The sequence below is a fragment of the Chiroxiphia lanceolata genome, chromosome Z (genome assembly GCF_009829145.1).
Source record: "Chiroxiphia lanceolata isolate bChiLan1 chromosome Z, bChiLan1.pri, whole genome shotgun sequence".
NCBI classification, from domain to species: domain Eukaryota; kingdom Metazoa; phylum Chordata; class Aves; order Passeriformes; family Pipridae; genus Chiroxiphia; species Chiroxiphia lanceolata.
In genome coordinates, this window is record NC_045671.1 from 73,912,896 (window position 1) to 74,057,074 (window position 144,179).

At 39.9% G+C, this 144,179-nt stretch overlaps 3 protein-coding genes across 4 annotated transcripts in view; 2 read left to right on the forward strand and 1 right to left on the reverse strand.

The window, feature by feature from the left end:
• Positions 1-15,547: 15,547 nt before the first annotated feature.
• On the reverse strand, positions 15,548-77,058 carry LRRC2 (leucine rich repeat containing 2). Its single transcript, XM_032676502.1, has 9 exons — positions 76,956-77,058; positions 67,249-67,394; positions 57,313-57,523; positions 49,223-49,379; positions 39,802-39,938; positions 21,481-21,626; positions 19,258-19,413; positions 16,718-16,854; positions 15,548-15,696 (listed from the first exon to the last, which is right to left on the reverse strand). The coding sequence occupies exons 2-9, from the start codon at positions 67,371-67,373 to the stop codon at positions 15,647-15,649; spliced, it is 1,119 nt and encodes a 372-aa protein (XP_032532393.1). The 5' UTR covers positions 67,374-67,394; positions 76,956-77,058; the 3' UTR covers positions 15,548-15,646.
• Positions 77,059-116,841: 39,783 nt separating this feature from the next.
• LOC116780591 (cryptic protein-like) lies at positions 116,842-121,076 on the forward strand. Of its 2 annotated transcripts, XM_032675786.1 has the most exons (6): positions 116,842-117,111; positions 117,257-117,306; positions 117,418-117,594; positions 118,405-118,519; positions 118,647-118,756; positions 120,596-121,076. In XM_032675786.1, exons 1-6 carry the CDS (start codon positions 117,089-117,091, stop codon positions 120,718-120,720), a joined length of 600 nt encoding a protein of 199 aa, XP_032531677.1. In that variant the 5' UTR covers positions 116,842-117,088; the 3' UTR covers positions 120,721-121,076. The 2 variants fall into 2 exon arrangements, with proteins under 2 accessions (XP_032531677.1, XP_032531678.1); XM_032675787.1 differs by lacking the exon at positions 117,418-117,594.
• Positions 121,077-139,112: 18,036 nt separating this feature from the next.
• LOC116780699 (protein FAM240B-like) overlaps positions 139,113-144,179 on the forward strand; it is an 8,475-nt gene continuing 3,408 nt past the window's right edge. The window contains exon 1 of the mRNA XM_032675984.1: positions 139,113-139,245. The gene's annotated coding sequence lies outside the window, so the exon portion shown is untranslated. The remainder of the gene's footprint in view (positions 139,246-144,179) is intronic.

Below are 144,179 nucleotides of genomic sequence, written 5' to 3' on the forward strand. Positions count from 1 at the left end.
TTTGCATAATTGTGAAATAAACATACAATTATGGGTCAGTGATGGTACAGCATCGAGGTACTCGAGGGGAAATGTTTCAGTATCACTGTAGTTAAACCAAAAATGTGGAGTAATTGAAGGGGAATAGATGCAGCCTGTTAAATCTAAGTCTACAGAAATATGGAACCTATGAAAAATCTCATTCTGTGCATCAGAATGAAGTACCAATTCTGGGCTGCTGAACGCCTGCACAGTTTCACTGATTGAAATGGAATTACACCAATTTCAGTAGCAAGAAGTAGAGCACTGGTAGAATAAGTCAGTGTGCTGTGCAATTAAGGTAGAGACATGAAACAAATAAAAAACTTCTTAGACAATTACAGCTTTCTTTTTTTTTTTTTCAGTTTAGTCTGCATCATGAAACGTGGTTTGGGATCAGGATTTGCTCTGATGTTGTGGAGACCTGATTGATTCCCCACCACTACTGAAGGTGCAGGTGGAGAAAGTATCATATTCTCACCATTCCTCTGCTTGTACTACACACCAGCCTCCACAGGACTTTTAAGGTTTAGGGTTAGTGGCAGATGTTTGGGTACAACATTTTTGTCCACAGATGGGATTCAATAACTTTGTGTGTGTATATATATATATATATATATATACCTTCTGGTATAACCTCTTTTCCAGTGACAACAGGTAAGTGCCTGGCCTATTTAGCTTGATTTTAAATTTCACAAATGCCTACACATTTCATTAACAAAAAGTAGGAAATAACACAATAGACTTGCCACATTTGTCTCAACAATATTTTTTAAAAAATACTAAAGACCTTGATACAGGCTTCATAACAGAATATGAATTAAGTTTTAGCTAAATACTGAAAGATTATATGACTTTCTCTATATGTCTTCAGACCCTGAAAGTTTGGCCCTCTATTCCTGTTCATGCTGTTCAGATTTGTCTTTTCTTCAAGCAAGAACTTCATTAAGGTTTTCCAGCTCAAATATTCTACTTTCTAAATCATTTAACTTCTTACCAAACATTGCTTCCATCACTCTTTTGCAGTTCGTGCTGGAATCAATGTCTCCCTTTAAATGTCAAGCAGGAAAAGGGAATTAATGAAGTCTTGTAAACATGTCAGATGTTAGAGACATTTCTTAAACTATCTAGTAAAAAGAAAGGAAACCATGCCAGACTTAAGATAGAAACAAGATTGAAAAAACACACGTATAGTCTGTGTTTGTTCATTGGGACAGGGAACTGGGGGAACAGGGAAAGATTTCCCTGAGTGAAAGATGACAATTAACCTTTGGTGGTACCTCATACATTGTATCACAGAAGATGTAGGGATTCCCAACATGAGAAAAGAAGCTTTGTCCTTTCCATTAGCACTTTTTATTTTCCTGTTGAAATTTCTTCCATATACTTAGCCAAAAGAGGTCTGTCCTTTTATTCATTTGTTTGCTTGCTTTTTTTGTTTGTTTTGTAAAAGCCTAAGCAAACCCACAGGATGATTGCTGTTCAGGTGGCTGAAATATGTCTAAGGCCAACAGAAATAACACTATCATGTCAATTGTCAGTGTAGTGTTGGGGTCATCTTCTTTATTTGCTCTATGAGGACTGTTTCCTACCTGTTGGGTTATAAGATAGATAGATAGATAGATAGATAGATAGATAGATAGATAGATAGATAGATAGATAGATAGATAGATAGTTTTCTTGAAAATCTTTCTTCTCCTCTGTACAATTTCTCCTCCAATACATTGTTATTTCACAAGCAATTAAAAACACATTACAAAAAACATCACAGAAACAACATTTGTAAAACAATTCAATCAAAATATGTGAGTGTTCTCATTTGTCAAGATATGAAACGTACTTCATAATTACAAACTACTGGTTGTGATACAAATCTGTCATGCCAAAATACTTCTGTAAGGCAGACTCAGAAAATGTAACAAATATAAAACAAAGGAATGATAGAAAGTGCTACGCTAAAGCAGAGAATGTATGCCACTCAACATGAGTTACACTTTACGTCACCACTGATTTTAAAAGGAATGTATTTTCCCTTTTTAAATTGAAACAGCTTTATTTTTTAATGAACAGAATAATTTAAGTATAAGAAAGGTATTTTGAACCCTGTGACTTCTTTTCCCACTGGCCCTATACTAGCATTTTCCAACTCATATTTTCATTACATTAATTAACCTTACTAAGTGGAAAGATTCTGCAATAAATTTAGCAGAAGCTATTCTTTGTTTTAGTAGAAGCTATAAAATAAATCTACTTCCACTCTTATCTGAAAGTTTGTATAAAACATTGGGACTTGTTTGGCTTTCATTCAAGTTAATTTGAAAACAAAATAAAATCCAGAACTGAATCTAAAAAATGCCTCTTCTTAGTTGCACAATTTGCATACCGTGGCCCAGGAACCCTGTAATTCTCATATTCATGGAATCATACAGTCATAGAATCATGGAATTGTTAAGGTTAAAGTTGGGAAAGACCTCTAAGGTCATCAAGTCCAGCTGTTAACCCAACACCACTGTGGTCACCACTAGACCATGTCCACTAAACCAGTGCCATGTCCACACTTTTGAACATTTCCAGGGATGGTGATTCCACCACTACCTGGTCATTCTGTTCCAATGTTTGACCACCGTTTCAGTAAAGAAATTTTTCCTAATATCCAATCTAAACATCCTCTTGTGCAACTTGAGGCTGTTTCCTCTCGTTCTGTCTCGGAAGAGCCAACCCCACCTCACCACAACCTCCTTTCAGGTCCCCCCGAGCCTTCTTTCCTCCAGGCTGAGCAATCCCAGCTCCCTCAGCTGCTCCAGACCCTTCACCAGCTCCTCTGCCCTTCTTTGAACTTGCTCCAGCACATCAATGTCTTTTCTTACAGTGAGGGGACCAGAACTGAGCACAGGATTTGAGGTGCAGCCTCACCAGCACAAAGGAGAGCAGAAGGATCCCTTTCTAGTCCTACTGGACACACTATTTCTGATATTGACAGTAACGAGCAAAATAACAACATGACTTGCCTGCTACACAAATTAAAAGCTGTTAAACCTTTTTCTTCTTTTGCTTTTGGTGTTGCTACCCATTTTGCACACCTCCTTAATAAGTACACAGCACTGGTAGGAGCACGAGGCTGCTGGACATGAGGAAAAAAAAACCTCCCCAGCTACAACAATAGCAGCAATCCAGACCTTGACAGTAACTTATGGCAAAGCCAGCAAAAGTAGTGGAAGCTAACACTGACAAAGGGACTTTAAATCACACCTTGTAAGTTTTTTTTAATTAAAAGGGCATGCTGGACTTTTCCTTCATGGTGTCTTCCTGGCTAAATTTTTTAAGACAAGCAAAATGTGTGATTGGGTTTTGCCGTGTTTAAACAAGCTTATGTTACTCAAACAGGTGGTGTTATAAAGTGAATTAAGAAGCCACAGTTTAGAAATAAAAGTTTAGAATTAAGAACATATTATTAAAAGGACTTAAAGGTATTAAGAAACTCTCTGGAGAGAGAATGTCTCTTTTTTTTAACAGTCAAGCAGAGGTACCTGCAGAATCAGTGTCTGAAGCCTCACACAATACCTCTCAACATCCTGCAGTATTCACTGTTTGTACAAAATGGGGGCTGTTTGGAGGAGAAGTCAGATTGTAAGCACCTCTTTTTGTCAGTAGAAATCTTTTTCCAGAAAGCATTCTACCAAGAGCAGGCCAGTCTGATGCTTCTGTAAAGCAGTCGATCAAAAGGGGCCTGGCTATATGAAAAATAAATACTGAGAAAAGACAATTTTATCCAGGTAATATCCTTTAAACTAATGTTTGACCCCTGTAGAGCACTGAATAATGAAAGCAAAACTTTAGGTATGAATTTGCAGGCCTCGCTTTAGTAACTAGAAAGGTTTCTTCAGATTTATAGAATAAATCCTAGACCATGTACAGGCAAAGGTAAGGCAAACTAAATTAAACATGACAGTGTAATGCAGTGTAGAGAGTTGGAGACAACTTCACAAGTGCAGTGTACAGTTCCACATATGTGTGTTAGGGATGGTTTGTTGGTCTCCAGACTGCAAGAAACACTTCAGTGAGTGCTGAAATGCTGCACTGAGCAATTAATAATACCATATTATAGTTTCTTTTGTGAGGGAGAACTACATTTCCAACAACAAAAATGGCAAGAAAATAATAGATTTCTAAAACAGCTAAAATATGCTGAAAGTATCTGCAAACTTAGCAAAAAAAAAAAAAAAAAAGAGGAAAATAGATCTGGTCTAAAAGATATGAGTGAAAAAAAAGAAAACATTCTTTTTTAAAAATTGTGAAGAAAAGCAACACAATAACCTTGTGAAATTTATACACAAACTACATAAGTCAGTTTACATCTTATATGACATCAAAACAGTAGTAATTACCACACACTGTACTCCTCTGTCTTTTTGCTGTCACACGATAGTTTCTGCAAAACTTCCATTGTAATCAGGGTAGGTAAGGAAGGGAGATCAGGGGGATTGCTCGAATTTCTAAAAACAAATCTCAGCTTTCAAGTTAAATCAGTAAGTTTCAGAAATCTCCTGGGAGAAAAGTTACCGAGAATGGTGTTTCAAGTCTTCTGATGAAAGCTGGTTTCAAAGGAGCGAGGCACTCCACAGAAGCAAAAAAACACAGAGGACAACTGTTCTACTACAAACACCTATTTAAAAAGAAAAACACATAAAATTCATGTTATTTTCTTTAACTAAACTAATCTGGACAGACACTAAAATGCAGAAAAGTGTATAACCTAAGGTTTGGTGCTGCAAAAGAAATTGTTGTATATGAATGTATGTAATTTACTGAAAATTTCTACTATGACTTCAAAAGTAAAAGTGGATCTTGGGAATACCTTTCCTTTGGAAAAATGCCACTGATTTTCCAGCTGTGAACTATATGGAATCAAAGTATAACTACAATGATCCCTACTTCTAATAAGCCTTTCTGCATCTAAAGTGTGACAAAGCTTTAAATTAAAGTGCTGGATATTACAACAATCTTCCATAGCAGTAATACTGGGGAGGAAAATCCCCGTGTCCTAAAGTGTTCTTATTAAACATGATTCCTAATAATTTGATCAAAGCCTGCCTGAAGTATCTGTGAAACAGGAGTAGTGAAGTATGCAACATATATTTGTATACCAGGCCATCACACAAACCCCAAGGATGAGGCAAACAGCAACACACCCAGGTTTTGTGCTGCACAAGCCACTTCAGCACCAATCCTGGGCATACATCTTTTCTCAAGTGTTATAGGTAAACAGACCAAATCAAAATTTAGCAGCAAAATTTATTGTAAGATTTATATAAAGTGCAGATAAGCAAATCAGCGTGCTGGGTGGCCTGGAGAGACCCCTGCTCCCCACCGGCCCACAAGCCCAACAAAAACAAACAGTAACCTTTATACTTTTTCAACTCCCCTCCCATAGTCACTTGTTAGCTCTTGATTGGGCTTGGGTTCGTGGGCTTCGTTCTGGTTGGTTTTGTTGCAGGCCCGTTCCAAGTGCCAGGTATTTTTCCATCAGTTGCTTTCATTAACTCAAATGTCCTTGAAGCTGGACATGGGAATGGTATCCAGATGATCCAGATGTTCTCTTTGGCTCTTCTTTATCATCTTTGTCCTTGACCCTCTGATCCTTGTTCTTTTCTTCTTTTCTAATGAGTACACTTAGACAATATTTTTAGAAAAACAGAATATAGTATACGTGCTCAATAAAGCAAAATACTTTATCTTTGCCAACTGTCAGTTGCAGGACAGTCAACTTACAATAGTAACACAGCAGTTAACTATTCCGCAGCTTACAACTCCCCAGCCCCAACAAAGCATTAGCTATAATATACAGAAAATACAATATATATTTTGACGAGTAAATTTTACCATTGCGTACTTATTACATCAAGGAAAAGGACATGAAATGCCAGTGAACCAGTGCTGGCCACCTGCTCTCCCCAGCCTGTGCTACCATCAGTGCATTTTGCAAAGTCACAACAAGCAGGGTCAAATGAGAGACTTTAATGGGTTGGAGCTGTGCTTTGTGAATGTGGGAGGTGTCTAGGAAGAGTTAGCCAGCCCCACACAGCAAAGGAGACAAATGGAGTTGTAGAGTGTAAGAGGGGAGAAGGGTCTGAGGGCTTCTGCCTCCCACACACAGGATCATAGAATATATCAAGTTGGAAGGCACCCACTAGGATCATCGAGTCCAACTCCCTGCCCTGCAAAGGACCACCCCCCCAGAGTCACACCCTGTGCTTGAGAGTATTGTCCAAACCCTCCTGGAGCTCTGGCAGCCTTGGGGCTGTGCCCACTGCCCTGGGGAGCCTGGGCAGTGCCCAACCAGCCTCTGGGGGAAGAACCTTTTCCTGAGATCCAACCTGAGCCTGCCCTGACACAGCTCCAGCCATTCCCTGGGTGTTGTCCCAGAGCTCAGTCCCTGCCCCTCCTCTGCCTCTGCCCAGGCAGTTGGAACTGCACTGAGGTCTCCCCTCAGTCTCCTCTTCTCCAGCTGAACACACCAAGAGCCCTCAGTGTCCTCACACGGCTTCAAATCAAGGCCCTTCCCCATCCTCATTCCCTCCTTTGGGCACTCTCCAATGGCTCAATCCCTTCCTTCCATTGTGTGATTCTAGCTCTCCAGCTTCCTGTCTTATGTAGGTCTTTTCAAAGGTGAGCACAAGTTTTATTTTTCTAAACTACAAACAGACATTTTTTGTGTTCATTCTGACCAAAAGGAGTGTTCTGGAAGCCTGTATCATGCAGCAATTCTCTCCCTAATATTTACAGCCACCTGAAACAACAACCACCCACAAAACAAGGCAAAGCTTTGAAGCTTCAGATCCGTGCATCAATACAAATTAAAACCTTTCCAAAACTCGGAAGTGTACTGTCACATCTCTCAGACAAGAGAAGGGTACTCATTTCATTGAAAAACACCTCAGTTTTGTAACCTTTTATTTGGAGTTTCCCTCTCCCAGAGCCTCAGGTTTCCCTCTCCCTTCACGCTGCTTAGCCTGAAAATACCTCATATTGCCTCCTAGAAATTTAGAAAATGGAATAGGAGAAAATGGTATAAAACTGGAAGGTCTTAAACCTTGTACTCTGAATTGAAGTATTGAACCATATTTCAAAGTACACACATATCAATGTTATCTTCCAATCAGCTGATACTTGATGTTGTACTCAAAATTAAAACCTTAAGCTTAAAAGCTAAAAAAAAATGTTGAGAATAGAATAATATTCACCAGTTTTCTCTTCATATAATCTATAAAATCAGTTTTGGCTAAACTAAAACTTCCAACAGAAAGCTGCTCCTGAAATGTTTATCTCCCTACAAAACAAATATTGGAATGATCAGTGAATTCTCAGTCAGTGGTGAGTCTGCCCTGGGTTTTCTTGTTTCTTATATTTTTATGTCTATATGGTTTTCAAGAAGGTCATAAAGAATTCATTGTGAGCTTTTGGGGAAAGGAAGTGAAACCATCAGCCAGATATGAAAGTCCTTGAAATCAGTAACTGCACAGAGCATGAGGGATGGACCACAATTCCCAGAACATTGCATGCAAAATGCAAGATTTAAGTATCACAGACATGGCTTCCAGAGTTCATTCCTATTTTGATATTACAGAGGTGCCAATTACAACTGTTATTCTGATAGTTCACAGTGGCACTTCCCATATGCATCTGCTACATCGATTTTAAATAGATCACAAAATGTCAGGAGCCAGGTCTAACCTACAACTCCTTCACAACCTGTTTGCTAATGAGTCAAGGCCGTAGTTTGCTGAACATTTATTTTAGGTCATGCTAGAGGGTGTTTTCAGAGGAAATGCTCTCCTAAACCCCTCTGTGATAGCTGATACAGTCAAACAGATTGAAGATTTGATCTAAATTAAAAATAACCCTCAAAAAACTTAATTCACATCAGTTCCCTCAGGTGGCAGAAAGCAATCTGAGAAACTAATTATGCTGACATACCAAAAAGAAATGACTGTCAAACTCTGACCAGGATATCTTATTAGTGATTTCAGAGATTTCCTCTGAAATTATTCTCACCTTCACTTGTTCTTTTATATTTAAAACTATTTTGCTTACCGACCAGAGCTTCTCAGACTTCCCCACATTTCAGGTTTGATTTTAAACACGGTAAAGAAGCTGCTTTTTCTTCACTGTTGTGTTTTGTTTTTTTTTTTTTTAACACCAAAAGCAAAACACCTCTAACAAAAGCGGTAACATCCAAGCACAGAGTTGTTCCAGCTGGTTGACAAGTGTCTAGCTTTAGTGTAAAGCTCTGTAGTGCTAAGGACAAAGAAGGGAGTACAGTAAAACACAGGGCGTGTGCTGTCTAGGTTAATAGCAGCCTGGAGAAAAGACTGAAAGGGAATCTCAGCAATATGTACAAATACCTCAAAGGTGCCAGGGGGATGGTGACAAACTCTTTTCAGTGGTGCCCAGTGACAGGATGAGGAGCAATCACCACAAACTAAAACACTAGAACTTCCATCTCAGCATGAGGAAAAACTTTACTTTGCAGATGACAGAGCACTGAAACAGGTTCCCCAGGAAAGTCATGGAATCTCCCTCTCTGTCCTCCACCTGGACACGTAACCTGCTCTACATGACCATGCCTTGGCAAGAGGATTGGGCTGGATTATCTCCAGAGGTCCCTTCCAACCCTAACTATTCTCTGATTCTCACCATTCAGCACCAAGAGATATGCAAGAGAGGCCTGAAATATTTCTACAAGTGTGCAAAATATCTGCTGGATTTCCTTACAAGTCTCACATGTATTAATCCAAAGATCTAATGCACAGTATAGTGATAGTGGTTCCAGCAGATGTAGAGGGAAGCAGTTCCAGCACAGATCAAATTTCTCTGTTTATTGAAGTACCCTGCAATATCTGCAAATGATGATGGATACCAGGCAGTATTCACTCATGACTTAAGATGTTATTTTGTCTTAGCTCTCCTGAACATTACTGCATTAGAGAAATATTCAGTCAGGATTTATATTCCGGTTGTCAGAGTTGACAACACAGAAGATAATACCATTACATTAAACCTGACACACTGAATTTGCACACAGGCCATACAAACAAACTTCCAGCAGTGTCTAAACATTACAGATGGAATTGGCCACACGAAGCAAAACAGTTCTCAGGACAGCTGTCCTGTTCCTGGGTCACAGAGCTGTTGAAGATAAGGGACCTCTGGGCATCACCTGGTCTAATATCCATGTTCAAGAAGGGTCATCTGGAGTAGAGGGCCCTGGACTATGTAGAGAAAGCTTTTTATTTTTTTTTATTCTCCAAGGATGGAGAATTCATTACTTCCCTGAAAACATGTGCCAGTTTTCAGTAACATTCATAGTAAAAATGTGATTCCTGATGTTCAGGAAGAACCTCCTGTGTTTGAGTTCATGCCCACTACTTCTTGTCCTGTCACTGGGTACCAATGGAGACAGCCTGGCTCCACCTTCTTTGCACCCTCCCTTCAGGTATTTATATACCTTGACAAGGTTCCTCTGAGCCTTCTCTTTCCCAGTCTGAAGAGTTTCAACTATCTCAGCCTTTCCTCACAGGAGACATGCACCACTCCCCTTCTTGTGGGTGACCCTTCATTGGACCCTCTCCAGCAAGTCCGTACATCACCTGTTATGGGAAGCCCAGACCTGGACACAGAGGTACCTCACGAGTGCTGAGGGGACACAAATGATCCCTCCCCTCAGCCTGCTGTCCAGACTCCTCTTTGTGCAGCCCAGGACACCACCAGCACTTGCTGCCTCGTGGCAGTGCCACGTTGCCAACTCACCTGGTGTCTATCAGGACCCCCGTGGCAGCTCCTGCAAAGCTGTTTTCCAGTTGGGCAGCCCCCAGCATGTACTGATGGATGGTGTTATTCCTCCTAAGGTGCAGAACTTTACCCTTCTACTCATTGAACTTCATGAGCCTCCTGTCAGTCCATTTCTCCAGCCTGTTTCTCCAGCCTTTTGAGGTCCCTCCAGATGGCAGCACAACCCTCTAATGCATCAACTACTTCTGCCAGTTTTATGTCATCACCAAACTTTCACCCATCACCAATGGGTGCACTCTGCCCCATTGTCAATAATAATGATAATAATTAATAATCTTCATTATTAATGAAGATATTAAACAGGATCAGACTCGGTTGTGACCCCCGGGATCACTGCTTGATGCTGGCCTCAAGTTAGACTTTGAGCTGCTGATCACCACCCTCGAGACCTGGCCATTCATCTACCAGGCCAGTTATTCAGTGTGGAAGTTTATCAAGTTGGTCAAGTGTGAACTCCTCTTAGTAAAGCCACGCTAACAGCTCCTGATGATTTTCTTGTCAATGTACCTAGAAATGGTTTGCAAGGATTCCGAGTTCTCCTTCTTGCCCTTCTTGAAAATTAGGCTGGCATTTGCTTGCTGCCAGTCTTCAGGCATTTCTCACAGTCACCATGATCAGAGAATACTGGGGGTGGCCTTGCAATGACATCAGTCAGCTGCCTCAGCACTTGTGGGTGCATCCCATCAGTGCCCATGTTCTTAGGTGTGTTCAGTTTGCTGAAGTATTCCCTGACCTGATCCTCATCTACCAAGGGTACATCTTCCTCACTCCATCCTTTGCCCCTCTCTCTGGAACCTGGGATACCTGAAGGCTGGTCTTTCTGGTAAAGACTAAGGCAAAGAAGGTGTTCAGTACCTCAGCCTTTTCTGTGTCCTGTGGAACCAGGTCCCCACCACATTCAGCAGCAGGACCACATATTCCCTAGTTTTTCCTTTGCCATTAACAAATTTAGAGAAACACTTCCTTTTATCCTTGACATTTCCCACCGGTTTCAACTCCAAATGGACTTTTTCATTCCTAGCCATGTTTTCTTCTGCATTCTTGGACAGTGTCTCATTATTCCTCCCAGGTTACCTTCACCTCCCAGGTATACCTTCTGTACGCTTTTTTTTTTCCTCTTAGAATTTTGACAGGAGCTCATTGCTCATCCCCACAGGTCTCTCTGAGTTTTTACTTGACTTCTTGCTCACTGGCATGAACTGCTCTTGAGCTTAGAGAAGGTAATGCTTGGAGACCAATCAGCTTTCTTGATCCCCTATTTCTTCTAACACCTTGTCCCATGGGACACTCTCAAGCACGTTCCTGAAGACATCAAAATCTTCTCTCTTAAATCCAGAGTTGTGTTCTTGTTTTGTTCCCTCTTCTTTCAGAATCCCAGTTTCCACCCTCTCTTAGTCACTGCAGCCAAGGCTGCCTTTGACTTTCACACCTCCAGCCAGTCCTTGCTGTTTTGTGAATATGAGGCACAGTAGAACACCTCTCCTGGCTGGATTGTCAATAATTTTTACAGCAGGAATTTTCCACTTATTTTCACCTGATGTCTTGTCCATCCAGCAGAAATTGGGGTGGCTGAATTCCTCCACAAGACCCACAGCCTGCTAATGTGAGGCTGTTTCCAGCTGTCTGTTGAAGGCCTTTTTCACTTGCTCGTCCTCATCAGGTGGTTTGTAAGAGGCACCTACTGCAGTATCACCCATATTGGCCTACTCACCTACAAACCCTCTGTTGGCTCCTCATTCATCCCCAAGGAGATCTTCATGCATTCCATCTATTCTCTTACATAAAGGACAGCCCAACCTCCTCATGTTTTCAGGCTGTCCTTCCCAAAGAGCCTGAATTCCTCCATTGCAGCACTCCATCCACAGGGACCATCCACCACATCCTCCTGATCCCAACAAGGTCACAGTCCTGCAGCTGCACAACAGTCCTCTAATTCTTTGTGTTTACTCCTCATCCTGGGTGCATTAGTGTGCAAGCACTTCAAAGAGGCAAAACACAATTACATCTAAAAAAGAAATCAAAGGTTCGATCTCCTTTAGTTCCCTGGTGGCATCAAGTGTTTGTCAGTAGTGGTTCCTGAAGATATGAGAAAAATGGAAGAATTGTCTTAAAATTGGACATGGATTTTTGATTATCTAACTGAACCCACCTTCTCTGAATAGACAGTAGACATATGACCTTCTCTACCTCTCTGGGGCCAGGGCAGCACCACAACAAACTTGGCATCGACTTATTTTCAAATATTCATCTTGACAGAAAGTTATACAGAAACCACAGGTGAGATATCATTTCAGTTTTTTAAATCAGCAAACACAGAGTAAGAATGAAACACTGAATAACATTTTATCAGCTTAAAGGCCTACAGTATAACATATTGGTTTTTTATAAATGTGTTATTTTATGCCATTACATAATACACAGGACCTAAGGCTGACTGAGCCTCAAATTGTCTGGATCTTTGTAAAAAAAATGAAAAAGAAGATGCATTGTTATATATCTAAATTTGAACTTAAACATTGGTTTTGTATAGTCTAAAACTGATTTTCAGTTCTGTAAGCTGATGTTCTTCCTTACAGATCTATTCACCAGGATCTGACAGCTAATTTAATTACTTTATAAATGTCACAATTGATTTTAGGAAAAGGCTGGAAGCATTAATGGAAAATAGAAACTCTGAACACAACCAAGGCAATATGTCTAAGATGTAATCGCATTTTAGATATAAAATGCATCTTTACAAAGATTTTGCTGAACATGAAGCAGTTATGTTGCAGCTGGCAACAAGAAAACTGCAAGTTCCAGGGAGCAGTAAGAGACAGTAATGATCTTTTCATGTTAATGCCAGTTGGCAGATAATGAAAACACCATGCAGATACCCCCTTCACACCGAGCAATACCATAGCTGTTAATGGACCAGTGGAGTGAAGAAAAAAGAGAATACAGTCACAGCCGGAATCAGCCCAAGTAGCAGATTCAGCTATTGAAAAGAGAGGAGACTCTTCCTGAACTGCTCAGGGTACAGCAGTCACCCAAGTGGAGCATAATCAGAGTTACGCTGAGTTACAGTTCTTCAATTTATTAGGACCAGTTCAAATGAGGTCTTGAAATCAGGGGAGTAAAAACCCACTTTCCAACCTCCTCCCACCCACTATGAAGCAGGAGCTAATCTGCACTGAAAGAGTGGCACCAAAAAGCATTAATATTGTTAGTAGTTGGTGTCTTCTCACTGAGAGGCACTGAAGCACCCGTTTGCCATCTGTACAACCACTCTAGAGAGGTTTGCTGTCTGCTGGGGGCTTACATTTGCAATGCCACAAAGAGGCTACCAATCCAGGTAAAACCAGAGGGCTGTTATCCACTCCTGCTCTTTCACACAGAGTCGAATGATGCTGCAAGAAGGAGATTGCAAAACATCAAAAGGGGCTTCACATCCCTCAGAAAGATGTTGAAGGGGTTGGAAACACAGGTAGTGTATCCTCTGTGCTCCCAGCTGGAGACTGGGACCCAGGAAGAAGGAGATAAAGGGATCAAGTGAATTATTGACTGCATGGCTGGTGCCATGCTCAGAATTTGGGGTTCTATGATCTGGGATTCACCTTCAAAAAACCAGGCATTGATATTAGATGGGGATCACCTGACTGGATGTGAGCATGTTCTGGGAAGGAAGATGGCTGGAATTCTCAGCAGAGCTTTAGACTATATTCAGCAGGGGAATATAGTCTAAATGCTGCTGCATTACAAAAATCCTGGGTTTAAACTGTGAATTTGCATTGAAAAATATTGCCAAGCAAATGGACTTGTGAACAACACTGTCCAATCAAATTAAAAATGCATGGGTTGTATTTAGGCTATTTGTTTTTCTCTGGTTGTCCCCCAGTTTATCTGCACCACTCTTACCTGTGAACAGCAAAAATCTTTTGAGTAAGATTAGCTGCAATGCTAAAAAGTACTTATACAATGTCTCTATTCAAGTACTTTCTGTTTAAATATCCAACAATTCTGATACTAGAATTTACAGTAGCATTTTTGATTTTTAACTATGTTTGCATCCCTAGTTTTTTGTAAAGTTACAGCTCCCATAATGTCCATCTCAGTTCTATAAGCACAGAGCTTGTGATTTCCATTCCTATGATTTTCAGTGGATATTAGACTACGACAGAACTCTAGAAATAGAATTTCAAGCAATGTCAAAACAGATGTCTTACAGAAGTTTATTACACCAGTATCAGTACTTAACCAACCAAATGTATAATTTCAATAAAAGAAATTTCGTAGGGTAGTTTCACATAGCCTGATTTCTCTAAGCCCACTTTGGTTGCCACTGTTTTGTCCTCTTTCATTATCTAATAATAATTTAAAGAATAGTCTTCTATTATTCTAAGATCAATGTCATTTTTTCTTAGAGTTTTTTAACTTTCCCTTTAATCACAATTTGTTTAAGATCTGCTTTAGCACCTGGAGACCAATTTGACTGGATTTCATTTGGATAGTAATATAACTGCAGAAGCTTGCAACTGGGATAATAAACATACCTATTCTCTTCTTTTAAAAGATTGAATGCTAGAATGTGAAAAAGAAAACATCAAAAGCAGTATGTTTTTTTCTACATGGAAGTCTGAGGAGCATATCCTTCATTGCTTTGTTTTTTTAAATATGACTGACTTAAGTGGCATTCTACTGCACAAAGCTGAAAATACCTCATCTATAACAAAAAAAACCCCAAGGTGTAAAGATCATCTCACTTAACTGCACTCATAAGTTTAGAACCACTTAAATTCTTTAATTTGAGTCTAATTAGGGTCTAAATTCTCAAAATCTCATTCTTTTTAGATTAAAAAGTATTGATTTATTAGACAAAAAGTACAGATAAAACTAGGTTTCTGAAGGCCTACACTATATACACTTAGATAATTATATATAAACAGATTATTAAATAGTAAGCAACATAACTTTTTACCAGCAAACTTATTCTTACACAACTTGGAAAACACCAAAAAATGTCCACAAAATCCTGTAATCTTAAACTGTTAGTAGAAGACTTTTATCATCATTCTACTGATAGCATTAGCTCATACTGCTTAGTCCTTAAAATCTTATTTAATACACTAGTATATTATAAGACTGCTTAGTACAGAAGTTTCAATTACATTGGTACTTGAATTTGCAAACAGGTAAAGTCTTACAATATGCTGGAAAAAAAAAAAAAACAGGAAAACTGCTATAACCTTCTACATAAAAAGTTGTTGATACTTTAAAAAGTGAACTTTTTAAAAAAGAAGGACAATTTTCTTGCAGAACAGAAAGTAAATGCAAATATCTATGGGTGTGTTCTCGCGTTGAATATTGTAAATAACTAAATGTGTTATTTGGTCTTAAAAAAAAACAGGTCACATTCATTTTCTAAATTAGTCTATCCCCTTTTATAAAATCAAATCTCTTTATAAGATCGTGTTTTATGCTGCAGTGTTTCAACTGCAACACAGAATGTCTTCGTCATTCATCTATGCCTGTTTGTATTTTATCAGAGTGAATATTAGTGACTGCTGCTGTTGAACTTGAAAATAAATATGTTGACTTAAAATGTGAAACAGCATCTTGTGAAGGCTCTACTGCCCTTTGATTTTATCTGTAGTTAGTGGTAACAACTACAGTAATAAATAAATAACTTGTTATGATTTTCATGTGATTCTGGCCATTTATATTTTCCAGTGTTTACTATTCAGGTGGATAAAAAGAGAGTTATTCAGATATCCACTAGAGATTTAGATGTTTTTGGTCTTCAGAGCTGAAGACTGAGCAATACTTTCGTAGTGTAGGAAGGAGTAGACTCTGTGAAAAAAGAAAAAAGAAATACATCTCAGATTTTAGCTATGTAATCCAGCACAAATAAATGAAACCCTTAGCTAGAAACAGTAGGCCTTGGTTTTATTTCAAAAGTACTCTACAAATGATCTTTGTGACTTCATTTTAGAAATAGAGAGCATGAACACCCAAGTGCTAAGATTATGGACATTAAGGAACAAAAGTCCAGTATTAGAACATGAAAACTATTCTGAAGCCACATTCCGTGACCTTTCTTCATATTTCTCTTTTACCAGATCTCATAGGACCACCGTACAGATCCCTTAAATTATTCCTGTAAGGAGAGGAAAGATACCAAAAGATTCATTCCACTAAAAGTCATTTCTACACACAAACTCTCAAAGGGATTAAAATAGAGCCTAGAGGGTACTCTGGCTCACAGGAAACTCCCTTTGTTTCCTAACATTTTACTAAAGACTCAAGAGATTGAAAGTTTCTCAATGATGGTAAATATAAGACAAAGTAGCAAAACAAATTAATGTGCAAAGCTTCAAGTGCTATGTAATGAAGACAGAAGCAGAGATTTTACTATGATTGTACAGTGGTTAAACAGTTAGTAGTACCCTGATACAGATAATATTATTAAAGAATATTATATCAGTACAAAGAGACTTTCATATATATACTGTGCCTCTTTTTGAGGAGGAGAAGCCCTTCTTCAGGAATTCAAAATCACTAATGTTAATCCCAAATTAGGTAATTAAATCTGGAGAATGAGAATAATCTTTGTATACATTATTAATGAATTAGGACTAATGCGCGTACAAACACACCATTAACTTTGTATACAATATCAAGTGTCCCAATTAGAGCTCAAATTTTTAACAAAACCCATTTGGCATTTTCACTGTTGGTCTTATTCAATACCATAACAGACAACTGTAGTTTAAGGAGACATATTTCTTGGACTCTCAAAAATAAATGTTCCCACCATATGTCTGCATTTATCTCCAAGGCAGCAGGAAGTTTACTGCAGGTTAACACATACCCCTTTCCTTTAGGTCTTCAATGTATGCCTTCATAAATTCTTTCTCAACTTGCTCACGTTCACGTTCGGTTTCTATAATTTCTTCGGTGTCTTCACATACAATGGTTTCAACAGGACTGTTCTTGAGACTCACAAATCTAGACAGAGATCAGCACAAGAATATATGCAACAGGCTGCTGAACATCACTGACCAACAGGAATGACATTGTAGGAATTGCTACTAGAGCCAAAAGGAGAAGTGTAAAGAACATCAGCTCGGATTTGCATTGCGGAATTGTTAGGATACATCTATTATTGGAAACACAGATTTCAAATGGCACCTTCTCTATACTCCACTTTCCATATAAAAATTATCAGATTTATCCCTTCCTGTCTATCTACATAAATCATTCTCTGTAATAACAGGTATTTTTTTTTGTTATGGAACTTCTGACGGACTACACTGTAATTTCACATCTACTGGTAAGCAATACAAACTCCTCCCTAACAATATTGCCTGGCAATCTGGAATTTTGCCAGTATCACTTAGGCAACAATATCTACTTCCATTTTTGGTTGTTATTACGTTACTTCTCTTTTCCAATGTATGCCTGGACTTGCATTACATTCTATTTGCAAGTTTCCTAAAGCTACATGTTGCAGGTGAAAAACTAAGTGGTTACATACACAACTTGTGTAATGTCCAAATTAAGTGCACAGCATTCTGAAAATCTCTGAAATTTACTCCAAGAAAGGAAAAAACATCAACAGAATTGTTACTTTCAGAAGAACAAATGTTTCACCAAATCATACAGCTCTCTAAAATCTCATGCATTGCTGTGAGTCTGTGATCAGTTGACTTTGGCTGGTCAGGTGTCCACTGAGTAGTTCTCTCCCTCTCCCTCTCCTCAGCAAGACAAGAGGAGAATCACAGAATCATCGAATCATAGAATCACACAATCAGCTGGGTTGGAAGGGACCTCCAAGATCATCAAGTCCAACTCTTGATCCAACCCCGACGTGGCTCCCAGACCATGGCACTGATGCCACATCCAGTCTGTCCTTAAACACCTCCAGGGACAGAAAATCCACCACTTCCCTGGGCAGCCCATTCCAATGGCGGAGCACCCTCTCTGGAAAGAAATTCTTCCTAATATCCAACCTAAACCTCCCCTGGCACAGCTGAAGACCCAGTCCTCTTGTCTTGCTGATGGTTGCCTGGGAAAAGAGACCAACCCCCAGCTGGCTCCCCCCTCCTGTCAGGGAGTTGCAGAGTGAGGAGGTCTCCCCTGAGCCTCCTCTTCTCCAGGCTGAACAGCCCCAGCTCCCTCAGCCTCTCCTCACAGCACTTGTGCTCCAGTCCCTTCCCCAGCCTCGTTGCTCTTCTCTGGACCCGCTCCAGGACCTCAATGTCCTTCCTGAGCTGAGGGGCCCAGAACTGGACACAGCACTCCAGGGATGGCCTCAGCACTGGTGAGGCCAGAATCAGGGGAAGAATCGCTTCCTTGGACCTGTTGGCCACACTGTTCCTGATCCAGGCCAGGATCCATTGGCCTTTTTGGCCACCTGGGCACACTCTGGCTCATGTTCAACTTCCTGTCAATCCAGGAATAGCAGATGAAAAAGTTTTAGGTTGAGACAGCTTAATGAGAAAATAAAACCTATGCACAGATGCAAAGCAAAGCAAAAACCTCTTCTCAACAAGTGATGTCTAACCACTTCCTGGGAAGCAGAAACTCAATACATGTAGCTGGTTTCCTTGGATGAGAAAAATCTTAATAAAGAATGGCCAACCTTCCTTCTCCTTTCTCTTGGCTTTATATGCTGAGTATGACACCACGTGGGTCAGCTGGGGTCGACTGCCCCAGCAGTGTCCACTCCCAAGCTCTTGCTCAGCCTCGGCCTTTGGTGCTTTGTAGGGATGGGTTGGAGAAACAGCCTTGGTGCTGTGCCAGCACTTCTCAGCAGCAGCCAAAACCACCCTTCTAGATACCAGTGCAAAGAACAGCACTATGAGGGCAGCTGTGGGGAAAGTTAAATCCATCCGAGTCAGACCCAGCATAAGGTCTGAAATGGTTCCATAATCAAAGACCTGGACTTTGCTTGCAGAAATGCATGACCACTAGACCTGCAGACTGAAAGGCCTCTTGGTCTTACCCTGCAACCAGCAATAAGGTGACATTTCCCAGTAAAGAACTACTAAAATCACGTGACCTTATTTAATCTTTTACCAGCCGCATCTCCCTCTCCCAGTAAGATGCTTTTGGTAGCACTGAACTTATCAACAGCTAACTGCCAGGCTACTGGTCCTCCTCTGAGACAGCTGCTGTGACTCCATCTCCCCAGGAAGAGCAGTTTAGGCAGATGTACAATGCGAATAACTGGCAGGTGAAAATCAGAAAGATGCATATATATATACAATTTCTGATTTCTGTAGCACCCCCATTACCACTCATTGGCTCAGAACTTGTAGAAACTGCTACTCATGAAAGTATTTCTCTTGGTTACATGTACCTTATCTTCTTAAGGACATTTTCCCTTTCTCTCTTACTTTTACTTACTTTAGGCCTGTGGTAGACTCACAGATGGCTGTGGGTACCTCAACCAGGTCGTCACCACTGACAACCAGCAAACTGAGCTTTGGCATGTTGACAAGAGCTCGTGGAAGATAAGTCAGCTTGTTTTTCTGCAAGAGAAGTGTCTCCAATTGATCTAACCTGTAAAGACATAAAAAGATAAAGATGGCTTAAAATACTTATTTCAGACAGGAACATCTATCCAAAACAGCAATACTGACTTAATCTTCTGTATAATAGGATCAATTACGTGCAATGTCTTTAGCTTCTCAAAAAATCACTCAAACCCAACTTTCAACAGATTTTCATCAACTTGAATGGAAATCTCCAGTCATGGTTCAACATTATAGATATTAATAGCACACCTCTGAAAAGTAATCAAAAGCATGCTCGAGATAAAAGGTTACAAAATTTATGGTGCTTTCATGCAGAAGGTGTTGACAGAAAATGATATAAAGCCTCATCATGTGCACCCTGGAACTAATGAAAAATAAAGGTCATCAGCTCACAGCTTTGACCATTCTATGAACTATGTATGGCTGTACCAGGCAGCAAGTCCCCATCTATTGTTTTTCACCAGTAATTAGTACTGTGGGGAGCAAGAGAAAGATTAGCTCCTAGTCATAAGGCTCTTGAAAGCTGTCCCACTGAAATCAATTCAAAGACAGTGCTTCATGGAGGAATTTTTGTTTTATTTCCCCTGGCTTGTCCTAATGCAATAGAAATTTGGGGCTCTGTGTTTATTCCTTGGAGTAGGCAGAAGACAAAAAGCACAGCAAATCGTTGAAGAAAGTTTGTCTTTTTTTTGACTGCAAGGATCCATTCCTAAAACACCGTTGCAGGATATTGCTTATCTGGTCCACGTGGTCTATTTGAATTCAGGTGAAGATATTAAGTAAGGAGTCACGGTTATTAATCACAGACATTGTCATTAATCACATTACTTTTGTGGTAGATCACTGAGGTTCCTTGACACTACAGGCATTGAAATCATGAGCCTGAATAAGAGTATCAGTTCACTAGGGCAGGGGGCATATCCTGGCATTTTGTAGTCTTCAGAATGCAAATGAGCCCAAGGAATCTCAAAAATCAAAACCCAAAGAAAATCTTATTTTTTGGTGTCTGATTATAGTATTTCAGTATCAAGTCTGGCAAGTCAGGGGGGAAATGATCCTCAGGTTGAGTGGGTATCCTTCCATAAAAAAACAATAGCCTCTCAGAAGCATTTTGAATTTAATTAAATCTCTGGTCAGTCCCCCTGGAAAACAATGGCAGGTTTATTTTGTTTGTAACTAATCCATGTGAATTACTAACACAAATTAAGACTTCAGTCCTGCTGTCAGAATAATCTGTGATTACACAATGTCCCAGAAAAGCCCTTTTGCCTGGCAACAAAACCCTTGAGAAAGTTAAAACTGAATGAGTTTTCTGTGAAGTTTCTTCTGTCTCAGGGATTTCTATTCCCAGACCAACAAATAACCCAGAGTATCTTTTTTTTTTTTTTAATAAATTTTAGTTAATAAGTTTTTTCGTTTACTTTTGGCTGCGTAAAGTTTTGTAAACCAAGTCACCACAGGACTCCAGAGTGAATAAATAGGCCCAGGAATAAAAGAGTTTTCTCAGGCTAACAAGTCCCATTAAAAGGATCAGTGTGATTTTGTTTAAAACTAGTTCTAGTGGGCACCTAAACTGAAAGAGTGAATATATGTGTGCACATTCATATGTACTTCAGAGTAGAAGGGGAGAATTGTCAGTGGTTTTTTGTTTAATATCACCAGTATTTTTCTACTTTACTAACGAAATTTGTCAGGTTGTCTCAGTAAACTGAAAATGCTTTAGTTTATCTTTTCCTCCTCCCCGCCAACCCTCCAGAGAGTTTACTGCTGCCAGCTCCACATGGTGACTGGACCTGGGGCAGAGTAACCTCCTGAACTTCCCAAAAAACAATGCTCAGATATAATGATAAATTACCATGAAAGCAGAGGAAAATGTATTTAGTTAAACTGACTGCCATCAGTGAACTAGAAAAAGTAGTTTCTGTTCTCTGACAGAGCCCATGAACAATAATGGAAAGTTTACATGCAAAAATATCCACATGTGGGGTTTTTTTCATGTGGTTTTTCAATAATGGTGTTTCTTGAAAGCTTGTGAATTTTCTAAATGACTTAATAGTTCATAAACCTGTCAGTGAATTAAAACATAAACTACCTGTCTATGTCTTCTGGGAGATCTTTCAGGTTGTTGCTGCTGATATCCAAGCACTGCAAATTAGACATCCGGAGCACACAAATTGGAATAGAATGGAACTTGTTTGCTGACACATCCACAACTGTGACTTGTTTCAGGTTACTTAACTGGAAAGAAGTAGTGCTCTATGTTAGTTAAATTTGGCAAATACAAGACATTTCATTCATCGACCATTTTTATTCCCCTCAAAGCACTGAGGAAGATAAGAATTTATTATTTTTTTTACTCAAATTTTTGCCGGCCTTATCTCTTACTCATCATTTCACAGGAGAAAGGGATTCAGAAATAGTTAATTCCCAAAGTGTTCATCACCTTTCAAACATCATCAGGGGATTGAATGAAATTTTCGTTCTTTAAAACCCTACAGTTTCAGATGACAAGTTGAATCAGAAAATTACTTGGTTTTGAAGTGACACAGTACAATTTATATAACTAATAGATGCCAAGTTACCATTCTCAAAATCAGAGATTTGATAATTCCTATCAAAATTACAGAGATTCCCATTGCTATAACTCTATTATGCACTGAGAGTGCATTGCTAGGACACCATTAGAAAATTAAACAATCAATTTAGGCCAACAGAAAATTTGGTCCAATATTTTTCAAAGATCTTTAAAAATACATCTTCCGTACTGCAAACTAAATATATAATAAGAGGTTTTTATTTCAATACTTTCCAAAGGAATTACATTTTTAAGTAATAAACCTTTAGTGCAATGAAGGTTAACTACAAATGTAAAATATACCTGTTTAAGAAATTAATGTGTTAAATTAAGTTCTCTCTGTACTGAATCAATTATTCACATTATCGGTGTTCATAAAACCATGCAGCTAGCTAAAGTGAATATCAAAGGAATATAAATGTTAATCAAAAAAAGTGGTTTAGAATGGAAATTACATTTCTGAGCTTCTAATCAGATGTCACCATCACCATCTAGCCCTACGGGTCCTGATACAGAAAGAAAAGTAGCAAAACAAAAATTCCTTGTCCTTTGCTGAAGGTATCTCAGAATGTAGAAAACAAGTAGGAACAAAAACCCCCAAAACAAATACATTTTCCACTTCCAAAGTAAGCAGAATGCATGCAACAGCATAAATTAAGGGAAAAAAAATCAAAAAGTAATAAAAAACATCCTGAATAATTGAAAAATATTTTCTTTATTAATATTTACTAATTTCTTTTTATATTTTCTGTTCAAACTCCTACTTACTGTAATATTGGTAGACTTTGGTCTGAATTTGACCATTGCAATGTAGACTGTAAATTCTTCAGATACTGAATATTTTTTCCAACAAACCAGAACCTCCTTTTGAACAGGGAAAGCACAAAGACTATTCCGGATCAGAGCAGCAAAAGAACGTAGAAAATAATTGGCACCACCTTTATATTGTGTTTTCTTTGTGGTTTCAAATTATCATCACAATTTCAAACCCCGAGCAAATATTTCAAGTTTCTCTGAACAATTTGAACTCAGAACAATTTGCTGAAACTGCTGATACATTTATTTTAACAAGCTCTCCTCGCAAAAAATGTTGCAGGCACAGAATTAAAGCAATATCCCAGAGGTTTAAATGCCAAAATGGTCCCAAACCATTTCCAAAGAAAAGACATCTTCTCTAAACACAAAGCAGAAGATATAAATATATAAATATAAAATATTTTAAATATTTATATAAAATATATAAATATAAAATAAACTGAAATCATTGTTCACCCAAGTTCCTAAACACTTTGCTTTCACATTCTGAAACAACTTGTTAACATTAACGCTAGATGGTAAAATTATATTTCTGCAACAGCAGCAACTAGTCTTACATGTTTTCCTAACAGTGCTTTATTGAATTAAATATTATAAGCAATATTACCACAGCAGTATTTTTTTTAAGAAACACAGGTGTTTCCTCCATTTTTTTGTATAATATGGAAAAGATATTATTTTATTAAGAATGGTGTGAAACAAGGCTGCGTTCTTGCTCCTACCCTATTCACAGTCTTCTTTAGCATGATGCCCCAAAGGGCCATGGCAGACCTTGCTGATCAGGACGGTATCTGCATTCTATATCACACTGATGGAAGTCTATTCAATCTAAGGCGTCTGAAGGCCCACACCAAGACCCTAAACCATCTTGTCCAGGAGCTGCTTCATGCTGATGACGCCGCCCTTGTTGCCCACACAGAAGCAGCTCTGCAGCGTTTAACATCCTGCTTTGCAGACACTGCTGAGCTCTTTGGGCTGGAAGTCACCTTAAAGAAGACACAAGTTCTCCATCAACCAGCACCTCAGAAGTCCCCCATCATCCCCATATCACCATTGGCCAATCAGAGCTCAAATCAGTCCAGCAGTTTAATTACCTGGGCAGCCTCATCTCCTTGGATGGTGAGATTGATGGGGAGATAGACAACAGGTTAGCAAAGGCATACAGTGCCTTTGGAAAGCTTCATAAAAGAGTTTGGTGAAATAAACACCTGAAGAAAAGTACCAAGATCAGTGTTTACAGAGCCATAGTGCTGTCTACTCTCTCATATGGATCTGAATCCTGGGTCATCTACCGCCACCACCTGCGACTCCTCGAACGCTTCCATCAACGCTGCCTCCGTACAATCCTAAACATCCACTGGGCAGATTATGTGACCAATGCATCTGTTCTAGAACAGGCACAGTCACAAGTATTGAGGCCATGTTGCTGAGAACACAGCTGTGCTGGGCAGGGCACGTCTCCAGGATGAAGGACCAACCACCCCCTCCCTAAGGTCCTGCTCTATGGTGAACTTGCCACCGGCTGCTGCAAGAGAGGAGCCCCGAAGAGGAGATACAAGGACTGCCTGAAACAACATCTCAGCCTTGGTCATATTGATCAACAGAACTGGTCTACTCTGGCCTCCAATTAGGAGGTCTGGAGACACCCCATCTATAATGCTGCTGATGCCTTGAGGAGAAAAGCAGGATCACCCTTGAGGAGAAAAGACAAGGCAGAAAGAATCGTGTCTTGCAGAATTTACCACCTAAGGAGTCTTTCTGCTGCGCCTTTTGCAATCGGATATGTCTGTCACGTATTGGCCTCATAAGCCACCAGCGTGCCTGCAGCAAATGTGGAGAGAGCCTTCCCAAAACTTCGTTCACGAAGCCTGGCCATGACATGACAAAACATACATTTTTTCAGGAGTTTGTATTCCCACAAAAAAGTGCCAACAAAATATAATGTCATGGACTCTACTGATACAAATTTTGGTTCACCATGCCACAGAATATATGGAGCCATGATTATATCATGTATGCTGCAAGTCCTCAGCACTTGCTCTTTTAAGGTAATATTTAATAAAACCTGTCCATCTTCTAGAAACCTAATGGAGTTTTTAATTTAATCTGTTTCTGAGGTGTTACCAACAAATACCTGTGACAGACGATGCCTTGGAAATTATGGCAGCTGTGTATTATATTTCCTAATGAAAACCCTGTGTATCCTATTTCCTCTTGAAGAACTGATTGATTCCTGTACCTTTTATAACATTTCATTTTCAAACAAGCATGTCTCCCTTATCACATTTATGTTATCATTTATTTTGGCTTGGTGTTGATTTTTGCTATTTTTCGCTATTATGTGACTTTGGATCAATCAGTATACGGGCTTTATGCAGGTTCTATTTAAAAGACAGAAAAAGCTATATTTAATCATCTAGCTACCTGGACACACTTATTCTTGTATCTATGTTTAATCATTCTTGCCATTTTTATTTGACACACTGCCCCCTTTTACCTACCTTCATAGTTTTGTTTATAGAAATAATTCAGATAACTTGTAGAGCTCTAGAGCTCCACTGCTTTTCTTTCCCTCTGGCAGTTAAACCTTCAGTTGAAAGAAAAGGACATCATGTCCTGGGCTGAAAAACTGTTTGATTAATGGGTGTGGTTCTATTTGTGTTCTGCTTTTTTACTGTGAAAAGAATTTACTGATAAGGTTGAATGAAAGTTTCTCGTGAGTTGCCTACTACTTAGCACTAACAAATTAAAAGGAATAAAGTTCTGTCAAAATACCGTATTTTTCAGTTACATTTAAACATTCTGTAACAGAAACAGCAACCCACAAAGTAAATTGTGAGAAGATATACAAAGGATTGACCCAGAAATGTCTATCCATGCATCACAAATATGATTTTACCCTGAAATTTCAAACTCAGTGAAGTCAAAGACAATTTGAACCACTTCAGCAGTATAGGTTATTACTTATATTGCCTTCCAAAACATATGTTGCCTCCCAAAACACATAGATTGGGACTCAGTATCTCATTGTCTTACTGAACACAGTGACAAAGGAGCAAACTGCACAGTTGGCCACTTAGTTCTCATGCACTCAAACCAAATTCCCAGCTTTTCTTTCACCAAGCTGTCAGTGTAACTTCTTCTATAACTTCTTCTATAACTTCACGGAGAAAAGCACTAATCACAGAAACAGGGTACGAGCCTCTCTAGAGGTAGAACATCTTTCAAAAGATATATTTGTGCATTTATAGCCCAGCTCACCATCTGACTTCCAAAGTGGACTCTTAAACTTGATGAGGCAAAGCCATTTAACAGCAAACCCCACACCTTGAAAACCAGGTACTAATCCATATATTTTGTGACAAAACCCTTTGAAGCCGAAAAAAATATGTGACATCAAAAAGGACTTCATTTGGTGGTGTCTTGGTAAGATAAATCCAAGAAATGTTGAGTGGAAGAAAGCATTCAGCCAAATGGTGTCAGTCTGATTTTGCAATGCTAGAATCCTAAACCTTTTGTAGAGTTAATCCACAAACAGAAGTTGTTATTCTTATGCCAAACTGTTTACCTGGAAGTTTAACATCGCCCCCTTTCACCATTTATCTTTTCATCATTCAAATGCTTTCTTTCAGGTTAATGTTTAATGTCCAATAGAGTAATTATAGCTATGATGATCTAAGAATAAGTTCGCAGAAAGGAACTTCCCTTGTTATTAAAGCAGGTTTTTGTATACACAAACCTTTAATCAGTACTTTAAACTTTAATCAGAAAACTGACTTCATTCAATATTCACAAAATATATGCAATAAATGCAACACATGCAATATTCACAAAAATATCAGGTATTGGTCATTTGCAGGTGATTGAAGGTGACCACACACAAGGTGATCACAGGTGACCAATGAGCAATGAGAGCAGGACTGTCATCACACAGTTAAAATCCCTAAGAATGTGGATCATGTGTTTAAATCCAAGTATAGTAGCTGTTCCAAGCCAATAGATAAGTGCATGAAATTAAGTACCCAATTAATGATTTCCTGGGCTGAAACCAAAACGAGTCTGCTGTCTCAAAAAATAAATTTATGTTGATTAGTTACATTAAATTTTCATAGCATTACTGCTGCAGCTCCACACAGTCTGCATACATTATTGCATTTTGCCATCATAAAGTCATCTCAGCTTCAAATCTCCAAAACTTGTACATTAAGGACACACATTAGAAGGGAAAACTAGGCTCCCCCAAAAGTAAATTACACATTTCTTATCAATTTAAATAGATCCACTTTGGGAATATACTCATCGTACATTTTAATTAAAACCATTAGAAGAGGAAGAACAGCAATGTTGGTAGCAATGGGCATTAACTGACCTCTCCGGAATGTTTGGAGACAAACTGTCCTTGAATCTATCAAAAGACCCTTTTAAGATATATTCTGTATTCCTTCACCATGAGATGACCAAAATTACTCACTTTCACAACAGAATATAGACAGAGCCCAAAACCGCTTTTCATTTCTGCTCCAAAATGCATACAATTGAAGAGATGCTATTCAGATTGTCATCTTAATTATCACTTAAACGTATACAACAATTCTGGTTTGCCATGACAATACATTGTAGCCTGTGAAGTTACCTTTCTGATTTAAAAAAAACAGAGTATGTTCATTTAAGCTTGTTCTGAAACCCAGAATAAATCACTGTTTTCCAAGATGTGGCATGGGAAAAACACCCAAAAGATAAAGACGTTTATTCTGTAGCAACTTAAAAAGATATTATAAACAGAGATGACAGCTAAAGTAAAGAATCATAACATACTGACTCTTGGTTTTGTTTTACATTGATGAAATAGTAACCATTCACTTGAAAGGAAAAAATTATCAAGTGTGTTTGAAGAGTTAATATCAGCAGAAGAGGACCAGGTAACAACGTAAGATTGACAGAGGCAAAAAAAATAATCAGAAAAAATGTGCGAGAAAAACATTCAAATAAAATTAAGAATGTGGTTCTCTGGCTAAAATAACACCATTTTAATGATTGATGATGGAATTATTTCACCACATGTATATAGAGGCTGACAACAATCTATATTCTACATCAGATTGAAGAGAGACAGCCTGACAAATTTGGAAACAAGATTTTCATGAAATGCCAGCCAGAAATCAGCTTGCTTGTAAATAAGGTGGAAGACAAAACATTACAGGGAAAAAAAAAGACATTTTGTCTTCAGCAGCAGGGGTCATAAGGTTTGTGATGAGCTGCCTTTATGATACCAGGAATAAGCACCTCCGTGGTTGTTTTTGGTCTGCAAACAGAAATGGTAGAAATTCTTTTTGTCTTGGTACAGAGTAACTTCTTCACCAGATTCTTGCCTGTTGTGGGGCTGTGCACTAGAGGAGTTTGACAAATACTACTAGTTGTCTACCAGCAGGAGAACTCTGCAACTTGGAGCTGGATTTGCCTTTTGTTGAAGCAGGAGTTTCATAAAGAAAATTCCTCAGATTCGGGAAATTCGAAGTGGAGATAAGACTGCTTTGCACACTGTCACATCTCTGGTCTGGAATTAGACCTTATCTAGTAGAGAAAACTGTTGGAAAATTTCCATCTCTTCCCAAATGATTCTCCCTGTATTGTAACAGTATTTCTAGGAAGTTTTATGTCTTGCTTTGACACAAATGTGAAAAAAAATTGGAAATAAAACTAATATTAGTAAAATAATCAGATATACCAGGCGTCTTTTCCTGACTTGGACAAGAAAGCTGAGGAATGGCACAAGTAGACCTCTAGTAGTAGACCTTCTAAGAAGTTGTTGGTGCAATTAAGAGCATGAGGCTGTGAATTCTTACAGTTTTTGGTGTTTCATTGCTATTTTGCACTACTCCATCCAGCCTGTGACCAAATAACCTCAGAGCATCCAAGTAATTTAAGCTATTAAATTATTGCTGGTCTTCTTGTGTCTGCTGATAAAAGTATAACTGAATACTTATTCACATGCACACTTAAGAAAGCTTGCAATGCAGTTGGGCTTTCAAGATGGATTTTAAAGGAAGAATTCCCCTACTACAAAATTTATGGAGATCTAGTACAGACTCTGGACACATTGGAGCCCTCCAGTAATCCCACCCAGCAGTGTGGCCTTTGGTGCTCCCCCACAGGTGAAAACATAGCAAGCTTACAGACCTCATCTGCTTTTTACTGGAAGGCCCTCAAATTTTCCTCTTCTTGGGTTTTTTGTTTTGTTGGTTGTTTTTTTTAACCACTGCATGCTGATGAAGCACTTGCTGAAATTGTCTTTTTAAAAGAACAAAAAGTAATGCCTGCACAGAATATGTCTGCCAGGCTCTTGTATTTCTGGGAAGCTTCTAGGTCTAAATTATGTCAGGAGTTCTTCCATCAGAAGAGGTAGGCACAAATTCCCACAATGCTCCTTGGGATGCTAAATATTGTCCTGTGGCTCTTAAACAACAAGAAAAAGATGTCTAACAAAACCAGTCATATGGACTGTCCCAGAGTAGTTGCTCAGAAGATAAATTGTGTAGAATCAGGCTTCATGGTGCTGAAACAGTGTAAGATCAGACACTTTTACTTCTATGCCTTATATATCAAAATAAGTAGGTTACAAATAGCTGTTTTACTACTCAATACCCTTCAGATTGAGTCCAAGAAACTTATCTTTGCTTAGCTTCATATTTCTCCTGGAGAAATATAATGCCACAGTAATTTTTAATAGTAAACAACAAAAAACTTCCACATATTTGTGTATATCATGTGCAATGTCAGATAACATTTTCTGTGACCGTGACATTTTACAAATAACTGTGTAACACTTTGAGCACATAAAAATATTAATATGGCAAAGGAACTATGATTGCTGAACAAAAACAGAGGAGTAACATTTATTATTAATAGCACATATCTAAAACTGTGAAGATTTTCACAACTGCAAATAAAGTCTAATATGGAGAAGTACAAGTTAATGCAAGAACAGTCAACCATACCACATTTCTTAAACTGACAGAAACCAGGAAAAAGATGGAAAGATGAAAAAAATTAACTCCATGAAAGTCTTGTGTTCAGTATGCACCACATTAAGAGAACTCTGCTGTGGAGTTTCAATACCATCAATAGTCAACACAAGCAAATGGGAGAAAGTGAACAGAAATACAGCTGCAGGAAATCATCTACTAAGGTAAAAAAATATGGCACTGGCCACATATCCCAAACATCCACACTGCACATGTAAACTGATGCATGGAGTGTCAAACTTTGAGTCACAGAATTTAGCAGACCTCAGAGTAGTCCAGAAAGCAACGGTATGATGTGGCTGGAGTAATGCAGGTGATGGGGAATCCAATAAAACATATTCCAGTTAAAAATGGATAGGAAGAAAAAAAAGACCAGGATCAATTTTGCAAAGTGAAAGATAAGGGGAAGTCTGGAAATCTTATTCTTGCAAAGCTGTGTTTACACCATAAGCCATGAAGTTACTTTAACCTTTCCACAACCTTTGTCAATTTTTTCTTTTATTGTTGTGCATTATATAATTACACATCTCCTTCTAAACTCCATCAGCAGTAAACAGCTCTATGACAAGTCATAACAGTAGAGAATTAGATGCCTTCACAGCAGCTGCAGAAATATCTCTTTCTTTATCATTTGTTCTGAGTTTTCCAGGCATTCATTTCTTAACCTGAAATTCATCTTTCCATTCTGTCATTGTCCGTTGCTCATACCTGAATCTTGTGTACTGTTATGAGTTCCCTTGAGAAAAACTGTCAAGTATGGTGTTTTATATGTAGTGTACAATTGTTTTATTTAGTAACTTTATGGTAAATCACGTATAACCAACTATTTGTTTGCTTTTTTGGACCACTGGTGCAACTTGCGTTGAAGCCTGAAAGAATGACAGAGGTCCAGGTCTGTGAGCTGGATCTCTTCAATAAGAAAAGCAGGAACCACTGGGACATAACTTCCTTTGAATTCCCTTGCATCCTCAACATCAATTCCACTTAACATTGGGCATAATTCTATGCTCTTTTGTCCACTGTCAGTAAGGCAGAGAACTTACCTGGTTTTAATTTGAGACAAAAAAATGGGATGATGTCTACTTTCAACTGGTTGGACTGACTCTTGTCTTTATGTCTTTCCCACTGATCAGTGATGATGAATAAAAATCACAGTCAGACTCACGAAGTGTTTTTTACAGCTGTGAAGTTGAACAATCATGTACCTACATGTAATTATGTAAATACTCATAGGAATATGTTCAGCAATAAATAAAATGCATGAAGTTCAGTTATTTACTCTCCAACTTGATTCTTCTTATAGAATAAACAGTACTTATTGTCTGCACTTACAAATAACATGCTTTTCTCTCCATTCACCTACAAACCCCTTTTGACACTCAATGCACATTGGTACCACAGACATTTTTCTGCAAGATAAAAGAGGCAAATGTGATAGTGATATGTATTTGTTCTCATCTCTGCTTCTATCCAGTAGTTACATAAAATCTGCCTCAGATTATCTTGCTGATGTATAGAGGATATACAAACAGAATGTTGAAAGCCAAAGAGATTTCAAACTGTTTTGAGAGAAAGCAGGGCTGGAGCAGTACCAAATGCTCTTTGCTACCACTGAATTCTTTTACACAATTCTTTTTTTGTAACAACACAGCCCTGTTGGAGTGTTCACAATATGCCACTTTGGCCACCGTTAAGTCTTCCCTTATGCTGTAAAACTACTTCCCTGTCATTTCCTATTATAAAAAAAAAATTCAGACTGTGAAAGGTGATGTTTCTTTTATTGAAGTCATGTGAAAGGTAAATGAAAGGTCACTGGCACCACAGAACAGAGGTAGCATGGGTCAGATCTTCAGTGAAGTGGACTGTTATTATTAGCTGCTGACTTGTTCTGATAATGAAGCAGTTTTGAAATGATGCTATATTGATTCGTAAGCTTTGGAAGCACAGTGTCAAAAGCAGGATCGACTGACACACTTTCCTCTCCCTAGCTGCATAATTCTGCTTCCCAACAGAGATCCATATCCTTCTTTAGCCCCTTGTCTATTAAAACCTTTACGGGAGCTCCTCTGACAGCGAGGCCTCTATGAGTCTCCTCTGACATCCAACACCTTTGCACCTGTTCTCTTGGGTTTCACACCCCGCCTGCTAATGCCTGATGTTACATCTCGTGCCAGTCCCATGAAGCAGCTGTTGCTGTGCATGGATTGACGCTTTGGCTGGCGGCATCAGAAAGCAACTCGTCATGAGTGTTAAACGTATTCAAAGACAGTGTAAGCCCTGAGCGAAGAAGGGCAAGGTGAAATCCTGTCTAATGGAGATGAAACCATGCCAAGCAATTGGAAAGCCATTTCTGAGGCTGAAAAATGTATGCACAGAAATGTCGGTCCAACTAAAGTCAGCTGGACTTTTCCCGGTGATTTGACAGGAAGCTGAACAGGAGCCAGAGTGTGCCCAGGGGGACAAGAAGGCCAATGGATCCTGGCCTGGATCAGGAACAGTGTGGCCAACAGGTCCAAGGAAGCGATTCTTGCCCTGGACTCAGTACTGGTGAGGCCACCCCTGGAGTGCTGTGTCCAGTTCTGGGCCCTCAGCTCAGGAAGGACATTGAGGGGCTGGAGCAGGTCCAGAGGAGAGCAACGAGGCTGGGGAAGGGACTGGAGCACAAGTGCTGTGAGGAGAGGCTGAGGGAGCTGGGGCTGTTCAGCCTGGAGAAGAGGAGGCTCAGGGGAGACCTCCTCACTCTGCAACTCCCTGACGGGAGGGGGGAGCCAGGGGGGGTTGGTCTCTTTTCCCAGGCAACTCTCAGCAAGACAAGAGGGCTCAGTCTTCAGCTGTGCCAGGGGAGGTTTAGGTTGGATATTAGGAAGAATTTCTTTCCAGAGAGGGTGCTCAGCCATTGGAATGGGCTGCCCAGGGAAGTGGGGAATTCTCCATCCCTGAACGTTTTTAAGCTGAGACTGGATGTGGCATCAGTGCCATGGGCTGGGAACCACAGTGGGGTTGGATCAAGGGTGGGACTTGATGATCTCAGAGGTCCCTTCCAACCCAGCTGATTCTGTGATTCTATGAAAGTAAAAATTTTCACCAGATGTTGGCTTAATACTGTTGGATTCCCAATACCAAGTTAAGTCCTTTAATACACCACTCCTCTCTGCTTTGGGGTCCTGAAAAATGCCCACAAATAAAACTCCCATTTTAACAAATCTGATACATGAATCCTTTGAAACTTACAAAAAAAAATGTTACAGAAGTAAAGATTTTTACAGGTTCTTTATGGCCCCATTGAATATGACAGGGAGTAGCTAAGGGTGATTTCTTCCAGTGCCTGACTGGACAGTGAAACCCTTGGGAAATTAATGTCATACAAAAATTTACATCCCCCTGATTGTATCTTTCATTTTATAATTGTCACACACACTAAAAAAAAAAACCAAATGGTAAGGAAAGAAAGAGGTTTGGAAGTTTACAGATTTGAAGAATTAATGTGCTGGTAAAACAACCTGATATTTTGCATTCGTATTGAGACTGCTGGTGTCCTGCCTACCAGGTAATGGCTTTGGGAGGTCTTGGTCATGGATCACAAAGACAAGAAGTTACCCGAAAATGCCCAATGCACAGAGCCTGTGCCTCTGTTCTTCCTGCTGAATGCTTTGCTTTGATGAATAGAATCGGACAGACAAACAAAAACAGAGCAAAAGAGACTGGAAATTTTCCAGCTGTTAAACCTCAGGTTTCAAATATCTGTTGAAATTGTATATAATGTCTAAAAAGTTATTCATGTCTGTTCTGGATACTGCTGTGTTTGAAAACCAAACGAGACTAACATTAATGCTTAATGAATCTCTAATCACATCAGCTTTTTTTTAAGGATCACACCTGCTAGCAGATTTAAGAGACAACTATTTATAATCATATATTTCAGGTAAACAAAGCAGCGAAATAGCAGCATCCATAAACTCCTGTGACCCTAGAAAGCCTTTCCAGAGAAGATGCATTCCTGGACCTGTTGGTCTTCAATGCAAGAAAACTAATTGGTGACATAAAGGTTAGAGGCAGCCTGGTCTGCAGCCATCAAACTGGAGTTCACAACCCTGAGGGATAAGGATCAGCTGAAGGGTAAAGTCAGGATCCTGAAATTTAGGAAAGTAAATTTTCAGCTTTTCAAGGAATTATTGAAGACAAAGGAATTGTCCTTGGGGTCAGCTTCCTATTAAGGTCTTCAAGGGACTTGTCCTTGAGCTGGCAGATCTTTAGGGATACCTTCTGTAGAGCACAAGAGCTCTGCATGCCCAGGTGTCAGTGATCAGACAAGGAAGGTAAGAGATGAGCATGACTGAGTAAAGAACTGCTGTCAATCTAAAGGGAAAGAACCATATGCGCAGGCAGTGGAAGCAAGGGGTAACCGGGGAAGAGTGTAGGAACACAGTCCAGCTGTATAGGGGTAAGGTGAGGAAGGACAGGGTGAAGCTGGAGCGGAAATTTGCAAGGGATGCAAAGAAAAACAAGAAGGGCTTCTACAGGTATGTCAACCAGAAAAGGAAGGTTGAAGAAAGTGTGTGCCCCACTGATGAGCAAGGCTGGCAAACTGATAACAACGGATGAGAAGAAGATGAATTACTTAACAAATTTTTTACCTCAGTCTTCAACTCTCTTCCCACACCTCTCAAGTGAATGGAACTGAAGGCAGGGACTGGAGGAACAAAGTCCCTCCCACTTGGAGTAAAGATCCGGTTCATGACAACCTGAAGCACCCAAAAATAGGTACCTCTGTGGGACCTGAGAGATACACCTCAGAGTCCTGAGGAACTGGCTGATGCAGGCCCCAGGACACTCCCCAGGATGTTCAGAAAGTCCTGGCAGTCAGGTGAAGTCCCAGGTGACAGGAAGAAGGGAAATATTGCACTGACTTTTAAAGAAGGTGGAAAGGAGGACCCTGGGATTTGCTGAGCTCTCAGCCTCACCTCTGTGCCTGGGAATAGCACGGAACAGATCCTTCTAGAAGCTGTGCTGAGGCACAGCCCTCCCAGAGAGGGGATTTGAGAGAGCCAGCACGGCTTCACCCGGTCCTGCCTGACACCTCAGTGTCCTTCTACACTGAGGTGATGTAGCAGTGACCCTGGGAAGGGCTGCACATCTCATCTCTCTGGACTTCTCTCAGGCCTTGGACGTGTTCCACCACATCACCCTTCTGGCTGAAGTGGAGGGAAGTGGAATGGATGGCTGGAGTGTTCAGTGGATGAGGAATTGGCTGGATGGTCTCATTCAGAGTGTCCTGCCCAACAACTGAGTGTCTGAATGGACAGCAGGGAGCAGTGGTGTCCCCCAGGGCTCCATCCTAGGACCAGCATTATCCAATGTCTTCTTCATCCCTGATGCAGACAGTAGGATGGAGTGCATGCTCAAGCAGGCTGCAGGTGACTCCTGCCTGAGGGATGCAGTGCCATCCAGAGAAACCTGGACAAGCTGGAGAACTTGGCCCATGTGACTCTCTACCAGATTTAACAAGCCCAAGTGCAGGGAGCTGTGGCTGGGACTGGGACATTCCCGGGTATCAGTGCAGCCTGGAGGATGGAGGGGTTGGGAGCAGCCCTGCCGAGAAGGACTTGGGGTTGCTGGTTCATGAGAGGCTGGACATGAGCAGACCAGTCTTAAACTGGCCTGCATCAAAAGCACCATGTCCAGCAGGCTGAGGGAGAAGTCTCTCCCCTTCTACTGTGGTGAGATCCCAGTTGGAGTACTGAGTTCAGCTCTGGAGTCCTCAGCACAGGAAAGACATGGACCTGTTGGAGCAGGTTCAGAAGAGAGCCACAAAAATTACCAGAATAATGGAACAACTTTCCTATGAGGACAGGTTGAAAGAGTCAGGTTGTTTAACTTGGAGAAAAGAAGATTCCCGGAGAGGTCTCACTGTGGCCTTTCAGTACTTACATTTGGCTTAAAATAAAGACAGAGACACTTTGTGGTACAGCCTGTTGTGATGGCACAAGGAACAATGTTTTTAAACTAAAAGAGGTTATATTCAGTCTGCTATAAGGAAGACATTTTTTATAATGGGGGTGGTGAAACACTGGCCAGAGAGGTGGTGGATTCCCTATCCCTGAAAACATTCAAGGTCAGATTGCACAGGGCTCTGAATAACCCGATGTAGTTGAAGATGTCCCTGCCCATGGTGCATGGGTTGGACTATATGGTCTTTACAGATCCTTTCCAACACAAACTATTCTATGATTCTATGATTTTGAAAGGTCCTCAAGTCTATACTTGCTTATCTCAGGACTTAGCTGAAACTTTCTGTGCATCAGAAATACGACACAAGATTTAATTTGATCTTTTGGAAATCGTGTGCACTAAAATAGCCAGAAAGCACAACCTTCTCATTTCTCTGAGCTTCAAAGATCAGTTTAGATAGGATTGACATGAAAATGTAAGTATACATACATATACACTTTGATTGACAAAGTATTCATATGCTGTAACAGTCTCTGATTCCTTCCCTTCGCACTACCCAGACCTCACAAATGATACAGAAAACATTCAGATCACTCACTGGGACTGCTCAGATGTGGTACTGAACACTGTTCAAAGCAGAATAACTTTGAAAAAAATCCCTTTTAATTTATTTTCTGTATCAGAACCTCTCCCGTAAGCATTTCTCTCTTGTTGCTGGTAGCGTGGAATGGCTTGTCTGTCCTGTGGCTGACAGCGTGTGCTGCACCAGATGGAACAGAGGGAAGAAATGAAAACTTCTTCATCTTCCCTCTCTTCTCATCCAAGTTCCTTTGGGTGACATCTATAGATACTCTTGGCTGCAGCAACATTATTGGTAGAAAAACAAAACCACAGCAAAACTGACTCTTTGAAATATTCTGCACAGGAAAATTTAATTGGGTGATTCGGTAAATAAGCATAGAAAGTAATACTTTCTAAAGAAAGCACACCTAAAAGTAAGGTCAGAGCAGTTTTTCTACATCCTTGTATGAGAAAATACATTATTTATAATACAGCTTTTATTCCTGGAAAAACAAATTTATTGCACAGCATGCATGAAAATATTAACAGGAACCCTGACCAACAGCTAAAATACAAATACTAATTCTTAAATTCACACACAAAACATACAAGAAATTTGCAAATGAATTCATCCATCAATCCCCTTCTCTCTCTGCAGCTACTGATACGTGGTATCCAGTAAAATCACACTGTGCTAGGAGATGGACTGGATAACACGCAAGGCATGCCTCTCATGAGCATCTTAGCCAGAAGAACAAGTGCATGTCCATCTAAGAAGAATTTTACGAGCCATGTGTCATATCAGGGAGGATTGTGCCATAAGTTTCTCTACTAAACCTGGTTACTGAGGCTGAGAAGTATCTGTTAGAAACTGGCTGTACAAATGTAACATCATGTAGGTCGACTCTTCTAACATTTACATTTTATCTCAATTTATATTTTCCTTCAGGTCCAGATCAAGATGTTATTAATTTACAAATATGGCTAATACAGATTTGAATTCAACTATAAACTTTTTCTGTTGAAGGACTTATTTCAACTAACACTAATCAAATATTGATGTTAACTGTAACTCTTTAACGTCTAAAAATGTTAGACATCCAACAGTAGAAGAGAGAAAAATAAATTGAGAAGTAGACATTCAAGCAGATTGCTCTTCCATAGTGTGGAATGGTATGAAATTATAAGCCTTGAGGAAATAAAAGTTGAGAGTACACACCCTCATTTAACAGAGAATGAAGATTCTCAAGATTTAAGTTGTGCCAGAGCATCTCAATCAGAGCATACCTCAGCTTGAAATGGCTGCATTGAGAACCACAAAAAAAAATTGGTAGGTTAAAAAGACAGAAGTACAGTCAGTATACATGCTGGAAGCCTCCTTAACAACTGTAGTTACCTGAAAAGTAGTACAGGATAAAGGTGCTTAGCATCTTGTCTTTCCTGAAGTTTCTCTTATTTATAAAACAAATTCACAGACTTAACAGACATCATAACAGCCTATGAATTTCTTACGTGGCTGACTGAAAAACTTAGGATCAGAAGCAACTGATATGCCAGAAGAAATTTATATGCCTATATGGTAGCTGCCTTCACCATTAGGAATTTCAATTCTAAATGGGTATTTGATGACACTGCACGGATTTGTACAGTAGTTTACATTCACCCTCTACCATTTCCAAGTAGCAACTACAGTCTTGTGTGACATGATCTATGTCATTAAGATTTCTCCCCCTAAATTAGCTCATCATGTAATATTTTGTGTTTATATTTAAAAAAAAAAAAAAACAAAACCCAAACACATAAACCACCAGAATTCTTTTCCTAAGAAAGCAAAACACTGAATAATCAAATAAAATAAGGGTTTCAAGACTTCTCTGTTTTTTCCAACTATCATAAAGAAAATGGATAGAAAGGGGACAGGGAAACTGATTACTGAAGATGTAATTCAGTCTCAGAGCTCTGATGATCTCATAATCCTTTATGGATGCATCAAAAATCAAATTGTTGATGGAATTCAGACATGTTTTGAATTCCAGGTTTCTTGGTGGTTTCTCAGGACTCGGCCCTGGAAACACTTGCATGTACAGTTTAGGTTAACCTGCATGTTTGAATTCATTTTCATATATCTTTGAATTCATTTTCATATATGTTATCAGTGTCTGTCTGGCAGGTAGGTAAAAAAACAAGGCAAAATTAGACTTAAATAATTTCTGCTGGGCTGCAGTTTGCCTTTATTTCTTTTGAGTAAGTTTTACACTGGAGAATACTGATGTGGCTCTCATACACTTCCTAAATCTTCCCAGAAGAAACTTTTAAGGATCTGAAAGTCAAATAAAAATTTAACTTTGTGTACCGGCTGCAACTTCCCCTGCCTCCCTGCACTGCTCAAGAACGGCACAGGAATCCCTTGGGAGAAAGGGGATGAAAGACAATGTTTTAGTGTATTTGTTTCTCACTACTCAAATATATATTCACAAATATTGATCTTCCTGAAGTATAGTCCATTTTGCCTACAAAAGTAAATGGTAAACAATCTCACTGTGTTTTGTCTCAAACCATGAGTTTTCTGAACCTGTTTTTTCCCAATATCTGCAGAGGAGGGGCAAGCCCACCATTGTCTTTCTGTTTTGCCCCTTTATACAGCTCAGGCCAACTCAATATTTTAATATGTTTTAATTCATTAATATATTTAATATATTTTAATTCATTAAATAGTTACCTACCAATCACTACAGCCATTTGTCCATCTGAGATTCAAACACTAGACACCCTTTATGTTAGCAAGGCTACTGATGCAATTGTTCTGAATAGCATGAGCCACATGGAGTACACAAAGGCCAAACACTTTGCAGCACTTTAAATCATTTGATAAGTGTTCCTTTAATTGCGTGTTCAGCTGCCAAAGCTGCCCTTGCAACATTGATTCTGGAAAACTAGTTCTATAAACTAAATCAGAAGAGCTTTTTGTAGCCTCCCTCCAAGACAACTGCAAATGTAAATTGAGTTCCAACCTCCAGACAAACATGGAAACACAATAGATAATGCCAAGGTTTTCCTTCTTGACCTTTTATATCGTGCTAACAGGATGTTTCTTCCAGTGTTTGCTGTTACATGAAGTTGTTTGCACAGATTCAATTTTTTTCTGCAGGGTTTACCCAGTAACCTACACTCAGTTTTAGTGGCTTTCAATCTCATTGAGTAGGAGACTGTCAGAAGGATGGGCAGCCTTCTGCTTATTCCACTGGCCAAATCCTTTTGAAGTTTGTGTCCTCCTTCCTATATCAGAACACATACAAGAAAAATTTAGTCACTTGAAAACCAAAACAAAGTAGCTTGGTCCCATTTAATTTCATTTTCAGTGATAGTACCACTAAACCATTATTGCTAGAAACTGCAAGGAATGTGGTTTAATCTGTTGAGAAAAGACTTGAAGGCTATAATAAAATACCTTGTAAGCCAAATAAAAGAAACACATTGATTGTTATCTTACTTCAAATGGGAGATCTGTTATTTCCATATTTCCAGACAAATCCAGTTTTTCTAGATTCTCACAATCACCCAGTTCTGGAGGGACTGACTTCAAATTATTGAAGCTCACATTGAGCACTTTGAGGTTTTTTAAGCAGCCTGTGAGGGTAAGATAATTCAAATCAGTGCATTAACAAAAAAAAAAAAAAAGAAAAAGAAAAAAGCATACAGGTATACTCAGTTTAGCAAAGAAAAAACTCATTATGGTGATGATGAATAAGATTAATAACTATTTTCTGCAGTGATCTCTATCTTTGTGGGTGGCAATAGAGCCCCTTAATCACCAGTGGTTTTTGAGAGAATTTGAAAGGAGGCAGCAAAGTCTTGCAAAGATCTTGATTCTTCCTCTAATTAGATACTTATTAATCTCAGTTGAAACTAGGGAAGTTGGCTTTTGGTTTTGCCACTGTGGAAACGCTCCTGCTAACTGAAAAGCATCTTAGCAAGTTTTGTAGAACCTGTTCATTAGGAACAGTCACTCCTACTAAACTTACTACATGAAGAATTCTGTCTCTGTTATCCAGCATTGCATATTCTTGATTATAAAAGATAATGGATGTATGAATTTGTTTCATTATTCTCTTTATTGCAATTTATCATCCCTGGTGGCTTAATTTTAAGGCCATGATAATATTCTAGGCTGCATTTAGTCACAAAGTACTTTGTTTCTTCAAATTATAGCATTATATAATCTTCAGTAAAAATAGATTTAGAAACATCACTAAAATGCAAACTGTATTATCCTGAAAAAATGCAAGTTATATTGTGATATAATCAAAGGGCAAGGAATTTGAATGTATCAAACTGAAAGGAATCATTAAATACATAACCAAATGAGAACATTCTATGGAAAGACCTGTTGCTGTATTACATGGACAATCACAGAATTGCAGAATCACAAAATGGTTTCAGTTGGAAGGAGCCTTCAAAGGTCATCTAATCCAAAGCCCCATTCAACACAACCTTGAACACTTCCCATGATGAGTCATCCACAGTTTCTCTGGGCATACTGTTCCAGTGTTTCACCACCTTCATCATGAAAAACTACTTATGTTCAATCTACATCTACTGTTTTTCAGAGACTAATAAATCTGACTTAAGGATGTCAATTGTGAACTACCTTATTTCTGCATTTTTAAACACCTAAAATAATAGAAATATAGCCTACCCATGAGGAATACAGTCAAGACTGCTCTTTGAAAAAGTCCAAAAATTATCTTCCTCGTGACCACTACCTTCCCTTTCCAAACAAGTGCATTGTTACCTCTGATTTAACTAATCTTTTGCTAATTTTTACAATTGTTGCATCAAAGTCCATTTTCTTAGATACTAACATTCATTTTCCATAGTTCTCCTTATCAAATACTTTACGGGATACCAGATGGACAAGATCTACTGCTTGAAGCTCAATCATCTCAAAAGATAGAAACAAAATGAGTTGGGAACAATTCCTTTCCTTTATAAATTTTTTATTTCAAACTAGTTTCCATTCAGCACTACGTCTCTAATTACTCCTTCCTCTAAATAACTGTTTAAAATTCTCACCAGTAGCAGTCTGCACAGGGGTAGAATTAGGCTGTAAGGGCTGCCAGAATGGTTATCCAGGTTACAGACAGATCTTTTCATTTTTCAGACAAAAGGAGTAAGAATGTTACTCTCCTTTTCCCCTAGACCTGTCTGCTAGGCTAATTTTCTCAGAGAAAGAGTAAAAATGTATAAGGCAACATTCATGAAAACTAAAGATTCCCAAATCCAGTGTCATGATTGAAGGACTGAAAAACTGGGGAACAATGAATCCCAAAGTACTCTTCAAATATCATAGACCTTGTCAGTGGGAGGAGGGGGGATAAGAATGGTGGCAACACATTACGTATGACTTTCACTACCCTGAAATCTGTATTTAGGGTCCTATTTATGTCTTCTCAGTGCAGAAGTTCTCCACTGCCCTTGGTGTGCTGCCCAGTCACCACCAGGCTTGATGGGCATGTAACAGAGCAACTGAGACAGTTCTAGGTGGGGACAGAGGAGGTGACAACCCTCCATGACTGCACAAATGTAGAGCAGAGTTTGACTCCCCCACCTGCCACATGCACATTCAAATAATATCCCAGCACAATTTCCTAAATAAAAGTAGTAATAGTAAAATCATTGCTACTACAATATTGTTGTTGACTATGCTTGATGGCACTGAATTTTCATTTCTATAAAATATGCAAATTTGGGAGTTAAACAGCTAACATCTCTGTGTTTTCCATGGAGAGACAGTAAAAGCTGTAATGAAATCCATGGCTTCTCTGGCAGTTTCACAATTAAAGTTGTTGTGGTTTTTTTTAATAGGAGCTGCAATTCCATAGTTGTTGCCTACAGTTGCATTTATTCACAAATTAAAGTTTTAATTTATTTTAAAAAGCTAAACTAGCAATTAAACAACTTCACCTTTTACAAAAACCTGCATTAGTGATCTTAATAAGGTGTCAGAGAAAAAATTACAGATGACATCACAGAATGCCTTTATTGTCTAAGGATGCCATTCAATGCAAATGCAGATCACCTTGTGTTAACATGAGTAAAACACTAGAAAAATTTTTACATTGATCTTCAATTATAGAATCACTGAATTATGGAATGGCTTGGTTTGGAAAGGACTTTAAAAATCATCTAGTTCCAACCCCTCTGCCATGGGCAAGAACACCTCTCATCAGCCCAGGTTGCTCAGAGCCCCGTCCAACCTGGCCTTGGACACTTCCAGGAATGGGGCAGCCACAGCTTCTCTGGGCAACCTGTGCCAGGGCCTCACAGGGAAGAATTTCTACCTAATATTTAACCTAAATCTACCCTGCTTAAGTTTACAGCCATTTATCTTGTTACTACACGCTCCTGTAAAAAGTTCCTCCACAGCTTTCTTATAGGCCCCCTTCAGGTACTGGAAGGCCACAATAAGGTCACCCAAAGAGTTTTCTTTGCTACAGGCTGAACAATCCCATTTGGCTCAGCCTGATCTCATAGGAGAGGGGCTTTATCCCTCTAGTAATCCTTGTGTCTCTCCTCTGGACTCGCTCCAGCAGGTCAGTGCCTTTCTAACACTTGGGACCCCAGTGCTGGATGCAGCATTCCAGGTGGTGTCTTACAAAAGCAGAGGGGCAGAGCCACCTCCCTTGACTTGTTGACCACAATTCTCTTGATGCAGCCCAAGATAAGGTTGTCCTCTTGGTCTGCAAGTGCACGTTGCAGGTTCATGTCCAGCCTCTCATCCACCAGCAACCCCAAGTCCTTCTCGGCAGGGCTGCTCCCAACCCCTCCATCCCCCCGGCACTGTCCCAGTCCCAGCCACAGCTCCCTGCACTTGGGCTTGTTAAATCTGGTAGAGAGTCACATGGGCCAAGTTCTCCAGCTTGTCCAGGTTTCTCTGGATGGCACTGCATCCCTCAGGCAGGAGTCACCTGCAGCCTGCTTGAGCATGCACTCCATCCTACTGTCTGCATCAGGGATGAAGAAGACATTGGATAACGCTGGTCCTAGGATGGAGCCCTGGGGGACACCACTGCTCCCTGCTGTCCATTCAGACACTCAGTTGTTGGGCAGGACACTCTGAATGAGACCATCCAGCCAATTCCTCATCCACTGAACACTCCAGCCATCCATTCCACTTCCCTCCACTTCAGCCAGAAGGGTGATGTGGTGGAACACGTCCAAGGCCTGAGAGAAGTCCAGAGAGATGAGATGTGCAGCCCTTCCCAGGGTCACTGCTACATCACCTCAGTGTAGAAGGACACTGAGGTGTCAGGCAGGACCGGGTGAAGCCGTGCTGGCTCTCTCAAATCCCCTCTCTGGGAGGGCTGTGCCTCAGCACAGCTTCTAGAAGGATCTGTTCCGTGCTATTCCCAGGCACAGAGGTGAGGCTGAGAGCTCAGCAAATCCCAGGGTCCTCCTTTCCACCTTCTTTAAAAGTCAGTGCAATATTTCCCTTCTTCCTGTCACCTGGGACTTCACCTGACTGCCAGGACTTTCTGAACATCCTGGGGAGTGTCCTGGGGCCTGCATCAGCCAGTTCCTCAGGACTCTGAGGTGTATCTCTCAGGTCCCACAGAGGTACCTATTTTTGGGTGCTTCAGGTTGTCATGAACCGGATCTTTACTCCAAGTGGGAGGGACTTTGTTCCTCCAGTCCCTGCCTTCAGTTCCATTCACTTCAGACACATGATAGGAGAGGTTGCCATTGAAGACTGAGTCAAAAAATTCCACATAAAAACGGTCAACTTACAACACCAGTGTTTAATACTCCCTCTTCAAATGGGGGATATAAACAAATTATTTCTCAGTTGTATGCAAGACTGAACTGTTGGACAAGTAACATTCCGTACTGCATAAATGACAAAGGTTTGCACTTCCTCAGAACTAGACTACATTTAGACAAAGAATATATATTTTCTTCTCGAAAACTTGCACATTAGAGCATTAGGAATCTTATTAATGTAAAAAGCTAATTTAGGTGTCTAGAAGTCATTTAAAAATCTATTACTAATAGTTTTCCCTTTTGAGTTCTAGAAAATTGGATTAATGGTATGCATAAATGAAATTTCATACTGTGAGGTAGGGAGGAGACCAAAAAAAATCCCTGTGATTTCTTATTAAAATAAGTCTCAAAAGCACAGTTATTTTTAATCTTAAATATCTGGCAAACCAAAAATATGTGAGAACATAATGAGGTACAAATATTTTATTAACAGCTCTTTGAGATGTTTCGTGAATAATTTGTGGGACAAAAAATCCTGATATAGCCTTACAATCCCATTCCAGCACAAAAGCTTTGGGATCACATGAAAATGCAGTTCACTACTTCCTATGTGAATATGAGAATATATTCTATATTTTCAGTTATATCAGTTACTAATGCACTGTCACTAATTTATATACTGGAATTGTACTGCAGCCACGTAGGCAGAGCCAGAACTGCAGTCTCACAGAGAAGACAAATAAAATCTCCCAGCTACAGCCCTGTTCATGAATTTTTCTGTTTTTCCTGGGCAAACCAGGCCTGACCACTTTAAGAGAGACAGCTTCATTCTGCAGTTTTCTCCTTTTTTCCCTTTTTTTTTTTTTATGTATTTCCCATTAAAATATTCAGTGTCACACAAAAAGAATCATATCAATAACATTCTCATCTATCTTCTGATACAAGTTTGGTCTGCTCAAGTGCATAGGTGACTATAACTAAAAGTGTGATTTGAAATATCTGAGAATGGATCAGATTCTTTCTTCTCCCTGATTCAGAGTGGAAAATTATATTCTAAACCCAGCAAAATAGGGACACGCAGCTAAGTTCCTCCAGGCATTTTAGTCCAGACACTGCTATTCCAACAATACTTTTTTTGCACTGAAAATACTCGTGTCACCTCCTGTTCTTTCATACCTTTACAGCCTTCTTGTGAGAACCAAAAGGAGCCCTGACATGGCTCACCAGGTTAGTCTCTGCTGGATGATTTGTTGATCTAAATTTGGCTCCAATTCTGTCTGAAGATTAAAAAATCAACAAGATGTGTGTCACAGCCAGCATCATCCATCTGTCATTACCCTCAAGTACATTTTAGCTGTGATATTTATCTACCTGCTGCTGCTTTGTAAACAGAAAACAAAATGGTGAATATCTTGACACTTAACCTTTCTACACACCTTATCTTCTGATTTAGCAGCCAGTCTTCGCTCCTTCCTAGGCAGAGCTCCCAAATCAAACCCAGAATGATTATTTCCCTTCTGCTAATTAGTAGCTAAGCTGACTGAAGTATGAAATGCTTCATGTTGAATCAGTATCCAAAAACTTCAAAATATCCAAGACCCTTCATAATAACGTCTTATGAAAATAATTAACATTTCCAATGCACATCAGTGTCTGTCTCTGTATGCATATACAGTACAAGAAATAAAAACATAACCATTTGCAAGAATACCCCCTTACACATCAATAGTTACACAAAATAAGACAAAACTTCTCTGTAATTTATACCATTAACAGCAAGGGCAGTGTCACTGCACTACTAACAGGTGATCCATCAACACAGACATTAAGTAAGACTTAAAACCATTATTAAGTTCTGGCAAAACAAGTGCTGAACAGTTCAGTTTCACAGCTCCTTGAGTGGCTTTTTTTGTATTGTTTGGTTTTAAAGTATACCAGTGAATGTGTGTCTTTTTCTGCACAGGCTGGAATTACTGCTGTGACGTAGAACTATTGTATAAATAGCATCTACTGCTTAGAAAATTTGTTGATTTGGTTATGCGGTGTCTAATGTTCAAATCTGTGTCTCTACAGATGAGTAGAATTAGATTTAAAAAGAAAAATTCTGGACATGCTTTCACATTGAAGAAGGGGATGGTGAGTGCCATAATACTGTGATGGGGGGGGGAGGGCTACAGCAAAACAGTTTTCTGACATTCTCTGGCTCTTCCAATCAAACATTTACAGGGAAAAAAAAAAGAACAAAAACACTGAAAGGAAGAAAGCAACACCTTGGGTTGCTTTTCTGTTATTCCCGACACCTACTAGGATAAGCTTGTTGGAGTGAAAGTGAGTAAATGGGAATAACAGAAAAGCTGCTGATGAGCAGAAAACATATCATTTTACTGCAATTCAAAGAACATTGATTGCTACTAGAAACACTGAAACTTTCTTCCTTGTTTCCCAAGAAAGGTCTGATATGGCCTCTCCATTACTCTCTACAGTGAATTGGTTGTACCAGATCAATCTACTTTGCCTCCAGTCACCAGTGGAGTTCCCCAGGGCTCAGTGCTGGGGACAGCCCTTCTAAAAACTTTTATTGTTCTGAATGAGGGAATTGAGTATCTCCTTAGTTTGCAGATGACAGTAAGTTGGGTGGAAGCATTGACTCGCTGGAGGGAAGGAAGGATGTTCAGAGGAATCTGGACAGGCTGTAAAAATGGTTTAACGAGGTTAATTGTATAAGGTTCAATAACACCAAGAGCCAGGTCCTGCTGTTGGGTCACAATAGCCCCATGCAGTGCTACAGGCTTGGGGAAGGTTGGCCAGAAAGCTGCCTGGTAGAAAGGGACCTGGGGATGCTGGACAAGAGCCAGCAATGTGCCCAGGTGGCCAAGAAGGCCAGTGGCATCCTGGCCTGTATCAAACATAGTGAGGCCCGCAGGACCAGGGAAGAGATTGTCCCCCTGTACTCAGCACTACTGAGACTGCACCTTAAATTCCTAAACCACAACAGCCCCTCATGAGAAGAAAGACATTGAGGTGCTGGAGCATGTCCAGAGAAGGACAACAAAGCTGATGGAGGGTCTGTAGCACAAGTCTTATGAGGAACAGCTGAGGGAGCTGGGGTTGTTTAGCCTGGAGAACAGGCAGCTGAGGGGGAACCTTATTGCTCTCTACAACCACCTGAATGAAGGTTGTAGCAAGGTGAGGTTTTATCTCTTCTTGTGGATAACGAGTGACAGGGTGAGAGCAAACGACCTTAAGTTGTGCAAGAGGAGGTCTAGATTTGATATTAGAAAAAAAATTCTTCACTGAAAGGTTGGTCAGGCATCGGAACAGGCTGGAAACTGGTGGAATTACCATCCCTTGGAATTTTAAAAAAACAAACTTGTGCATGTGGCACTGAGGGTCATAGTTCAGAGGTGAACATGGTGGAGATAGGTTATGGTTGGACTTGATCTTAGAGGCCTTTTCCAGTCTTAACAATCCTATGATTCTGTGATCTGTGTTTGTGCCTTTATTGTGGAAACAGATTTTACCAGGATTAATAATATTTTTTTCCTTGGGGATCGTTTTCATTAATAGTGCATAATGTCTCAAGAAGAGAGAACAAACTTTGTCCTGCCTTCATTGTTAAATAGCAATCCCTTAAAATCTTCTGTTTAATGCTTTAGGGTAGCCTGTGGTAGGAAGCTATATCCTTTCCCCTTCCTTCCATACTATGTCCCCTTTCTGTGAAACCACCTCTTGGAAGGTGTTTGTCCATTAAATTCACTGGCCTGTTCAAGTTCTGCAGTCAAAGTGCTGACAAAACAGTGTTCATTTTATGTCCATTGTCTCCTGCTTGTGTCTTGTTTATGATCTTGTTTAGTGCATTTAGATACCAGGTTGAAACTATAAAATACATCTCAGTGTCTGTGTAGAATTTTCTCTATGAAATATAGTGTGAGTAGATAAATCAAAAGCATGAGTGTTACTCTAATAGAGCACGAAAACAGTAGAAAATAGCAGAAAATTTTAGAACTGATATCTGTGTTTCAGGATGCTCTCTCTCTTCTTGTTCTCCTTAGTCAGACCGAGGGAGGTGGAGGGTTTAGCCTTTTTCTTAGGGTACATAAGGATTGACAATCATGGGGAAGGCTTAGGACTTCTGGAAAGGCTGAGGTATTAGTACACTTGGGTCCACGGGCTCAACAGTGGTGAACTCATAGTGCGGGATACTAATAGTTTCCTCAACTCCCAAAGATAGCAGCAGTTACAGCAACTTTTTTCCTTGTAAGAGCAGTAAATCCCTCTCAATATCAACACAATCTGTCAAACAATCTTTTATATTGTCAGATCCAAAACCACAGGAGAGCCAAACACTACAATTCTTGCACACAGCTTAAAATAACAAAGGCCAAAGTATGTAAACATTAACAATTTGTTTCTCTAAAATCCCTGATGTCATGGTGGGTAGATTTAGGTTAGATACTAGGAAGGACTTCTTCCCTGTGATGGTGGTGAGGCCCTGGCACAGGTTGCCCAGAGAAGCTGTGGATACTCCATCTCTGAAAGTGTTCAAGGCCAGGTTGGACGGGGCTTGGAGCAACCTGGGCTAGTGGAAGGTGTCTCTGCCTATGACAGAGGGGCTGGGACTAGATGATCTTTGAAGTCTCTTCCAATCCAAATTATTCTGTGATTCAATGACTCTTTGTATACACTACTTTATTAAATGAAGACAACTACCGAGGTCTTTAAAAATTCAAAAGACAGATTTTATGCAGGATTATATTTTTGATTCCATTTTACCACAATCTTATGTTTCACTTCATCTTGTTTGAGGTTTACAGTTCTGTAATACTTCTATTTTTCTTAACCTGTAAGGAACATAAAATACCAGCTGTTCTCAGGAACAACTCTCCATCTACTTGAATGCAAGCAATAACTGCCTCACAGTCAGAAAACAAAAACATGTTAACTTTTTCCCATGTTTGAGTCACGGTTTTCATACAATTTGGCAAGTATAATTAAAGCCAGAGAGCTGTAAAAATGTAGAGGGGACTGTTGGCTGTAAACAAGGAAGACAATTACCAGAAAACTAATAAGAATATCCACAGATGTTCATTTACCTGTAATAGAATTAAATGGTTTGACTATAAATATTTGAATATCTTGAACTGACTTACCAATCTCCGCTGGGAGATGGTGGATTTGATTTTTTGACAATTCCAGTACTCTCAGATCCCGAAATAATGCAATGTAGGCTGGAATGGTTTGTATCAATGTATTGTTCACGTGCCATTCTTTCAGATAAATCTGTTCTTTCAGAGAATCTGGGAGCTCCTGTAAATGAAATAAGAACAGGAAAACAGAAAGCGTGAAGTCAGAATTTTGTTCTGCCGTGTTTCTAAACACAGCCAAGCCTCAACACTTTGCCTTAATTATCTTGAGCGGAATAGCAGTTTGCCAAAGCCTCACAGGAGCTGTCTGCCTCTGAAGAGCATTGCAGCTGTTTTTCACCACATATTCATTTTCTAACTTCTAATGCAATCGTTTGCTCTAAAACAGAAACCTCTCCGAAGCACTCAACCTGTTTGGTGTCTCACACATTATCTCCTTTTTCCAGATGGAGGGTTTTTTTTTTAAAACACATTTCAGTGCTTTAATTCACACATCAAGATGTAGTAAAATGCAACACAGAACAGAAGAGTGAGTGTATAGAGAATATTCAAATAGGGTTTGTCAGCATAAAAAAAAAAAAAAAAAAGGTGTGATTATGTTCTGAATACCTGACAATATTTCAAATTTGTTTGGCAAGATGGAACAGAACCATCTCAGAGAGGATACACACATACCACCTTTTGAAAGTCTTTTTCCAAAAAGAGTTACTTAACTTCTTAAGTTGTTACAGCAACATTCAAAAAATTTTTACTAGATTTCTTTAGGAAGAATAGAAATACTTTATTTTTAGATCAGTCCACAATTGCAAGGAATTCTTGATTTAGTCATGCTTTGCTTTCAGAATTCCAGTGTTTTCGAAATACACAGGAAAAACATGCTTCTGAGTAACTTTCAGACTATTCTATTTGTCAAAAATATTCAATGTAGCTGAAACTAAAAGTCATAAAGCCTTCAATGCTTACAAAATTGCTTTTGTTAATTGGTATTCACTTCAGATGTGCATGTATTTGTTTGAATTATGTTGCCAAATTCCTTGAACTTGAAACAGAAAAAAATCAATTCCTAAAGGTGAAGGTCAGATCATTTACACTCTGCTTTCTTAAGCATCACATAATTTACCAGTCTGTCCTGGGTTTTATAACACTGTGCACTGGTAACATCTGGAACCAATAGTCTGGAAGAAGTCTGCCATTAACTTTGCTCCATAAGAAGCGATGTGAGAGTTTCAGCCTTTGAATCCTTTATGAATTCCAGACTTGTTTCCTGTGCATGAAGAATATGACACAGTAGGAACTGCTGGTTTTTGTGCAAAGGATATTACCTACTTTTTCTTGTCTTCTAGATTTCATAGATCCCCCAAAACGTTAACAAGAGTAATGCACTTTAATTGGGTTTTTTTATTAATGCTGAACTTCTGAACTAGGAATAATGTTACTTAACTTTTAGCTGTGTTATAACAGCTATACTTAAAGATAGCTGGACTCTTAAAGATATACTGGACTCTTGATCAGAAGCTGTTGGTGGTTGCTGCCTCTCTTTTCAGTTCTTTCCAAATTTACACATGCAGACCCTTAGCCTATGTTAATGTAGTTCTGTCTTGCTACCTGCCCTTCCATATTTGATATGGATCATTTCATGTCTTGCTTCATTTCCCAGCTAGGTGCATATTGCATTGTGATCCATCTTCTATATTTGTCAGTTTATGGCAATTAAAAAAATAAAATGCCTGAAATGCCCCGGGACTGGCAAAGAGAAATCTCTCCAACCTTCTCTGGTTAGTTTTCATTTCTCGACTTTCATTGCTGCACATTTTTCTGCAGCAAAATAAAGCAAGAGATACCATTAAATTAAGCCAAAATACAAAACAAAAATTGCGTATTATTAATCTACAATTTTATTCTAAAAAACTTTTATGTCAGCATTAAGGGTAGTTTCAGTTACCCAGTGCAGCAACTAAATACATTCAGACACAATTTCAGAACAATGGAAAGAGATTCCATTCTTCTACCAACTGCCAACTTACTTTTCTTTCTTGAGATTATTTCTTTGTACCATACAATCATATTTACAATTTGCAAATGCAAGCAGGCGAATACTTTGCTATTATGTGGTTTTTCAACATTCTCCACTTTACAATGCATTTATATTTGTGTTGCTGAAACATAAATTGATCTGATATTTTGCTTCATTTACAAAGTAGATAGGGATGGGAGCTGGAATTTGCACAAGCTCTGCGTTTGCTTTGCTGTCTGATTCCCTTGTGTTCTTTTGTAATCTTCTGCTGCCACGCTAAAGCTGGTAGCCTGCTGATAAATTGCTTCATGAAGACTGACACTTGGAGGATAGCCAGTCTTTTGCCTTTAACAGCAAAACAATACTCTCAAACTTGTTTGATTTTTGGGAGAGGAGGAAAAAAATTTTAAAAGGAAATAAATAGCGAGCCTACAACAATTGCTGATCGGAGCCAAAGGTCCCATGACCCAGAACAAGAAGATGATTGAAGAAAAGAAGAAAGCATTTCTTTCCAGAGAGGGTGATCAGCCATTGGAATGGGCTGCCCAGGGAAGTGGTGGATTCTCTGCCCCTGGAGGTTTTTAAGATGAGACTGGATGTGGCATCAGTGCCATGGGCTGGGAACCACAGTGGGGTTGGATCAAGGGTTGGACTTGATGATCTCGGAGGTCCCTTCCAGCCCAGCTGATTCTATGATTCTATGAAAGCTGATAGGTGTAAAGATGGACATTAGTCATTAATAGGTAGAAATATGCAAACTGTAATTTTATAGGGCCAAGTATTTTTTGTTGAGAGGTTGAAGATGCTCAGCTCACAGACCAGAAGCAAAACTAGTTCCTCTATAAGTAGAGGCTTAAAATAAATAGTAAATTATTCTCTTGTTGACCAGCGAGGGTGTCCGTGCCTCAGTCACTACACTTGGCCAAGAGGGAGAAGGAGTAGAAAGATGACAGAGACCAAGGGCTGTCCCAAGGGGAAGAAAACAGAGAGCCCGTGGAGAAGACAACAGCAGTGGCCTGAGGATGAAGAATTCTGAGGCCTCTCCAGCCTTGCAGAGCTGGCCCCAGAAGAAGAAAACACGGACCAATATTGCGGTTCTGGGAATGAATGTGCCCCTCCCACACGAGGCATGGGCAGAGTACTTGGACTCTCAGCCAAGGAGCTGGAGCTGGAGCTGGGGCAGTCCAGAACATGTCTCCCTACGACTTGAACCTGCTAGTGCTTTACTTGGGCACAGGGATGGCAGCTGGCCCTAAGCCTGTGCAGCATCCCTAGAACCCCAGAACATAAGGGACTAATGTGTATGTTTCATACACCAATATCCAAATGGCTGTGAAGCCAACCAAGGATTGTTGGTAATAAACAGGGATTGTTGGTAATAACATGGCATGGCAAAGAACAAGATGTGGGGGTGTATATTTTTATATATATATATATGTGTGTGTATATATATATATATATGTATAAATAACTAACAAAACTGCAGAATTGTTCCAATCCATGCAATCAAATGACTGTTTTGAAGGCTGGAGCCCCAGCTCCTGGTTGATGACTGTGCTCCCATTACCAGGACTCACAGGGTGGGGCTCATGGTTAGCGCAAATTGGAATTAAGTTGTTAATTGGTTTTATTTTCTTAAGGATTGCAATGGCATTGTTTGATACATGATTTCTCACGTTATCTATTCTGCTTCATCCCTGTTTTCTCCCTCTGTTCACTCTGTGCAGGAATGTGGATGAAGAGAGCTATCAAAAATGATGATCATTGATCAGTGTTTAAGTCATGGGATGGTGTAAGGAAAGGGTTAAAAACATTTGCAGTATATGCCTTAAACAAGTGCTCAGTCATGACTATCTTCTGCTTCTACTATCTCTCTCCTCTCTCTCTCTCTCTCTCTGCCACCGCTCTCTTTTCCCTATACACTTATGCTGCAAAATAAAGTCGGTATTGTCGAACTGGTGTTTGGTCTCATTTGCACATTAATATGGGCAGAGGACTTTAACATCAAATAGTAAATTACTAATAGATTTTTCTGAGTTTTTGTGGACCCTCTGGCTTTTATCATTCTTAACCACGAGCATTTACAAATCTTGGGTGTTTCCTTCCCTCCCCATAATGTTACCTTTGACATTCAGATTGTTTAAAGTAGGTATACATCCAGATCCTCTTCCTAGGTAAAGCAGCCTAGCCAAGAACAGTCCTGCTCTACATTTGAGGAGCATCATCAGCTTCCCTCTGCCAATACTGTTATGACACATCAAAAAATTTGTTTATCCTGAATGTTTTCTGAAAAGCATTTAAAATTCACGGATTCACTAGAGAATAAACATTCATTAGTTAGTAGCAGAAAGTAAACACTCAGAGGGGAAAAACAGAGTTAAAGTGATATCATTTAAAAATTCATATGAATATTCATGGCATTATTTTGCCTCAGTTTCTAGTTCTAGTAGCAGTGCTCTTTCTCTGAAGTACTAATTTAATTGAGTAGATACATGTTTATGTGTACAAAGGTTCTCGATTATGTGTTTCATCAACTCTGCATCATTCTTTCCCAGGCATCTGTTTCTAAACACACAATGCAAAGGTCCATAGTCCTTATACAGCTGCTTTTCACAGCGGGTTTGCCTGGAAAACTCTCAGATGACAAAAGTTTTTCCTGAAACAGGAACGTGAATCACTTGTGGCACTTTAAACCATTCTCATGCTGTCAAGTCACAAGTGTTTTGTAAACCAGTACCCAGGTTACACAAGAACTTCCAGATTCAGAGGGACTTGTTGAGTACCTGTTCTTCAAGCTCTAAGGCTTGATGCTAATTCTACTCACAGTGATGTTGATCTATAAGGAAATAGGGATCTGCACAAACAGAATACAATTCCTCAGAATTCATATACTGAAAATTAAGCCCCAGTCTCTTTAGCTACTACCCTGTGCCTATTTGTCTGGTCTAATATTTGTTGTGTGAGCTTTGAACTTTTGTGTGAACTGCACAGAACATTGTAGTGTGTAGTTCACTGTTGCAATCTAACACATTCTCCTGCTTTCCTGGCATCAAAACAATTTTAATTTCTGTACTCATCACTCACAAGACTTGTCCAGTGCTAGCTGCATCCTGTGAGACTGTTCTTTCTTCTAAGAAACCTGATTTATACTTGCATCTTCTTATTTCCAGTCTCTTTTCACTGATCTCCCTTTCACTGTAGCCCTGCTAAAAGCCCAAACTGAACTACTCCCTTGCCTCCTTGAACACTGTGCCATAATTCCCGGGCTTTTAATCCATAAATCACGCACTATTCATCCTCTTCACATAAATACATATGCCTAAGGAGGCCTATAATCACTAACACATCCATACACTTAAAATTGAAATGCTTACCAGAAAGCATTTAGGGCTAATAATAATGAAATTATTACCCTGTTTTCCCCCACTATTTTGTTGCTCCTGAAGAGGTTTATCTTTCCTCAGGTATGTTAAAATAATTACTTTACAAGTACAAGAAACAGTGGGTCTCCACCTAATGAAAATACATTATCATTTCAATGACATTTGAGAAGAGGGAAAAAAGTGGCAAGAGGTCCTGAAGGAAGGAATTCCTCTCAGTAATTCAAAATACGTGACCTGCACTGATTTTCTCCCTCACAAATGTTCTCAGGAGGTCGGATATTATTTTCAAAAGTGCATTTTGCAGATTATTTTCAAAATATTTGCCCAAGTCCCCTCAATCCCTTTTGTTTGGGTGAATATTGCTGCTCTGACCAAGCTGCTCTGGCCAAGCAAGATATCCTCAGAGATAAAGAAACCATGTTCTGTAGGTGTCAGCCAGCCCATGGCTGAAGCACTGACAAGGGCACTTGGTGCATCCCTCAGCTGCTGGGTTTATGGTTGGTGTCAGTGAACTTAAAGGTCTTTTCCAGCCTAAACAATCCTATGATTCCACCATGGAGTGTTTTACAAAACCCTTTTATAACCTCCTACTCAACAGTGCAGAAACAGTGAAACAGATGCACTGTGGATATGGTGCATGAAGCAGCAGCTCTTTTCTAACCTGTCTACATTTTTACCATCTAGGCAGCCTGGGAATTGTCACACTGAGACCTATGGGAAGAGTGTGGTAAAGCCACTTGCTCTGATCTTGAAAAATCCCTGTACTGGGGATTACTCCTCTGAGACTCAGCTTCACAGCATCCAGAAAAAGAACTGGCATAGCCCAGAAGCAAGCCCTGTTCTTAAAATTAAATCTGTAAGTCATGCCAGTAATCTACTCAGATTTAGCCATCAGCTATCTAGAGGATATATTGCTGCTTCATTGATGGGAGGAAAGGGGAAACATAATAGAAATACTTATCAGCTAAAAGTGAAATAGAGGATTCAGCAGCTAGTCCCCAAATGGACAATTTAGAGGGCTCTGATGTTTGTTGCTGCCAGTGGTAAGTGGCCAGAGAACAGCAAACCCAGCTGTTCATGTGCCCATAAATCTGCACAGGCAATCCCAACTCTGACTCCTCCCGGTCTTTGAGTGCTCACTCACCCAAACTTTCAACTCATAGATGTATTTGTGTACAAAACACATTCAGAAAACTAACCCCCAACTGACACCACAGCTCTCAGCTACATCACATACAGACTTCTCTAAGAAAACTGTCATAAATTCACAGATTATTTTTTTTTCACATGTAGATTGCCAGCACCAGGTTTACAATCTGAAAACTCATTTTGCCTAAATGCACTTTGTTGTAAGAAAGTAATAGGGGAAAAGAGTATCTGAGACTCATGTCTGAGTCTGCCTTCGGTTTAGAAGCAGCAGTTGAGATTTTAAAAACCAAAGTAAGTGGTATGATTTGTAAAACAGATATAAATTTTACAAAATTTCCGCAATGAAGTTCTCTCAGAACTTTGTCAAGCAAATTTTCACAATTTTTAAATTATTTTCAGCTCTTACAGAGTGACTTTGGTTTTGAAGGAGCACTGGTCTCTAAATAAAGCAGCTTTGATTTTCTCTTTGTCTGCAGACACCTGAGCTATGACACGGTATGTTGTTGAAACACATACAGTACACCAATCTCTCTTAAATGTGATTTTTCAGAATGCCAAGTTAAAACCAAATGGTCTGGAAAACAGAACAAAACACTAATTTTACTTCCTAAGGTAAAGTCTTACTTGTGGTGACAAAGCAAAATTTTAGTGGTTTGCCAAAAGCCAATAAGCAACAGAAAAGTTTAGTTGTGCAGCTCTCTGCTCCCTGATGCACTGAAAAAAAAAAGCACCTTCATATTCAAGATCAAATCTAGGATAGAGTTACTTTTCAAGCCAATCAAAAAAAAAATGGTTCTAGTAAAATGTAACCATCTCGTCAATTAACTTTTTAACTTGCACTTTTTGTAATGAAAATTTGAAAGATATATTTCAAAATTATAGACTACCCAAAAGTCAAAATTATAATTTAACTTTATTATTAATAAAGTAGTATTTCTTCAAACCACACTTCAGTCAAAGCTTTTACAACTGTAGAAAACTTCAGACCAACGCTAATCCACCATTTGCCCAATGTCAAACTGGCACTAATTCAGAGCTTACTTGCAAACTGCTGTTTTACATCAAACAAAACTGCAAGTAAAAAGTGGGTTTTTTTCAGCCAGACCATAGTGGATTAATGCCAACATTACTTTTGAATCGAGCAGAGCTTGAGAAAGTGTTATCACAGCATTGGAGCAAGAATAGAGATCTCTGATCATCAGCAGACATCAACAAGCCAACAAAGCTGAATATTTATTATTTTCATCTCTTTCCACCCACTGGGGAATTTTCAGAAAAAGACACCTTACTGCAGTGTGAGTGCTCACACTAAAATTTTTTGAGAGGGATAAATTGCACGTATCAGTAGAGAACTTAAAATATCCACACCTGAAAACTAAACCACTAGTTCAGGCTAAAATAGGAAATGCTTTTGTCACTTCTAACACTGTGAAAAAGCAGCAACTTCATATGCATTGAGAGAAAAAAAAAAGGAGGAGGATTAAAAAAAAACAGAGTGCTAAGCTCCCCAAACTCTTTAACAACAGAAACATATTTTCCACTGTATTTACCGTCCATTGCTCTCCAGAAAGCCGGAAAATAAACTTGTTTCTTTCCTTATTCAATTCATCCGACAAAGCATGTCTTTTCTGGAGCTGAGGATTCTTTCCAGAAGTGTCCAGGTTCTTCTCACTGGTGTCTACAAAGCCATTTCTGAGGTATTTTGATTGAGGAATACCTTTCTTACGGCACTCTAGTATCAAAGTCCATTCCTGTTTTATCCTGAAACAGTGCCAAAAAGGGTTTATGTGAATCAGCTGAAAAAAAAATATAACAGCTAAGTCTTAAAGCCTGATCTTCGTTTCCACAAGTACTTAACAAAATATAATTATTTTTCTCAAATATTGACGGTTATTTAAAAAAAAAAAAGGCACATTCCTGGAGTCATGCAAAGATTTTGTAGACACACATATAGATTTCAAATGAGCAGAATTTCATTCACTGGCTACAAAACAGTGACACCCAGAGAATAACATAAAAGTGGAAACTGAGCACACTGTCATGAAAAAGAATTGTTTTCATGGGATAGGAAATACATTCTCACAGAACAAGTTATATGCATAAACTAAATGAACCTGGTGATGTATGCAAAAATTCTACTGTGGAAAAAAAAAGTCATTTTAGAAAGTAAGAAATGCCTTTTTTTGTTCCAGCATAATGATTTATTTTCATTTTCTCACCAACATCTTCTTAGAAGGTAAAGGTCAATGTTATCACATGCCAACTAATTTCAGATTCCATTTCAGTGTAACTTTAGGTTCACCTCCAAGGCAAACTTTTTTCTCATAGAACTGCAGGTGAAAAGTCAATTTGATCTAATTAAGCATTGCCAATAAATCTCATTGAGAGATTTATTTCAGCTTAGTCAATTAAAGAGCAGGTTGATTAAGTGAAGCAAGCCTTTTTTACACCAAAATAAGACTCTGCAGAGCCCCTTGCACAAGGGGCTGATATCACACTTTGAATGCCAGATCCCTGTCATACATGAGACTCATTTGTGTGATCTCCACCCTCCAGCAGAAATGTTAAGCTAAAGGACTGAACCAAACTGACAGCTGAAGGAGGACACAAAGTTCAGGATAAAGTGCCCTTAGAGAAAGTAAAAAATGTCATGTCCTAGAAAGAGAATCACATGCAAGTTTGTAAAGTTCGAGTAGGAAGTAGCAAAAATTGTACAGGTACTCCCAGAAAATGATGGGATTTTGCTGTACAGTGTTCAGGTGTTAAAAAATGGCACATGAAACAGAATCACAAGAAGCATCTCCAAAACCTTTTGTGGAAATAAATAATTTTTGGACACTCATAACAAGGTGTAAGATAGAAACTGCAGTGCAGAACTTGCTTACAGGAATATGATCGAACAGATTAAAAGTCATATTTGTCTCAATGCTATCAAAATAAATCTTAAGAGATCAAAACTGCATGCCTAAATAGGAAAGGTGTTATTGAGACAGCTGGATGCACTGTGGCACTCACAGAAACCTCAGGGGATGTTAGAGAGACTTGAAAGGAGAGAGCACAGCAACAGCAGAGACAAACACACAGCACAGGGATGTGTTGCAGACACTTTGTACAGTTTTAGAAAATACATATGACCATTTGTCAGGGAAAGGAGCCTGCAAAACCACGGGAGGACAGTTTCAAGGAGGAACACACTACACATGGGACCACCAGAGAACTGTAAAAAGCTTCTTCAGTAGTAACAACTGCAATGTGTTCCCAAGTGACACCTTTATAAGGAGAAAACACAGGGAAGCACCTTCTAAGATATTTCAGAAGGTGAATTAACAGGGAAGTTTGTTAAAAGTGTAACTCACTGGATAAAATGTTGGCAGACTACATGAGGACAGCACAAATTCAAAGCACATTCTAATGAAGAGACAGTAAGGATATCTTTCTCCCCTTGTTGCAAAAAAATGCAAAAATATTTAAAGAAAGATAAAATGATACTTATCTTCCAACTAAGAAATTATAAGGCAGTATAAGGTCTGATAAGCACAAAAAAAACCAAGTGAAGTTCCTTACTGCAGGTATACAAATGAATAGGAAAAGGATTTTGTAGCATATCAAAAGCAGGAAGCCCCCCCGAGAGATGATGGGAACAATAATTTATCGAGATATGGAAGGAGCAGCGAAGGAATAGTTATAGAAGTTATTGAGAGCTGCAGAATTGGCTTCAGTTTTCATTAAAGAGATCAGAAAGTACTTTATGCGTAGACGCCTGGAGGACTTTCTGGTATTCAAAGTGTCAATAGAGGAGGCGTGAGAACACTAAAATATATATTTGAAATAGATCTCCCAATTTCTCCCAGTGTCTGCTGCAGTGTGGACTGCTTGTGATATGAGTTAGGAAGAAAATGACTGGACAGACAGAAAATATGTCCAGCAACACATTGAGTTCAGAGAGTCCCAAGAGGGGGCAGAAGCTGCTGGTACAATCAGGGAAGAGTCCACCAACCATGCACACCTCCTAATTTCTTCTGAAGCTACTTGATATGACAAAGACAAGAAAATAGGTTGGAGCAGACACAGCTCCTTAGCCCACATTGTGATACTTCAACAAGCTGCAGATAATATTTCTGATTATAGAGACCCAAACACAGGATTGCACCAGGCAACCCTAACAAGGGTGTCTCCTCCAGTTACAGTTTATAACTGCTCAGATGACAGAATTTTCCACATCAGCTGATATTTTCCATATCAGCCATGAAAGTTCAAACACCTTTTTCAGATGCTCTGACACACGAGCCAATTCAATTTTTAGTGTTGATCTTACCTGTTCAATCTGCCATTTGAGCCACAGAAACCACCAGCACAAAAAAGGGCAGAGGTTGTAATTATCTGAACCATTAAGAGGCAGAAACCACAGGACCACAGGATCAAAGCCTTCAAATTCATTTATTTTCCTAAAATATTCTAAATTATCTTAGTTTCATTTACCACCACTGTACTGCTGTTTCTCACATTCTGCTCCAGTCCTCCACATGCAGATTTTCTGTCCCTCTGTGAAGCTTAACTCTGCATTACTATCCTCTCATTTCCATGGAATTCCTTCATTTTCCATCAGACCAATAAACATTTGATCTCAGTGCATAACTCCATGCACTGAAAAAAACTTGCCCACAAAATGTGGGTTTTTTTAATTCACTGCTCTTCACTCAATCATGAAAAAAAAAAGACTGACTCATTCCTCACAGTATAAATTTTAACAGTGTTAGAAACTTTAAAAAAAAAAAACAGACAGAAGACGTCAAAAAGTCTAACTCAATAAGAAGTAAAGCACTGAGCTGCACTATTACACCTCAGTGCTGGCTCTGTCAGGTAGACGCCAGGAGCACTGGAGCAGAGGGTTCAGATCTAAAATTCTACTCTCTCACAACAAGGAATATAGAAAATGGCAAGAAAGGAGCTACATTAAAGCTGAAACAATAAACTGCCCTCTGACAGTTTGCTGATAACAAAACACTAAACACAGGAGGTCATTGCCAGCCAACTAAAACAAAATGCACATAACAAAAAATGGCTGTTAAGCAAATCAGTCAGTGAAATATTGACCTCAGAAGAAAGAGAGGCATTAAAAATTAAACCTGGTAGGGAATTCAATATGGATATAACACACCGATATGGAAATCCTGCGTCAAATTTCTTCTTTAATCCTACATTAAATTATGGCAAAATGCTCTGTTAAGCTTTTAAAGAATGCAAGAATGCCCACTTATAGTCACCAGACTATGTACAAGCACATTTTGAACAGATGGAAAGTGAATTAATAACGGAGCAACAAAAGTGCATAATTTTGTACGGTACATTTCAGAATGAAAACATTATATTTCCCATAGGCAGAGGTTCAAATAATTTACAACCCCTGCCCATACTCTCGAGTTACGCATTAACCAAATTAATCCCTGTGAGCCTTCCTGGCCTGGAGCTCTGACTTACACCCCAGCCAGGACCTGTCATGAAGCAAAGACTACAAAGCTGCAATTTACACGTTCAGTTGAGATGAAACCAAAGGGATGTTGTCATTCTGCTCTGACATTGTAAAAAACCTGAGGTGATGGTACTTCTTAAGGGATCTTTATAAAAATAAAGACCATTTCAAGTCTTTCGTTGGTGGCAACCCTCAAATAAGACAGAATTTCTGCCACGCTTGTCATATCTGAAGGCTATTTTATGAATCTTCTGAATCTTTCTGAATTTTCTGAAAGAAAAGACTTCTAAAACAGTGTGGAAAACAGACACCACAGATATCCACAGAAATAAAAATCATCTTTTAAATACATAGAGAAATTAGATTTCTGGTCTTGACACCTTGAAGGGTCCTGATATTACAGAAACACATTTTCACACAAGGGAAATTAGTTGGTTACAAAAATCACAGCCCTCCTAAAGTTCATGTCTTTTTATTACTATTCAGCAATAAAATATTTTGATCTTCCTCTAGAACTTGATCAAACCATTGCAGTCAGATTAAAGAAACAACAACCATTTTCAGTGTTTAAAAAGCTGGAGTTAGTCAAGCCTAATTTAGGTGGGAGTACGAACAGAGAAAAATATTTTTCCTGGACAAAAGACCCAGATGAGAACTAAGGTTCCAACTCAGCAAACTAACCCAGTATTTCCTCTTCAATCACAAAAGTAGTCCACGTCATTTTTTAAAAGGCTGGTTGTGTGCAGCTTATGTTTGACAAAAAAAGAAAAAAAAAGTTAAGTTTTGTACCCATATATCTGTAACACAAAAGCACACCTGTCACTGAGGCAGACTGTACGTGATGTAAAGCAAATTTTACTTTGGCAAGTTATTTCCCAATACACTGCCTTTTTCCAGTAAGCTTTCAGGACCATACACTGTAGATATGAAACGGGAACACCAGGGAAATAGAAGATTCAGGTATTTCCATTTTGGTTATTGCTGAATTTCTCATCAGGTAATCATTCCCCAAATGCTATTTCACTACTGCAGTACACCTGCAGAAATGAGATTTCACAACAACCTTTCTATATTATTATTATTATTATACATATTACCTGCCAATAATAGGGCAGCTCCTTGCCTGACATTTTAGTTTCTCCAGTCTAATCAACCTGATGTAAAGAGTTACTACCCAACAAATTCAGTGACTGGACCTTTCAAAGGAGCAACCACCTTGGAAAATAAGAATTGTGCGTTGGTGAGGATTTCAGAGCCATCAAAGCAATCAGGAGTAATTGGGTTTCTTTCAATTGTTGCACCTCTTGCCGCTCAGGGTCTGACTGGGAGGCCTTGAGGAAAAGCTATGGCTCTTTGGTAAAGAAAGGAAGTTTCGTTAGATGGCACTGTTTACTCTAAATCAGGATGGACGAACTGGCCAGGACATGGTGACACCAGTTTAGGAATCACCAGCCGCGCAGGATCATTAAATAAGCCCATGGAATTGTTATAATACCATCACAGTCAAACTGGAGCTCAGCCCAAAACAATATTCCTGATGGATGAGTAACATTTGCTTCAAACTCAATTGAATTGATCTAATTTCAACCTCATTACCAGGCTTTTCCATGAGTTGTAAAGGGTTGTGGCTGAACAACAGCTTTTACCTCACAACACACTTCTGTGCATTATTTTACATGCAAGGTCTGTATGCCCAGCTGCCTAAAAACAAAGTGCTTATTAGTGCTGCACATCTAATCCCAGTTTGTTGTTTATAATTTGTGTTTGTGGCCAAAGGACTTGTGGACAAAGTTTTAGATTTGCTGGGAAAGAGTTTTAAACTGGGTAGGAGAATAAACATCACAAATAAAATTTTATTTCAGATACAAACTTGAAGTTTGGCAGAGAGATAGAGACAAATCTTTTTTATTAAATGAACACATAACCTCTCAGGGAAAAAAAGTCACTGTCTGCCTGTAGAGTGTAGTTTGCTTTTTGCTTTTTATTTTTTGATTTTTACTTCTTGCTTTTTACTTTTAACATTCAGGAAGTGCATAACTCAGAAAAATAATTACATGCACATTTAGCCAGCCAGGCTTTGAGAGGAAATTTTTGTAGAAGATACACACTGGAAGAGGTAGCTGAACAAACTTTTATCATTGCTGCATGTTTGTTAGTGGACAGAAGAGGCTGTGCCTTTTCACAGCAAAGATTTAGATAGCTAATCTGGGCAAACAGCTCTGGCATTTCCTCACTTGAATGCTTAATTTGTTAGCCTCCAGTTTTATCTTACCTGCTTTCACACAGAAGACAAACATGTCACAATCCTTAAAAAAAAAAAACCTAACTGTAAACTTTCACTCTCACTCCCTTAAAAAAAAAAAAAGGAGAAAGGAAAACTTATTGAGGAAAATCATCATACCACACGAAGTTAACCTGACACATTCAGTGTTTCAGGGTACAATATAAGACTGTACCCCACTATCAGAATCAAGAAGATTAAATATAAAACACTGCTATGAACACAAACTTCCTCCAATAATATGCACTTTCATAAACACAGAGATAACCTCAGTACAGTGCACATTTTTTGTAACAGTTTGTGTTTCGTATCCTATGGGAGATTTAGAATGGGCTTGTCTGGATCGATCAAGAATGTGAAGTAAAATGAAATTAAACCTGTACAACACCATCCTATTTCTTTTTCTTTTATATTCGGCTGCTGGTTTGCGTGCATTCTTTGAATTGCCATACTTCCACAGTCCCACAAAACCACGGGGAAAACAGAGGACTGAATTAATTCCACACAAAATTGTGTGATACCAATACCTCAGAAGGCCAGATATGAATCCCTCGCAGTTGTTGGCTCTCCAGAATCAGCTTTCACTGGACAGTTGCTTCAACCTCTCCTCTAGATCTGTAAATTCCCAAAAATCTTTACAAAAGCTCACTGTTAATGCAAACAGAGTTTAAGCTTTTTATTCATTTGTGAGATTTTTTTCTCTAAGAAAATCTCCAGTCAAAAAGTATCTTACATGTGACTGTTCACTGATTCTGCATGAAGCAAATTGCCTTGCCCCAAGGCAAGCAGATTCCCTAGAGGTTAACTGGGAGTTTGTTCTCAAATAATAGATACTACATTTCACTACAAATTATTAGGTCATTTTACATGGCAACATGGCTATAAAGGACCTGTGCAATCTCAAGGGCACTGGCAAATTGTAACTTTGAGAAAAACTTGTTTAAAAAAAAAAAAAGAAGAAAACAAAGCAGCCTCAGAAGGCCAGATGGCAAACTCATCTGTTACATGGGTCTATTTGCAGAGAAAGTCTCTTAATTTCAGCTCTACTTAGGAATTCACTCTGGCTGCTGGCAAAAGTAGATATCTGGAAGCTTAAATACTAGAATGCAGTCCTCATCTGGGGCAACTAACTGCCTTTTTAAAATGTCTTTTTGGAAATATCGCTTGGGATCAAAATCCTTTACAAAACACTCTCTTGCTGTGACACAGTGTGTGCTAACATTGATTTCAGTATGCCTCCCTGACAGTACTCGAATTGCAATCTCTGAGTGTTTTATACCAGAATTTAGTTACCCACAGAACTCCATAAAATAAGTAAATGTATTTATACAGGAAAACGTTATTTTTATTAGGTATTTAATCCTAATTAAAATTTTATCTATACTTTCAAGACAACAACAAGCAAAGTCTTGTCATATTTTTGGCCCAACATTTGAGAGCATTGAAAAGCACTTAAGAAATAATTTGTGATCTGACATTCAGGACCCAAATGCCAGTGGTCACTACACACTTCATAAAACAAAGAGGATTTTCTTTTAACTCAATTTAGCATGCTATTACTAATATTCATATTACTTTGCTTGTTATTCTGCCAGCTTTGTCTATTCTATGAGGATGAATATGGACTCTGCCATTCATCACAGGGGATGAAGCACTGATCACTCATACTCAGGGGACAAAACCAAAATGTATTTCCTCCTTTTTCCCAGGAGCTCTAGAAGTAGAACTAACTGGAAAGCAATCTGAGAGCATGAAGGTGCACAACCATCCAAAGCACAGTAGGCAAATTGCAATTTAAAGGAAGAAAACAAAAACCCTCCCTGCATGCTGCAAGTGCACTTGAGCCCTTTTACTTCTGGGCATTATGTCTGAAATTCCCCATCTCCAGTTGGTACAGGAAGAGAACAGAATGACCTTGGACCCCATTAGCAGAAAAGGTCAGAGCAAGCAGTCAAGCTCCCTTCTTTCGGGTGGAAGGGTGGCTACAGACAAATAACCACAGGCAGAAAAGGCAGGGAGAACGTATTGGTTTTATGGAAAAGACTAGTCACAGTAAGAAATTAGTCTTAACCTGTGCCACTGACTAAAAACATGGGAGCTCAAATTAGCTACCTCAGAGCACATAAGGTTACCCTCTTTCCCTCTTACATGAGAAGTTGCCCATCCTTAGATCCTGATTTGTTTTTTTACTGGAGAACTCAAAAGTTATCTTCTGCACCACGGACAACTAAAACCAAAAACAAAACTGTGGCAGAGGGGTGTTGACACGTTGTCCACATTGGGACAACAATCAGTCACTTCCAGCCAACTCCACCAGTTTATAGACTGAGAATAATGTTCTATAATATGGAATATCCAGCTTGGGTCAGCTGTCCTGGTTGTGCTCCCTGACAGCTCTTTGTGCTGCTCCTCACTGGCAGAGAATAAGACACTGGAAAGTCCTTGACACAGCATAAGCACTGCTTAGCAACAGCCAAAACATCAGTGTTACATCAACATTATTCTCATACTAAATCCAAACCACAGCACTGTACCAATTACCAAGAAGAAAACTAACTGGATCCTGAAACCAGGACACAGCTCAGACCAAAAAGAAAGGTCTTGCTAGAGAATTCAACCTGTGGAATGAACTTATTTTTTCTTTTTTCTTCTTTTTTCTTTTTCCTTTTTTCTTTTTCCTTTTTTCTTTTTCCTTTTTCCTTGTTAGGATTATGGTTTTTAATTCAGGCTTTGGTAGAGATGGAAGAACCAAGAGTGCTACTACAGATGTCTTGAAGAGAAAGGTCCTGCAGAAAGGACAGTCAGACCTTGTATTAAATCTCCTCTTAGACCAGCAACTGTGTTGTCAGTGTAGCTGCACCGGCAGTGAGAGAATCTATGAGTAGGAGTCCCCTGAGATCACCAAAACACCACATGAAGGTTCAATGAAACGATGCTCTTAAGAAAGGGCACTGTTTAACCCTGTGCATTTTATTTTTTAAAGTAGAAAGGGATTTTTATTCTTTTTTTCTCTTCTTGAAGGGAGAAAAATAAGTCATAAGTTTCCAACATATTCAGTATGTGTTCAGTATATATTCAGTATATATTCATATATCCAGTATAATATTCAACAGTGTCTTAGGAGAAGCAAAATATTTCTTAAGGAAACCATAAATTAAATGTAATAAAACCAATAAAAATATTAATGGACATAAGCATTATAATCAAGGACATCTTTAATACCTCAACAAAAAAACAAACAAACAAAAAAAAAAACCTAAAAATTCTTTTATTCTATTCTTTATCTCCTATTCACAAACAATTGAATGTGCCAATTAATTTAATTCCTTTTGGTTCCCCTCTTAACTCAAGAAAAAGAATTTAAGTATTTCTTAATACTGAAACGAGCATGTTTTCATGAATTCCATAATTAATAAGCTATACTTTTATACAGCATATAAGAAATAGAAAGGCACAAAATGTGTTATTTTTCTCTTCCATTTGAGTCATCTAAACAATAAAATACACGATTGGTAAATCCCAATCTACACTGGGAAAGAGTAGGGATTGAGGAAATACAAGCACAGTTTGTGCTGTATTTCTCTGACAATCCTCTGAGGAAAGGAGGTGAGAAATCATTGAAACTGAACCCAAAAAGCAAAATTTTAATCATCGAGTAATGCTTAGTACATGACAGTGTTAGTGGGTAATAAGAATGGATTCAGTTAAAATGAGCAGCACAAAAGTTGGCTTTACCTCTCCAATGCACTTTTTTCTAATCTTTCTTTCTCCTTCCTCTGACGTTCTTTGTTCTTCTTAACTCGAGTTTCCCACAGTCCTCTTATGACAGAAAAGTCAAATATTATCACCTGATGCCCCATACTGTCGACATTAAGCTGCTCCTGCAAGAACAAGCCAACACATCAGGAAAAAAATAATGATGAAAACAAGGAACTAAACTATCATTTTTCATTAAAATTGTCTGGGGAGAAGAGCTGAAGGCATAAGAAATATTAACATAGCACGCTTTCTATCTTACCCAATTTGTCCAGGGGTTTTGTGCTGGCAGTAATCAATGCAGCTTACAATCAACTTCTACATAAAATCTATGGCAACAGCTACATGTTAAATTTTTTGTGTCCCTTACACTTTTCCCTTTCCAAGATAAAGACAGAGATGCAAAGGAATACTACTTGGATTAAGTAACACCGATGAAAATAGCTTTAAACACTTTGCATTTTTAACAATTTCTGTAATATTAAAATGAGAGCTGCCAAAGAATTTATTAATTTTTAAATTGTGCAAATTCATCTTGGGTTCTAGTTCACCTACTAAAATCCCTAATGTAAGCACACATACAAATCTAGATAAAAGAGGTGAAGCTATACTATTTTTTCTTGGGGTCACTGGTAAGGGTACTATCATCACGATACAAGTGGCTTTCATGAAATGTAGTTAGATCACCTACACAGAAAAGTCACTTATTTAAACTTTGTGTGAGGTTTTATTAGAGAACACATTTATTATACCATTTCTAAGCTTATTAAAAAAATAAAGAAAGGAAGAAAGAAAACCGTGCTGGACTGTCTACTGATCAGTTAAAGAGCAATCTGCCCCTTCCTTTCCTGGGTGTTTTCAAGTTTGTATCTATATCTTTTTTACTTTATGGAGATCATTTTTTCAAAGCCTTACATTCTCCAGCTAGGGCTATTTATTATCTGTCCTTCTATTATAATACTGAGGAGGAATGGGAAATTATTGTCCCCTTTGTATTTTTTTCTCTCATAGCTGTGTAAATGTCCTTTTCTCTTTCACTCTCTTTCACCTGTAAGATGTTACATCTCTCTGTAAGACATAACACACAAAGAATAATTTCTTCTGAGCCAGCAAAACACACCCCTGTCCTCTGCAAAATGCACAGCATGGACACAAAAGGATTATGCACAGGTACCCTCACAGGAAAGTTTCCTACCTCTTTGCCTTATTAATCATCTCAGTAAGAAAGTGCCCTACAAATATCTGCAGGTACTGGCACAGAGACTGGTCAGGGACCAGTATCTTTCTATTTACATAGCTTTCATTACCTTGGGATGTTTATATAAAATGTTATCTTTGCTGTTCATAAAGCTACTCCCGTTGCTTGTTTATCTTTGCAAGCACTAAGAAGGCAGCAAAAATAGTTCCTGACCCATCTGGAACCAACTGCTGACAACAGCCGAGTCAAAACCCCATTAAAGCAGTGTAATTAGAAGAGTGACCTTCTTCTCTGGGGAAAGGTTTATCCATAATCAGCTGACCCTTACAAAACATATTCACTGATAATTTACAGGAACTGTTTGCCACATAAAATAAAACATTCACCTCTGCTTACCAGAGAAAGAAACCCAGTGACAAGGACTTCCCCCCTCATAGTAACTGCAGACCAGTAGTCACTCTGTAAGGTCTAATTAATTCTAATAGATCAGTTTATAGCAGTGTGTTTTGGTAGAAGGACTATTGCAGGAGCTGATTTGTTGCCAGACAGTGAAGTTGCAGCTGGACACTTGACCTCTATTGAAACTAGATGGCCTTAATCAACACAGAGTTTGTGAAAGTGCTCTTTTTCCTTGACTTTTTCCCCACCTTCCTGTCTCACAGGTTAAGTCATCTGTTCTTTATTGAGGCACTGATTTATTAGACACTCAGGTTGGAAAAGTTCATACAACTCTTATTCACGTGTTGCACTAGGCTGCAATGCGTTGGGGAGTTTTCTTCAGTGGTAGAACAAGCAGAGGACGAACTTGGGTGGGAGGTGAGAGGTGTCCATCATAACTCCTCAGGACTAATCTCTTCAGAAGGAGCAAATCCACAACTCCTGATCAGATTAGAGGGTGACAGGCTTTAGAAATATTCATCAGGACAAACACAGAATGCTTTTTACCACCTACAACTCTGAAAAGGTCACCTAACAATCTTCACAGAGCTGTTGCTTTACCCTATATCCTTGTCTAAAAAATGGGCAAGTATCAAGCAAAGCTCAGACACTACCATTTTTCTGACGATGAGAGGTTGCCCAGAAAAAAGAGCCTGGTAAACTGGCCAAAACTCAACTAATCTGATCCTAAGTGTGGGTTCTTCAGGGTACCTACTCATGCATGGTAAAAATTTATGACAGAAGAAGCAACTACCAATAATGATTTCCATTTCTAGAAATGCATGGGGCTGTACATGTTCAACATCACATACCGTGGTTGCTTTAATCTATTATTATTGCTGTTTTTATTGTTATTGATGTTGTTGTTGTTATTGTTGTCGTTTTTGTTGTTACAGGTTGGAAGTTAAATTTGGGTCAAGAAATGTCTCATTATACACTTCTATCTAACTTCTTCCCTTCAAGTGGAAACTTGGCTGTGTTTTATCCCATACTTAAGTTCTTCACAGGTAATCACTATTATCACTTTATCAATTGCCAGGAAGCAGTGAAGTTAGAAGGGGCCTCTGGAGATCACCCAGTCCAACTGCTCTGTTCAAAGCAGTCATATGATTATTCACCCAAATCTATACTGCAGCCCCCTTCCTCTTCCAAATTCCCCATCCTTTTGTAATTCAACATAGCTAAATTATGCTTTAGATCACCAACACAACTTTGTTAGAGGATGCATGGCTATAAAATTTATCAGTCTTTTGAGTTATTAGTGAGATAGATCACAAAAGCAAGGCTATTCAGTAATGTATTCAATTTATGTACAGTGCTTTCCGGGGGAAACGGGATTCAGAAACATAAAAAGAAGGCAAAGATATCGTTTACAAAGGAGAAACTAGCGTGTGTGTTTGTCTATGAAAGCAAACAATCTTATCCCTAGCCATTTACACCTCCCAGGAAATAATCTACAAGGCCTTAACCAATATCCTTAAAAGGCAACATGCTGGGTTGCGAAACTAATCTTATCTTCTCAGTTATGATTAGCTCAGAAACAAAGCTGGCCATTCATGATACTTTTCTTTTTTTTAATTATTGCAAGATATTCCCTTTATAAGCAGCTAGCTACACGTTACGTTTAAGGAAATATTTTAAAGCAATATATAATTTAAATAATTAATTTAAAAAAATTTAAAATAGCTCTTTTATAATAAGTATTTAATTATTTGTCAATGCGATAAGAGAGGTTGTGACCAGAGAGACTTGTGCTAGCAGTAGAGGAGAGAAATTTCCTTTTGTTACACTCTTTCCACTCTTCATGATTTTTTAGGAAGAGAGAGAATTAAAAATCCCTTCAAACAGCACGGCCTTTGCATCTCTTTCTCAGCCAGGAGGCTGTGTCATAGAATCACAGAATCATAGAATCATAGAATCAGTTGGGTTGGAAGGGACCTCTGAGATCATCAAGTCCAACCCTAATTTTCCCTCCATACATTCTAAACCACAAATTGATCTTTGTCTCCCTCACGGTGGCACTTTCAGTCCAAGATGCTACAACCAGCAGGATTTTCTCAATTTCAACATTCCAGAGTTCTGTGCCTTCACTGGAGCACCTTCACCACACCCCTCTCCTACCAAGCAACTCTCTCAGACTTGTCCCACTGCAGGCCCCATCTCAACACTGAGACCCTTCTTCTTACCAAGTGGGTCTAATTTCTGGTTTCAGAAAGAATAAAACATCTTTCCTTAACAGTGTTTCAGAAACTTTATTCATTTAACTGGATATATAGATAGGCCTATTAAAATCAAACACAGTCCTCACGTGTATAAGGATAATGACACTCTGAAACATTCAGAGGATTAAGTGGCAAAAAAACCAAAATCTTAGTGATGATACTCATTGTATGTTTTATTTAAATGATATAACATTAATGCTAAGTGTTATTGCTAGTAAAAGCACCTGCCTAAGTATCTGCATGGGTTATTTTTATTTTATCATTTATTTTAACACCTATTTTATTTTATCATATAAATTCACCTAAAGGTATGCAGACTGTTCTCCAGCATCTACCTCAGACTTTCTTTTTTAAATAGCAGTAGTACTCAGGAGGCCTATAGCCAGAATCTTTTCAGAAAGTTGAAAACAGAATGGAAAAGATATCTGCCTTGTGACGTCTATAATCTTTTTTATTTTTCATTTATTCTTTTTTGTGCTGTTGCTACAAATATGTGTGTGCTTCAGATGTCGACCCACCACTTAATTCATGTTTGTAATTAACTTAAACTAGAGCAACATCTGCACACTGAGGTGTTTCAGTGTCTTGTGGGGAGGTGGGGAATCCTTTGACAAAAACATTGTCTTCTAAGTTGTGCTATTTTATGTGCTCATTATGAACCAGAGAGGGATCAGGTCCTGGAGAACAAACACCACTAAGGTGAAGCTTTCAACTGCCACATTTTGGCTGTACATTTTTGAACACCCCATGTCTGGGAGAGATTTTACTTTTTAGGAGATAAATCAGGCATGGAATTGGCTCTGAAAATGACCACCAAACTAACCCCTTCCTTCATTCTCTGAAGAATCAGATCTAAATCACCTCAAAAAGAGACCCTTGAGAGGCTGGGGGGAGAGGAGATGACGACACCAACACAAATCCCAGACTGAGTTTAAATTTTTGGCTCATCACATAAGAGTTTGAAAACCACACTCCAAAATCTCCACTCCAGGGTGAAACCTGTTTCCATACTTGTAGAGCTACATACAGAGATGAGATATATAACTAAGATAAAAAGAAAAATCAAACTTCCACAAGGAATAATCTCCATGCAATGAACCCCAGCACCACAGCCTGCACAAGTCACTTACTTTTCTCCAAGAGTCACCCAGAGGCTGCTCTGGAGTAAGGAAATTAATTGTTCACCATGTTGTGTTCAACAGATACCCATTAAAATATAGTTGGAAAACTGAGTAAATAACCCTACATGACACTTTCTGATACCAAATATACACAATTCTTTGTTTTACACAGAGATATTTAATCTATACATAAAATAATCTCTCCAGTAAAACTGGAGAGATTTAATGTGCTGTGCATTCAATGCCCTTGCTCCCTTCAGTACTGATATCTCCAACCCTTGTTTACAGTCCTGCCACAGACCAGCCAGATTCTTCCACAGCCATCCTTGATGGTAGCCAGTGATCCCAAAACTTCTTGGATTTGTTACCACTTGACCTCTGAACCCTGAGCAGGCACTTCACAACTTTTTTTTTTCTTTTCCTCCTGGGCTTAGTATAAAGGGAAGAAATGGTGACTTGCAGGACCTTTGGAGGTGTACCCAACCTGGGATTATGGAGGACTGGGGCAACTGGGTTTCAAACAAACTGCTGACAAGTACATGAGCTAAAAGCAGCCCTGAATTTTGGACAGAAGGTCTTCCAGAGACCAAAAGTGCTTTTCACATCAGCAGCTTTGTAGAAAGAACAGTTTGAGGCCTTTCTGCATTCATCACAGCACCTGAGATATATCAATGTGTAGATGCACCAAGGAGCATAATAGAGAAAGAAAAAAAAAAGGACAAGCAATGTCTTCTTTGGACAGAAGAGTAGCAGAGCACAGGAGAAGATTCACATTCTTAGATGTGCTGACTGTGTGGCCTGCCAGGATTAACTCCACCAACTCTTCTGTGGCTTCTCCCTGTTCACCAACATTATCTGTCTTGTCTGCAGTGGGTTGAACACAGCCGGTCATAAACCAAAATTACATTGGCTTTGTTATGTTACACCTCAACCTCCTCTGAACACAAGTGTTAACGCTGGCCAACCTGTCTGTGCACAGTGCATTCTGTAGAACAAGACCTGTGTCTTCTCTTGAGTCTGGAAAGACTCCAGCACAGCTTTGATATCACAGGTACAGCCACTGTTAGTCTCTGTTACCAGTCCTCCTGATTTCATGTGGTGCCTGGTTGCCCTCAATAGCAGCACTGTGTGTACTTTCCTTTGCTCTTTTACACGAGTCACTAAATTATTAATGGCTTGGTTTCTTCCATTTGCTTAACAGCCTGGTTCATTTGGGCCCTTTTTCCATTCAGATAATCACTGTGGGAGATCTGCTGCAATCTAATGAATATTGCTGGCAGGATTACATAGGGGAAAATGTGAGTGAAATATGTCCTACCAATCCTGCAAATAATTTCTTAGGAAATAAGCTCACTCACACTGCAGTTCAGAATGATCAAGTCATTTACCTCACAAGTCTTTAAATAATTCAAGGGAAACCAGACATTTGGATAGCAACCGAACACATTTTTTGTGTTATCAAGATTAAATTACAGAAACATGCTGTGACTGAAAGAGCAATAGGGATTGTGACAGTGTTCATCATATCCCAGTACACTGTGCTAACTATGCACAGCTTGCAAGTGAGGTGGAGCTTCCCTGTGCCACTTGGGGAGTAGGAAAGGCCTCCAAAATGGGAAGCTGCTCTTCCCTGCCTAGTTTTGCTACCAGTAACAGCCTCTTACTGCTCTACACCAGCAGGGAATCATACTCCCTGCTAATTTGGGTGGTTTCTCTGTCACTAAGCTTGCCAAACGTGCAGATGTGACAGTTAAGAGTTTCAGGTCAGAGATCCAAGACAGACTGTGCTTCAGATCACATCTGCAGGCACATGTGTGATGGCTGGGTCCTGGGGAACACGTGGCACACAGGGCAGTGCCAGGGATGACAGTGGCAGTCTCCCAAAGGCCTGGATCCACAGAGATCCAGCTATTGTAGCTACACCACAGAATAAATAGAAGAACAAAGGGACAAGCTGCTCCAGGGCTGGAGAAAGCAGTGCTGACACCTGGACGTGAGCCCAGATGTTTGGGGAGTTTGAAACATTCCCTTCTGCTCTCTCAAGAGCACAGTCTCATCCAGCTGGCTCCCAGATAAACAAACACAGACAGGCAGTGACACTCTCAAGCTATTAATTAGTCCAACTTTCACTGAAGTTAATTTCAGAAATTAGTGTCTTTGCATATCATGGAGCTTAATCCTGAATGCTCTGATGAATCAAGATCTTTTTTAGTTTTCTGACTTAAGAGGAGTTTAAGACCAGAACTTGACATTAACCTCTGTCATACACAAATAGATAACATTTGCATAGTTTACACAAAACAAATAAGAGCAAATATACCTTTTCTAGACCTAGTCCTTATGCTTCAGGTAGAAATAACTTTGAACACCATAAAATTAAAAAGAGACAGGCAAGGGCTAAGCTTGGTTTCCACACATTTTTGTGTGCATATTTCTCTCTGTCCAGTGCTGCAGCACAATGTTTTACTGACAGTTTTCATTAATCAGTTCCTATTCTAGATGTAAATTAACCAGTCTCACAAACAAGATTCCTCTCTAGCACTGCAGTCTTCACATTTTGATTTTTAGACAATTTTTCACAAGGCTATTCATTAATTCGGTCTTTAATTATGGATTAATTAGTAGCTGATCTACAATATTCCTCACACTTCCTCAACTCTTGTAGCAGTAATATGTTTGCCATCAAGCATGATAGATGTTACATATGCAAGGGGATTTATTACAGTTGTATTCCCCTAGTACTTCAGTGAGCTACTAATTATTCTTCCACTGACAGTAAAGGTAATGAAACACTGGACTGATGTCTGTGACATAAATGCATTCTTTTTTTTTTTTCACTGGGTATTGCTGAAGAGAGGTCTAGTTCTCTTAAGATTGAGAGAAAAACTATTTATTTGAAATGGGCATGTATTTTAAAGCTGTTTCTTGTCAAAAGAAAAACAGTAAATTCAAAAGTGTATTACATATTTCTTAAGGTGCTGATTGCATGAGTGTAGCTGTATTCAGAAGGTCTAAACAATTGTCTTAGGTAGTACACAGCAGGGTCCTGAGAAATGCAGGCCATGTGCTGGGAACTGATTGGAGAGACTCCACTGGACTGCTCATGCACAGACCCATAGCAAACAAATTTGCACTCATTGCCACTGAACAAAACATGAAGACTTTGATACATAATTAGATTATATTAACTAAGCATAACACTACAGTTTCAGGTTTCTCAAACCTGTTCATGCCTTCAGTTTTTTAACACATCTCATTGACTTTTTTTATTTTTATTTTTGATATTTTATTATTTATTATTATTATTATTTTTATTATTGATATTGATATTGATACTTAAGGATACTGAACCATCCCCAGAAAGCAATATTGCTACTACTACTTTTTGTGTCCCTTCAGAGGGTCCAGTTTCTGAAGTTATCTATGTGCATGACAGCATCAAAATTTTAGGCTCCCAATTAGTCCTAATTGTGACTAATCAAAGACCCTCAAAATTTTGATCATTTCCTTCTGCTTCCAGGGGGCAACTTTCCATGTACTGCTCTAAGAATCCAACCCCATCATGTGCCTCTAGTGCAGAAGGAGAGAAAAACCTATGTCTGACCTATAGCAGTCCTGTTTCCACTGTTAGACACAAGATCATCAATTGTATACAGAGTAAAATGCTTGTAGCCAGTTCCCAAGCTGTTAAATTCCGTGATTTAGGAAGATATGGCAGTTAATTCAGATAAGCAAGAGACAGTGCTGCTTTCAGCTACTCCAGCAGCCAAGCTACTTTAGCTCAAATGGTCCAAACCCCACCACAAAGTCATGTATTTTATCAGCTCTCTTCTCTCCCCACATCTGTGTCTTTACTCTTTCCCACGAAACCTTCTCATGCCTATGGACAGGAGACACGGGTGGCATGGATGGACAGCTGGACATCTTCCTTTGGAATAATTCTCCACCTTCACCTTCTGCCTTAGAAGAGCAAAATGAGTGAAACTCTTTGATAGGATCTACCTCTTTGGTTAACAAACATTAACATCCACCCCTGACCCTTGAAATGGTGCTCAGTTAACTGCTCTTGGGAGGAAGAGCAACAGTCAGCCCTTTTTAGCCTACAGAAAGTAACATGTCAGCGATAGCACATAAATACTTATGGTAGCAACAACAACAACAACAATAATGACAATATTTGACTTTAAATGATAGGCTTTGTTCACAAAAGATTTAGCAGGTTATATATCTCCTATGCCAGTTAAATTAGCTGTAAGTAGCCTACAGAAACTGAAGTTCTATTGCTCTCTTTAAATTCCACTGTAAATTTTGACAGACAGCAAAGATAAATGGCCAACCTCTCCAACTATTTTTTTTATTGAAAATTATTCTCACACCAGCATATGCCCTTGAGATGTAACAGCAAGGGTTTATTATACTGAGTCACAGAGCGAGTCTTGAAAGCTTTCCTAAGATATAAAGTTTGGATTTGTCACAAGCGTAAATCTACTTAGAGGAGCTGTGTATGGGGTGAATCTTAGTCTCTTTAAAGGTATCCACCAAATATACTATCTTGGATGAAACGCTCCATGCTCCAGTTATTTTTCCCATATTCATTAGCACTCAAAAATCCACAGCTCAGAAGCAGCAACAAAGACATGACAGCTACTTTCCCTGCCATTTTCACACGTCTGAAGAAACACAATAATCAGCAAAACTGTCACTCACCTACTACTAAAGAACACGAGTGTCCAGAGCTCCTGGGGGTGCTCTGTGGTTATTCAGTTTGGGACATTGAGGTTGTTTATAGCAGTAGCACAGCTCATGGCCAACCAGACCTGTTTGAGCTCAGCAGCGTGACTGGCCTTCCAGATGTACTAATATTCTATATTTGTACAGTGATAACATGATCTGTGGTCTTAGAGCAGAGGCACGAGCAGGATAAAGTGTCTGCACTGCAGTGACTCAACACAGGATGAGAAACAACAGCACCAGGACAGCAGCTCATTTGCTCCAAGGAAAGTGTGACAGAGCTAATGTTGCTCATGCTTATGTATTTTCTTTGGAAAATGGGCAAGGAGAAAAAGAAAAAAGATACATCTATAGTGTGCGTTCCTCTGGTACAGACTAGGTCTTCATTCCCATGTCCATACAGTTCCAAGATAAACATGCAGACAGTCCCCATGAGTGACTGACCCAGAGAAAGAGCTGAAGTGTTTCTAGTGAAGAGTTTAGGTCTGATGTTTTCAAAACTGCTTTTGGTTAAATTTCCTTTTAATTTCAGCTTTATTTAATTTTCTGAATTTAAAAAAAAAACCAAACTGTCATTTTTTAACAACTTCTGTTTATTTTTAATCACTGCCAGTAATAATAAGCATTAATCACTACAACTGGGTTTGGCTGAATCTTCAGATACTGGTTTTATATTGCTGCATTTTCAGTACCCGTGTTGAAATCATATTATATTGGTACCAACAGAAATGGAAAATCTGTTCAGTCACCTTATTCTTCACAAACACCAGTGATAAAAAAGGATCACCACATCCAAGTTGTCTACCACATTTTTACCTTCTGACACAACCACCCACAAATTTGCATATTTTTGCCAAATAGCTGTCTGGGTTTCCTGCAGCAGTGAACCTTATCAGACTTCAGCTGCAAGAGCTGACAATGCAATCAGTGATGGAGACAATACTTTGGAGCAGGAAAAGTGCATCCCATCTGTGTTCAAAAGCCTGTGTTCTGCTCTCTCACACACTGCCTAGGAAAACTCATTCCTATATTTTTGTTCAGAACACAACAGCATGAAATAATACTTAATTAGCAATTATATTAAGGAACATGTGACTTCCATCTCACTTTTTCAGGATCCACTATTGTTCTTTAAATGTTCAAATACAGAGATGTGTTTCAATAACAGAAAGCTGACCTTGCAGTTAATTCCCTGCCCCTAGCCAAGGACTCAGAGACGACCTATCTCTCAAACTACAATCATAGCCTATCCACGTGAAGGAGAGATTTGGGATGTTTGCTGGGAAGGGAATGAGAAAAAAAGGATCAGTTGGTGAAATAGGCATCACTTAATTAGAGCAAAAAAATAAAAGGCTGTCCTATTAAGGAGAAGGTACCAAGGATGGAAAAACAACTGAGGAAGGGCATGAAAGATTTAGAGGAGGTATGAAAACTGACTGAAAACACAGGAAGAGAGAGAGAAAGACAGAATATATAATATTGTTTCCTTGTGGATCTCAGTGTACTCGAACAAAAAAAAACTAAGGAAAAGGAAAATTGTAAGTCAATACCTAAGTGTGTCTCCAAAATCAGCTTAATTCAAAGAGTATCTTGCATCTGTGGTTGCACAAATGCAGTCAAAGCTCAGTCCATCCCTGGAGCTAATAAGGGAGCTGCTATACCAGCAAATAGCAGGAAAATCCAGCTGGGGTCAATGAGAACTGACTACTAGCAAACAAACCAAGGGATATTACCTTTTTCCACTTTTGCTTTAGCTGGAGCACATCTTCTCTAATTAAACAGTCTCTTCTGGTGTTCCATTTTAGAGAAAACTCCCAAAGTAAAAGCAACAAAGATACTAACAACACAAATTATTGCCTCAGATAATCAATTGCAGTATATATGCTTATTTTTCTGGTCTATCTTCATGGTTCATTCTACTAGGGATAATAATATGCAATTAAATTAAGGTCAATAGAAGACTTTGGAAATTCAGACAAGTTTCTGGGTAGCACAAGCTCCTGCCAAGACCTAGCATGGGTAGAAGCTGGAAGAGCATGTAACGTATACAAGGACCTTCACACCAACACTTCAGACCTAAAAGACTGACAACAGAACTGGTTCTAGCACAGCTGTCATCAAAACACCTACTAGAAGGAAACACATGGCTGCGATGGATGAAAAGACAGAATGGGAGAGATATGTGGCCTGGAAAAGCATTAATGGAGTCTGAATGGACTTTTTACTTACGGAATAATCCACCCAGCAGACTGGCAGTTTTTCCCCAGTTTGCTGTTGTGTGCTTATGAACCCTTGTACACCCCAGTTTATTGTAAAAATTTATAGATCCTGCTGTACCTCCATATTGTCCCTATTTCTCCCTCAGGCTTCCCCTTTGAAAGCTGTTTATCTCTTCTTCTCCCCTGTTTTCCCATGCCTCTGTTACTGATAAGCTGTAGCTATCACAGTGCAGAGAGAGCTACCATTAGTCAATCCCCTCTGATATTCGAGAGTCCCACCCATCTCTCCCCTGTCCCCCTACCACATCTTTCCCTAAGCTGTCAATCTCTTGGTACCTCCCTGGCTTAGCGTCCACCCCTTAAACCGTGGTTTTTTAAACCCTTGTTTCCCTTGAATAAACGGGCATTGCATCACGAGACCTCAACTGTGTCCGAACCCTAACCGCAGTGCCTGGTCCCAATTTCCCCTATCCCTGCGGACCGAGGCACATGGCAATTAACAGCTTTTTAGGGATGCATTTCCTATAAATGTACAACAAAGCAAATCTATGTGAGGACTTACACAAAGTCAGGTTGAAGGAAGATAGAACCTGCCAGACTAATTTATTGTGTACTGAACAAAACTGTTCAGCAAAAATAAAACATTTTTGCTTTCTGCTTTGTTTTCACATTACCCATCTGCCCTTCTTTCTTGAGCTGCAGAATAACTGCAATAATACTGCAGAATCCATAAGTCACAGTGGAAAACACTTCAGAAGGTCACATTGTTTTATCTATGACTTTTCAGTCTTAAAGGGTCAGTCCTTTCTGATGCAATCTAAGTATGTATGCACCAAAGAAAGATCCAATTTATAACTCATGACAGAGCTACAGCCCAGAGATGACTGCTATGAAATGTGCCTGGAGTGTTACTGTGATGGGCAAGGTCTCAGGCAAGATTCATAATTCAGGCCTTTTGTGCAGACTTCACTCTGCCATCACACAAGTACCTCAGCAGATTTGGCTTATGGCTCATCTTGTATTTTTGGGGTTGAGGTTGCACAGCTCTGCTGAAAAGAAATCCTTCTTCTGCTGCTGTTTAGACACTTCACTGGAGGCCCTGTTGACTTAATACATAAGTCCTCAAGAGCCAAAGCTCCCAAGAGATCTGGGAATAAGCAACTCTCAAAGAACCACAAGATACCTATATATTTGCCCCCAGCATTTCATAAATGTCTTAAAAACAATTTCAACTCATCAAGATTGTTTGTCCAGAGGTAAGTTGATCTCTAGTAAATGTGCAAGGACTTTCAAAATCCTGACAGGAAGAATGTCTAAGAGTTCATGAAGGATTGTGCAGGCACTGTGAGGAAGAAATATGAAACTTAAACTCAAGAGTTCTACAAGACACCACGGACTTGGAGTAGACAAAAAGGCTGTGACTGGTTGAGTTCCTCCTAGGAGGTTGTTAACAAGGTTATAGGGGTTCCCTAGATGAAAACATGTCAGCACTTATATTAGAGTTAATATCTGATGATCAGCCCTCCATGTGAAAGATGCACACATTTGTAAGTGGAAGTACAGCTCTATTCAACCTCAGGTACCTCTTAGAGCTGCTTACAGTGGTACCTGATTTGAACTGAATCACCTCATTTAAGAGGCATTTTCTGAACGAAATAATGGGCATGTTATCTATTGATTTCTCTCATTACATTTAATTGTGCCACAAATTAAAGGCATAAGACCCACTGGTGTGAATGAGCAGGAATGAGATGTGTTCCATTTGATTGACCAGGAATTGCTGAGAACAGGAGGCTTTTTGGCAGGAGCCAGGCTCAGCAGACAGCCTCATTAAATGTGTCATTAAGGGGAGCCAACCACAGCTATCCCTCCACCCTGACCAAGCCAGTGAAGCAGCACAAGCTCTTTCCAGGGGTGCATATCTTCATCAGGCACTACCGAGGCACAAAACTCATAGTTTCCCAAGGACAATTAAACCTCGAAGAAGGAAGGGAAACACAGGGGAATGCAGTTCCCTTTGCAGCCACTTTTACCTGCCTGGAGCTCAGGAGCAAACAGACCACTGGGCTGTCAAATACAACACTGCCAACTCACCTGTCCGTGTAACAGGTCTGAGAGGACGAGGCAACTCCCTGTGCTGTGAAACCACAGCACAGATCCCCAGGGATTTATGGCTCATGTTCTGTTGCACTCTGCTGTGGGGCACTGAAGAACAATAAAGAAATGTTTCCACTCTGAGCCAGCTGTGACAGGAAGCTGAACAGGAGCCAGAGTGTGCCCAGGGGGACAAGAAGGCCAATGGATCCTGGCCTGGATCAGGAACAGTGTGGCCAACAGGTCCAAGGAAGCGATTCTTGCCCTGGACTCAGCACTGGTGAGGCCACCCCTGGAGTGCTGTGTCCAGTTCTGGGCCCTCAGCTCAGGAAGGACATTGAGGGGCTGGAGCAGGTCCAGAGAAGAGCAACGAGGCTGGGGAAGGGATTGGAGCACAAGTGCTGTGAGGAGAGGCTGAGGGAGCTGGGGCTGTTCAGCCTGGAGAAGAGGAGGCTCAGGGGAGACCTCCTCACTCTGCAACTCCCTGACAGGAGGGGGGAGCCAGGGGGGGTTGGTCTCTTTTCCCAGGCAACCATCAGCAAGACAAGAGGACTGGGTCTTCAGCTGTGCCAGGGGAGGTTTAGGTTGGATATTAGGAAGAATTTCTTTCCAGAGAGGGTGATCAGCCATTGGAATGGGCTGCCCAGGGAAGTGGTGGATTCTCCATCTCTGGATGTTTTTAAGATGAGGCTGGATGTGGCATCAGTGCCATGGTCTGGGAACCACAGCAGGGTTGGATCAAGGGTTGGACTTGATGATCTCAGAGGTCCCTTCCAACCCAGCTGATTCTGTGACTCTGTGAAGCACACACACTGTTGTCACCCCGCTCCTGCAGACCTGCTGCTCTACAAAACCACAGCAGAAGAGGGTATTTTTTTAAGAGTGAAACAAAGGGTATCACCTCCTGTCCAAATCATGGAGGCAGCCACCTTCTCACATTTGCAGCGCTGAATCCTGGGGTTTTTCTCTCTTTGGCTGCACTCCTACAGAGAGATGAATACAAATATATGCTTTTTCCTTTATTCCCATGAGTCACATGGAGCCTCAGAGATAAATCTGCTTTGGCAGTCCATTTTACAGAGTGCAGGTGCGTGCAAGTTTATGTTACTAGAACATGTAGAGCTCTGGCATGACTGTCTCATCCCACGAGACCCACTGCAGTGTCATCCATATACAATTCACAGGGCTCTATGTCTCTATTAGCATGCTATGCGCTGTAATTTTCCTAGATGAATAGCATATAGGAGTACTAGCTACAGACAGAAAAGAGAGAGAGGAGAAGATTTTTCTGTCTACTAATCCAGAAGTGTTTTTATTTTTAATTTATGGCCTGCTGCAAGTAAGCTAAAAAGTTCACCAATAAACAACAACCTTCGATATTTAATTATTTTTTTTTTGTAGCCCCCATGCCTTGTAAGCATTCTTTAAATATCTCATGCTTGGAATTAATTGTCACAAGAAAACACAAAAGAAAATAACAAAATAGGACTGGCCTTTTCAGAGCCCCTGGTCTAAGGGGAATGAACTTGAATTTGATTAAATATAGGAACAGAGACACAAAAGAATTGAAAAAAAAAAAAACAGCAAACAAAAGATCAGTGAGAACTCATGAGGCTGTCACATGGGTCAGGCCAGCAAGTGAGGAAAGACTGTGACACCAGAAAACAAATTTGACCTGCAGTACCAGGTGCCCACTCCTGTCTTTAGAGGGAAGTGTAAACTGACCTCATATCACCATTCTGACTCATGGTTAACCAAAGGAGGCTGAACTAAAAGTTCACAGGAACTTTGGGATTCTGACTCATGAGCAAGGATTGCCTACCAGAATAGTAAACCCCCTCACACTGCCCATTGCCTCCTTCCCACCAGCTGTGTTGATTTAAGAGCAGACTACAAAGGGTCTCTGAAACCTGTTTGCAGACAGGATTTTGAGGTTGGCTGGCACTAGTTTCTATTTTACCTAGAAACACCAGGGAGTTTTAATGTTTTGCTTACTCAGGAGACACCTCTTGAGGGGCAGATGAGCCAAAAGAAAGAGTTAATTACAATAAAGGTGTAACCCCGGGTGACTTAAACAGAAAATTTGCCTTGAGAGTTTTTAAAACTTGTTTCTTGCTCATGTGCTGCCAGCCACCTCTTCTACCCCTACCTGCTCGATACTTTTTTTTGCCAAATTCTTACCATAACATTACAATATAAGACAGAGCCATGAGAAAAAGAGTTTTGCTCCATACCTACGAATTCTGAGCAAAGGAAGCATAGATATGGACAGGACCTTCTTCAAGAGAAGCATCTTTCAGAGGAACACATTAAAAAAAGAAAAATCACTGAGTGACTTCTCAACTCAAGCTACTGATTATAGATTAAATTAAGGCCACACTGACGTGACCTAATAAGCATTACAATAGTTCAAGTGAATTTCTTACACTTGCAACCCAGATGAGTGAGCCATCAGACAAGGATAATTTTTAGTTTCAAAGCCACACATAAGAAGCTGGGTCAAACTAGGGCAAAAAAAGCTCAATTTAAGGTAGTAATGAAGAGTTTGTGGGCACTGCAGATCCTGTCCCATCAGAGTTAAGCTAGTGTTGTAGTGCTTCTCTCTGTGATTTATTTTATTCTCTGTACTGCAAACTGAGCTGAAAGAGATTACACTAAATGAAAGTTCAATCTCAAAAGACACTATTTTAACACTGCAGTTGTAAAGACTTCAAAGAGAGCCCTGAAAAGAAGAGAAATAACTTCATTGTGCCAGTCTGATGGGTTGTTAATCGTTTTCATTCACATGGAGCACAAGGTTTTTTACCTTTACAGGAGAGAAATGCAAAGAACAAGAGGGGTGTCCTGAAGGTGGACAAGGAGAAGTTTTAATTTTATGAACGTTCTTAGTGCACATTAATATTGATAAGGTAATTCACTCAGAAACGGTCGGGCATCTCCTCTACACATGACTCATGGGACTAGTTTTCAGAAGGAGGATGCCACTGAATCACTGAATCAAATAGTTAGCCAGAGCAAAGCACAGGCTCTTTGCAAAAGGACCTCTACACTGCAAGGACAAGACACCAAGTCTGTTGACCCTGCAACCCATAAATCTTCATATTGCCAAAAGCCACAAGATATAAATCCCCATGCTATGGAGAGCCTGGGGGTCTGGGGAGCTCTGTGAATGGTATACAGGATGTAGATGACACCCAGTTCCAGAAGTCTCACCACTCACCTACAGAATCATAGAATCATAGAACCATAGAATCAGCTGGGTTGGAAGGGACCTCCGAGGTCATCAAGTCCCACCCTTGATCCAACCCTGCTGTGGTTCCCAGACCATGGCACTGATGCCACATCCAGTCTCAGCTTAAAAACCTCCAGGGACAGAGAATCCACCACTTCCCTGGGCAGCCCATTCCAATGGCTGATCACCCTCTCTGGAAAGAAATTCTTTCTAATGTCCAACCTAAACCTCCCCTGGCACAGCTGAAGACCCAGTCCTCTTGTCTTGCTGAGAGTTGCCTGGGAAAAGAGACCAACCCCCCCCTGGCTCCCCCCTCCTGTCAGGGAGTTGCAGAGTGAGGAGGTCTCCCCTGAGCCTCCTCTTCTCCAGGCTGAACAGCCCCAGCTCCCTCAGCCTCTCCTCACAGCACTTGTGCTCCAGTCCCTTCCCCAGCCTCGTTGCTCTCCTCTGGACCTGCTCCAGCCCCTCAATGTCCTTCCTGAGCTGAGGGCCCAGAACTGGACACAGCACTCCAGGGGTGGCCTCACCAGTGCTGAGTCCAGGGCAAGAATCACTTCCTTGGACCTGTTGGCCACACTGTTCCTGATCCAGGCCAGGATCCATTGGCCTTCTTGTCCCCCTGGGCACACTCTGGCTCCTGTTCAGCTTCCTGTCAAGAACCAGGTCTGGGTGTGGCAGTGCCTGGTTTCAAGGATGACTGCTGGCACTGGGTGCAGCAGCCCTTCCTGACTCCCAGTGCCCAGTCAAGTACATCAGTCACTTCTGTCACCACACTGACCTACCAGCAGGAAGGTGGAAGACACACCTGAAGGTCTTGCCAGCCTTTGCAGATGAAAAGCATCACATTAACCAGTTCTGTAGTGGCAGCACAATAGCGACAGTGTTACCCATTACCAGTGCAGCTTTATGTAGCTGGGCTTTGTATTGTCGACAATTGCAGATCTTAAAGGTGCTACAACCATTAAATATATATTACCTCTCAGTCTGTCATACAAACATTACAAGAGGGGGCAGTGGCAATTACAGAAGGTAATTACAGGTGAAGACAAAGCAGTTTATCACAGCAGATGATGAATTGGAGGAAAGGATGAAGGACCCTTGTTCTCTCTGGGCAATTCATACAGATTAAACAATAACTTTAAAATAATTAACCAAGTAGAATGTAAGGATTTTTTAAAAGAGTTTAAATGGTGTTTAATTTGTTTAAATGAACTATCCCATTAAGAGCCAAATTCATCATTTTGATATGGAAGGGAAGCTTTAATAAGCCCAACCTTTAGCTCAGCTTTAATAATTGTATTAGAGATTTATAGATGAATGTCTGGGGTGGAACAGATCGTATTACATTGAACTAATAAGTAGGCCTGGTAGTCATTTCTCAGAAAGTTTAAAATCGGAGACATGGAGAAAAATTTTGATGGAAATAGTTTGCCATGTTTTAACTATTTCCAGCAAAAGATAAATGTACATTTATAGTAGGGTACAGGTTTCTAACACAGATTCATGAAATCATATAAAGTGCTACAATGGGAATAACAAAACACCCTGAAAAGAAGAGGCATTATTGAAATAGCGTTGTATGGGTAGTCATTGTGGTGAAAACATCTTTTAAGAAGGCCCTTTTAACTTCAGGGTCTTTTGAATTAAGTTCAATACTACTGCAGGTACTAGTCAGTGTTTTTCACCAGCTGATAAAACTCCTCCAGTGCTGTTGAAAAAGAGGCTCCTGCACCTCATTCATTTGGAGGTGAGTAGCCCTCTCCTTGTGTCCTACCTGTAATTATTCACAGACAGTTTGTGCTGGTTGTGCGAAGGTTTCCACAGCCTTGACCCACAACAGCGCAGGAGATGAATAAAGGATACCTCAGTCAGATTTCTTGCCCCTGTGATAATTAACAAACACACACACAGGATGCCAGGACTAAATGAACTCGGGAAAAATACACACTGTGTGAAAAACAGGGCAATTAAAACCTGCTTTTCTCAGTACAGGAGAAGGAAAAAAAGGATTTAAGCAGCACTTTATTCTGTATCCAAAAGTGGCAGGTGCCAAAAAAAAATGGGGAATGATAAGTTGTTTTCTGACTGTCATTGATTCTTAGGTAGTTTGTGTTTTAAATGGTTTTTCATTTGATGTGATAAGGCTAACTGGAAGACTGCATTTCAGAGATTTGAGACTGCAAGTAATGGAGGAGCAGGGAAAATGAGATGAATGTTTTTTAAAAGGTGAAAAGACACTTTGTGACTGATTCAAGTCTGGAGAGCCTGGGTTTAATCTATTGGAGGGCTACACGAGGCCCCTGAATAGGAGGCAGAAGAAGCTGGGATAAAACCTGCCAGCAAAAGGAGAAAACCTGCCAGACCTCCTTCAGTCATTGTGCATTTTTCTCTGCCCTGGACACTTCCATCTGCCCCTCTCTTCTTTTGGCACTGGTAAGTGCATTGTTCCAGACACAGCAGGTTTGGGGAGCTAGAGCATATGGAGGTGTCTGCAGGCCTTATTTCTCTATAATGGCATGTAGCCCAAGCCTGAATGTAGCATTTAAGGTATTATTTCATGAGACAGAGTGATCTGAGCTCAATTTCATTAAAAGGGGGAAGTTTTTGTGTTCATTTTTACCTTACATGTTCAAGGCCAAAGCTAGAGATGAGGAGAGGCAAACTTCAGCCTGGAGACAACTTGGTTGAAGAGCACAGCAAACTATATGAAAATCCCATTAAAGTCCTAGTTCTGGTTCTTTCCCTGCTCCAAGCTGAATATTTCCATCCTTTACCTTGTACCAGCTCTGCCAATAATCAGTTCCTCTCTGTGAACTTGTAATTAACCCAGAAGAAACTGTTCCAGACAAATATATCAGAAGCTTTCTGAGAAAGAAATTAGTTTAGAATAGGGTTTCTGGATCTAACACATACCATTGCAGGTGGGCTGCTCAGAAGGGAGTGGAAACTAAAACCAGCAGAGGGGCAGGTAGAATAGAATAGAATAGAAATATCCTGAGCTGGAAGGGACCCACAGGGATGATCAAAGTCCAGCTTCTGGTCCTGTAGAGGACAACTCCAAGAGTCACACCACGTGATTTTCTATCAGTGGTAGCAAGTTTTTATATCCAATTCATCAGGATGCAAAACTAGTTTAAAATAAGGGAAGGAGTTGAAGAATGGGAGGTGAGGGGACAGGGGTGGGAGGTGAGAAAGGATGTCATTGCACTATTAGTTTTGTCTTTAGTCATAAATGGTCGAGACCTTCTTGGAAGAAAGTGTATGCAGTTTCTCCTCTGGAGTCATGTTAGTTTACTACCTAACTCAGCATCATTTAACACTTCATGTACACATAATTGCCTAGGATTTAAATGTATTTACAGTTGCATAAGGGGAAAACTCACAGTCTATTTACTGGCACAGGTTATTTTGCTTGGATTTATACCTTGGCAATTTCAAATACAACCATGGCTAAGAGAAGAAATAGATTTGCAGGATTTGTAACTTTCTGCTGATGTTTGATACATTCATGGCATCCTTAATCTGCTTTCTGAAGAATACAGAAAACATGCAGAGAAAAACATAGTTTATTACATTCCAGTTTACACTGCTGGGAACTTAACTTATGTAGTTCCATCAATCTCAGCACATATCCAGTCTAGATTTTCTAACCAGTCTAATGCAAAATGGTAACACGTCTTGGTAGATATGTTCCATTAAAAAAAAGCTGTTGGCCTGCTGGCCAGTCCTTGTACCAGCATATTCACCTGGAGGTCTTATTAATTGTGTATTCTCATCACGTTGCAGATGAGAGAGATTGTGGTGGTTTTGTGATCAAACATTTCACCTTTACATATTTAGCCAACTCGATTCCCAAGGTTCATTTCAGTGAGATTGCTGAGCTGGTGGTAAACTGGCAACAGAAGTCACGCCTTCTTTTCCAAATCCCCTTCCAACTTCTCCTGCTTTTGACTATGAAACACCTAATCTGTTGTCGGATGAGCCAGTTTAAGTCACGACCAAAGAAAGAACAAAACATTTTGTCTTGCTATTCAATGTGTTTTCTCTCTGAAGGGATGAGAGGATGTGATCAGCCAATGACTAGGAGCAGTTCACTGGAACAGCTCATATACTGCCTATTAAACAGCATGACCTGCCCTCCCTAATCCAGAAAGAACTGCATCACAGCAATAGTGAGGAATGCAAAGGGAAGAAAAAAATCTCTGCCCTCACTCACATGTGAGAGACCTCATACACTTCCAACACAACAGGAATGATGTTCTGGCTCAACAGTGAAATGATGCAAACTGCTTGTAAAATAGCATGAGCACATCCAGTCCAAAATTTTCACAACAGTTTGAAATCACAGTTCACCATGGGAAAAGGGGTACATTCAAATGGATACCTGTCTGAAGGGTTATAACACAAATTTGTTCATAAATATATACACGTATATATATATATACATACATATTTATATATAAAGAACATTAATCTCTTTTTAATCAAACTTGGAAAGGCTCACACAGCTGGAAGACTCAGGACATTTGTGTGGAGGAGCTGATAACTGCTATCACTGCCTCCTCATTGACTCTTCATTGGCAGCTTCACACTTCTCGCTGTTCTGCAAGCATCAGTTTAAAATGGCCTGCAACACTGCCAGCTCAATTTAACACCAAGAAGCTGAAGCTGGTAAAAAAAGATGGTATGGAACAAACTATGCAAGTGCTGCAATGGAGTCTCTGACTTCAAGATAGTTCTCAGTACATCCTGGAAGAGACATTGCTGCTCCCTTGCTGTAGATTTCTCTTTTTGCTTTATATGCATACATGTCTCTTATATTTATAAATATACATGTATATGTGCTTATATGCATAAGCATCCAAGGAATGTTAGTGTCCCAGAGTAAAATTTTTGTAACCACCTACTTATATTTGGCCTTTAAGTACCATTTCTCCAAGTTACCTGGCAAATCTGTGCACATTTTTCTCATGTAGCTTTAGACACGAGAAAAAGAAGGTGCTTTTTTCTCAAAGGCTGCAGTACAATCATTCTGTCATAGGAAACTGCACAAATTCCATGAGATCCATCCCAAATAGCTGCAGATCATGGTGTAGTCAAAGCAGAAGCAGTGGGTACCCAAGGGGCCACCACTAATTTCAGCAGTAATGGAATTTACTGATCATTAGCCCCTGACTGATATTTTCTTGAATGTAATGGAGGTATGGCTTCTAATTCTTTATTCTCTATTGCCTTGACCTTGCCGTTGTGCCCTTCTGTTGCAAAATTAGTGCACAAATCCATATCATCAAACTACTTCTCTCCAAGGGCTGGGCCCTTTGACATGGCAATTTATGTACAATTTGCAATGCTCACAAAGCTTTGATTACTTGTGTTTAAGACTTAAAGAGCCTTGACCACCTGCCTGACATTCTGCCCAATGATTTGTTCAAGTTTAAACTTTACAGGTGCAAATTTCCTTGAGGCAAGGCACCATCTGCATACAAGGCAAGGTTAGCACACAAGGCTTTCTGTTTTGTGCTGGCTTGGCAGATCCTTAAGCCTACCTAGAGATCCTGTGATTTCATGAGGCTTTGGCAGAACTAAAGACTCAGTTTGGTGCAGCTCTCATGCCAAAGTAATGGCTAGGAAAGGAAGGGATTGGATCAAAATTGTCTGCTTCTGCATGGCTTAACCTTATCAGGCATCCTAGAGTTAATGTAATTAGGAATTCTTTCATATGTGAGAAATCATTCAACTAATTGCTGCAGCGTTTCAGTTTTTTTAGTTAGATATTTCCTTGAACGTGTAAAGATGGGTTTGTTTGTTTGGGTTTTTTTTTCACTTACAAAAATCTTTTGCGCTTACCTGCCGGCTTTCCAAAGCGTTCCCGGGGCGATTAGGCCCGCGTAGGTATCAAATAAATCTTCATCCCGCGTATATCGGTGAAAATGCATCTGCCTCTGACACCTGCTGCAAAATGTGTGCAGGATGTGCCAGAAACGCTGTCAGCCTGTATCTGCCGTGACATATGTTCGCTCAGGTGAGATGTAGCCGAGATATCCGGACTGGGAGTGGGGGGTAGGCAGGTGATAATTGCCCTTCGATTGCTTATTGACCGACTCGCTGGGCAGGAAAGCAGAGGCAGCGGCATTTAAGCCTTACATGGCATAACTTGGAAAGCTGTTTCGAGCTCTCGCAGTCAGCTGATCTTCTAGCAATAGCTAGAGGAGCTTGATAACAGAATACGTTGTTATTTCTTCCTTGCTTTTGAAAATATAAGGAAGGATAATGAGTAAAGAGCCCCCCCCTACTACGCTGGAAAGGTCAAGATCCTCTTTACAGCTCTGTTAGTGCTCTCACCTGATTTTTTTAGTAACTGAAGAGGAGAGATTTCTCTGCTTTTTCAGCGGATTGAATTTAGTTAAAACGAACATTTGTAATTTTTTTTTTAATCGTATATAAATCATATATTTTTGAGGGATTCTCTACCCTTCTCACCTGTGCTGCAACTTAGTCTTGCCCTTCATGCCTCTACTGAGCTCCCTTTTGTGTCTTGGATTCATATGTGTTCTGCTTCTGTTCCCTGCCACAGTGAAGCTGGGACTGGGATTTGGGAAGAGCCTGTGAGCATGCTAGGGAAGATTCGAAAATATCTTCCCTTTGTTTTTATTTATACAATATTTTCAGTTTTTTAAATTAAGAGCACAACAGAAGACATCCACAGAAATGGACAGACAGTTGCATTAGGACACAACCATATCTGAGAAATGTTGGATTCTCCCTACAGTCAATTAATAGAACAAATATAATTTCAAAGGTATATACTCAGCTCCCTCTCCTTGTCCTCACAAACAGTAAGTTCCCGTGTTACCCTATAATTAAAAATTATGCACTGGAGCAACCTTTCTGCTATAGGAATTGTGGCAACATGGCTGAATAATTCACACTAACTACCTGAGTGACTTTTCCTCTCCCTCTTGCTAATTGTCTGTGAACAGATTTCATTACTCCTCAACTAGTTATTAAAAAACTGAGGTCTCCACCTCTATCTAACTTCTACAGTTTTATTTGACCACCATAATTCTTGGTCCTTAATTTAGATGACTTGCTCTTATTTTAAGATAATTCCAACACAAATACTCAGGTTTTCTTTCTTGTTGGAAAGTCTTTCTGCTGACAGCAAGTTTTCTCACATTAGAAAGCTACAATAAAAGGAGGACCACCAGTTATGACGATTCAATTGTGTAACCTTGCTACGTATTAACCAACCTCTACTTAAAGCTGTTAAAAGTCTTTCATGCTGGAAGCCAGGTAGAGCTTGCTGTTTTCAAAGGACCTGTGTTCTGATCACTTGAAACAAATATTTTTTTAAAGGGAGAAGTCACTCAGGAAATGAACTATGCATACTGTGCTTTGAAAAATATCCTTTTCTGTATTAGAAGAGACTTGGTCCTGATAGGGAAAAGCCAGTAATGGGTGAGGGAACCAACTTAGCCTTTTATGATCATATTTTAAAACTTCTGCAAAAGTTTTAAAATCCCTTAAAATAATTTCTTTTAGGTTCACTTTTATTTGAAAAAAGACTCATTAGTTTTCTTTGTATCCTTGCCAAAGTACTGCTAGCAATAAATCAATACAGCTCCCTGACCAATGGAGACAGGTGATTTTTTTACTAAAACTGGTGTTACAGAACCATTTCCTCCTGTCACCCTGACTTCAATCTGCATTAGGCAATAACATGAGGAAAATATAGTACTGAAGAACAATCCTGTTTCTAAGTTGCTGCTGAAAGAATATCAAGCAATTACACAGCCACAAAGAAACAGGGAAGGCCAGACCTCAAGAGGTTATCTTACCATCCTGCTCTGTGGTCCAGGACAGGATGAAAAATACCCAAAAGTGAAATAGTCCTCATAAAACAGACATTTCCAATATTTTTGTATTTTAAAATATTTTTTCCTTTATTTTTTTCCTTTTTTTTTTTCAGTATGGTTGGAGGAACGTCATTATTTGTAACTCTCAGGCCATGAAACACAAAAAAGCACGTGCAAGTGTGAAAGTAGGGTTTAGGGGTGGAGAACTGAAAGTAGGGTTTAGGGGTGGAGAACTGCTTTTAACAGAGCTTCACAAACAAGCTGGTAAATTTGCTAAACTTAGCTGCAAAAAGTTAAGAACTCGTACCTTGGGGAGTTTGGGGTTTTGTTTGTTTGGGGTTTTATTAAAATATCCTAAACAGTTCCATTGTTGGAACTGTGACTGATGAACAAAAAACGCAAAGGAAATTTTTATAAAGGAAGTCTCTATTCTACTGGTTTAACAATAGGCTCGTTTTTAAACCAACACTGTATTTTTCTGTGCTTAACAGAGGATGTTATCCTTGGCAGAAAGGAATCGGTTCGTCTCCATACAGGTGTGTTTATAGGATTCTGCATAGTATAGCACATATTTCAAAATAACTGTGGTAAATAAATTAGCTTCAGAGCCTGAGACAGCAGATATATACTGTGCTTTCTCCCACTAAGCAGGATTTTAAACTGCTGGGTTGCAGAAGGCTGCTGACATCAATATTACAACTAGAACAAAAAACATACCAAAAAATCATCTCGGAAAAACCTGTTACCACAGGACAACTGCCTAGTTAATTGAGGGGGGGAAAGCTAAATCAAAGGCCTGTGGTAATAAAACAACGACAAAGGAAATATCTCAGTTTATAAAAAGATTATTTTTAGAAAGCTACCTAGAAATCCAACTTTTGCCTGCTAGGTAAGGAACAAACTGCTGCTCTAGCTTTTTTGGCTTCCACTATCTCCTGTCTTCTGAATGCAACTTTTAACAGCTATTGATAGCTCCTTTCAAATTTCCTGTGCTCCTGAGTGCCCGCCAGAAATGCATTCCAATGGCTCGAAAAGGTTTTCTCAACAGAAGGAGAAAATGTACATGTTCACCGCTGAAAGAATTCCTTCTTTGGAGTCAGGCTTGGTGTGGAAAGTAAGGACGAAGAGGAGATTCCCAAAATACCTTCCCGGTGTGCTACCACCAAAAAACATCCGTGGTTTTTTTCACGCTACTTGCACTCTGCCTTCCAGTGTGGAAGCAGGACAGAAGTTTCCCACTTGTCTTTGGGCTTAAAAGTGTGAGCTCAGAGTAGGGCTTTCTTTTACAGAATTATGTTTTGGGGTACCTAAGTGGCGATATCGGCCTCTCCCGGGTGTTTTAACAGCCCTGAGGAATTGAAGGAGGTATTTTGTCTAAAGCTGTAGTTTTCTGTACCTGCAGGGCTCTGCTTCTACCACCGTGGAAGGTGTAACAGAGAAATCAAGCCGATTGTCAGTATTATCTGCAGTCACTATCCCAGGATCTTCACACTCCTTTGTGAGGGTGGGGAGATTTACAAATAGAGATTTTTACACAGGATGTCATTTTCCGCAATTGTGTAGGGAAGATATTTGTTTCCTTAACTATCTACAGGTTTTTTTCATGGACATCTGACAAGTCTGTTAGTATGTCTCTAATTTCCCAAACTACTTTCCTTGAGAGGAATGGAATTTTTAAAGCAATGTTTTTCCTCCCAAGCAGTGCAAGATAAAGGAGAATATATTTTATTTGGGAAATATTCAAAGGTTATAATATATTGGTTTCAATGATTGATATGAAATATAAAATGGCAAATTAAATAATGCAATACCCACTTACAGAGTTCAAACAACTACTTATTAGACCACTTTCTCCTAGGAAACTAGGTGACTTTCCTTATGACTCTTCATCAGATGGCTGAGGGGACTATTTCTCACCTTGGAAATTTTGCTTTTTCTGCCTCATCAAGAACTTTAATTGGAATGCTTTACTTTAGACTTTTATGTGTATACATGTCTCCTTCTATGGTTAGAAACGTTCCTGTCCATGCATGTGCAAATATGGTGGAAGAATTACAAATCTAATTGTGTTGTAAACTGCTCTTGTAGCTACCTCAATGTCTGAACTTCAGTCATGGCAAAACAAACAAAGCTCAAACACTGTCCCAGGGCCTCCCTTAAACCATTTACCTGTTATTGGAAGCTTACACCTTCACTATAAAAAAGGCTCAGCATTTTTAGAGGCTTTAGTTTCCCCTGTTACTCCTTGAACTGTTTACAGTTTTCAAACTTCACGTCGTCTGCAGTTGATACCTACTTTTTGTTTTAAGAATATCTTCTCTGTGTTTTTGCAGCATAACACTTGCTAGACTTTTTTGCTGAGCAGCAGATTTTTAAACGCCGTTGATTTTGATCTCAGGCTGAGATCAAATTCCCTGATATGCGATTTGCATAGCCCAGTGAATCAGAATTTTCCTCTCCTAAGAATGGCTGTAATGGCCAATAGCTTGTGCTCACAACTGCTAATAGGCTGCGGTTTTCCATGAAAAACAAATTCCCTCCTGCTGCAGGGCTCTAGAATGGTCTGCCTTTGTTTCCAAACAAAGCAATGGCAAAATATAGCCACAAAGACCTATTGTGGAAGCCCTCTGATCCCCAGCTCCCAAACTGCTGGCCTGAAGGAATTCCCTGCAAATTAGCAACTACAAATTTGACATACGTGCTTTACAATTACGTCTCCTTCGCTTACAAACGACACTAAGATTTCACGAAGATTGGTCCAATGCAAAGAAAGGGAGAAACAGATGCTGGTATTGTGAAGATGACAATTTTTGTAGGGCAAAACAGCTCAAAGTTAGGAATAAATTAAGAAAATAGGAATAAATTAAGAAATTAGGAATAAATTAAAAATCACCAATGTTTAAAAGCTGTAAAATTTAGATCCAGAGGCAACATGACTCTGAAAAAAAGAAGAAAGCAGCACTAGATTTTCTGAAGTCCAGAACAGTGGCTCTGCCCTAGAGCAGTGGCTGTCAGGTTAAGAGCCTGATGGAAATTTAATGGCTGAAACAAGTTTACACTTAATGTCCTCCGTGAAAGTTTGGGAAGTACAGCTTTCAGATCTCTTAATGCAGAAAAACTAGTTTTCTTGCAAACACAGTGCTCCCAAGAGCTGCAGTTAGCCTGTGAGGAGATGTCACCGGGGAGAAATGCATAACATCTTCTAATAGTTTTGTGTTATCTTGGCATTAGCCTCATTTAGGATCTAGCTAGAACATGACTGTCTTTAAAGGATTACCTCATGTCAGCTGGCCAGACTCACTTTGGGACAATTTGACCCTTATTTCTGGCGCTTTCATCAAAAAAGTACCGAAATTTTAACTTGCTTTTTAGTTTCTTGACACCTCTGTTCTCCCAGTTTTCTTTCTGGTGTCTAATCTCATTACTACCTTAGATACCATCTAAATAGGTTAATAGACTGCTGCTGTGGAGCACTGAAAATCGGTTTAAAGCCGATTAAAGTCAAGTGAAGTTTTAAATTAAAGATGGGACCTGAATCAAAATGTTAGGTCTAAGCACCTTTACCCAGTGGCCCTTTTCTGAGCTGTTCAGTTCTCTTGCCTCAAAGCCAGCAACGGGGGTTTTTCATTTGCTGTTCAAGTGTTTCTAGTAGAAAAAAACCCCACCCAAATATTCAGGTGGAGGTATATTAAACAGAAATTACCACTGATTAATTAATTAATTAATGTCAGGTCTAATCTTTTCAGCAGGTGAACTGAAAGTTTCAACAACATGCTTATGCATCACATGGATACAGGTCCAAATTCTCTTTGATTGTTAGGCATTGGTGCCCTTTCAGTTCAGGTGGAAAAGAAAGGCATGTGCAAGCCTTTGGATGACCCCACAAATTATGTCAAAGAATGCAGCAGGCCCAAAATGTGAAATCAAAGGGGGTTTTGCATCCCTGGTTGTCCCTAGATAAACAGGCGTGTGGGGGGCACCCCTGAAAAGGAAGCAGCCACACTGGCACAGTGACACTCAAACATCATTGTGTGTTAGATTTAGTTTCCAGAGTAGTAGCAGGAGGAAGAGGAAAACAGCAACTTGTGTAGCCTTACACTGAATACTGAGGGATGCAAAAAGCCTTATGGGAAATGACCCAAATAACAGCATCTCTGATTTAAACCAAAACAAAGAAACTTCCATGGGCAGGGTGATAATAAGCCTTTCTTCAGCAATTTCCTCCAGGATATATAGCTGTAAATTCTGACTATGATGTACCTTGTAAGAGTCTTGTGATGAAGCAGAACAAAACATGGAGGACCCCAAGCTAATACTCCACACCCAATCTGCCCTTTGTGAGTGCCACAAAGTACCTGAATGGTACAAAAATGGCCAAAACTCAGCCATTCTCTTTGTGCTTCTCCAAAAATTATCACTGGGACAAATAATATGTCAAGAAGGAGGTAGAAAACCAGCAGCAACCCAACTATGAGCATGGATAAGTGACTGCAAAGACATCCCAAACTAACACAAAGCTTGATCTGAAGGGATTTTGGGAGCACAGCTCTGGCTGAAGAAACTCTTTCAGACATTTCTCATCCTGACCTATGAGTTTTACTGCCTGACAAAATGACCTTCAGCAGTACCTGTGAACTTTTTCACTGCACCTCTGACCACAACATGGTTTCTGTGTTGCTTCATCTCACTCTGAGGTAGCTGAAAATACAGGTATGGATTTTACCGATTCTCAAGGGGAAAAAACAGAGTATTTTGCTGGTATGATTACACTTACAGCGGATTTTTCTCTTTTCCACATTTCTAAGAAAAATCTCTGTATCAGCAGAACTTTTACCCATACAGAAAGAGAGAACGAAAGGCAGAAAGAGAGGAAAACAACTTTGCAGTGCTTTGATTGTTTTTGTTGTGTTCACTTGAATTTCTGGGGTGAGCTTTTTTTGCTGGTAAAACTCAAGAACAGCATCTTTAACACTGAATCTATGTCTGTGTTGTTGCTTATATATGCTTTTTCTGATCCCAGTTCAGGATGAATCTATATCCTCTTGACAAAACCAGAGGTAATACCTGTTCCTCAAAGAAGGATCAGGAGAAATTCTGATTCTCTTTAGTGTCTTGTGAGTATATGCTGTAGTTTGGAGGGGAAATGCCTGCTGTGCACAGCAGGAGCTGGTGCCAGGCTGCATTTTTTGCTCACAGCATTTTCTGTGACAAAGTTTGGGGGTTTTCCCATGTGTTTAAAATTAACACCCCCCCTGCAAAATCTTGGCAACTGGCTTCCTCTTTTTCAATCTTTCCTTGTAACTGAATGATATGCTGATGTAATTATTTGTTGTCTGATTGGGGTGATTTTTCTTTCTATTGGTCAGTCACAATTTGTTGTTGTTGTTGTTTTGTTAATGAGTGGCATCTTTTTCCAAAATCAACCTACAGATAATATCATTCATCTTAAGTGTTGATTGTCCCTTTGAAAAGACTGAGTGATCGTCTTGAACTGCTGATGCTGTTCTAAAGACTTAACATAAATTGTTTGCTTGACCTTTTCAAGACTGAAAGTCTCGTTTTTTGGTTTTTTTAGCTCATAGCAATATATTTATTTTGTAAGTAGAGAGAAGGCTTCCCCTACCATTCACCCTTTGCTCCAGAGCGAGTAAAAGGGATATATGCTGAGATTTTGCAAGTTATATCACTCTAAGTACCTCTTTATGGATTGGTTCAGGCTTTCCAAAAAATGTAATCTTTCTTACAGAAGTCATTATAGTTTATCCTCCAGTTTTGGGAGAGGTGTCATATTAATATTTATGTGCTACCTAGTCTGGTAGGCTAAAGCAGTACCAGTGACTTAAAGCGGATCAAGTCACAGCAGTAAAAAAAGCATTTATAATTATTTCTGAACAATTCTATAGTATGAATATCTATGAATATCTTTACTGCACTATAAGTGCACAAGCATGTAAGGATTTATATGAGGCAATCACACCCTTCACCCAAGTGATTGTAACAAGAAAATACTTGAAAGTTTAGACCTGTTAAAATTATCTTGCTGAGAAAAAAAATATTAGTAGTCTTATTCCTCATCCATATTTTATTTCCTTCTGGTCATGAATGAGGTTCAAAAAGTTTGAACAGGGAGAGGTTGAGGGCCAAAGACCCTCCTTCTCAAACATGAGAGATCTACTCTTAAATACCTGCTTCTACTGGTACTTTTATGTCAGTATGACCCAGCCAGTATCTTCAGAGACTGGAAAAAAAATTCCCTCTATATTTCCATCAGTTGTGATCATCTGGACAAAAATATTTATGTATCAAAGCTTGATAACATATCCCTGGGAATGCTTGGTTTTGAATGAATGAGCCTTGATCTGGGAGCAGAAACAATGGGAAGGGGAAGGGGAAGGGAAGGGGAAGGGCCTCCCAGACCTTCCACCAGGGTCATTGCCCTCCTGGAGGCCCTTCAAGGGCCTTCTCACCCTTCCCAAGCTGTGGGACCCTGCTCTGCACACAGGGCTCAGGGTGAGGCCACCCCAGTGCTGAGCACAGTGGGATGATCCCTCTCTGGGTGCTGGGGATGCTGTGTCTGATCCCTCTGGGATGGGGTTTGCCCTCCTGGCTGCCCGGGCACACTGCTGACCCACACTGAGCCCACAGCACCCCAGATCCTGCTGTAGGGCTGCTCCCACACGTTGCCCTCCCAGATTATCCTTGTGTCCAGCAGTGTTCCATCCAGAATCCAGCATTATTCGTGTTACATTTTGTGCCACTGATAATTGCTCAGTGCTCCAATTATCCAGACAGCTCTAAAGACCTCAGTTCCCTTGAGAGAAGGCACCTTCACCAGCACCTTCCAGTTTGGTACCATCAGCACATTTGTTGCTGGTGCACTCAACTCCTGCCTCCAGCTCCTGGATAAACACATAGAACAGAACTGGCCTTAGAATCAAGTCCCAGGGAACACCACTGGACACCGCTCATCAGCACCCTCTGATCATCTCACAGCTGCACAGCCTGTCCAGAAGGATGCTGTGAGGGACACTATCAAAAGTAACACTAAAATCATGACAATTTACATCCACTCCTTTCCTTTCCCCCATTAGGTGAGTGACCTTATTGTAGAAGGATATCAAATTATTTAGGCAGGACTTTCCCTCTGTGAACCCATGTTGATGGTGCCTGATGGTCGCATTGTCCTTAAAATGACTTTCAAGAACTGTGACAGCTTCACAGTGATGTATCTTAACCTTTTTTTAATGGTTAGTAGTTAAACACTACTCAAACATTTTTCAGCTCAAACTGCCTTTTTTTTCCTTTGCATCTCCTGAATTTTGTATACCATAATTCATATCATAATTAATTCAGCCCTTCTCCCTCTTAGGCAATGAACTGAAAATGGCAAAGGCTCAAATGCTGAATTCTACTGCAACTAAAACCCCTTCCTATAGAACGTATAAATTTAAGCAGGTTATAAATAACAAGCTGGTTATCTAGTTCACCCTTCCAATTGCTTTTTCAGAGATCTGAGCTATTACACCAAAATAATAAATCCAGACAGATGTCATTAATTTCAGCTCTTAGGCTGAAAATCCAGAAAAGGAAGCCGAACTCAGGTCTTAAAATATATGAAAATTACGCTGATTACAGTCTTAAGTCTTTGACCTTTTGAAGCATTGAACACTTACAGAATTAACAAGTGTTTCATAAATTTCTAGTTTCTGTGGTATTTTTTCATATTTCAAGGACAGCCCAAGAGCTTACTTCTTCGAGAAGTTTGATGCTTATCCCTAAAAAGCAAGTACTAAGCGAGACCCTCAAAAAGCTCTAAGTCCACCCAAATGAATACATGAGAAATTCAGAAATTCAATTTTCTGAGGCAAGATTAAGGACAACACAATCCAGACAACACAGCACAGAGATCTGGGCTGCCAGTATATCCATTTACAGATTTCATCCTCGGTTACGTGGAGACAGTTGAGATAAAAATACACACATTTGTCGCCTCACAGTAAGTACAGATTTATGCCCTCCAGTTCTCTGTAGCCCATGGGACTTTTTAGTACATAGGAATATTGCTTCAAAATATTGGTTTACAAGATTAACCCACCCTCTGCTTTGAGTTTAGTCTTTAGTTCGGTGGTGAGGACATTCTCCCCAGACCTAGAAGGCAGGAGTTTAAATAGCCTTGGGATTGAATAGATGTCTCCAGCCACCTACTGTCTAAAATCCTGGTATAATTCTTATCAGGGCCCTCTGGTGGTCTAGTGGTTAGGATGCGGCGCTTTCACCGCCGCGGCCCGGGTTCGGGTCCCGGTCAGAGGAGTCCCCCGGGCAGATGGAGCTCGTTAGCCCTGTAAGGCCATCCATCTAAGAGAAGGTCACTCTAAACAAACCTACGTCCTGAGGACCTCACTGCCACCGTCCAAGCTCGCTCGGCCCCGGCAGATGAACCTCAGGATTAAAGGGTGGGCTCAGCTCAGCGCACACTGTGTCTCACCTAAAAAATCCACTGCGCAGGCTCGAAGGGTAAAGACCCTTCCCAAATCTTTGTTCGCGAAGACTGGCCATAATTCTTATCAATAAAACATTATGAAAGGAGATGGTACACAAAAGTCCCACAGATCAAGTATTTTGAATCTGACAAAAGCAGATTTAAGGTGGGAAAGCTCTCTAAACTCTAAGGGTCACATAAAAGAGCAAATTAAGTAGAGTGTTAGAAGTCCCTCAGTACCAGCTGCTATTTAAAAGGGCTAGGTATTTGTCCTTTTGTCTCACAGATGTACAGTGTCTCATCCTGTTCCTACAGAAATGAAAAGAACCCAATCATTGCCTTAAGATAGGCCACAAAGAAAAGTCCAAAACAGACACTTTGCTTTTCTGTGGCTTTGAATAATGTTGCTACAGCTTCTTCTCCTTTTTGCAGCCCTGGTAGGTCCCAGATCCAGCGAGATCTGTTTGTATTGTTAGCCCAGATTTTGTTATTTATGCAGGCATTTAACAGAAATACATTCAGGTCTTTTACTTCACCAAGGAAATCTTGAATGTTTCTCCATGCATGGCAGGAGCTACCTTGGTAGCCCCAACAGATGAGCTGCTGAGGGAATATTGGCCAGAAGAGACATTCAAGTAATTCTTCCACAGTAATTGAACAGATACTTGTCCTGATTATGCAGTGAATATGAAGTCCACTGCCCTCTGATGAAAAAAAAGAGACATTTTCAATTCCATAGGGTAATAATTTTCATGTGACCCTGTCTGTACCCCACAATAAATACGAGGTTACCCAAGGCAACGTGCATTTTATATCCATCTAATTTGAACTCATTTAGGAAAAGAAGATATTATCAATCAACTCTGAATTTTTTTGGTATCCCCACTTTCAGAGAAGCCTTTCAGGCTTAGAGTAAAATGCTTTACAAGGCACTGTCTCTGTTGAGCTTTATGGGTGGGGAACCTGACAACCTGGTGAATTTAGGTTTTTAAACTGAGTGGGAAGATTGTTACAATAAATGATAAGTTCTACAGATAAGATTTGGCAGAACAGACAAGGTTCAAGGTCTAAGAAAAGCGTTTGCAAGATGTGCAAGGGTCAAGAGCTCTCTTACTTTCCTCCTGTCTTTGTGTTCATGATGGGGTCCCTCTCAGCTCAGACTGTCACTTGGGAGAAGTGGCCTCACAGATGAAGGGACGAGAAGAAAGTACAAACTACACCTCTCTTTGTCTTGCACTTTGTGCTCACTTTTCACTAACACAGTTGCCTAGAAAACAGCAGTCTGGTTTCAAAGAAGTTCCCAGGGCTTCGCAATTTGTTTCTGTTTCACTCTTCACTTCACTGATGGGAAAAAGAAAATATCCCTGGGCACATCCAAGTAATCTGTACACTGTGAAAGTAGAGTTTCATGGCTGGACTCAAACATAAGCTTTTCAAATTTCTAGCAAGATATTTAAATTTTCTTCTTCCCCCTTTCCTCAGGATATTTTTCATCTTTTGTTTTATCCAAACAGCACTTTCAAAAGGAATAAAAAATTAAATGAAAAGTGCTAACTTCGAGCCTTTTTTTTTCCTCTACTCTCTTTCAAATATCTAAATGCAAAACTGAGCTGAACCTGGATTTCAAAACTATTTTACTGCCGATAATGGCAAAACTCAGTGAGCATACATGCAAGAACAGTCACTACAAATGACAAACCTTTCATGGTGGGAGCAAAGAAGCAGAAGCCTGTAAAATAAACAAACTAATTAACAAGAGTTAGTTTTAAAATTCCATCTTCAGAAAGCAGTATGATGTTAACAGAGGTTAACTCCGATCCAGAGGTTCTGCAGAAAAGGGAACTCATGGGGTTTCCTTTCATTGCCTGCAGGCTTTACTTGAAGCCTTTTTTTTCTAAACTTCCAACCAAATATCATCCCTTTTTTTCCCCTAACAGCTTCTGTGAGTTTTCATTACTATTTCATCCTATATTTATCATGGTGGTTTCAAGAAAAAAACACATTTCTGAACTACAAAAGCTCAGAGCCTTTTTTTGCTTTTACAGTTTGTCATGTTCAAGGCACAGCAAGTAAAAACCTAAGGTGTGCTGTCTACAGACACCCACTGGAGCTGCATCCCCAGTACTCAGAGCATCATTCTTGGCTTTCCCCAAAAACACTGCCTAATATAATTCCAAGGACAGGTGAAGTCCCAGCATAAAGAGGGTACAACCTTGACCACTTTCTTCAAGCCAATTAGATGGTAGAACTGCACATTCCTTAGCTGCCCTAAAGCTGACAAAGGAACTGGTAAAAAATAACAGTTACCAGGTGGCATAAATTAATTTTTTAAATTTTCTGAATGGGGAAGGAAAGAAGGTTTTCAATGTTTTTGCAGCAAAAATCCAAACGTCTCCCATTCTCCTCCCAGTCTCCACTGTAACCTTACCCTTCCTCCACCTCCCCACTCCTGCACATGGAAACCAGAAGAAAGAACAGGCAGCAGCAACAAGCTAAGAGCAACCAAAAAAAAAAGAAAAAAGACCCTTTCTGGAAATTTGTCCCTGGATGTGACCTAACCTTCCCCTGTTTGGTTCATTGTGATTGCAACACACTGTTTGCATCAAAGCCCTTCCCTTCCAGCCAGAAATACAAACAGGTTGCAATGGTAGTTATTAAAAAGACGTTAGGTAGTTCTACCAGAATAAAATGAGTGAAATAAAACCCCACAACAGTTTAGTTGCAGTTGGTTTCTGTGGAAAGAACGGGCTGTGACTAACCCAGCTACAAAGCTCTGCTTTGACTGAAAAATCAAACAAATCTCAGCATGACTGCTATACATGGGCACAGAGAATTTCTTTCTCAAGTTGATGGTGCAGGAGAAACAACCTGCCAAGTTGCTTTGACAAAGAGAGTCTGCCCATAACCCATCTAATTGTGCACAGAGCAGGCTGAAACAGAGGGAATCCCAGGGCTGGGATATGTGTGCCCTGGATGGCAGACCTGCTCCGACATCAGAAATGAAGAAGCTCAGAAATGGCCCAGATGCAGCCAAGAACTTCTGTCAGGTGTAAACACACAGCCTGAAAGACAGTATCCTACCTCCTTTGCACCCCTCATTTCTGCAGCCTTCCAGTAAAACAGTTAACTCTGTTGTAATATTTGAAAAACAAACCCAAACTCATTATGGAAATCATTGCAGTCAGTGCAGTGTCCTTTACAGGCTTTTTTCCCTACATTCTGATCCCAAAACACACATGGAACTTTTTTTTTTCTTTACGTTGTCCCTAGTTCCCACTTTTTAGGCCATGGCAGATTTCTTAGTCACCAGTGTGTGAGAATAGAGAGTTAGAAAATACTTGTAACCAAGTGAAAGGGTAAGGTTACAGTGGGAACTGTGAAGAAAATGGGAGACGTTTGGATTTTTGCTGCAAAAACATTGAAAACCTTCCTTCCTTCCCCCTTCAGAAAATTTAAAAAATTAATTTATGCCACCTGGTAACTGTTACTTTTTACCAGTCTCTTTGTCAGCATTTACACAATAAAAAGCAGTCATTGGTCAATAACAGGATCAATAGTAGGCATTAAAGATATTACAATTGCCATAATTACATTCCAGACACAGCTGTGCAGAAAATTGATTCCCTGTTCTGAAAATGTTGAGATGTAAAACACACTCCTGCTTTGCATCAGAACAAAACCAAGGCTTTACTTTCTTTCTTCTTCTTATTATTATTGTCTAAAAAAAGAAAAGGAATCTGAAAAACAAAAAACAAAGGAACAAAAACAACTGAACAGAGACAGGTTTTGAAATAACTAATAGTCTTTTGGTGAGGTCACTAAAATTAGATTTTTGTGAAAGTCCCAGTCCATTCCTTAGGCTAAATCCAAAAAAGGAGGAATTCAAACCTAGGTCTCACAAATCCCAGCTGAGAACTACAACTGTCAAGTTATTTTCCTTTTTTGAAGGTAAGTCCCTGTTCCTGAACAATACTCTGTCAAAACAACACATTTCCACAGTATCTCATTTGGAAATCAGACCCTCTCCAATTTGTCACATTTCCAAAAAGACACAGTTAACAGGCTTGCATGCTTATTGTCAGACTTGGGGAATGGTTGCCTGAAGCTATCTCTATTGCAAGCCCAGAAATTCAACCTGGCATAAACACAGAGCACTTTATTTTTCTCCCTTTGCATCCAAAAATGAGTCTTCTTTTTGCTAAATGGACGCTTGGGAATAGACATCATTTCCGAGAGAATGAAAACTTAACACAGACTAAGCTACACTGACAGTAGGACTCTGGTTTTTAAAAATAAAACCACCCCTTTTTTTTATTTTATTTTTTGACAATAGACCATTTTTCAAGACAGTTGGGATTTTTCTGTCCTCTACTCCCTACCAGAAGTTTTTTTCCTTTCAGGTAAACTAACAATATTCCCATTTCCTCTTCTCCTTCTTTTAATCTCCACAGCATGCTTCACCTTCCTCTCAGGCTACTCAAGTGTTTGGGAAGTTATGCTGTAAATCAGGTGGGAGAAAGTGATCTAACTGAAAAATAAGCTCTGTTGCCAAATCTTTTATGCATCTGCCTCCCTTTTTTTTTTTGTAAAAAATTCACAAGCAGGTCTCTCTGTACAAGACAGAAAGCTAGCTGGAGTAGAAGCCAGGAGGACACAGCTCAAAGTTTTACTGATCTCTAGAGTGGAGTCTTTTCATGCTCAGGCTGATCATTCCTTTACAGGCAACTTGAACCTCACATCCAATCCCTCACCTAAAACAGACAAATGAACTATATCCAGTGTATGTAATAGTACTACCTACAGACTACATGTTTTGTCACCTTGGAATATATACTATTTTCCATTTTCTTTCTACTCATCACTGAAGTGGTACAGTAGACCCTGTGATTTGCCTTTTTTTCTTTTTTTTTTAAGTGCAGTTTCTTCATCAGATGACTCTTATTGTCTAATATTACCAGCCAGTACTAAGAGTTGCCAGACTGAGACTTTCTGAGATGGCAATCTATGCACAGGGAGTCTTTTCACAGCTGGAGGAGAAGGGAGATATGCAAAGTCAGTAAAGCAGAAGGAAAAAACCCTTCAGGGGAATGCTGCAATACCAAATCCCTCAAAATATTTTCTGAGTATGCTTGGCATTCTGTCTCGTTAATGTAAATATATGTAAAAGTCTCCTGTTGCTGGAATGTGACAGAGTGGATGTAAGGGAACAGATGTGGCACGGATCATTGAAAGAGCTGTTTCATATAAAATGAGATATTGCTCTGGGTCCTTTGATCTGCAGAGGTTTAGAGATGCCTCCCCAAAGCTCCTAATGCTGCAGAACTGTCAGCTGCTAATGAAGAGCTAGAGAGACAAGGCACAGGGTGATTCTGCGCACTGAGAACTGCTGCTCACCCTGAGCTCCAGCAAGCACAGGCACTGACCAACATCTGCCTGCCCAGGTACAAACCTGTGAAATGTGGGAACATCCAGGAGGGGATAACTGGGATGAGGGCTACACAGCATTGAAATGTTAGCATTGAAAGGTTTATATTAATCTGCTTTCCTAGTAAACAGAAAGAATGAGTTCAATGCATTTGAAGACTCCTGTGAGCTACTTCCAAAATGTCCAGTGTGGTCATCCACTCTTTTTTTTTTTCTGTCATTGCTTCTGGCACTATTTCCTTGTTTCTCTCAGATCTCCCAGAATGGTTCTGAGCATCCCCTTGGGCAGGAAACAAGTGAGGCTCAGGTGAGGAAGTGTGTTAAAGCTTCAATGAAGGAACATCCCATTCGTCCCCAGTGTCACAAACTTCTTGGTAAGGCAGGAAACATTTTAGTTTGTAGTTGCTTCTGCTGGAATCAAAAGCTTCCTTAACAATTTAGTTCTGTCTTTAGCTCAAAGTTCTTACTGTACTTAAATTTCAACATCTTCAAAGCAGTTGCAGATTATATCTTGTTACTGAAGAGGGACTTATAGTTAGGTGTCAACAAAAAGCGTCTGTGTGCCTTAATTTTACAGCTCACTTTCTTTTGGAGAGATCTAAAGACTGCTGTTTGAGGTTTGGGTTTGGTGGTTTGTTTTTTTTTTATTGGGTTTTTGTTGGTTGGTTGGGGCAAGATTGGAGAGAGAGAGAATAGAGAGATTCAGCCCAAGAGGAAGAAAAACAACCACATTGAAGACCAGGCTTGTCAAGCACTAGAGGCAGTTGGTAGTTCACTGCTTTGACAAGTAGCTTTTCACTTCCCCACTTCTCCTCGTTAAACTATGAAGCACGGAGTTACTCTAGGTACACTAACTCTGATCCCAACACAGGGCTAAAGAAGAGAACTGGCCCATCCTTGTGATTCAAACTCAGCTCTGCAGAACTCCAGCCAGTGTCTAAAGAGTTAACATAGCAGTGTTAACTTAGTTGTGGTACTTTTAGGGAAAATGAAAGCTTAACTGGAGGCAGTTCCTTCAGAATAAAATGGCAGCAAAGACAAGACACATAAAAATTATCATTGTATAATCACTCAAGCTCAGGCATGTATATGTGGGCATTGGATCAGATCATTATGTGGGTGCTAAAATACATCCCACAGAGGAATGCTGGAGTAAATATTCCTCACTGTAGCTCTGCATCTAAGATGCAAATTCTCTTGCCACATGTTTTGCTGTGGTTTATAGATGGCAACCATAATTTTGATATGAGCACATCAGACACAGGCATGTAATACAGATTTGTCACTGTGGGATTGGTGGGCTGGAGTGTTTCAGTGGGATCAGCCCCAGCTGCCCAAGCACTGTCCTCAGCTAATACAACTCTTCCATATATCAGAGGGTGTATCATGATGATTTAGTTCCTTCACCTAGATCAGGGATTGTGTTTCTCTCCCACAGATGTCTGTGGTTTTGCTCTTGTGAGCAGAATCTCTTGTTCTGAATAGATTTAATCTACTACAAATGCACACATAACCAGAGGAGGGACTGAGGAAGAAATTTTGTGTCACTAGAGAAACATCAGCACAGTTTACTCAGAGAAGAAAGCATTTTTGTCTTGTCAATTTTTATGTGCAGGAACAAAGGGCAGTTTTCCAAAGGATAAACTATCCCAGGCCCCTGGAAATCTGTGTTCCTGTAAAAACAGGAAGATTTAACATAGAAGATGGTAGATTTTCACTTAAAGAGGAAGTTTATAAGTGTTCCCAGGGCAACCATTAAGCACCAGTAGAAATGAATTAAGCCAGGCCAAGTTTCACCATAAATGTTAAACACATACTCATCTCAAGCTGTAAAGTCATCCCAAATTCACAGATATTTTCTTGCTGTCATTGCCTGGGATAAAGTTTACTGCTCGCTAGAATTCCCCAGCTATTTCTTTTTCATCTTTAACCACACAAAACTGCATTAACAAAATGCACACACACTGTGTTCTCATTTCAGGCCTCTATATCTCTTGGAGACTCAGGATGTTGTGATAATCTATTAAACTGGCTCAATCTCCTTTTTTTTTTTTTGCCCCTAAAGGTGTTTACAAGCAAACACTGCTGAAAAATCACCACATTTACAGAAGTTCTGTGTTCTTCTTCAGTCATTCAGGTATGCCATATTCAGACTAGCTGAGCACATGGATGAAAGTTTCATTTAAATACCGTCATATTAATTCAACCTTTTTGCAATGCTGCCCTCTATGTTTGATCTGTAAAAGGACCAAATTTAAATTAAGTAATTGGAAACTTTAATCTTTTCTCTCTTCTATGAATGATGATATGAATGATTCAGGCAGCACAACTGAGGAAACTAGTCTGTGAGAGGAGAAGTAAGGCAGGAAGCCACAAAAATCAGCTTCTCTGAAAAAAAAAATAAAAGAAAGGTTACATTTGTACTAATACACATGTGTATATCAAATGTGAAACTGCAGCTGGCATCCTGTCTTGTGCCCTTCATAGTCCTTATTACCAAGAAAAACTGTGTTCCAGGAAAATCTTCTCTCAATTTCCCATTCCTGGGTTCCAGAAATACCTCCTCAGAACATTTGAAGTCATAGCAATGGCATCATTAATATAACTGCTCACAATATGCCTTGTTAGGTGACCCAGACAATTTCTGCCCTCTTGCCATCAGAGAATTATACCAACCATGGTCATGCCACAACCAATGGCACCATCATGCCAGTATTACATTCCTAACCTGAAGAGTAGCCAGAAAATTGGATTTACACAATGCATCTATCCACTCTCAACAAATGCCATCAAGCAGAGTTTGCCATCATTATGTCACTCATAGCTGTTTCCTCTCACCATACAGACATGCTTAAAGAAAAAAAGAGAAAACTTGACTGTTTGCATTCAGTAACAGATTATGGACCTGCACCAGTCACTTTTCTTTGTAACCACTCTGCCATAATCGAGAGGGAAAAGTGATGCCAGAAGTCTAATCCTCAAGTTAAATGTATGGTGAGATGTGCTCTGTGTTTAAGAGCATGACTTAAAGTCTGAACAGATCCCACTTTTGCTTTCCCCCACATTAATTCTGCTGCCAGCACAGAGCTCTCCAGTACACTGGAGTCAACCATTGCTGAAATAGAGATGGCTCGTTTTCTTCTGGAATTCCATGAGTGACCTTAAAATAACCCTTTGTATTCTAGACTTTGCTTATGGGATTTCTAGTTTGTTCCTTATCGTGGGATTTTTTTATACTCTCAGAAGTTGGTTCACAGATTATCCCTAACACCCACGGTCTAGAAACTTTCCACAATTGCATTTTGATATGGCAATGCTTGGATGAAAATACTGAAATTTGGCTTTGCAGCTTTTCCCAAGCATCATCACATATGTCCTGTGTCTGGTGTACATATTCCTCACACAAGTCTCATCAGTGATACCCAGTTGTGCAAGGTGGCTTTTCTATGTGTGTGCATCATGCTGCTTATGCAGACAAGTAGGGGGGGAAAGGAAGGATGAAGCAAGACACCAAGGATCCTTTAGGATAATCTGACAGCTGACAACACACGGAAAGGTGCCCTGCCTTCAATGTCTTGCTCTTTGCCACACATTCCCTCACCCCCTCACTCCCACTGGACCTCTTGCTCAGGTGCTTCAATTCCTAAGCCAGAAAACTAGATCAGAAAAAAGACATATAGGTTTATTCCAGGTTAACAAATGGATTCATCTCCATAAGAGGTCAAATGCCACTAAAGCCAATGCAAACCTCAGCATATGCTTGACTTGGGAATTAGCCTTCTAACATTGGCTCAGCTTTAATATGTAACTTCATCTTAAAGCAATGCCAGCGTCCTTGGCTAGTTTGAAGGTCAAATGCAGAATCTGTGCAGGGTTTGCCATTCACAGCCCCCTGGGATACGCATCTTCATCCCTGGAATTAGGCTGTGGGATCCCCACTTCTTCTTCTGGGACTCCTTCCAGGCTGTCATGAAATTCCTAATTTGTATCTTGTTGTATAAACCCAGAAAACTTTCTGGGGTCATATCCTGCTGCAGCACTGTTAACAAAGGGCTGAGCCACACTGCAGTACTTCCAAATGAAAACAGTGGGGAAACAAACACCTGACAGCTATTCAACGTTTGAATTGCTTCTGTCTTTACTGCCAGGGTGAATCACTTGGCTCGGTAAAAATTTCACTCTGGTTTCAGCTGACAGCACCAGACAAGACTGCTGAGCCAGGTCAAAACAAGCCATTTAAACTCCAGCAATTGTGTTTTGTGTATGGTAAAGGTAGATTTCTAGGTAGATGCCTCTCAGGTAATTTTACAAGAGAAATACAGCTTAAGTGCATGACTGCACTAATGCTGGGCCCACAAATGGGCCCTGTAATAAGACACTACAAGACCTGATGCAGCCAAAAAAGAGCTCATTCCTAAACCTGAAGTGTTGAGACAACTTTCTGGATAGTGGACAAGAGAAAAACATACACCTGATAGCACTATGAAGAGAAGTGCATTCAGCCAAAAATGTAGACCACAGCACCACTAACGTCACAAAAATAATTCCTGGTTCTCTGCAGAGCCCATGGTAGTCAAAAGCTTCATTTTTTTGAACTTCAAAATCAATAACTGTGCAAAATTTCTTTTCCCTCAATACTTCCTTTTTCTTCAATAAAACACCAAAAATAAATATTTGAAGAAGCATAAAAGTTTAAATCTTGAAGTCTTTTGGTGTTAGCATTTATTCATTTGCCAAAGGACCTTTCCCTCAGAGGAAGATAACAGGGATTTTATCACTTCCCATGTACATTAGCAGATTTTTTTTTAATTTTCATTTTTTCTGTACACATGTACTACTTCCATTTTCATTACAAAACATTTACATCATCATATTGATTTTTTTAATCATCTTTAATGACTAACCATTGGACTCAGAGAAAGAAAAACCTTCAGAATGCTCTGTTACGAGGCTGGGTTTATTCTATAAATCTGTGTCAGGCCGTAACAGGGCATTACATCTTTGTATGACATCTGTGTAAGGTTCCCTTTCCAAGGGAGTGTTGTAGCTGTTTCTTTCCATTTGGTAATATTGCTCCCATCTCATTTGTACTAAACTTCATCCATATGTTGTCAGAGAGATGTGGGATGACTGCTCTACTCCACTGTATATAATGCTAATAGGATGAGAGCATTGAAGGCGGCATCATTATCATGTGGATATATTACCTGTGGTTTATTTCCTGGGGAAGGGAAGAACAATATAAATATAGGAACTGAAATCTATTTACAGATTACACAGTCAATTTAATCTGGCATAAATTAGCTCTGCCACAGAAAGGGGCTGCTTGTCACACAGCCATGGCTGCTTATCCCTGCCTTCTGTTTCTGCCAGCCCTGGAGCTCACAGAGGCAAATCCACATCAGGGAACTAATTCAGCTGAAAAATAATTTATTTTTTTTCCTTTTCCAAGCTGAGTTTTTCATTCAGATAAACTCCCTGCCCCAGTTCATTCATGGCTGCACAAACAGCAATGACAGTGTGAGGGAGACAATACAAACAGATAACCCATGGTGTAAGACAGCCTGGGACTCACCCTTTTAGCAACAGCAGCCATTTATCCTGTTTAAGCTGATCCTGGACCTGTGACATTAGTTATAATGGTGCCAGTCACTGTATGCATTCTCTCATTTTCCTCTATGTCACTTCCTCAAGTCAATTAGTGGCTGATTCCAAATAAACCAATGTAAGCCACCCTTAACCTGGAGTGAAGAAAAGCGGTTTGGGTTATTTGTCCTGTTCATTCATATGTGGAAATGGAGAGGTAGCAACAGCAACCTCCACATGATCCTATAGGAAATTCCTGGCAGTGATAAGAGCTGGATTAACCAGTGTCTGTTGAGAATAGTTCTGTGACACCATAAAAATCATTCCACCCAACTGTGCTGAAGTTCTGCACAGTCTTCAGAAAGCAAGGGTAGCTGTCACAAATCCTTATAGCAAGCTGTAGACCACAAAAACAAATAAAAATCTCAGGCTGGCTAGTATTAGGTATTTCCATCAAGTATTCTTAACATTTTATGAGTTAAAAGCATATTCTGAGAGGTCCCAGTCTAGATTGCCTAGGGTTTGCCTTTTCCTCAGAAAACTCTGTGTCACCCTGACTGTGTCACCCTGACTGAGAGGTTTTGTTCATAGAATTCTATATTTCCAATATTTCAACAAATGTCCTGGGATGGGGGGGTGGGGTTCATTGCTTTTCATTGTTTTCCTTAATGTTCTGCATAACTGATTTAACACTACTCAGTGTGGTTAGAGATCTGGTCCTAACCCTAAGATGGAATTTTGGAACCTAAAGCTTTCTAGTCAGCAGATATTTTGGCTGCACTGATTATAGTTGAGCTAATCCAGAAGAGGCTTTCAGAACAGTTCCCAGAAAGCTAAAGACATTCACATTTTCTTCATCCTTGCTTCTGATTTTTCCGGTGTTCCAGTCCTTAGGCACCTGTTGATCCTGAAGCTTTAATAAATATGGAATATTTACACAGGAATACAGTTGGTATGAAAAAGTAATATACCAAAACAAACAAACAAAAGCATTATCCACACTTCATGTCTGAGTGTAGTGGTTCATTTGGGTGTTAGGAGAGTGCCGCAGACCCACAGTTCCCTGGGTGAGCATGAGAAGAATTATGAGAACTAATAAAAAAATTAATAATAATAAAAATAATAAAAATAATAAAATAATAAAAATAATAAAATAACAATAAAAATAATTTTAAAAAATGATAACCAATAAAATAGCACCACATTTTCCTACCACACTTACCCATAGAGGCTGCTTGATCTGCTGTCAGAACTCACAGCGCTGAAGACCCCTAATTAATGTTTAGCCATCTCCTGTGTACACAGGGCTTGATTGAAATGCTCAGAACCAGCACTTCTGTTGGCTCCACTCTTATCTTACCCGAAGCTGATAAAGGGAGTGCTTCTACCCTTCCTGCAGCTCCTCACAGATCCCTGGGCAGAAGCAATCACTCTCTGGCAGATTCTGTCAACAACAAACAACAGCACTTTTCCGCAGTGTCACACCAATCTCACCTCTATAGTGCAGTCAGGCAGCAGCAGCATCCGAGCAATTTACTCTGCTCCCATTCCCATGCCGTGCCTGGATGGTGAGGCTACAGGGAGAAGGAAGAAACAAGGTATAAAAAGTGAGAAATGTTTACCAACTGCTTTACAGTTCCCCAGGTTGTTAGGTGGCTTCTGATCTTAAACAAATGGCACAGGGTGTGAAAATTGATCCAGTATTTCTTTGCCAGCATCCCCGTTTTGAAAATTACCTCCAGTATAGGGATGGGAATTTGATACCCCAGAAAAGATCTCCATGAGAACTACAGTGACACTGCACTTAGTAAAAAAAACCCAAAACATTGTGTGATGTTTTTGTGTTTACTTATCTCTGTTTAATTTTTTTTCTGCCTTCGATTTACGGAAAGGGGAAAACTTGTTGAGTACTAAATGCCAACATTTCAACATTTGAATATTCTAACTTAAAGTGATACTACCAGTTAGACCAGACTAAAAATTAATATTTTGTTTCCTATATACTAACAAAAAAAAAAAAAAGAACAATTGTAACTACAGCTGTTCTTTTTAAACTCTAAATGCTAGCCCCATTATATAGTTAGAGAACTCAAATAAAAACAGCAGTTATTTGGATTGTAAACATTTTCCAAAAGTAAGCATTTTTCACGTGCTGATAACACGTACATGTTTAGTCAATACATGCAAAAATGACATCTCTTTTGTGTGAAACGTTTTTCAGTCCTAATTCAGAATAGTATCTGTTGTTACAAAAGTACTTTAAAATATGTGATAGGTTTCAAGCAAGCACCTAAACCTTAACTTAAACCTTAGTTTAGAAGTCCTTGTCAATCACAGCTGGTGGAGGCACTCAGCATAATGAGGAGAGTAATCTATCTCTTCAAAATTTTTGCTGTTTAAGATAGGAAAACCAAAATCTCCTCCTGAATTAACATGTGATTTTTATGGTGACAACTTTTCTATTAAATATCTTACCCCCAAGCACTGGCATAAAAGTTCTTCTAGCGCTGATTTAGCTGTATTGCACACAAATTTACATCACAGACACTCAGTCCTGAAAGACATGGTACTTTGATACAAGTCTAGGACAAGAATAGCTTCACCTAAATGAGTTTAAATTAGTAACAAACATAAAACACACCATGAAATAAGATGCCATGAAGTTAAAGAGTCAGCCTGTAACTACAAGAAAAAAGTTGAGCTTAGATCAGTTGGAGTCAATAGTTCTACCAGCACTGGGAAAGTCTTATCCACCAAGTCTGACGTATCCCTGCAGAATTTATTGAGTACCTCAGCCCTCTCTGCATCCCTTGTCACCAGTTCTCCCTTCTCATTTATCAGAGAGGAGGGTATACTCTCACTGGCCTTTCTTTTTTGACCTGTGTACTTATAGAATCCCTATTTGTTATTCTTTACTTTCAGAGGGCCTTAGCTTTTCTGACTCCAACCCCACACAGCCTGTCCTCTGCCCAGGTCACCTGTCCCTGCTTCTGCTAGTTGTGCATTTCCTTCTCACTCCTCAGTTTCAGGAGCAAATCTTTGCTTAGCCATGCTGGTTTCCAGGCTGTCTTGCTTGATTTCCTATGCTAAGAAAAGTGGCCTTAAACAGATGCCAGCTTTGGTCAGCTCCTCTGTTCCCAGTTTCCTCGGGGATCTCATTCACTAACTCTTTCAACAGCTGGAATTCATCCTTTAAAAGTCCAAGGTCCTGACTTTGCTCTTTGCCAGGCCCCTGTTCCTTGAGATCATGAACTCAGTCAGGGTCCAGCCACTACAAACAAGGCTGCTCCAACCTTAACCCTTCTAATGAACTCATTAAAATGAACACCAGACCCAGTAACATTTCTCTTCTGGTTGGTTTGCCCAGTGCCTGGACCAGGGAGTTGTCCCAGATGCAGTCCAGTGAGCTCCTGAATTGCCTGCCAGCTGGCTATGTTGCTTTCCCAGGAGACATCCGTGTCATTCCATCAGGATGGGAGCTTGCAAGCACAATAATCCTGGAGCTGAAGCAAGAGGCCTCTTCAGCAGCTTCCCCTGATTAGACATCCTGCAGCAGACCCCAGCCACACAGTGTCTTTTGTTGGTCCTGTCCTTGATTTTTAACCACAGGCTCTCAACCTTCTCGTGGCTGTTTCTCAGAGGCAGCTCTTCACAATCCATCTGTTCCTTTACACAGAGCATTCCCCCACCCCTTCTTCCCAGCCTCTCTCTTCTGGAAAGCTTACAGCCCTGGATTGCAGTGCTCCAGTCATGTGTCCCATCATGATTCCATGATAGCAGTTAGGTCATAGGTTTCTAACTGTACCATGGTTTCCATCTTTTCTTGTTAGTTGCCCATGTTGCATGCAGTGGTGTAAGAGAATATGTCCTCAGAACACCCTCCATCTGCTTCAGTGCCAAGAGGGTGACTTTAATTAGCACAGCTAATTTGTAAATTAAGCCAGCCTTTGTACCAAATTGGATGAGAAATGATCACAGTTCAGATGGGGCAAATCTGACAAATGACAGCCACGGGGAGTCACAAACCAGGAGATGGTAATGTTTTTAGTCAGTGCAGCCATTTCTTCAGTGGAGGTCTGATCCATACATCTGATGTGATCATGTATCTAGCCAAGATGTAACTTGTACTAGCTTCATTTGCACTGGCACAGTGGAAGCATCCCTCCTTCATATGCCCTTCCCTCCCACCAAAAGAAAACCCAAAACGAGCTATATTGCTGCAGTTCCCTGTCACAACTTAAGTACAGGCCACGTGCAATTTGGAGTACAGGCCATCTGAGAAAAGACTGCCCAGAGCTGCTCTTTCAGCACTGCCCAGAGGCAGGTCCTTTTGGTGGTGCCACTGAGTCATAGTAAAGTCGTGTGAGTGGTCTTAGCCCATTGCAGTGCACATGGTAAATCACGTGTAGGTATCTGCTGATACTGCATTAACTCGGACTAGGAATACTCAGCCTAGGAATACTCACTCATGTATCTAATTTTACTAACAGTAAAAAAAGTTTCAAAAAACGTCTCAGAAGGTTATTAACAGCTCACGTGAGACAGCAACCTTCTGTCAAGAGCCTCATATTGCTTTTTGTAGTACTAGGCTCCAAGAATCTGTGCTGCAAAGTAGTACAATCTCAGAAAGCAGGCTCCCGGTGGAAAACCCTGGTAAAGACAAGGCACGTAGGTAGAGTTGAGCCTTTTAACCTTCATTATATATACCTGCTGCAGTTTCTTATACTATATACATTATATATACCTACTGTAGTTCTGCAGAACAGTGGTTTTTCTGTTTTGGTTGGGATTTTTTGTTCGGTTTTTTTTCCCCACGCAGTACGAGGCGGCTCAAAGTCCTTTATGTTAAGAAATAACCTGGAGCTGAGTCCTTCTTGCCTTGGGCTGTTCGTTGTGCTCACGGGCACTTAACTCTGCCCCCACCCAGTAGTGGATGCCCCCACTTTGCTCCACCCTTCAGGGGCTGGCCAGGGAGTCCCAGCTCGCCGGGATGGTCCGTCCCTGCCCGCCAGGACCGCGGTGAGGGCTCAGCTGTGGACTGTGCCCTTGGGACTCCTGGTGTGAGCTGGATAGCAAGAGAAGAGTTTCCTCCATCCCGGTTTCTCCGTCTCCTGTTACCGTGTATGGTGTGAGGACAGTCTGCAGGAGGGGGCTCAGGACACCTTCCTCCTGCCGAAGCTTTCCCGGAGGACCTCGAGGGAATTTCAAGCTGCAGGAAAATGTACTGTGAAAATCACGTTAAGTAAGTTCACCCCGAGCTGCCGGGGGACTTTCTCCAGCCTGGGATGCTTTTTCCTTTAGTCTTTGAAAAGTTCGCGCACCCACCTTCGTTTTAGTGTTTGTCTTGTTGGCACGTATTTATTTCAGTTCATGGGGGTTTTTTTCAGAGTTCTGTTCACTGTGACGCTGGTCTGGCAGGCCGTTCATTTAGGAAAAGGTAAGGGAAGCTTCGTGTTTCTCACCGCCCCATCTTGTTTCCCTTGCACATTTAGCCTGTGTACTTTTTTATTAAAAGAAATTCCCTTCCATATTTACACTTCTTGTCAAGGCCGTGGTAAAGAAGAAAGTGAAGAAGATGTGAAAAGTCTCAATGCCACAGCTCAAAAGCAGCAGCCCGAGAACGAAGGGATTTTTATAAATGCACTCAATGACATGAATCAGAGTTATGAAAGCAGAAAGCAGCAGAGTTCCAGGTCATTGGTACCTTTCACTGGAATTACAGAGAGTAGGTAACATTATTTATGTAAACAATCCGCAAAATTGCTTTTTATAAAAATGTTGTCCTAGAATTTTCCAGCCTGTTGGTTTTCCATGGTCACTCAGGAAATGGTGATAAAAATGTAGGGTAGAACTGAGGATTTCTCACTTGCAAAATGTGCTAATGAAAAGGGAATGATACCAAGAATAACTTGCATAGACAAAAATATCTGAAATCTCTTAACATTCTGTTCATTTGTTCAAATTAACTAGAATTCATGATAATAAAAAAGTTATTTTAAAAAAAAAGTTTGAGCTGCATGAAAGCAACAGTACTAACGGAGGGGGGGGGGGGGCGGGAAATGTAGTCGTTTTCCTCCCACATATATTGAGTTTTATATTGGTGCTCAGTCCCAGGAGTCTGAGAAAGGCTGAAGGGAGCGTTCCCCCCTCCTCTCAAAATTAAATAACAAAGCATCCTTTCAAAAATAAGCATCGCTTTCCAGTAACTGCCTCATTTCTTAGTGTGATTGAAACCTCTGTCTGTCAAAGTGAAATATTTCACCCGAATACATGATGCTGCTACAAGATTGCCAGGCGTTGCTCCTTCACCATCCTGTAATCCCTGGTAGTTTGTTTCTAATCCTTAACTAAACAAACTGGGTTTAGCTGAACAAACACTCCTAACAGGCATATAATTTTATTGTCTCTAAAAACAATAAAACCAGATATCCTTTTGCTACTTTGGCAACTGGAGAGACCTGAGGGAACAAACGAGGAAAAGGTGAGGTTCAGAGCCCCCGAGATGCTTGCTAACATCTGTAATATTGTCTTGCAGGTAAAAAACTGAGCAGACACTGCTGCCAAAACGGAGGGACCTGTATCTTAGGGACTTTCTGTGCCTGCCTAAAACATTTCACTGGCAGATACTGCGAACACGACGAGCGGCAAAGGTAAAAAAAAAAAAAAAAAAAAAAGAAAAAAAAATCAGACCAAAATGGGAGGAAAAGTGAACGAGATGCTCTGGATGGTTGTTTTTGGGATCAGGCATGTACCAAATGTCTCCCTTGTCGTTGGCAGCAACTGCGGCAGCATCGCTCACGGCGCCTGGGTGCTGAAGGGCTGCTGGTTGTGCCGCTGCGGCTACGGGACCCTGAACTGCCTCTCGGAAATAATGCGGGACAACTGCGGTAAGAAATGGCATTAAAGCAAACATTTTTGCCTCGTGGGTGATAGAATTGCCTTCTGCAAGGATGGGGCACTCGGAGGATGCTGTGTGTGTGCTCTATTCAGATTTCTACAGTGGGCTGCTTTGCTTCAGAAAATGCATTAGTGAAGCAGTGAACAGCACCGCTGTTGCCTGCATAGTGCATCACGTTAAATACTTTCAGATCTTTATAATTCTGTGCAGTAGGAAACTTTCTGCCGCTCTAATTGAAAATTACAGAGATTAAATATTTCTCCGCTCTGCAAAATCTGCACATCTACGGCTTCTCATTTAGCCACACCCAAGCATACAAAATACGTTTCTTAGACAAGGGAAGAGAAAAACACCAGTAGTGTTAAACGGGTGTGGTGTAAGTAAAAACCGTATTAGATTAGAAAACAAGTTGTGAAAACTTTCATGTTCTCACATAAACCACTTAAAACATAGAATTATCAATCATAACCAAATGACAAAACTAGTCTGAACCTTATTTTAAGATCTGTATCTTCATAATGTTCATATACAGAGTTCTAAGACAGAGCACACTTCACACAAAAAACATGTAGCCATGTCCTGATCAGTGTAAAGCAGTGCCATCCAGTCTCCTGAAAACCATTGTATTTAAGTCTTTCTACATCAGCCTGTGAGAATCCTTGAATAAACGGATGAATATTTTTCAACCAGCTAGAATAAAGATTTAAAGATTTGCTTTAACAGGTATTATTTTCCATGGAGAACTGGCTACTTTGATCCAGACTGTTTTCAATACTCTTGAGATGACTAATGAGGGTTTAACAATATTTCCACTTCAGTGGCAAAATCAGTGCAAAATATTTTTGCCCTTTCCACCCATCATGTCTTAATCTCATCTTGTGCTTTCCTTCAGTTGTACCAATATCACTGGTTAGCAGGGTGAGGAAACAACAGACCTAAAGAGTTTCAAGATTCAGTTGCACCCCGATGAACTGGTAGTCTCTTATTTCCTGACCAGATTCCTACCTGAGTAGCAGTATCTTGAACCTGTGACTCCTGAGTTATGCCACCAACTCAAATGTAAATGCAAATTTTAAAATATCGGGTGGCATTCCTATCCTTGCAACCCCAGACAAAAACGAAAAAAAAAAAAAAAAAAAAAAAAAAAAAAAAATTAAAACCCACCTCCGGACCCACTTTTTCCTTGAGGTTGTCTGTACTGAGCAGTTACATATAGCATACAGCTCGCTCATTAAACTCTTCGGAAGAGTTAAACGCTTGGGTGTTCACCTTTGAATCAGCCCTATTGTTTCCCATTAAAGGAGCAAAAGACATAATGGGCCTCCCCGTGCTCAGTAAAAGCAGTCTGCTGCTTACTGCTCTTGAGCTCAGCTTAAAGAAGACAATGAAAGGTGTCAGTGAAGAATCCTCTGAGCAGCAACTCGGTGGCTTTCACGTAAAGGAGGTTCTGGCTTTCTGCTTGTGCTGCAAGTGAAGTCCCTCCTGTTAAAGGAAGGGTTAAAAGCTGACATTCAGGCTTGAGTACATACCTCTTGTGAAGTTCTTCCTCTTACTTTTGCTTGGTATTTACTTTTGATTATTCTGAGATTAATGCCTGCAAGAGCTGATAAGTGCTATCAGTTGCTCCTCAAAAGATCATTGATGGGACATCTATTTACATCTCTCCCCTGAGAATAGTCCCTTTGATTGGCTTTAACAGCTGATACCTTTAACTTAAGTACCTGCGAGATGTTAGAGGACTTTTCAAGTATGTTGAAAGTCTTTTGTTTTCAAATTTACATATTTATTTATTAACCATCTTATTTTCTCGATTTTTTTTTTCCCCCAGAACTGAAATCAGAAAAGGAGGAAATTACCAGACTGTATTCTAATGGGTTAAGATTACAGCAAACAGTGTTTGCAGTCGCTTGCCTGCTCACCATCCTTCTGGAGTTCTGCTGCTGGCAGTTGTGAAACTGGACAAGGGGATATAGATGAGGGTTGATGTAGCCCTCACCACGAGTCATACAATTTTCTTTTTCTATGAGCTACAGAAGACTCTTCTACCTACATGTTGGAGACATATTAAGATATATTAATTCATGCTGAAATGTTTGGATTATTAGAAATTCAGATTATATAAATGTGAAGTATTTATTATTATATTATTACTGCTATCGATGTCTGATTGTAATGATTCTTTATTTCTAAAATACTGTTCTTCCAGTGGAAGCAAACACCCCCTCAATGCTCTATGCCTTGAGTATTGTAACTTATAGTAATTTCTTTTGTACACAGTACAAGTATTTTAACGAATAAAGCTGATTTCATTCCTGAAAAGCCATAAGTTTAGCTTTACTTAAACTTGAAAACTTACCTGCCATTTGTCATTCTATTTTATCCTGTAAGAAAAGGGCAGGGTGGAACAAACAATCAGAAATTTGAAGAGATAAAGAGGGTTTTAAGAATAGATATCTTAAAAACCCTAATGTAGAGAAGAACTGTAAAGGTTGTATAGTTTTTCAGGTTTCATTATTATTTATTATAACTTAATTGTACATATACACAACCTTAGGCAGGAATCATGTATCTTAAGAACACACAGCTGATCGTTATTTGACTTTTGGGGATTTATTTTATTTCACATCCTAGAAATACCAGCTCCTCTTTTCTTTTTCAAAAGGACACCAAAAAGCAGCTTCATTTAACTTTTTCTAAAGCAAAGCTGTCTTGATTTATGTATCATTTAAATATGACTTTCTAGGCTGTAAAATACAAAATGCTTGGAAATGTAAATGCATCTTCATGCACATTTATAAAACACCAGAAACAGGTTTGTTTTGAAAAAATTGCAAAGAGAAGCCTAAAATGTACCTTTATCCCTTTAGAGTGGAGCTACCACATAGAAACAATCAAATTCATAATTTTGTTGACTAGAAAGACATTTTTGATGAAGAAAAACCTTAGTGTCTTTTAAAAGTTCAATGTATTTAAATCTTAAAATTTTTAATTGATTTATTGGGTGCCACAACGCAAGACATTCCAGTTATTAAGCAAAGAACAACATAATCACCAACAAATGACATAATATTGTGACTGCCTTTCAATCTATGACTACTCAGAAATGGGCTTTTACAGGGATTCATTGTGTAAAAACATATTCATGATAAATATTGCAAAGGATTCAGACTGCTCCTTTCCACACTCTAAGTTTGAACTGAAAGAGGAGGCTTTTGACTCTTCACACAGGATACACTGCATTAGAAATTCTCATTATTTCCCTCAAACTGGTCTGTACCTGCATGCCTGTGTTTCCAGGGACCAGCTTAGGATAATTAAATATCAAAGAGAACAGCTGGAGGAAAATAGTCATGCCTTTATTTGTCAGATGTTGAAATTTCCGGAATGCCATTGTGAAAACATCTTGGTTTGCCATGAAGGGTACCTGAGAAGCTGTAGGCAGTACAGCTTGTAATGTGCTTCAAACTGTCTTTACTTTTCCAAGGAAAGCAGCAAGATATGTGGAAAATACATACTGCAGGAAAAATAAATCTGAAGTATATGCTTATTTTTTATTCTTATGTGATAAATACATATAGCCACTAAAGACTGCAATTAACAAAAGGAAAGAGTGTTTTAATACAGATTTTACAGCAAAACAGCTATTTCTGTTGCAATAACACCCACAGCAGATTTAATCTGGAGAAGCTGGTCTGGAATAACTCCTATGTAGATGAGCCTATATGTCTGCAACAGTCACCTTGATGGAGCTATTTATTGTTGGGTCAGCCTTTCTTGCAGAATTAAAACAATTGAAAAGTCTAGAAAAGCAACATTTTACTGCTGCACCAAAACTTCAGCCTAGGGCATCAAATTGGATGCAGCACAGCTCAGCTCCTACAGTTGCAAAAACACTATGTGGGGAACTTGAATAGGTAAGTAATTCTAATTATATCAGTGCAAATTACTAAGGACTCTGAATCCTAGATTCTAAAAATTTTCTCAAGAAGTAGTGACAAAAGGTTTTTCCTTGCTTGTTTTTAAGATAACAGCTCCTTTTCTTCCTATCCTATGCCATTGCATTCCACTACTGGAAAAATCTGAAAACTACTGCTTCAGGAAGGTTTTATGTCAACCATACTATGGCAAAACAGCAATGGTTAGTTGTGGAAGAGACTTGTCTGGTCTTTGTGTCAGAGCTCTGGAAGTTGTGAGAGTGCAGAATGGAGCACAGAGTCTGTTGTCCTTGCATATTTTGCAGCAGAGGCAGCCACAGGAGCTGAGTTTGAGGAGAAACAGGTATCTCCTTAAGTTGAAGAAAAACAAGAAGGAGAAAAAAAGAAACCACATTCAGAAGTAGTCCCATGCATAGTCTTGTTTGCAAATAAAAATGTAACTAAGAGGGACGAAAAAAGAAAGAACTGAGAACAAAGGGAAGCACACAGTCACAGTCTTTGCTTAGGTTAAAACTGTCTCCACTTTTATCTGTCTCCAGCTGTTTTTTCAAGAACAGATAAAAGAAAGCATTATTTTCCTCCCCAGCTACCATCTAGGCCTGGCCAACCTTCTAACACTGCAATTACAGGCCCTTTGCTGAGGTTTGTTTATAGCAAACAGCAATGCTTGCTCTCCAGCTTCACACCAACTCCCAGGCCATTCTGTCAAACATGGCACGTCCCAGCAAAGTAGACATCTGTTGCCACAGGTTCATGCATATGTCCTCTCCACATACAGCCACGTTTGGGCAGGGGGAAGACCCTCAAAGAGAAATATTTATCACATGATCTACGGGCCCCAGAGCATTAGACCTGCTCACAGCTGACTCCAGAACTACAACAAATGGTGCAATTGCTCCAGGCTCCACCACTCCAAGGGCATCCCACAGATAAGGACCCAGACTGGGGAGCAGTGTGCTGGAGGGGCTCTCTTCTATGCGGCCAAGAGCCCCTGGAGCTGGAGCTCTGCTGCCAGGCACAGGTCCCCAGGGGGATTTTGCCATCTGCCCATTTAAAGGAAGTGATTTGTTTTGCCCAAAGGCCACGCAGCGCACCAAGGTTTCCTCATACAAACCTGGAAAGCTAAACTTGAAGGTACCAGATGCTGAGAAAGTGTCACTCATCTGCCTCTTTGAGTTTATCTCCCTAGGTGACTTTTACTCCTAGCAGGGAGATATGGATTTCTGTTGCCCCTGGGAAGTGCTAATGGTACCCACAGGTGCCAGTAGTCTTCCCTAGTCTAGTGAAAAAGGCCTATTTTTCCCAGCCATCCAAAAGAGAATTAGAAGTAATTCCCAGAATGGTTTATGTAGAGTCGTTTGGGGTTTTTTTGTTTTGTTTTGTTTTTTAATTGGCGTATGTGAGATGGCTAAGGTTTACCCCCATAGATTTCACTACTAAACTTTCATTTACTCTAACAGTGTGTCAGCAGGCTGTATGGCCAGATCATTACATCCACCAGTTTCATATCATGATCAGATATACAACAACTTTATATTTTATCTTCCGTCTATTGGAAGGGTGATATAATACAGCAGGCTGGCTCATGTATTGAGTAGCCCTGTGAATCACAGAATCAAAGATTCAAAGAATATCCTGAGCTGGGAAGTACCGATAGGGATCATCAAATCTGACTCCTGTATCCACACGGGGGAACCTAAAAGTTAAACCATATATTTAAGAGCATTGTCCAAGGTTACAGGTGTATGTCTTGTGGAGGTCTACCTAGACACCCTGCAATCATCACCTGTAATTCACCTTCTGCCTCACCTTTTACATCATGGTCATGTATAACTCTGGGAGAATTAATGACAACCCAGCAGCTGTACACTTGCACTCTGCAAAATTACCCCAGTGTTGTGAGTTACTCTTTGTGATTGCAAAGCACATTCTTGGGCAGAGAAGATATTAAAACATGTAATTCCCCCCACATTTGGCTGATTGACCTTGTCCTTGGCTGTTGCTGTTGTCAGGGTGACTTCTTGATAAGGGCGTGAAGCTACCATATGCCACTGGAATAAAACCAGATGCCTAATGCATTTTGGGCCTAGTATTTGTCTTCAGGTATTGCTGTGCTGGCACAGCAATAGCTTTCATTAGCAGCTGTCTTCATCTTCTGCAGCCCAACCACATCTTTACAAAAACACAATTTATAATTCAGCCTGTGAGGCTTCAGTTCAGATATTATTTGCTTGCTGATGTTTGGATGAAATGCTGGTGGTGTACTACCAGCATTTCACATACTTCACATGTCCACATATTTCTGTGGACAGAAGTACTGGTAAAGGCTCAAAAACAAGCACTCAGAAAGGCATTGGCATTGCAGTTACAGTTAGAGAAAGCACATGTTCCAGCTGAGCCTCCAGCAGCTGGTTCCATGGACTCAGGTCTCCTCCTCTGTCAGCTGAGATAACTCTCTGATCTTCACATGTTGCCTGGGGCAGAGCTGGTCACCTCTCACCAGGCACAGAGGTTTGTGAGCAGAAATAGGCACACAGCCTGCCATGCTTCAAATCACAAGACTGGGTTTGGCAGGATTATGAGAGACATTTTCAACCCATCCATCAAGAGTTTTCTGTCACTGGACAGCACAGCAGTGCTGAACATCAGCTTCCTTTACAGGACTGGCACATAACATCCTGCATCTCTTACCAGCAATGTGTTCTTTTGCCTCTTGTCTGCAATACGATGTCTGCCCACTAAACAGAAAGCTTCATATGATTTATACTACTTATAAATCATTGCAAAAGTTTTTAAGTAATAAGAATTATTAATAAGAATAAAATAAGAAATAAATAATATTTCTTATTTATAACAATATAATAAGAAAGAAATATATTTATATTATAATAAATATATAAATTTAATAATAAGAAGAAAAATAAGAATAAGAAAATAATAAGAAAAAAATAAGAAAAAAATCACTTATATAGGCCAAAGAAACAGACAGTTCTGTCTCCTGTACTGTCATAAAATCTCTAGTCCAAGCCTAGAAATTTCTGTGGGGAGAGTTGTGCTTCTGGTTTTCATATCAACAAGATTTATACAAAAAGTATGGAAAGGAGTACCATGAAAAAATTAATTAAAGATGAAGAAGTGGTACGATGTTGGAAAGCCAACCTTTGCAAGAGCATCTTTAAGTAGAACAAGCAGAGAGTCAGCAACAAAAAGAAGAATAGGTGTCAAAGGTCCTTCCCACCTGACTTTGTACATGAACTTTTCTAAGGACTTTTGGGCCAAAAGCTTTAAAAAAAGAAGGAAGATTAACAGACTTGGCAAGTCCCATGATTTCACATTAGCCTTGTTCTTTCAGCCTCTACATTTTGTTCCCTCACCTCAAGCCTGTATAATACAGCACCAAAGCTGCTTCTTGTACAGGGAGGAAATCCCTGCTGGAAAACAAAGTCCCAGTATACATATTAATTAGCTTTGAAGGTACAGTACACCATGTGATGTTAAAATGAACTGAGCTCTGTTTTCCTGTCTGCTCTGCTGCTGTTGGTTTGCCAGACTAAGTCAATAACAGTTACAATATGTTATGTTTCGGTAACGTAGTTGGAATTTCTTATTGCCTCCAAACATTGCTCTTTAGGGGAAACAAGAAATATAGAAGCATACTTCCTGCTCTGTGTCTCTGCCTTTCCCTGTGCTTCACAGAGGCTTCTTCACAGAACCCCAGCACTTGTCTGTGTGGACATGTGAGAAGCAATTCTGTGGGAAAAAAAAGACTTGTGCAGAAACAATGTGCAGCACAACATCTCCAGCAGTGTGATAACACACAACAAAAGCCAATCAAGTACCTTCCTATGCTGTGTTCTCCTTTTATCTGTGCACATATGACATGCCTGTCGTTAGCTGTGCTAACCAAAAACAACTGGAGAAGTTCAACAGTGCTGAAGTATCCTTAGACCAAACTCCAGGCCAACAGCTGGAACAGGGAATCACCCTATGCAGGTAAAACCAGGTATGAAATGTGAATTTCAGGAGCCAAGAATATACCCAGTGTTGCAACTCTCTCAAGTAGTTTGAGTTGATAACAAGACCACGAAGGCATTTGTCTACTGTGCCCTTTGTGCCTGTATCAGACACAGCTATGCAGGTCCACTCACCCATCCAAAACTTTCTTTTCTAATTCTACCAGCCTAGTTTCCAGATAGACCATCTTTGCTGACAGAGGCATGTAGCAGAGACATGCAGCAAAGGTGAAGGAGAGCCCACAGTGAGACAAACCAAAACTAGTTACACAGTCATTGCTTTAATGTTAATGGCTTTAATTAGTTAGAAAGATTGTGGGTTATCTGATCCTGAAATGCAGAGGCAATGGGAAAAATTAAATGCCAATGGGCAGAAAATCTGCTTGTGAGTTTCCATTACAGTGTGTAAGCAGTACAATATCCCATGGGAACAAGAGAAAAAGTTAATTATTTACTTGGCAGTAGTGACACCATTAATGGAATATTAGATAGCATTTTGTCATCTTCAATTCACAAAGGATATTGAAATTTGTAGAAATTTCAGGAAAGAAGATATAGGTGTCATTTAAGATATGAAAATATACACTAGAGTGAAAAGCACAGCAGATTCAGTTCATTATGAAAGCAAGAATTATGAGTAACTCATTCCCCCAGAGGGTCACATGCGAAGATACTCAGTCCCACAACTTTGTCAAACTGACAGAGATATTTTGGCTGTTTACACAGAAGTAACCCAATGAAGCCAGTGTAGCTTTCACCAGGAAACACACCATTCATCACCAGTGGTTAGATTTTAGCTTCATCCAGTATTTGCAGAGAGGCTGCTGAGAAGGAGACTAAAAGTCTACCAAGCCAAGAACTGGCACTGCATTGTGCATATTGGGGTGTGCATGTGTGTGTCCAGCAAGTGAAGGCAATTCTGGAGCAGGCTGTGAAACCACAACCACTGAAGGTTCCACAAGTGGAGAAAGAGAAATCTCAAAGAAATAGAGCGAAGAAGATAAGACATTATTTGCAAGCTTTCCATTGATTCATTGCAAACAATAACATGAAAAGTCACGAGCATGAATTGCAACCAACATCACTGTGTTAACATGCAGATGTATTATTGGTAGTGTGCAGCTTGTATTGTGCCTACAAGCCCTGACCAAGACTGAGGTTTTGCTGTGGTAGGCACTGTACAAGCGCATAGGAAGAATGAACTGCCCTCAGCAGCTGATGGATTATTTTCTGACAGCTAACAAAGTATCTGTCACCACAGAATCTGGCTCCATACTCTGAGGCAAAACCCTCAGTGTGCACACACTCCTTCCTTGGTCATGTTTTTATCTATCCTGTTTGTTTTGTGGTTTATTTTCCATCTCCTCTGCACTGCTCCTGGATCACAACACCAGCACAGGCCCCACTCACCAGGAGATGGCATCATCAGAAGATAATAACACTGACTCTTAAACTTTGCAGTCAGATACAAGTGTGAGACTGAACACAGTACTAATGAATGCCTGAGACTCACAGGACTGATAAAACCTGACATTCCCAAGGCAAACCACAACAAGGATTTGAATGCAAGGTGTGAATTTTTTAAACCTAATTTTCAAAAGATGAAGCTGCTATTATCTGCTGCTTTGGCTGCTAACTGTGTAACTCCCTTTGTGTACTAAGGCTGCACATATTGTCCACACTTAGCAAAGACTGTCCTTACAGTTACTGTGGAATCAATGAGAGAGAGTTTTTCAGAGGCAATTAGGAGAAAGAAAAATCCTGGGCTGGTAAAAGGAGCATACAATTACGGAAATGTTATCACAGAACTAAAGTTATGGGCAATAACATATTTTTTTTCAAGTGGCTTTCATATCACCATTCTACTCATGTTAAATCAAACTTGCAGTGAGTGAATAAGCTAGATCTGACCTAATGCATGGATGAGTAGTGATTCTTGTATCACTGTGTAAAGACTTAGAGAAAGTGAAATAATTACCTTTAATCTTACTGTTCTATCAAAGAGACCAAGGAACCCACTTGCTGGGTTAAGTGTGTCAGAAAGACAAATTATACCAGCCCCGTGTGCATGGATTCTGAGGTGTCGAATACTAATTTTAAAGGAATTTTATCAGATAGCCAGATGAAAAGAAGTAACAGGGACCTGTTACTTTTCAAGAGTATATGCTTTGCCTGACTCCTGGCAATTAAAGTTTGACACTTGTCAATATAAACATATAAAATAGGCTTGGAAATATTTGTTTGCAAAAATCACTATTTCATGTAAATATTCAGATCTTGGAACATTTTATAGAGCGGAGGTAGAAAAAAAGACTATTGTATTTTGATAATATTTTTTGGAGACACCATAAATAAGCACAGGATGATAGGTTAATTAAAGCACTTCACAGAGCTCAGCCTTATAGATGGATGATAAAGAGGAAAATGTGTCAGTGCGTGAAATAACATTCCCAAGAGATAAATTAGTTATCTCCTGCATATATTGTTTTTCCTTCACACACTCATCCACTGACCTTGATATTCTGCATATGTGATTATCTTAGCTACAATAAAAATATTTCTTTAATAGCTCAAAGTATATTGAGACAGGAGCTGTCATACATGCTACCTGGTCTCCTTTACTGTATCTTTTTTTCCTGAATACTGGTGAGAATTGCTGCTAGGCAAACTAGAGGGTTAGCCTTATAAAAAGCTATGAGTAAACAGCCCTGCCTGTGATAACATTCTCAGGAATTAAGAGTAAAATGAGACTAGTACTTTAGTTATGCCAGTGTACCCCACATCATTGAAACACTAAGGTCAGGAAAAATTGTGTGGTGCTCTGGGCAGTTAACTGCTTTCTTTTAATGAGTTGAGGAAAAGTCTGTGCTGGATGCCCATTTTCCATCTTCATACAATATCCTTAAGGGCACAGCTAAGCTAATATCACACCCATGCACCCATCAAACAGAAGACAGCAAAAAGCCCACAGGTTTTTACCTCTTCAGACAAGAATCTTCCATGTATTGTTATAATGCTGTCTCATTACCTATTTGTTCTCTCTCTCCCATAACCTCTCTGCAAACCCATAGGCATTCCACAAGTGCTACCCCTTCATTTCCAAACAGCACAGTCAACTCATCTTCATTCTTGATATGTAAACGTGTTTTCTGCCTAAAATGCTTTTAACTGACACACACTCACAGACCTGTGGAGGATAACCTCCTGCAGGGTCTGCCCTCTACTACAAATTCAGATTAAACCCAAAAGACCCAAGATCTGATTTCTACCTCTTCTGTAAAGAAAAGGCATGAAGAAGAGCCAAGGGAGGTGGATTTCAGGAACATCCTGAAGATAAGGCAGACAAAGATCAGCTCTGAGAGCCAACTGATCAAAAAAGAAACCTGAGTAACTTTTCTTTTAAGGGAGGATTTAAGGATCAATATGGGAAAGAAAAAATTCAGGAGCAGTATCATACTTCAGAGCCTGGTAAATACTACTCACCATCCTTAATCCAGTCAACAGAAACATAACATAACATAACAGGAAGAATTTTTCATTTATGGCTGAAACTTGCAACAGATGATTCTATAGATAGTGGGTAGGACTTAATTTTGGCTGAAGGGTCTATGCTTCTCCATAGACTGGCTTGCAGTACATTTCCTTTGTCCTCTTCCTATTCTCTACTAGCATTCTTGTTTCAGGCAGGAATGACAACCCAGAATCCATGACTAATATGTTTTTAATTGTTTTTGCAGTTACTTGGTTAAAAAAATCACCCCAAATTTCTCCAGCAGAAGTGGTTGTACCGCGACCACAAGCCTGGAAATTCATTCCAGAAGATCAGTCTGTAAAGGAGAGACTGGTTTCTTCATAGTATGTGATAAAATCCTGAAGCATTCCTCTTGTTGTTTAGTGAGGTTTAAGAATGCTGAGACATGTACAAAACACAATGGAGCATATCATGGGTACAGATGTGAAGTCACAGGGTGTAGGGACTGTGTTACTTGAAGAAGGAGTCATTAACATAAGCGTTAGATTTGAACATATTTTATTACGTTATGTGTTTTGCCTTGGTCCATGCAGTCTCTTAACACAGCTAGTTAGGGGAATAGTTCAAGGTCACAGCCTCACACTGCTCTTTGTAGATAACTTCAGCACCAGCTCATGGCAAAACCATGGCAGAAAAGAAGGAAATGGTCATACAGGAGTAGTAACTTCCAGGAACATAACAGGAGCTCAACCAAATTCCCCAAAAGGCTCAATGTCCTTGAAAATAAGTGGTCAACTCCCTCATAGTCTTAAAAAAAAAAAATCAGTTTAGAAATAGTGGCAGGACTGCTGAAAGACACCTCCAAAGGATGAAGGTAAACAATATCTATTCTCGTGATGAGAATCACAAATGGCTGTCAACTGCCTACACGAGGTTGTAAATATGAAATCAAATAAATGGGGGAGTTACAAGGGATTCCAGCTTGCCAAGGTCAGAGGAAGCATTGGTACTGATTTCATGGGGCTCACATTATATTGAAGGAGGTTACTATTTCAAGCCTATTTCTTTTATAAGGCCACTGATTTACGTAGTTACCTTGACACTAGCATGTAAGAGGGATGTTTTGCTCTCTCAGCATCAACAGTCTCCTTTGTCCATGTGGCTTTTCATTTTCAGAGCTGCTAAGTACTCATCAAAGTGTGTTCTGGTTGCTGACCCCAAGGCCCCAAGAATATCTACATGACTTGTGGCACAATTCGAAAAAAGAGCAGAGGCAACAGGAGGACAATCCACTTAAAGAGTTCTCAGAGATTTCCACACTTTTGTGTCTTCACCCTACTAGTCTGAAGCACTCAAGTTAACGCACTTCCACTAGGAAATTCTACAATCTCCAATGCCTTTATCCATGAGGCAACCCTCTGACAGGAAAGACAGACATTGTCTCAGATGCCTGAGACCTACCTGAAAGACAAAACGTACATCATTAATGTATTCAAAGCCAGAAGGCAACTGATACATAATGTAGTCCACTAGGGTCATGTTCTCTCATCGCATTTAAATAGGTAGTTTCCCAGGAGAGTTTGTTACAGTAGATTTGTTTGAGCAGTTAGTCTATAGAAAGTACTGGAGAGAGATTAAAAAAAAAAAAAAAAAAAGAAGAAAAAAAAAAAGACTGGCTTTAAACATGAAGTAGTGCAGCAAACATCTCTGCTGAGTGGTGAAGTCCAATTGTCCTAATCAGAAATGACACTGACGTGAAAAGTGCCAAGAAAACTCTTCCCTTCAAGACAAAAAAAAATTTAAACACAGGTGGGAAGCAAGAAGTATATTGCCTCCTGGTGATTTTAGCTCTTGTTCCAGATATAAATAATCTTTCAGTACTTAGAAGTTTCTGGTTTTGTTATTAACGAAGTTATTGATTCTTTTGCAAACCTGCAGAACAAGGTTGCCCTTATCGTCTGTCATCATATAGAATCATAGAATTTTATAATACTTTGGGTTGGAAGAGATCTTTAAAGGTCATCTAATCCTAAACCCCTGCTGTAGGCAGTGACACCTTCCACTAGATCAGGTTGCTCAGATCCCAGTCCAACCTGACCTTGAATGTTTCCAGAAACAGGGCATCTACCATGTCCTTGGGCAACCTGTTCCAGTGTTTCACCAGTCTCATCATAAAAAATTTCTTCCTTTTATCTAGTTTGAATTTACTCTCTTTCAGTTTACAACCATTACCTCTCGTCCTATGGCAACAGGTCCTGCTAAAAAACCTGAGCCCATCCTTCTCATAGGCCCCCTTTAAGTATTAGAAGTATTAAGTATTAAATGTCTTCCACAGGTTAAACTACCACAACTCTTTCAGCCTCTTCTCACAGGAGAGGTGCTTCTGCCCTCTGATATTTTTGTGGCCAGCCAGGCAATTCCTTACCCAACAAACATTCCACCCTTCAAATCCACCTCTGTGCAGTTTAGAGAGAAGGATGTTATCAGGGCTTGTGTCACAGGCCTTACAGATGTTGGGATAAATGACATCCATAGCTCGACCCTTGTCCACTGGTGGGGTCACTCCATCATAGAAGGCCACTGAGTTGCTCAGACAGGATTTGCCCTTGGTGAAGCCGTGCTGGTTACCTTGAATCACCTCCCTGCTCTCCATGTCCCCAGCACAGCTTCAAGTAGGACCTGTTCCATGATCTTTCCAGCCATGGATGGGAGGCTGACAGGTCAGTAGTTCCCAGTCTTCCTTTCTACCCTTTTTAAAGATGGGCACGGTGGTTGCCTTCTTCCAGTCACCCGGAAGTTCACCTGATTGCTACACCTTTTCAAACAGAATGGAGAGGGACTTGGTGGCTGCATCAGCCAATTCCCTCAGGACTCTGGAATACATCATATTTTGGGTCCCAAAGACTTCTGTATATTCAGATCCGCCAGGTGGTCATGAACCTGATCTTTATTTACAGTGGGAAGTACTTTGCTCCCCCAGGCCCTGCCTTGAAGTCCATCTACTGGAGGGGGGGGAAGAGAGATTGACATTGAAAACTGAGGCAAAAAGTTGTTGAGCTCCTTAGCTGTCTCCTGACCCATTGTTACCAGTTTGACAGTCATGCCAGTCCCATTAGGCTTGGATTCATTCATATTTTTAGCTAGAGTAATAGGTGACAGACTGCTCTCTTCTCTCAAAGCTATTCTTGGCCCAGCTCCTAGAGCCTTTCCCCCGTATCTGAACTGTGCGCTTCCTCCACCGGGACATAATCTACACTATGCAAACAAGTTGCTCAGCTGCAGAGTAGCATCACAAGAGGGACACAAACCCAGGCCAGGAGCAGGACATTCAGTGACCACCACTCATGTCCTTCCACTAACACTTGTGTGGACACAATGAACAGGAAGGAAGACAACATGATGTTCCAGGGAGCAGAGACAAGTACAGGGATGAGCTTTGAGAACACCCCTACACACTGACATGTTCTATAGAACTTTTTGATCATATTCAATCTTGTACTCAGTTCCTGAAAAGAGAGATTATTTTCTGGATAAAGCAACTCTAGAGCAACTTTAGCATAGGTCAAACTCACACTGGAGAAATTTTGCCTCCAAATTAAAGACATATAATACAGCTTTTTAAGGTTCTTTTGGCAATTGCCGGGGATATAATAGCTCCTTGCATGAACTTGATTGATATGTCTGACACGTTAAACATATTAAGATTTTGTCAGCATACAACAGATAAGGAAAGAATTTGTCCTGCTCGTGTTCAGAAAAAACTTCCCAGCTGATGCAACTTATCATTCCCTTTTTTTTCTTGCATTTCAAGTTGATGTGGTCCTCTTTCAATGACTATGAACAAAAGATTCAACTTTTGATACATAATATTAGGCATTTAAATCCATGCTTAGGAAGTGGTCTAAGTGGTCTAATTGGCCATAGCACTCACACTTAAAAGTATTTATTGTCTGTACTAATCTGCATTGTCTATATACACTAATGCAAAGGCAAAGAAACAGCAAAAGAAACCCCAACCAACGTTTCTATTTGCTTTCATCCATCCTTAAAGCTTGGCTGTTTCACAGGTGACAGATCTGTGTCTGCAAACTATTCAGGGTGACCACCTTGGCAACTAAACAAGCAGAGCTTTTGCAGCACTGGGATGCCAAAGTCCACTGCTCTGTAATGGCCCAGGCCACTCTTTGCTCTCTTGCAATTACATGATCTTAATCTGCCATGACTTAAGTTTCACTTCACACATACCTGGGACCTTCGTAATCTCGTCAGAAATCTTTGCTCACTGAGGATGGTTTTAGCAAGAGACTATTGCAGTGGCAGCTTCTAAGAGCTGATGCTCAGTTTGGGTCTCACTGTTTACAAGAAACACATTGGTGACAGTCCTTCATATCAGACATTATTTTTCATGGCTGGATTGAGTGCAAGGCTGAAATCAGGTTTCTTTCCAGGGAGCACAAAATGAGCCCTCAAATCTCACACTCATGTTCAAACTCTCAGGCCAGCCAGAATAAAGTCTGGGCTGTCTTTTTAATGCTAAGTGATACAGTCTTGATAGGAGCCAAGAAGCAGCAAAAGACAGTCTGCTTATCATTTTGGTTAATTGGCAAGGTAAAGCCCTGAGATGCAATGCAGCCAGAGCCCTTCTCCCTGGTAGAGTGGAAAGTACCTACAACTGAGTATATCTATGCTTGGTTCTAAGTAGAGTTTGAGTTTAATTAAAAGTGGTGTTCAGCTGGGGCACAGCAGGGGTACACCTACACTATCCTTGAGGTATTTATACCAGGACTGCAACCACAGATTTATCCATGACAGTTAAATTTACTTTTAAAAGCAAATGGGAATGTATAGGGACCTTTATCACCCTTCTTCTTACCTTACCTTCTTCCCAAGTAAAATAGTTCAAACGCATCCAAAGATGATCTTGAGCTTCTATAAAGAAAACAGTGAAGTAGCATTTGCCTCTGTCACAGGTACAGAATGGTCAGACACTGAAGTTCTGTGAAATATTAAAAGAAGATTAATAGGTCGTGCAATTAATGTGCTACCCTAAGTCTCTGCTTTCCTATCACCAAGTATCTGACATTACCCCATGGAAATTAACACTAAAAACAAAGTCTCTGTTGACCTTTGTTAATTTTCTAGCAGTGAGTTTGAAGTCTCCAACAGCTTCAGGTCATCCCATTTAACTTTATCTAACAGAAGCACTTAAAATTTGGCTATATAGGATCTGTAATGCTATTTAAAAAAAAAAAAAAAAAAAAAAAAAGCCAAGAGGCTGCATTACCCCACTGAGATCCCATTTCTCTCCACAATTTTTATGTCCATAACCCCCATTCAAACAGCATGTGCAGTGGAGTATACTCTGCATTGGCTGATTTTAACAGAAGATCAAAAATCTCTTTCCTACATTCATTAAACTGATGCCTGAGGGTGTCTAAGGCAATTTTGTTCCTAACTCTAGTGCCATAGTAAGACGAAAAACATCCGGGGCAAAATTGCAGGCAAATTCAACACATCATCACAGAAGCCTTTCTGGGCAGGTCACTATAGGAGTTCATTTGGACTCTAAGGTAGTGTCAAACACATGGAAGTGCTCGGAGGGAGCAGGTGACACCAGCAGCCTTTTCCTTCCTTTGCAGCAAAATTCCCCCCTGCAGTGCATGGAGCCAGGCTAATTACACTTCCATGGGAAAGCACCTGTTTATCTTAGCAGCTCCAGTGGGGAAATTTCAGCCTAATGCAACTTAAACTGCTTGAAAACTTTACAATCCTGGAAAAAACAGAATCACAAAAAAGCTGCAGGCAGGCAATTAACAGGAGAATTAGATAAAGGTACAAGTGGATCTTACATATCTAATTTTTCTGATCTGTCACAAAGGCAATATCATTATTACAATAAACACTAAGCAATCTCTATAAAGGTTTTGGGTGTCATGTAAGTGGTGTCAATAAGTCTCATTCAGCTAATAAAACATGTCAGCTCTTCAGTCTGCTACTTTACTGACCTTGAGATTATCCTTTAAGTGGCATCATAAAGAAAACTAAAGTGTTTCATAGTCATGGATAATGTGCTGTATGCACCATCCAGGATGCACTCCAAGGAAAAATCCAGAGTGTAGATAAAAGGTATTCTTGTATACAAAGAGGAATTCCCATTCCTACTTAATCCTGACTTTTTTCTGTTCTTTAAACAAGTCCCCACTGCCCAATCCAATGATTGGCCCAAGAGAGCAAAAATGCTTTTGTAAACCTCAGTGAAATTAAGTGACTCCTTCAGTTGCCCAGTCATGACAATTTTTCTCAGACACTTAAATCCAACACTCAGTGTCATATCCAGCAGGCAGTACTAAAAACTTTTCAGCAGGTTGTGTTTTCTCCAGATGTGGTCTGGAGGCAGCAAAGCAGGATTCAGATCAGTGCACATGCAAGAGGGGCATGGGGAAACACCAGACCCCCTGCTCAGAGGCATTGACTGCGTCATCCTGGTCCATCAGGGAGCCTCCTGTCTGCTGGCTCACTCTGGAGCACTAGAACAACCAATCTGATGGTTTTATCAAAGGCAAGTTTTAAAACCCTCCTACTGTAAATATTTACAGAAGCACAAAAACCAGTTAACAACCAGCTTTCCTGGGAAGATAGACACCTAAACCAAGCAGACTCCTCCTACCTACCATCTAAGTCATCTGCTCCGTTCTGGAACTTGTGAAGCTTGGAGAAGGCTGCTAAGGCTGCTGTGACCTGTCCTGCTCCTGGACCGATGAGGACAAAGTCCAAGAGCAACAGAAATCCCCCCTCACTTTCTAACTGCCATTGCATCAGTCAAGAATTATAAGGATGTGAGTACCAGATGCCCAGAGAATACAAAAGAAAGCTATCCCAAAACACAGCACAGCATCTGCTTGTAAAACTTACCTCTCTGGATTTTATTTTCTCTAGCACCAAAGAGAAAAGAGGCATGAGGTGTTCACTTAATTGGCAAGCCTGTGTAGGTTCTGTACAATGTCTTTTCCTTTCACCTCCTCTTCCTTAGGGTCAGGTCTAAGAATATACGTAGAGTGAAGGGGTCATGCTGACAAAATACAGCTAAATGTACCAGGATTACTTGAGTAAGAGTAAGAGCTGACTGCTACTTTTATTTCCAACTCTCCCACAAATGGACAGCAGCACACAGCCAGAATTTGATGGCTGCAGGCAGTAACAGCTCAGGCCCCCTAAAGGTTTACACTTTATCAGATACTTTGCAGATTCTTCTGTGTTCTCTGCTAACAGCATTAAGCAGGTGTTTGCAGGAACTTTGGCAAACTGGAGATGAGAGCTGTTATACAAGCAGGTCCTGGTAAGCTGCTCTGAGACTTGATTGTGAAGTAAACAATGGCTGACTTGCAGAAATACGTGTTCTGGTCCAATGATCCTGGGCACTGAAGCTCCCTCCTGAAATTAGATCTTTGCAAAAGTTTATGGAAGGTATTTCCTACATTATAACATAAAAAAACACAAAAACCCTCAACCAATCAACGAAATCCACCCCCCCCCAAAAAAAAAACCAAAACCCAAAGAAAGAAACATTAAACAAACCAAAACAAAACCAAACCTTGAATTCATTGCAATTTTGGCTAGTTGTGTTCAGTGGGAAGGGAAAATTACTCAAGCCCTGAGTCAAATAATGGCAAGGAAGCACTTATGCTGCTCTGCAACATGGTGGTGCTCAGCATCACTGCTGCACCAAGCCTGGGCATCAACCTCTCTTTGTAATACCATATTATTCTAATATCCACCCAGCAAATCGTATTTATTTGTGACCTCCAAAGCCAGCCAGAGTTTGAGCTGGTTTTCCAAAAGCAGAGCAGTCATCTTTACTCGTGATATGCTGTTTTCTTTTTTCAATGCCACATGTGTAAAAGGGTTCTAAATCTCTGAGACCACAGTACCTTTGTTATCACACGTGTGGAGGGAAGAGTTGATTTCTGTGTTTTCATACCGTATGAGACGGAACAACATATTAGAGAATGTTAATAGGTACTGTTTTTAAGGAGTTACATGAAGTCATAAGTATTTGGAAATAGCTGGAATTTTCCTTTATAGAGAAAGGCTGCAGCTGCTGGGGTTTGCATGGGGTTTTCTCCTGCAAAGCAGACTGCAGAAAAAAATAAATAAGCAAATATGAACTACAGAAAGCATCCATCTAATGGTTGCTGCCTTTACTACTTGGTGTCTGAAAAATTACAACAAAGGAAAGTTAAAATAATCAGCAGTGGTATAAGTACTACTTAAGCCAGCAATCACATATGGTGTATTAGCAATGTAGATGGATTTAATGAAAACTGAGATCCGCGCAGGCATCTGTCGTTAGCCAAACCTGCAAAATAATTTTCCTCAGAAAATGAAATGTAATGATAGAAGTGTTCATCTGTAATAGAGTTATAACAACTCCAAATGGTAAAACTAGTGCTGGTCTGATGCACTTCATCAGCTGACACTAACCAAACAGACAATTCCTGTGACAATTGCCTTGAAGAGAACAGACTGTGCAATGGGTCGTAGTCAAGCACACATCCTTAGATTAACAGCTCCAGAGCACTGCATACTCCTGTAAGTCATCCTGTAAAGCAAAACCAAGTGTGATTTGTCACACCATTTCAGCCTCCATTATAGCTAAGACAGTAGTGTGGAATTTTTCAAGCTTCGTAGGAAGATTATTAAAATGGATAACGCCAGCATGCATTTTAAAGAAAATGCTCATCACTTGCCAAGTCGTGCTCTTTGAGGTATCTGCCAGTGTGGGAGGGATGCATGCTCTCAAGGGGGCCTGTGTTTCATGGTCATCTCAGGCAGGGGGCTGCAAAGTTCATTAAACGATCTTATCTTGCTGCTGGTTCTGTTCAAAATAGCCTTGATATGATGAAGGATTTATGTTACCTCCACTTCAAATAAAAAGTACCGAGGGATGCATTTCATTACTGCCCTGTGACACTGGAGAAGCCAGGGCTGCAGTGGTAATACTCCTCATTTGTTAGTGTCACACAGAGGATTTATTTGCAAGAGGAGTCCAGCTCCAAAGGTAAGGAAGTATTTGGTTTTTGTAGTGAGTTTTCCGTAATAATGACAACAAGAAATGTGTTTGTTCTCTAACTTAAATTCTCACAAAATTATGTCCTAGGAAAGATGAGAGTGCGAGGAAAATACCAGGGAAGAGTGCCCAGTTTAGCAGAATTCTGAGGAAGCTGAGCAGCATTGATACAGGAAAAATATTTATGGATAATTTCCATGCCACAATCTTGAACAAAACACCAAGAGATATAGCTGTACATTCTCAACTGATGGGCTAAATGGTGGCCAAGGTTTCACACACAGACTTGTCTCTCAAAGGTTTTTTAACAGAGATCTGCTGCCGCCGAGAGACTTTTTAATTCTTTTTTAGGGTGGTAGACACCTTCACATGAATCAGAATAGGTTTCTCTTGCATGTTTTCTCTGAATTGGATGATCTAATGAAGAACATGGGCCCTGGGCAAGATTTATCTTCTTTGACCCTGGACCATTGAATCTTCCTGTACTCAAAAATCAAACAACAAAGCAAAGCGTGTTCAAGATCCTTGACTAATAAATATTAATTTATTCTATATACTTGATCTTATGAATTCAGTAGTTCACAGGAGCAGACTTCAAATGTATCTGGCAGTGGGGAAAATCTAATGATCAGGAATAATATTTGATCTCAAAAGCAAACTACGGCCCCTTTAAATATGCTTTAGATACTGAAAATTAAAAGTCAATAGAGGTCGAAAAAATCTATAGAAAGCTCAGGAAAGGCATTTGGACATTCTGTACTGCACAGTGAATGCCTGTTCTCTTGAGGCTCATCCCTATGCAACTGCCACCACAGTCCTGGCTGTGTGTGCCCCGGGCAGGGGGTGTGGGAGCCAGGGGCAGGGAGTGGGGGGATCTGGGGAGCAGAGGGGCTGATGGAAAACTCCTCCAGGGATTGTCTACTGAGATCTGCAGGAGTGGAGTTTTGGGCAACACAGTATAAAAAAGACACTAATATATTAGGGAGCATCCACAGGAGGGCCATGAGGATGGTGAAGGGTTTGGAGTCAAAGCTTTATGAGGAGCTGCTCATAAAGCTCATTGCCTTCTTTAATACCCTCATGAGGGACAGTGGAGGGGCAGATACTCATCTCTTCACTCTCGTGACCAGTGACAGGACTTGAGGAAATGGCCTGAAGCTGAGTCAGGGAAGGTTTAGGTTGGATATCAGGGAAAAGTTCTTTCCCCAGAGGGTGGCTGAGCACTGGAACAGGATCCCCAGGGAAGTGGTCACAGCACCAAGCCTGACAGAGTTCAAGAAGTGTTTAGAAAATGCTCTCAGGCACATGTTGTGCTTCTTGGGGATGTCCTGCACAGGATCAGGAGCTGGACTCAATGATTCTGATGGGTCCCTTCAAGCTCAGCATATTCTATGATTCTGTGAAACATAGCTCCAGCAAGAAGTGGAGATAGATTTTCCAAATGGAACAACAGAGCTGGGGAAACCAGCCAGAAAGGTGTTTGAAAACAGAGGTCTGAATCAGTCAGGCTAGGCTGGAGGAGGTGGAGAGCAGTGTGTAACAGTATGTAATGCAAAAATCACACAGCTACCACAAACCTTGCCTTAATATACTTCTTTGTCATAAAGCTATCATATGAGTAGAGGTCCAAATTTTGTTACAGTGCAAAGTATTTGAAAAATAGTTATTCTCTATATCAGAAAAATAGACTCAGACCCATCAGCTTTCCACAGAAAAGCAATAATGGGCTGTGGGAATTAGAAACAAGAGAATGCTGGAATAGAGACTTCTACATAGTGCCTGAGTGCAAACATTTCAGCTTACATATTAAAACTGTTAAACTTACCTGTTAGAATTGATTTGCTAGACACACACCTGTAACTCCTGCCAGTATTGCTCAGTCACATGTCAATACAGTTGTCATTTCCATACACTGAAAAATCTCACTACATGCAAAAAGTCCAATCAAATTGATTGAAGTTTATATGCAGAGAACTGACTGATCACACATCCTGGTAAGAGCATGTACTTCAAAATAGGAAATAGGAAATACTGCTGGCAGAATAAATCACTTGCCTAAAATACCCTCATTTCACTGCAAACCCAAGGCAATGCTGTTTACAAAGGAAACGCATTGATTGATAGTCTGTAATGCCAAACTGCAAATGAGAGCAGAACAGTACAGCACACATGCAAAGTCACACATCTTTGCTGGTAAGACACACTAATGAATTTTTCAAAGAGACCAGCACAGTGTCAGGGACTTACATGCACCAGAAGATCACAAGCCTTCCCCCATCCTCGGGCTGGTGCTGCAGATCAGCTCCTCCTGTAGCTGCTCATCACTGAGGCAGGCAGAGCAGGCTGTGAGGAACCTCTCCCAAGCTGCTCAGGCTGTCTGTGAGATAAACTGCCCTGTGCAACCTGCCACACAGACTGAAGGGTATAGGGAACTCAACCAAAGTGCTTCCTTCTGCCTCCCAAGAGTTTTATCCAGAGTCTGGAGACCTAAGTTAGACTTGAAACTGGTATCCTTTCCCAGGGGGGGATCTCAAGGAAACTTCAGTCAGCCCTCTGAGATATAAATTGCTGCCAACTGCAGGAGCACGAGATGAATGACATATCCAAGACCCAAGGAAAAGGAGGGAAATCATGGCCATGATTACTGGTCCTGTTTTCTAAAATCAAAGCAGATTTCTCTTGTTTTAACATCAAATATTATCATTAGTGTAGATAGTCTACTCTTTCATATATCATGCAATTTTTTTTAGTCCAGTGCATTTATATAATAAGCAGGTCACAAAGCAAATCCGTGAAAAGTCAGGTGAATACAATGTTGTATTATTTTTAGGGAGAGACCTCTGACTGTGCTTTGCAAGAAGCACGAGAAGAGAGAAAAATAGCTCTCTTGACTCATGCTTTGTAAATTTTTAAAAACATTTCATATAACAATCTGTATTCTACTACAGGAAGAAAATCCACACTTTTCTTTACACACCATTTTCTAGCTAAGAAACTTTTGACTCCCAATTGTCTCCATGAACAAAGTGTGTTTCTGGTGGTGGTAATGGTTTCTCATTAGTTTGAGGTTTCGGCCTCAAACTATTGATTTTTTTTTTTCTTACAAAAAAATCAACATGTCAGATCAAATTGATCTTCTGTTCTGCTAGCATAATTTTTGAGTTCCGGCTAACGGTCACAGTATCACAGCTCCCTCAACTTTGTAAGATCCCTAGATTGAGCCTAAATAATATCAACCCCTTGGAAAATGACTAAATGAAAAAATAAGCAATCATCTTCATCGTGTTTTGGATAAAACCTTCCCAGAGTTTATCATGTTATTCCCTTTGTTTGAGAGCAGCTACATTTGTTCACTGGCTTGCAACCAGGGCTCTGTCAGAGAAGATTACCAGGAAGAGCCTCTCGTTATTGTCCTCTGGAAGGATTGTCACTAGAGACTTAAATAAAGCCTCATTTAGTCCTATCTGAGGCAGGGGATTTGAAGTCAGAACTAACTGCAAGATCTATAAAAGTGCATCACAACTGCCTATGTGCTTTAACAGGGTATTTCTGCCCAGCTATTGTATCATACACAGAGTTTATTTGTTCAGGCTGATTTGGAGGCTGCTTCCATGAGGTCTTTTATTCTTCTCTTTCCCTATTACACGAGGTCCCTTATCCTAACTACTTTGAATGAGGCTCCAAAGCATGAAAATAAACTGTTTCCAGGTGATAACAGCTACTGCAAAGCCACAATAACAGGCTTAAGTCGTGTTGCTCTCCTCTGCAGAAAGCTGAAGCAGGAGGGAACATAAAGAATTCCTGTCACTGAGAACTAGTGACACACTGATAGACCAGGTTTGCTATCCCTGGTTGCTCACACACAGGTTTATGGCAAGAGTTTTGGAATGGATGGCAAGACAGAGGGGAATTCCAACATAAAGGCAAAAGAAACCAGGTGAGTTACTTCAGTGGGGTTTTTGTGCAGTTCCTACAATCACCATGTGAACAGGCTCAAAGAGACAGTTTGAAACACAAAGTAAATTAGGGTAGGGTGATTCTACAGTTCAGAGAAGCAGATGCTGGCACATTTACACACTGGTGTTTATCAAGGACGTATATGGACCAGCAAAGTAACGATGCAGAAATTCTACATTCAGTAACTTTGATATTTGCCCATAGTTGAGTGTTCTCCAGCATTAGGGGGAATGAAAACAAAGAGGAATGTTTAGACTTGAGGAAGAGAAAATTCAACACCATCATATCCATATGTTAACACAATATAAAAGGTTACAAAGGAATGATGGCTTGGACAATGCTCTTAGTGTGCCTCATCAAGCACATAGAAATAAAACATCCCAGATAATAGAGAAAAGCACTAATTCCTTTCCACATACCCCTCACAAAAAAAAAAAAGAAGACCTCCCAAAGCTGTAGTGGGTAGTATTATACACACTTTGTAGTCTCTACAGATTTCTAACATTCTTCTAAATAATACCAGCACCAGATGTGAGGTGAACAGTAAGAGAAACTAATTCTGAATATCTCTTTTACTGGCTTTACAATTTTTCCTTGGGTTTTTTTGCTGTAGGGGCAGGTCACATCTATAAAATATGTTCAAGCCAGCATCAAGAATTTATATATAATACAACCAAACCATGAGGCAGAGCATTTAAAACCAGTAAAAAATATGTGTATTCTGAAAGTATATGAATGGGCTCAATTAATTATGTCTTGTAGTAATGAGTTCCATAACTTTACCTTATTCAGGAGTAATATTTACCCTTTTATATAAATGTAAATATATATATAAATATATATATATATATATAAATATATATATAAAAGACACGTCCACAGTATATTAAACAAGAATACATAATAATTCAGAGGGATGAAGTTATTATGTCTTGGTATCTCTTCTGATAAAGAAACCAGGAGACATT

Coding starts and splice junctions, on each gene's coding strand:
- LRRC2 (XM_032676502.1), bottom strand. CDS start 67,373: ATGGGGCATCAGGTGATAATATTTGACTTTTCTGTCATAAGAGGACTG. Junction 39,939..49,222: donor CCATCTCCCAGCGGAGATTG/GTAAGTCAGTTC, acceptor TTACCCTCACAG/GCTGCTTAAAAAACCTCAAA. Junction 15,697..16,717: donor TGAAGACCTAAAGGAAAGGG/GTATGTGTTAAC, acceptor CTTTTTTCACAG/AGTCTACTCCTTCCTACACT.
- LOC116780591 (XM_032675786.1), top strand. CDS start 117,089: ATGTACTGTGAAAATCACGTTAA. Junction 117,112..117,256: donor TACTGTGAAAATCACGTTAA/GTAAGTTCACCC, acceptor GGTTTTTTTCAG/AGTTCTGTTCACTGTGACGC. Junction 118,520..118,646: donor GAACACGACGAGCGGCAAAG/GTAAAAAAAAAA, acceptor TGTCGTTGGCAG/CAACTGCGGCAGCATCGCTC.